Genomic DNA, 122,083 nt, shown 5'->3' on the forward strand with positions numbered 1-122,083 from the left:
TTAACCCACTGAGCCACCCAGGCGCCCCTAAGCCCATTTTATATAAACATTTTCTTTTATGGTCAAAGCTTTAATGTTCTGTTTGGGAAGTCTTTGCTTACCCCAAGTTTGTGAAGATATTATGTTTTATTTTAAAAGCTCTCCCTCTTATGTGATAGGTTTCCCTCAGATATTTTGTCTTGGTTGTTTTATCATTATTAACAGCATAGGACTATAAGATGACCTGCAGGCTCTGGATGCATGGAGCGGTGGGTGTGTTAACTAGGATTTTCATGTCAGGATCTCTTTAGGTCTTTCCACTTGAACTGGCCAGATTGCACAGAGATTTCACATATTGTTGGAATGGGAAGGTCGGGCTGCCAGGATTCAGTGAAAAGGAGGAGGACATTGATCTTTGTATCTAGTATGTACATATTTCATTTTCGAGTACGGTCCCTGCCATGGAGTGTATCCAGTGTCCTTCAGTTCAGAGGCCCCCTTTAACATACTCAAAAGAAATAAGCACACACTTACTAAAATCAGATCATATGTGCATTTGTAAAGAAAATTTACTTTATATTTTATTTGCATAACATTTTATTGTTTGCATAGTGAAAAGAACAGAGTCACAAGACTCATAGTCTGGCTCAACCACCAACTTGCTGTGTGAACGGGGTGACTCTCTTAACCTGGCTAAACCCTTATTTCCTCATCTGAAAAATGGAGATGATAATACTATCTTACAGAATTGCTAAAGACTGAAAGATTGTTACACTGTTTTCCTCTCAAGTAACTGCTGAAAATAATCTATACTTCACTATTGCTAACCTCTTGTTCATCATCTCAATGCTAACTGTTCTCAGTAAGTGCATTAAGACAATAGGTACCAAATGTGACACTTTAATTTTGAATATTAACAATAGCAAAAGAGAAGCAAACTCATAATGGCCCTATCCCTTCTTATTTTTAGAATACTGGTTTTTATAATACTTATTTATACTATCCCATTAGGAATTGGATTTTATTTAAATATTTTTTTTTCTTAAACCTACTCAAAATGAATACCTACATATGTGAAAAAAAACCAAGATTACACATGTAGCTGCTTTAAAGTTCCCCTCTGGTATAGTATAAGTAAAATACATATCATGGGCAGTTAAATACATCCCCCCCTACATCAGGGATGATAATATATATGAATATTAATTTATTATGCATGATCCCTAATGTAAAAAAAATCACAGGTATATTATACTGCTTGTCAAGAATACATACACATGGTAGTCACATCTAGACATACACACCCCTCTAACAATATTTCAACCATTATCAATATCTTCTGTATGACCCCCTATATTATAATCAAAAACTCAAAACTCCCTCTTAAGGCAATTCTGGATGATCCTGTATTATAAAATACTTGTGTTAAGCAAAACCGTGTGTATGTACTAACCCAAACACACTGCCTTTAACCCTTCAAAGTACTACTCTTAAAAGGTAAACAAAATTTTTATACATTACAAAAAAATTTAAGCTGCTCTGAAACCCTCCTCTGCTAAAAGTTACATATATCACACCACTCCAGCGAGAGATTAATAAATAAGGATTAAATATTCTATTTTACAAAAACATACAGAATGGCCAATGTAAAAGTGAAAGGCTTACTTGACAATTTTTTTTTATCAAATTATGCTCATTAAGAAGGAATAAAACATGGTATAAAATAAGAAAACTATCACTAAATTTATCTCTCTGAAGATAATCACATGAGTTATCTAAAAATATCATGGCACCCTTGTTACAAACATTATTTTTTTAAAAGACTGTGTTTCCTGGAACTAGAGGACTATTTGTCTCATAGCTTTTATTAAGCAAACTTGATATAACCACCACACAGTGGCAAGAGATAGAACAGCTGTTTCCAGCTACAGAAAATATTGAATTCTACCTTAAGGTACAGATCATTTGAGATATAACCCATAAAAGTTAAAGTAAATCATAGTGTAGTTTGTACTGAACTTAAGAAATTTTTGCTTTCAATGGAGTATGGTCATTTTCCTGTCATTTGAGATCAGTTTTTGTTGTTTAGTAACTATTTTCATGTCCAGCCAAGATGTAAAGATTGCTGTGTGCAGTAGGATTTTCTGTTGGCCTACTTTCCAAAACGACAACCCTGCAATTAAACCAAAACAAAAGGCTTGTTTAAGAGCAAAAATAGAGATTGCATGCATCACTCAAATACTAATATCAAACAAGGAAAGAGTATCATTGTTCATATTCTCATAAAGATCACAAGTGCACTGTCAAATTCAGCTTTACACTTTATAGCTCAAAAACAACTGATAAATTTATGAGTATAAAATACCGAAAACATTTGAGGATAGTCTCATTATCTTACTCCAACTAAAACCAAATTTGCCTACTCATATATGCCAACAGGAAGTAAAATAAAGCTTTAGAACACAATTGATTCTAGAACAACATGAAGGTTGGGGCGCTGACCTCCTGCACAGTTGAAAATCCTGTGTAACTTTTAACTCCCTGCAAACTTAACGATGAATGGCCTACTGCTGACTGAAAGACTTACAGATAACATGAAGTCTGTATGCTTTATGCATTTTCATATTGTATTCTTACGATAAAGTAAGCTAGAGAAAATAGTTATTTTAAAAATTCCAAGAGCAAAAACATTTACAGTACTGTACTGTATTTATTGAAAAAATCTGCATATAAGTGCACCCATGCAGTTCAAAACTGTGCTGCTCAAGGGTCAACAATATACACTATCAAGAAGGGGGTGAAAGAAGAACTTAGAGAAGAAAATAGGATCTAAGAGACACCCATCCAAACAGTGATTCTATGAGCAGCCGACACTGGAAGACCAGAGGTTTGTCATCCTCATCTCACAACTGATGCCTACTACTGTAGCCAGTTTTGCTGCAGTAACAATTTTTGGTGGGAAAACAGGAAAGGAAAGGTATTTTATTAGTTGTAGAGGTAGATAATACAGACTTTGGAGAACAAAAACTAGTCAATTTTTTCCCTAAGATGGCACAGTTTTAGAATTTGTCTTTCATTTTGATCACAGAGACGATGTAATTCCTTTTAATTGAGACTGACTTCAGAAATGGAGTCAAATGTTTTCTGATACAAAATGATAAAAAATGTCAGGAGGTGCATATACTTTTGGGTTTATGTTGTGATAGTTAATAGAAGATAACAAACTAGGAACAAATGATAAAAATGAAGGGACCTGAAATATATCATGGTACTAGGGACATGAACAACTCTATTAACACACTTTGTCTTGGCGGACTATAACCATCTCTAGAATCAGGATCCTCACACTGGTGAAAAGACTGCTTCACCGAATATTTAAATTTTTCTTCTCTGTCTCAATAAAGACACAAGGAAATTTCTCTCAGTTGCCGAGCCCTCTAAGAATCCTATTTGAAACAGTTACAGGGTGATAATATAATTAAGAACACAACTACTGAACTCCTTTGGTAATGAAATTAAACAACCAAACTATTACCTGTCTGATCCCAATAAGCGGAAAACTCTTGTTTCATCTGAAATTTCCTGGGTAACCTATGAAAAGAAAATATCTATAGTCATACCTTCATCCCCATATTATTTAAATCATAATTTAAAAACTACTTAGAGCAATTATTAAACATGAAGGTAATTTTTTTTTAAAGATTTTATTTATTTGACAGACAGAGATCACATGTAGGCAGAGGGGCAGGCAGAGAGGCAGGCAGAGAGAGGGGGGAAGCAGGCTCCGCACTGAGCAGAGCCCGATGCAGGGCTCAATCCCAACACCCTGGGATCATGACCTGAGCTGAAGGCAGAGGCACCCCATGGTAATTTTTGATAGGCTCAGTTCCTCAAATGAAATAAATTTCAGTAGGTTTTGTTTTTTGACTGACTTATTGGTAAGAAATAAATCAACATTTATAGAACATCTGATATTAGGTACTTTCTTAGAACTCTTTGTGATATATATTATAATTCCCATATTATTTAAAACAAACAAACAAACAAACAAACAAACAAAAATCTAAGGCTCAGAGAAGTTGAGTAACTTGCTTAAGGATCATATAACTGGTAGACCCAGGATTTGAATTCCAGTTTGCTGAACTGCGGAGCCTCGACTCTAACTTCCTTTTCCTCAGTGCAGATGCTTGAGGTGGCACCCAGATCCCCCCTGACTTCCACAGAGCTGTGCTGGGCACTCCCAAATCCTCGTGTCTGACTGTAGTGTTACCTATGGTGTTCCTCTGCTCTATTTTCTCCAAAGTTGTAGAAGGTACAAACTCAGGTGCACACATTATTCCGAAGTGTGGGGAGTTTATACTCCTGGGAATAACACTTAATCAAAAGAGACAGCAGTTGGTATATAAATGCACTAGCTTCCCACCTTCAAATGAGTCTATTCTGAAATGTGCTCTATACCCTGCCTCAGTGGTCCCTTTAGGGTTAAGCCCTGGCGCCCAGAGTGGGAACCAGTTTATTAATATACTATTTGTTTTTTGCCCCTCTCTTATCTTTTTTTTTTTTTTTTTAAGATTTATTTATTTATTTGACAGACAGAGATCACAAGCAGGCAGAGAGGCAGGCAGAGAGAGAGAGAGGTGGAAGCAGGCTCCCTGCTGAGCACAGAGCCCGAAGTGGGGCTCGATCCCAGGACCCCGGGATCATGACCCGAGCCAAAGGCAGAGGCTTTAACCCACTGATCCACCCAGGTGCCCCATCCCCTATCTTTCTTATAATCCTCATTCCATCACTTGATTTTTGGGATCTACTCCCAATAAACTACCCACACTTGATTCCTTGTCTTAGGCCAAGGTCAGCATTTGGAGGAGTCCAAGCAACAACAGTGTGGATCTAAACAGGTATAAAAATACTCCGTTATCAATGACTTTGCAGTCTAGCTGGGAGGACAGAACTAATAACCTTGAAGCAGGAAGTTAATAGTGCTATACTACATGGAACTGATTCTCGGAGTATTAAGTTCAGAAATGTTCCAATCATTGTCGTTGAATGGTTGAGCATTACTTGATGAATATCATAGGCCCAAATGAAGGATGAGGAAACAAAAGAAAGAGGTAAGCAAGATGAGTTTTTTTCTTAAAATTTTTACTAACATATAATGTATTATTAGCCCCAGGGGTACAGGTCTGTGAATTGCCAAATTTACACACTTCCACACAACTCACCATAGGATATACCTTCCCCAATGTCCATAACCCTACCACCCTCTCCATACCCCCCTCCCCCCAGCAACCCTCAGTTTGTTTGTGAGATTAAGAGTCTTATGGGGGCGCCTGGGTGACTCAGTGGGTTAAGCCTCTGCCTTCGGCTCAGGTCATGATCCCAGGGGCCTGGGATCGAGTCCTGCATCTGGCTCTCTGCTCAGCAGGGAGCCTGCTTCTCCTCATCTCTCTCTGTCTCTCTGCCTACTTGTGATCTCTCTCTCTGTCAAATAAATAAATAAAATCTTTAAAAAAAAAAAAAAGAGTCACTTATGGTTTGTCTCTCTCCTGATCCCATCCCTACCCACTAAGCCCCCCACTTAAGCAAGAAGAGTTAAAAACAGGAAATAGAATTTGTATGTGATACAGTGAGAAACAGGTATTTTCTATAGATTTCTAACCACAGGAGTGACACACTGAGAAAAGCATCTAAGGACAATTAATTTTATGGCAGTAAGTAGGACTGCAGGTTTCATTAAATGCAGGGACCTGGTGACATTTAGTGACATGATAACTAGATAAAACTGACATACCCAAGTCAGCTGATTTATGCTGTTTTCTCATGGAAGCATTCTAACTCCAAATTCATGTAAGAGGTACAAATAATCCGTCACATATAAATATGAGCATGCATAAAAATAAAGGTAATTCAAATTGAAGACTTTCAGTTTTAAAATAAATCCCAAATGTGTGAGACAATGGTGTAAAAGAATTACAGAGGTACTCATATGAGTAGGAAATGTCTACATTAGTATCATCTTAACTATTCGGATTCCTTTCCCAAGGCTGGATGCCAAGTCCCTCTCCTGCATGAAATGTAGCCTGATTATCTCAACTAGAAGTGATTTTTGAAGACACTCCTTTCAAATCCAGACTTTGCCATTTATCTAGTCACGTAACTTTGAGCAAGATAACTTAACCACTATGTGCCTACAAAAAATGGAAAAATGAGGGCTCAGTCGGTTCAGTGTCTGCTTTCAACTCAGGTGATGATCCCAGGGTCCCGAGATTGAGCCCCGCATCTGGCTCCCCCAGTTTCTCCCTCTCCCTCTGCTGCTTGTGCTTTCTTGCTTGCTTACTCTCTCTCTCTCTATCAAATGAATAAAAATATCTTTAAAAAAAAAATAATGGGAATATGAATAGTACCTAACCCCATTGGATTATCGGTTTTAAATAAGCTAATACTTATAAAATGCCTATAACACAGATGTTCTAAATGCTTATTATTTATAATTATACCTCATTAGGCCTTACAGTGCTATAATAATAGTGTCTTACATGTTGTTGTACTCAATAATTTACTAAATGAGTTAATAGATTTTTCCTTAGTCCTGTGATCTAATACATAGTAACTTAGAATTTTAAATATAATATTTAAAAAGAAGCTATACATTTATTGGTTATGGAAAGACTTACCAACTTAAGAGAAGTTTAGTAACCTTAGCAATCATATTTATAAACTACAAAGTAGAGAACTATAACTGTACAAACTCAAGTTTGACAATCCCTTGTGGCCACTGAGAATCATACAATGAATACAAAAGAAAATTATCTGAAGGGGAAATACTGGCAATTTTGCTCTACCAATTCATAGCACTAAAGGCACTAAACAGAGTAATGTGGGTTCAGAAAGAAAATGCATAAAATGCATAAAATGTTTCGACATTTAAAATCTTTTGTGGAAATCACGGGAAGTGAAATGAGAAGCCTTACCTCATCTGATTTGAAGCTTTTACCCTGCATTCCATGTTTCCAGAAAGCCAACACACTATCTTGAAGGCATACTAAAAAAGATTAGAGAGAACTGAAACTAAAAGCATGGAGTAATTCATTATACATTTCCTTCACTGTTTTAAATAAATACTAATGTAAAGCTTTCCAAGTGCTTGGTGCAAAATTCCACCGTCTAGACCATCAGTTCCCAGCATTTTTGTGGCTAAGCCATGCCTAAGCCCAAATAATTTATTGAGGCAGGGTCATGCAAGTTTTCAAAGATATATATAACAGGCATTCATTTAAACATGGGCTAACTTCTACTGAGCTGGATATCAACACTGATTTCTCTTTCATATGTTACCTTTTGTCTTAGATGAATAAAAAAATAAAACATATAATTGGGGTTTTGGATCAAAAACATGGTTATTTAAGTACTGTCACACAATTACAAGTAGCTATTAAGGAAGCATCTTTTATTTATACTTACATTTCCCTACTGCAAATTTTGTTTTAAAACATAAACCTGTCTTGCAATCCAAAGTGTAACCACACACTGAGTATTTATGATCTGGCAAGCCAGTTCTTATTCAGAGGGGCACCCAGTTATAGTTCTCACAGCTGCGGCCTTCAGTCCCCCAACCCCCACCCACCTCAGGCCTCTGGAGCCCCCTGGGCATTTGCCCTGGACTTGGGAGGCCCCATTGTCCACAGGATGGTTCACTGCCAAGCTTGCTCACCTTCCCAATGGCTTTGGGGCTTTGGATTCAGGAGTGACCATGACCCCAAAGATCTATATGGCCACTGTATAACATGCCACAGCCCCTCTGACTCCCTACCCATCTCCCCTGTTCTCCTGGTGTGGCCTGAAGGTCTTGGAGGGAAACCTGTTCTTGTGCCTTGTCCATCTCTATCTTCTGCTTGGTTTCAAGCAGGCTTGGGGCCACTGAGACACCCTTATGGGGTAACTCAGAGGTTTAGAACTAGAGTAGGCAGGCCACACAATTTTCGGGGAAGAGACAGGCCCTTCCTGGCAGGGGGCTTCAGTCATTGAAGTGCAGACAGTGAGGGAGAGAGCCCATTTGATTTTGGAGAGCTAGCCACATACCCTACACAGTAAAGGTAAAGAGAGAAAGTGACCGAAGCATTTTGTTTCTTACTAGAATACGGACTCTGTAAAAAGTTAATATAAGAATGTTCTGGGAATGTAAGTTAGCTCAATAAAAATAAAAGTATATTACAGTAACAAATCACATGCTTTACTGTGACAAATAAAAAGACTTAGTTACTAGTTTCATTTTTAAAAGGTGATTTAAAGGGACTCTTTTTTTTTTTTTTTACCCAGGAGGATCTTCGTAATTATTTCCAAGTTCACTAGCAAGAGAGATGGTAGCTTAAGAGGAACAAACTTCTGTGTAACAATTAAAATTCCTTGAAAAATGTGACACATATGAAAAAGTTTAGGTACCAGTATGTTTCAGTTAAAATGAAAAGGAACTAAAGATCTATATGTCAGAATCCCTACTGAAAATATTAAATCTTGGAAATTGGTATGCAATATCCAGCACATAAATGAGTAAAAGAAGAAACTAGTTTCAAAATCCGTTTTGTCTGGCCATCTACAGAATGTTTAAGTTTCCTGCTTCAATAAATTAAATTTTCCAGTTGCAAGCAAATTACTTTTATTTAAAATGTTTTACACAGAGGGATGAATGTACTTTGTAAAAGGGCAAAATTCCAGTTGATAAATCATTAAAATATTTAATAGATAAAACAAACTTTCTAAATGTTGAGAAACACATTTTTTAAGAATATGCATTTAATTATGAAATACATGTATTTTTTATGGCCCAAATGAAAATTGCCAACTTAGTTTTTAACTATTTTTGACTTATAGTAGAGTCATATCATATATAGTTCAAAATACTTCATTATGGTATTTTTTCATAAATTCTATCATCCCTGGGAAAATATTTACTGACATATAACCAATGAGGATGCAAACAACAATAAAATATAATAATTTTTATCATAAAACCAATGAGTATCCAGAGTAAAATACTCATTGACAAGGAAGCAAATTAAAATGGCATTAGTTTCCAAGTCCTATGGGAAACTAGTTATTTATACATAAGTGGACCTAAAAGCAATTACCATCAACACACCAACCAGAACTTCACATGGCAAAGAATTAAAGCATATCTAATACCATTAATCACATCACACAAATACCTTTATGATTTGGAAAAAAACTGGAAGAACATAATTCACTTCATGCAGCAAAGGGAACAATGAACAGAAATTTAAAAAATGATTTCAAGTATTAAATACCCAGGAAACAATAATAGAAGATTTATTAAGATCTAGACCTGCACTGATACAGCAATTGGCCACATGTGGCTATTAACATTAAAATTACATTGAAATTTATTTTATTTTTAAAAGATTATTTATTTATTTATTTGAGAGAGAGAGCGAGAGCGAGAGAGAGCACAAAAGGGAGGTGGGTCAGAGGAAGAAGCAGACTCCCCGCAGAGCTGGAAGCCTGATGCGGGACTCGATCCTGAGACACCAGGATTATGACCTGAGCCAAAGGCAGTTGCTTAACCAACCGAGACACCCAGGCACCCCAAATTACATCAAAATAAAAAAATTAAAATTATCAGTAGCCACGTTTCAAGTACTTAACAGGTGTGATTAATGACTACTATATTTAAAAGCACACAAAACATTTCCACATCATTGAAACTTGTGGACAACCCTAAGTATGGAATCAACAAAAAAATCAAGTATTCTAAACACATTATTAAAAAAACAGAGACCTAGGCAAAATAGGTGAAGGGGATGAAGAGGTAAACTTCCAGTTATAAGACAAGTCAATGGGATGTAAAGTACAATATAGGGAATAAAGTCAACATCACTGTAGCAACTCTGTATGGTGACAGATACTAACTAGACTTACTGTGGGGATCATTCCATAATGTATAAAATATCAAATGACTATGATATATATCTCAAACAGGATACTGTATGTCAATATACTGAAATTTCTAAAAAAGCAGACTTACCTACAGATTCAATGCGAAAATCAAAACTTAGCTCAGAGGCCAGTTTCTTACTTGATTTTAGTCTTCCTTGTAGATTTACAATTTTTACAAATTCTTAAAAAAAGAAAAAGCAAGTCAAAACTGGAAATGCAGATCTTCTAAAAATAAATGGAACTTGTTATGTGGATTTTATATGGATACAGAACAAATATTTTTAATAAAGTTCAACTATTTATTGTCATGATTCAAGTATGCCCACTGAAGAACTGTCATTAATATGTGTAAAACTGTAAACAGTAAAACTGTTTTATAAGACATAAAAGTGCCTTCTTTAGTACATACTATTTTTTTTCTTTTTTTCTTTCTCTTTAGGATATACTGAACACTTACATTCTCATTTTTTTAAAAAGCATGATATTTCAAAGTGGCGAACTTAGTGCCCAAGTACTTAGCAAATGGGGTTGATTTTTTTCCCTTACCAATTATATAACATATGATAAGTAATATTTGTAGTAATCCATAACTGTAGTATATGAATAATATTGTATAGAGGTACACAGGAGCAACAAACAGTACTTCTCAAGGGTCATAATTTCTTATAATTAAACTCTGGGATGGTGTGTATACACAAATCTATTTTTCACCTATTTGTTTTTAATTTAACCATCTTTAACTCTGACTTAGAACACACCCTTTCCCTGCATTACTTTCTTATCTACCATGATTTGTGATTATAGGCCTATCTCTACTGCTGCTTACTAAAACTGATTTATACTGTATAGCTGACAACTCAATTTTAAAGTATTCTGTTTCCTTAAAAAAACCCCAAAGCTCAAAGAGGTCACCTTTCCATTTACCTACAATAACTGGGAAATGGAGGGCTCAGCCAATCAAAGGTTTTTGACATTTTTAGATAAAATACATAAATTAACAAAATGAAAACTAAGCACAATTTATTTTCCTTAGATTTATCAGAAAGTTTAGGGATTTCAGCACTAAATGTTCAACATTATTAATATTAAATTTTGATGATTTACTTAATCACTACTGAACTTCCTACTTATTTGGATAAAAAAGAATTTATCAAATTCACTTAAAAGTAACAGAGTAACACTTCAATCTTACCAGTACTTAAAGAATCAAAAGTACTTAAAGAATTGATGATGGGTGAATGAAACAACTTAGGCTTTGGTTTACTTCTCTATAATATTAGATCTTTATGATTCTATAAGGCAAATTCACTACGGAAGTCTTTGGAGAATAGAAATTAGGACAAAAATACAGGCAAATTCAGTAACAGAACAAATTTTAAAATTTTCAAAATTGCCCTGAACACCTATGTACAGGTCCTAATTTAAAAATATTGGAATACTGCCAAGTTTCAAGTATAATTTTAAGTCTGGGTGAATTTTACCTTGCATGATTTACTGTATAAAAATAAGTGGGTTTGAAGAAGCAGACTTCTTTGAAAATTGAAATAATGCCTGTTGTTGAAGTTTTTTCTGCTTCTCAACTGCTTTAGTATAACATACTTCTATCACTAACATCTCTCCCTGCATCAAAAGAATCACGAGCAGCAGGTGAAGGTGTCAAATCTGTATGTTAGACTCACTTCTATAGGACTCTCAAAGTTCATGTCATACGACAAAGTGACTATACTAGTATAACCTTCTATTTTTTCCATTAATTACAGTGAGGTTGGAAAAAACCCTCGGTTTTATACAGAATTTTATAAAGAATAGTTTTATACAAAATTTTACCCAAGGGTTATGGCAAGCTGTCCTAATATGTTTCCAAGTAGGTCCAACAAAATAAAGAAATAGTTAACAGAGAATAGTATTAACAAACAGATCAATTAATTACTATATCCATAGCCAATTTAGGTTTTTCATCAATTAAAAAAAGTCACCTTTAAAGTAGAAAAGTGAAAATCTTGAATTATAGTATAGTAGAATTAATTCCATTAAAAGATCTGTTATATCAAGTAGTATACTCGGAATAAAATTTAAAATAGTACTTACTATCTAAACACACTAAAACGGTATCTCTCTCCAACTGTGTTACATGAATGGAATCTAACTGTTGGCTGCCTTGGAAGGGGAAAAAAAACAGGGTTACTGTTATATGACATGCTTTAAAAAACAGAACTTAGAAAAGAAACACAAATTCTGAATTTTTTCTGTTACTTAAAACTAGTCTTTAAAATTTAAAAGAAAAATTATACTTTGTAATTATGTTTCCTTTCAAAAAATGTATGTAGGTCAACTTAGAACAGACCTAAGTCCTAAGCATAGCTAAAAGAGCTGAGAAAAACTCAACTTTGCATTTAATTAATACCTCAGCTAGTTATAGAAAGGCGAGTTATAAACTTAAAATGAAGCCACAGGTAAATATGGTGAAGAAAGTAAATACGTGCTATACAATAACTAGATTTTGCTGTGTATTTTATAGTAGCCAAGGTTAGTTAGGTGAATCATAGCATCTGAGATAGAAATAAGCCAGTAATTCAGAAAAAGCAAAAGGAGTAATGAAATTATGATCAGAGACAAACTTTCTTGGTGTTGGTGTATATGTGTGTATGCATAAGTGGGACCTCTATTAAGAGGCCAGAGAGTAATATAATGGACAATACTGTCAATGACATTTTTCCAGGAAGCAACTCTCATAACTTTGCTGATATTCATGGGGCTCCTCTAACAGGTGTGATGACATTTTGGTAAACAACTCATTTTAGGCATTTCAGTTTGCGTGAATGGTCTAGCAAGCACTCAGCAGGGGAGAGAAGCAGAGGAAGAGGCAGAAGGAGACTCGCCTCAGAGGAGGGAGCCTGAGGCAGGACTCGATCCCAGGACTCTGGTATCAAGCAAGACATGAGCCGAGGGCAGATACCCAACTGACTGAGTACCCAGGCTCCCATATAGCAGTTGTTTTTAATTGTATCTCTTTGGGAAGCCCTCTCCCTTAGAAACTGCACATTTGAACATAAACACAAGTTTTATATATTACTTTGGGGGTTTGTGGACCTTTCAAAAAGTGCAAAGTGAAGCATTTAGATCTACAGAACTGATCAACCATTGGTCCCTCAGGCAACACCCCAAAATATAGTTTTTCTCACTAAATCTACATACATGCATTTATTCAACAAATATTTACTGAGTGCTGATAATTTGCTAAGCATCACCCTTGGAGATAACGATACTACAGTAATAAATCAAACTAAGATTGAAAGAGTCTTGGAATAGGAGTTCATTTTAACTGTTAAAACTGTTGCCAACTCAAGGCCTGACCTCAACAATGAACACAGATGGGAGGTGGATTAACAATCATCTGCAAAAATGGAGAAGCCTAATAAGGACAACCTCTGCTTGAGGGTGATATGAATGATTACCCTTAAACAGAGTCCTGGTTCTCCTCAGAAAGTAATTTTGGGTCTGCCTTAATTTTAGCCTAGACAATGTTCAAAATGGGTAGAATAGTACCCTCTGGCATTAAAAAACAAAGCAACCCCCCCACCCCCACCAGGGGCACCTGGGTGGCTCAGTGGGTTGATCTTCTGTCTTCGGCTTGGGTCAAGATCTCAGGATCCTGGGATTGAGCCCCTCAGTGGGGGAACTTGCTTCCTCCTCTCTCTCTCTGCCTGCCTCTCTGCCTACTTGTCATCTCTCTCTCTATCAAATAAATAAATAAATAAATATCTTAAAAACAAAAACAGAAACAAAAAAACCACAAAGCTCTCAACTCACAAATTAAAAAAAAGACTTACTAAATGTTTACCTTTGAGCAATGTAACCTCTTACTATATCAAACAGAGGAAAGTGGGTGCAAATACAGATAACTATATGAAATGCCTTGCTCTATACTACTATTATATACTAACCAGTTAAAAAAAAAAAAAAAGTTGGGTCTACCAAAAATGATCTTTGTTTTTAAATAAACTGATGTATAACTCTTCTTTTTAGCTGTAACTACATAAAAGAAACATGTTTGTTTGGGCTGTTTATATTTCATGATAATAAAACAATGTTATCTGCATCTTCAGGAATTTTGTGAGCCACATGACATCAGGTTGGTAGTTTAAAAGATTCCCTTGATGGGAGTATTTATACCACAGAAATTGAAAACTGCTATAAGCCAGGCTTCTCTGTACCCCAAGTGCCTGTTGTTAAATATCAGAACACCACTGGTTCATATTGAATCTTATTCCCAAAGTGACATTGGTGTGGTTCTACATCAACTTCAATAGCTGGGTTGTATAAAGAGTTCTTATAATTTAGCTTATAAATGAGCAAAAGATATTTAATAAGATATTTAATAAGAGCGATCAAATTTGATGCTTGTAACAAATTTCTTCACAAGGTAATAAGAAAATATAACAGTGGTAAGTAATGAAATAGTTCTAACTGAACCTTGCTGGACTTCAGATGTAAAAAAAGGATAAATATAGGGTTACAAATGATCAAACAATACACTAGCAAACCAAACAGTAAAAGATCCCCTTCATCTCACTTAATTTGTAGGTTTTTAAAAATTCTTGGTTGATTTGTTTCAATTTTAAAGTTTAAGAATAAACTTCCCAACCTTTCCAGAGCTTTCAATGAGACACATTTAATAAAATCCTAGGCTAGCAAACCATTCTTAAAAAGCACAAGGGCTATTTTCCAGTATCTTTCAATGGTAAAGCTTGGAGGTCACACTAAGCTTCTAGTCAAGTCTGAAAAGCACCTGAACCTAATGATTCTAGGAAGTGTGGGGGGAAAAATGATAGAGCTTCTCTTTGCTTGAGAAGCTGATAAAATCTGAAAAATGTCTTAGAAAATTTAAGTATTTAGTAAGTTCAAAAATTAACTGTTAACAACTAAGGTCTTTTTATGTCAGGAATCATTAAAATTTTTCTTGGTAAAATTATTTGTATCAATTGCCTCAGGCATATAGAGATCATAAACAATATGTACATGTTCTTCTGGACTTACTTGGAAACCTATGTTGACTAACTCTTTGAACCAGCCCATGCTAATTGAGCTTACTCTGCTTCTTCTTTTTTTTTTTTTTTTAAAGGTTTTACTTATTTATTTGACAGAGAGAGAGATCACAAACAGACAGAGAGGCAGCAGAAAGAGAGGAGGAAGCAGGCTCCCAGCTGAAGCAGGCTCCCGGCTCCTCTGTGAGCAGAGAGCCCGATGTGGGGTTTGATCCCAGGACTCTGAGATTATGACCTGAGCTGAAGGCAGAGGCTTTAACCCACTGAGTCACCCAGGCACCCTCTGCTTCTTTTAAAATATGTAAAAGTATCAATATTTTAACCTAAGGTTAAAAACACTTACCTGCACCAATTTCTGTAAACCATGAAGATGCAGAGTTCAAATTGATTGTCTCAAACTGAACAACCTGATTTGATTCAGTACCCTTGCTAATAGCTACACAGACCATAGGGTACTCCTGTTCTGGTATTACTAGCATTTCAAAAACATTCAAAGGACTTGGCAAAGGAAAATCAAAGTGCTGCAAAAAATAAACAACATAAGTATAATTTAGAAATAATCTCCCCCATTCATAATGTTGAATAAAGCCAACAGAAAGGCTTTCTTGATTGATCTACTTCTAATAAAGGACTGCCTCTAAAATGACCATGATAAGGTTGAATTTTCCGTAACAATATGTTTTAGAGAATTGGCCAGATTCATCTTTATGGCTGTAATGCTTCTATAAGTTTATTAACAGAAGTTAAAGAGGAAACTTTAACAAGAATACAAAAACCCCTAAACCAAGTAAACACCCATAAATAACTATAAATGTGTAGATCCCAGATAGTAGCATTCAGACCATATAATTTTAAACATTTTATTTGTATCTTTTTTTGAGAAGGGGGGAGGGGTAGGTGGAGAGGGAGAGAGAGAATCTTTTTTTTTTAATTTTTTATTTTTTAATTAACATATAATGTATTATTAGCCCCAGGGGTACAGGTCTGTGAATCGCCAGGTTTACACACTTCACAGCATTCACCATAGCACATACCCTCCCCAATGTCCATAATCCCACCACCCTCTCCCTATCCCGCTCCCCACCTCAGTTTGTTTTGTGAGATTAAGAGTCTCTTATGGTTTGTCTCCCTCCTGATCCCCTCTTGTTTCATTTATTCTTTTTCCTACCCCCCACACCCCCTACATTGCCTCTCAACTTCCTCAAATCAGGGAGATCATATGATAATTGTCTTTCTCTGATTGACTTATTTCACGAAGCATAATACCCGAGAGGGAGAGAGAGAATCTTAAGCAGGCTCTATGCTCAGCGTGGAGCCTAACATGGGAGCAATCTCACAACCCTGAGGTGATGACCTGAACCAAAATTAAGTCTGATACTCAACTGATTGAGCCACCCAGGCACCCTGAGATCATATAATTTTAGCTTCAGTTATATACTAGTGTTTTCTAAAGAAGAAAACTATAAACAAATATATACCTTTATCAACATGAACTTCTGCATTGGCTCATACCACTGAAGTAAAACAATTCCAGACTGTAAAGCTCCACAGAGGTATTTATGTCCTGTGTAAGGGTTTCTGACTGGAAAAAAACAAAGCAAAACAGACACAACCAAAACACTGAGTACCTTGATATGAAAACACAATTAGTTGAGTTCATTAAAAGCAACAGCTGAGTAATGCTCATCTAAGCAATGCTGATACATGGGAAAAACAATGAAATGTGGCTTGCCACTGATATCAAAATATGGATGGAAGAAATGATCTGAAGTGATTACGTAGCTGATAAAGAAAAATGACTGTTTATGTTCACAAGGATGATAAAAATAAGTAAAGAAAAATGAAATCTTTTTTTTTTGGCTTTGTTACCCTTTCCTTTTCACTCTCTTATCTCAAATTTTAAATTATGTATAATTGCTTCTAAACATCTTTAATAGACTAGTTTGTTAAATACAGGAACCTTCTAAAAGCGACTGTTTTAAACAGTAAAACACTTAAACTAGTATGCAACCTAAGGAGCTGTTTAAGTAAACTGACTGAAACAAAGTCTAGGAAGCAACTGAAATCAATGATTCATCTTTGGCATAGTAGTTTGCTTAAGGCAAGATGAAAATAACTTTTATTTATTTATTTATTTATTTTTAAAGATTTTATTTATTTATGCAACAGACAGAGATCACAAATAGGCAGAGAGGCGGGCAGAGAGAGAGAGGAGGAAGCAAGCTCCCCGCTGAGCAGAGAGCCCGATGCAGGACTCGATCCCAGGACTCTGAGATCATGACCTGAGCCGAAAGCAGCGGCTTAACCCACTGAGCCACCCAGGCGCCCCCTGAAAATAACTTTTATATTTACTAAAGATGTAACTTAACTTGATTCAAATCTACAGAAACTCATAATTGGTCTTTCTTTCTCCCCAATTTGACTCCCATCAACAACTATGAATACTGATTGTAAAAGTAGTTATTTGCAAATAAGCTCTATCTTAATGTATTTATGAGTTTATACCTTAGATTGTAAGTTTCTAGACCCTTCTTGAGTCTTAGATCTTGGGAATCTGATAACAGACATAGACCTGACTCTACTTAGAAAAATGCTTAAGAAATTTGTTTATAACTAAGAAAGTATCCCATGGAACTATGCAGCATGAAGATCAATGAAAAACCTCACTGCTTCAACAAACAGAATTAAATGGGAGGTTAAGAGCCAGGATCTGAAGTCATGGACCAGGTCTGACCCCAGGTTCTGTTTCTTACTAGCAACATAACAAATGTCATGGTATTGTCTGAGGGTTACATGAGGTAAAATAATTATATATTAAAAAATTCAACCTTGCTCCAAAGGAAGTCTGGTGTTTGCCCTCCTTGTAGGAGGTAATCTCAAAGCCTCAGGAATGTCATGTCTGATAGGAGTGTCTTTGCCTGGGACCTTGGGTCACTGAATAGTCTAACAATATGATTTAGAGTGGGGGCTTGCAACACTGGACATTTTTGGGGGAGGGACAGTCATGCCAAAAAGAGCAACAATGTGATTTAGGATTGGGGTCTGTGTCATGCAGTATCAAATGACCTTCCGAGGGATTGGATGCTGAGATCGGCCATGTGGACAACCAAGCCTGTGTGAGGGAGCCCTAATAAAAACCCTTGAGTATTGAGGCTGGAGTATGCTCCATGTGTATTGTAACACATCACTGCCAGAAAAGCAACACTGTTTATTACCAGGGGGAAAGGACAACAGAAGCTCTATGTTTGGTGCTATTCCCAGACTCTGCCCTATGCCCATTCTCTCTTGGCTGATTTTAATTTCTATTCCTTCCCTGTAATAAATTGTAACTATGAGTATAACCACTTTCAGTGAGTTGAGTCCTTCTAGAGAATTTTTTTTAAAGATTTTATTTATTTGTTTGACAGAGAGAGATCACAAGTAGGCATACAGACAGACAGACAGAGAGGGAGAAGCAGGCTCCCCGCCAAGCAGAGAGCCCAATGTGGGGCTCAATCCCAGGACCCTGAGATCATGACCTGAGCTGAAGGCAGAGGCTTAACCCACTGAGCCACCCACGTGCCCCCTTCTAGAGAATTTTTTAACATTAGGGTGGTTTTGGAAACCCCCCAAACTTGCAATTGGTGTCAGAAGTGAGGGTGGTCTTACGTGGACTGTTCCTTCTAACTTCATAGTTAGCTAAAGTCCTATAATAATGCTTGTAGAGCACTAACCTGTAATGGTTACATAAATGGAGGTGTTAAATAAATGTACTTACCATTTAATAAATGGTAAGCTAGGAGAGATTTGGGACACTCAGGGAGTTTGGTTAAAAAACACTAGGAACAATATGCTCTGAGAAAGCATTAGGACTATTATCTCCAAACATTTTTAAGCCATGTCCTGCCACACAGTCTTGTGCTTCAGACTTGTCCTTAACTACTTATTAAAAACAAATATAAAGCCTACCTTCCTTCCTATTTCCTAAGACTCTCTGTGGTCTTAAAGATTTTTAAAAATGTTCAAAATTCTAATCATCCAGTTTGAGAAATAGCGTTTACTTACCTATGCAACACTTGTGGCAGCCTTTTGTATCAGGAATCTTTGTTGTTAAAGCAAACTTTCTGAAACACAGGATAATATAAATGGGACTCTCCTGCAGCGGCTCCCAGACAGTGATTTGTGACTTGGCTGCACCAGAGCCAGTCAAGGAGCTTTACAAAACCAATCGTAGACTCCAGCCCCCAAACTACCTAATTCTCCAGAACTGATAGGACCTGGGAATCTATATTTATAAAACTTCTGTAAGTGGTCCTCCTGCACAGTCAAGCTAAGGAAACACTGATCTTTTGAATTCTACATGAAGTGCACTTTAGTATAAACTACCTTTCAGAATTAAACAAAGGAAGTTTTTTAGAAAGGAAAACTGGCTATTTTACTTTATTTATTTATTTTTAAAAAGATTTTATTTATTTATTTGACAGACAGAATACAAGTAGGCAGAGAAGCAGGCAGAGAGAGAAAGGGGGAAGCAGGTTCCCCGCTGAGCAGAGAGCCTGATGCAGGGCTCTATCCTAGGACTCTGTGATCATGACCTGAGCCGAAGGCAGAGGCTTTTACCCACTGAGCCACCCAGATGCCCCAAAAACTGGCTATTTTTTAAAAAAAAGATATTAATACCCCTCACTCCCAACAGAATTAAAATATTTTGTACCTTGGTAGTATGCGATCTGGAAACCTGTGAGTTTGAATATGGGCAGCTAATCCTGGTTTTTTGGCTTGTTCAAACAAAGCTATAAGGTTATGAGAATAGAGTTGAAAGGTTTTTCCTATAAAAGAGAAACATGTTACTTTCGTTAGAATCTTTTACAGCAGAAAAACAAGAATTTTCAAGCAAAAGAAAACATAATTACCTTCTATAATGAGGTAGTCCAGAAATGTTCAAAGAGCCAAGTAAAATAGAAACACACATACACACAAACAAAAAACAAAAACACAGTTAGTATATTTTGAAAGATAACAGAGTTTTAAGAAAGTAGATAATTATGTTTCCTAATACATGAATTAAGTATATTTTGACTAACAGGTGATCGGGGCAGAATATATATAAGCCTTAATTAAGCCAGCACAGAAAGAAAAAACTGTTAAACATTGTTGTATAGGGGACTGAGTTATAATGATGTGCATGTGAGTATATAACACGGGAAATTCTGTAAAACTATATTACGCTATCTTTCTGGGATAGACCTATTGATCAAGAATTTATCAAATTACTTTGGTTTAAAATTATGAATGAGGTCTTAAATATAACAACAGATTAAAATACTAAGAAAAGCAAAGCAAACTAATATTATGTGACATAATACCAGGATAATAGGGTTACAATTTCCATATAATCAAAACCACAGGTATGTTAAGCAGGCAAAGATAAAGAAAACACCTACTGCCTCCTTATTATATACAGTATGGTACTACAACAACACAGAACAAGTGTTTATCAGTTTACTACTAGAAAACATAAATATACAGTTGACACTTAAACATGAGTTTGAACTCTGGGTCTGGTTATAGCGAACCTTCTTAGGTTAAGTGAACCTTCTTAAAAATAAGTAGAGTACAGTACTGTTAATGTATTTTCTCATGATTTTCTTAATAAGATTCTTACTTTATTATAAGAATACAGTATAAGACACATATAACATATGTGGTAATCAACTGTTTATGTTATTGGTAAGACTTGCAGTCAGCAAGAGGCTGAAAGTACTTAAGTTTTTGGAGACTTATAAGTTAGAGGGATTTTCAAGTGCTCGGGGGGTCCACAACCCTAACCTCTGTATTATTCAAGGGTTAACTGTGTATGATATAGTCTTATGATACAGTATTGAGTCTTACCCTCAACAAAATTCCGTGTTTTCTTAGAATGCAAACATTCTGCCTGACACCATACCATAGCCTTCCTATCTCCATTCCCTGCTAGTAGCTAGCTAGGTAGTCAAACACACATGTATATGTATGTGTGCATGTCCACACAAACAAAGACACTTAGGCAGAATGATGTCTTGCCCTACTGAGTTCTGCTACTTACCTGCATTCAGTAGTATTGCTCATTTTAACTAGATATGGAAATAACTAATTTACAGGCTAACTTTTCCCCATTTTCCAAGTGATTTATATATATATATATATATATATATATATATATATATATATATATAATGTATTCGGAGTGGTATATATATATATATATATATGTAAGCTTAATTATATATATAATATATAATATATAAGCTTATATAATATATAAGCTTAATATATATATACTATATATATATATATAGTATTCTGTGTGGTTTTTAAGCTTACAGCCAAAGGCAGGTATGAGGAGGGATAAAAACAGCTATGAGAGTAAGAGGAAAGTGATATTATATGTATGCAAATCAGAATTGTTAAACAGAACCAGGTTTAAGTTTATTTTTATAACAGTATATATTAATATTTTGGTGAACAAAGTTAAAAAACTGGGGGAAACATAATTAAAATCAAAGCAATTAAGTACTTTTTCAAGGACCCCAGCTTTATGGAAGTCATTTATGCACAATCAAATAATATGTTCTTTGTAAACAGTGTCATCAGCTCAGATACATAAATTTTTGAAGAATCTCTATTAGGCAATGGTTAGTGGAAGAGTTCAAGTTATAAAGACATACTTAAAATTATGAAAATGACATTTCTTAAATTAGGCCACAATTCATAATGATCACAGTAAGGCTGTGTATTAGCACTGATGCTTTAAAGCATAAGTAGCTGAAAGGTACTAAAAAGCCTGACAGTACAGTAAATAAGAGCCAGGATATAATACATATAGAGAAAAACTGGAAAAAAAAAAAACTTAAGAAATACTAAAATAATTAATTATTCTAAGTAGAGAGAGGGGTGAATGCTATTTTAGTAACTGATAACATTAGGTTTATTAAGAGACAGAGAGAAGTAATTAACTCTCTTGTACTCTACTATCAGAATGAAAGTGAGCAGCAAACCTCTGGGTAGTCACTTAAATCTAAAATGCACAAAAAAATAGGTTTTGGTAGGTAAGAATTGGGGAAAAAAAAAAGCACCCCAAATACCACCTACCTGCCTCCCAACAACCACCAAAAAGGAAAACACAAAAATCACCGAAGAGGCTGCTCTGGAATACACTTGTTTCTAAGAGTTTAAAACATCAGTCCAAAATGGTTATACCATCTGGTCCATAATAACATGAATGCTGTCAGCAAACACCTGTGTAAGCCCTCACTATGTAAGTGAAGTGTTTGCGATCATCTCATTTAATCCTCACAGCAGCTTCATGAGGCTGGTATTGTTTCCATCATCCTCATTTTACAGTTAAGAAAACAAAGGCTCAGAGAGGGTGACTTGCTCAAATCACAGAGAAAGGAAGCGGCTAAATCTTTTGATACTTTCCCTTCAACTGTTAATTCTCAAAGGAAGGCAAATGGTACTAGGATAGTTGGGAGGGGAGCGGGGGGTTCCTGAGTGAAAAGGGGTGGCCTCAGGCGACAATCACTGTGATACTACTTCTTGGGTGCTTAGATCCTGGGCAGATTTGGCAAGTGCCTTAACTGAACACAGGTCCTTTTTTCAAGGTTTCTTTCCATTCTAAGTTGGTAGAAAACATCTGCAAGTCTCAAAGTTACTATACTATAGTTACCCAACATTTAAAAACATTTAACATTTTAAAAATGTTAACATTAACATTAAACATTAACATTTAAAAACACTGTATATTAAAATTACATTTCTCTTGTGTCAATTATAGTTCAATTAAAAAAAATTTATTTCTCTGCTTGTCTATAGTTTACCTTTCATATTATTTTTATTAGATACATACCTGATAATGACATTAAAGTATTATTGATAACATAGAGCCAAGTACATTTTCGTGGAAATAACTATAAAGAAAAAAAGGTAATTAAGATTCTCCAATTTTCATTCCCTTAATGCTTTAACTTCCAAATTCCAACAGTCTGAAATAGTATAAAAATTACTATTTTCCACCCTTTAGTAAATTACCAAAACCTTACAGGAAAAAAAAAAATCTTGTAGCATGAACATGTAAAGAGTAAAATTTCACCTCCTTAAATATTTAAATCATAAAAATTAAAACTGAGGCCCATAAAAATTTATTTAAAAGATTTCTTTTATTCAATGTACCCAAACTAATTATTTGAGTTAAAACTCCTAAATTACCTGTTCCATTGTTGCCTCATGTAGCTCATTGAGATTCAATGTGTAAATACCATCTTCAGTTCCAAAAATAATGTACTGATCTAAAATAGTTGAAATAAATTACCAGAATTTACTATCATTTTCTGAAATAATTTAGTAAAATTGCTTAATACTTTCATTTTTTAAAAAAATATTGTATGTATATATGTATGTATTTATTTACAGAGTGCAGGAGTGGGAGGAGGAGCAGAGGGAGAGAAAGAACTCCAGCAGATTCAGCATGGAGTATGGATCCTGATGAAGGGCTCAATCCCACAAACCTGAGATCATGACCTGAGCCAAAATCAAGAGTCGAACACTTAACAGACTAAGCCACCCAGGTGCTCCTTTAATGGTGTTGAAAATTAGATAGCCATCCACCCAGCCAAAGAAAAATTACTTTCTGAAATTCATGCCATATTCTTTACCTCTTTCTCCAATTCTGATCTCATTTTTAAAAAAGTAGATGTATTTTCTATTACTCATTCTATGTATTTCATTCTATGTATTTCTGTTACTCATTTCTATGTATTTTCTATTACTCATTCACTCTGGCTTTAACTTTTTTTTTTTTTTTTAAGATTTTATTTATTTGTCAGAGAGAGTACGAGTTCACAAGCAGGGGAAGCAGCAGGCAGAGGGAGCAGAAGGCTTCCCACTGAGCAAGGAGTCCGAGGTGGGACTCAATCCCAGAATGCTGGGATCATGCCCTGAGCTGAAGGCAGATGCTTAACCAAGTGAGCCACCCAGGCGTCCCCTGGCTTTATGTTACTTAACTTATATAATCCTTCCTTCCAACATAATTATGTCTTACAATTTTTCATTACAGCTGTATATTTTTGCCAGATACCCCAAATACTCTTGGCAAAAGGAAACTATAAATTAAAAGAAATTATAATTCATGACACACCAGAAATGATGAGCACACCTAGTGTCCAGATCTTGGTTCCTAAATACCACCTTCCACTAAAAAGAACCAGAGCTGTTGGAAAAGACTGATTCCAATACTGGGGCAAAGAAAGTGTAAGATGTGCCTAGAAATCTTGCTGTGCCAGAAAGTAAGGAAGTGATCAAATGTTAAATAAAAGAACATAGGAACTACCACTGCTCAAAAATTCCGGGACAATTTAAGTGCTAAAGTGAATAATAATAGTAGTAGATTATATCTCACTGAATAAAAAAGTAATTCAGAAGTTTAAACTAATACAAATACATAAATAAATGGAAAGAAGGGAAATGTCCATAAATCTCAATGGATTGTCAATGGACTATCAATAAATGCTAAAACAAGCTGGTGAAAGTCTAATGAACAGAGAATATTTATATAGTCTCTATTTATTCCAATGTACTTATTAAACCAGCTTAGGAAATTAAATAATTATTAATTAACTAGAAACGGAAAAACAGTAACTTGACAGTGGAGAAAATGAGCAAATACCATCTTAACTAGCTGGTCAATGTTGATATCCTAGTATTTGGATAAGCTCATAGAATGTGCTTTCTGACAGGATGCACTGAGAAGAGCATAATAGCATTTCTTTCATATTTCCACCAAAAATACATTGCCTGACCTCACCATGAGGACTCAACAGACACCCCAAATTAAGGGACATTCTACAAAATAAACAGCCTCAAAAATGTCAAGATTTAGAGAGATAAAAAAGGGTTGAGGGGCTGTTCCAGGCTAGAGGAGATTAAAAAGATGTGGTAGCTAAATGAATCATGTGATCTTGAACTGGATATTGTTGGATTGGGGAAAAAAGGAATGGGAACCAATAAAGAATATCACTGAAACAATTAGGGACGCCTGGATGGCTCAGTCAGTTAAGCGTCTGCCTTTGGCTCAGGTCATGATCCCAGGGTCCTGGGGTTGAGCCCTGCATCGGGCTCCCTGATCAGCGGGGAGCCTGCTTCTCCCTCTCCCTCTGCCTGCCACTTCCCCTGCTTGTGATCTCTGTCAAATAAATAAACAACAACAAAAAAAAACTTAAAAAAAAAAAGAAAAGAAACAATAATTTCAAAATGTGATGTCGATTATACTTCAACTAAAAAAATATATAAATATGGACTGTACAGGGATTACATCAATGATAAATTTCCTGATCTTCCCAAATGTACCAAGGGTATGTAAGAGACAATTGTTGTTCCTAGGAAATACAAAATCAAGTATAGGGAAGCACTCACAAGTAACTCAGAAAAAAATGCACCTATAGGTAGATAGATAATAGAAACAACTGATGATTCTGAGTATAGAGGAGTTTCTTACACTGCATTATTCTTCTAACTTTTCTGTAAATCTTAAATTATACCAAAATAAAAAATTACAAACACACAAAAAAACCCATCTCCTTACCGATAAAAATATTTTCTCCGTTACACTTTCTAATAGTAGTATTTAAAACAGATCATTATATGACTTGTCTTTATTACCGTGTTAAAGTTGAACAAACATTTTCTGAACACCCTTTACTGCCTAATCTCTATTTACTAATTGCCAGACACTCAGGTAGGTAGGCTTCTTCCTTCCTTGCAAAAAGATGAGTATTAAGAGTATTCTCTTAGGGGCACCTGGATGGCTCAGTTGGTTAAATGTCTGCCTCCAGCTCAAGTCATGACCTCAGGGTCCTGGGATGGAGCCCCAGATCTGGCTCCCTGCTCAGCCCAAGTGTGCTTAAGGATTCTCTCTCCCTCTCCATCTGTCCCTCACCCCATTCACTTTCTCCCTCTCTCTAAAATAAATAAATAAATCTTAAAAAAAAAAAAAAAGAGTATTTCTGTTATAAAGGATCATACTGAGAACTAGAGGTTTTAAGTATCTTTCCAAAGTCATATAATAATGACAGAGCAGGAATTCAAACCCAGATCTATTTGATGCCAAATTTTTACCTCTATGTATTAATTAGGCTTTCTAACTTTAAAAATATACAACATAAATTTTTAAAAATAAAGTGTTATTTTGTTATCACTTCAGATTTACAGAAAAGCTCTAAGAGTACAAATAACTCCTGAATATCCTCCTTCACACAGATTTCACAAATATTAACATTTACTACTTTTGCTTTATCCTTTTTTTCACTCTCCATATACACGGTTTTTTGTTTTTTGAACTATTTAAGTTAAAAACACAACGTCCCTTTATTCCCATTTCAGTATGCATCTCTTAAAAAAAGAAAAGAAAAAGAAAGGTTTTACATAATCTTAGTACAATAATCAAAATCAGGAAGTAAACACTGAAACAATACTATTAACTTAATCTAATGATTTTATTGATTGAAATTATCAATTGTCCCAGTATTATCCTTTTATAGAATAGAAAATCCCTAATCATGGTTTTAATCACTTGTGATGACTATTCAGTCTCATTTAATGAGAACATTTCCTGTATACTCTAAATTCTAGTACCTTAAACCAAAACTCTATTTACGTTGTTGCAGGTACCTGCCCTATTTATTCTCTAAAGTCATATTTTTAAAGCAAACAACTTCAGTTCACTGATCGTAAAGATCCTTTTCCATAACAAATATTTTATTAGAGATGTACTAAAAGTTCAGAAATTTTACCTTTTGTATCAGGATGTATCCAGGATGTTGCACAATTAATTTTCAAAGGGCAGCCATCAAAAACTTTGGAAAAACATGCTCCCATCTTATTTATAAAGAAAGAAATATTGACTTATCTGGTTAGATAATTTTATATAGTCTTAGAAATAGCTAAGATTATTACAAAATGGTAAACTGACTCTTACTGCATATGTTTATGGTCTCATTACAAAACAACATTCCTATTTTGATATCATTTAACTCCTTCTACCAAGACAGTCTCCCAATCCTCTCTTGTATAATCTGGTACTTCAGAGCAAAAATATAAAATTTATCAAAACATCTACATATGTCTGTGATACATTTTAGGAATTTTAAGTTATCACTTGCCTTTAGGACTAAGGTTTAAGAATGTGAAACAATGGATGATATTTCTGAGCAATATAATAGTAATTATAATTACAATATAACTCCATAATAGTGAAACAGACAACAAGACTAATATTTATATTATGTATTAGACATTTACTGAATAAGAAGGTATAATTTATAAAGCATCCCCTTCTTATGATTGGCTGAAGCACCCTGAAGAGCCACATAACCAGCATTAACATAAGCTTCCCTGTTCCTGTTCACTATGTATAGTTCAAAATGAAAATGGCTTCAGGGATAGAAAGATATTTAACTCACATTATGAAGAGAACACAGTACTACTGATAGCACATTAAAGTCAAATTGGCCTTTGAAGGCCAACTGAATCTGAGAACCCAAATGCCCTATTTACAAAAAGTGAAACTCTCCAAATTCTAACGAAGTCACTCAAATTAGGGTACATGATTTAATCCATGGCATATCAAAATGCATTTAATGCTTTTGTATTTTGTGAATCCTTCCTTTCAATAGCTCAAGGTACTTGACGGCAAATTTAAAAATCTGCTGCTGTAACTAAAGAGATGGAAACTGGCAAGTGGTTTACATAGAAATATTCCTTACCAGCACTTTTGGGGTGGGTGGAAGGCCATTGATGGCAGGTTTCTGTGGAAAAAAAAGATTTTGAATGCTAAAAGATCTCTTAAACCTTAAAAAAACCTACACATTTGGAATTTCAGTTATTCAAATTCTTGATTTAAACAGACTATGCCCCCTGCCCACCAAACAGACACAGCCTCTTTTATGATGAACATGGTAATAGTTACAACTAATCACCAAACACCTATTATACCTACCGGGAAATCTCGCTTGTCCTTTTTCCTTGGTAACTGTGGTGCTTGTGCTGATCCTTCTGTATTTTCACTAATCAGTTTTGAAATACCATCACCATTTCCTAAAAGAATCATGGTTAAAAGCCGAATGAACATATAATAAGTACTTTCCATGAAAAATAATTTTCCCTTTCCCCCAATACTTGTATACCATTTGGGTGATCATTTACTGGGAAATATTCTCTACTGGCAGATGAGTAAAAGTATCTTTGGTGCCTTCCTCTAGATTCTACAGAGGTAGCACTGCATAGTTAGCAGTGGTCTTACATCATGAAAACACCAAATATCTTCCCATATTGTGAGAAAAAGAAATGCTATATGAATGCTATGCTGATAGTCAAGGTCTTTCAAAAGTGGACTTCAATCTATCTTCTAGTCCTATCTCCCAGTATATATCTTCTAAAGCTCACACTTTTCTTATACTAGACTATACTTAAAACACAATCCAGATTTTCATGGTTCAGTACATTTGTTTATTACTTCTTGCTCATCAGGAATGCCTGTTAGCACTGGCTCCCCCTAATGAAGGCTCAACCAAGTCCTTTAATACTCTGCAAGGGCCCACCCCCTCTATTCCCTATTCTTTTCTTCCTAAAAATCTTTCATTTTTATTACATGTAATTATTGTATGAGACATTTATACAAACAGTCTTATCTAATGTTATGGGAACACAGGTGTACCTTCTGCTACCAATCCTGAACTGGAGGGTAGGAACATCCATTCGTCATTCTAAGATCCTACCATATTTAGTAACGGATCAAATTAGGATTGATCTGGACAGAATCTCGTATAGCCCATCCATATGGAACTTTAAAAAACAACTTCCAAAAGCTTTAAACAATTATAAGATTGACTGAAGACATTCTTTAAAATATGGAAATGGCTTCCTTTTCGGTTTTCACTTTTATTTACCCAGATCACAGTATCTAGCTGTATGCACTCCAGGACTGCTGATACTGCTAGCCATACCCATAGAGGAAGTCTCAGTTACAGGACCACAACTCGGGCTACTCTGTCTTCTGAGAAACTGGGGAGCTCTGTTCTCTGAATCAGGACAACGTTTTATAGTTGATGACTTTTCTTCATCTAGGAGGCTGTCTTCAGGGTAGCTGTTTATCCTTGGCTAGTGATAATAAGATACAAAAGTGCTTTAATAAATTTGGATATAAAACAGTAACACTCTATTATCATTATGCATCAAAGACTTTAGGGGAATGGGGATATGTCTTTTTTTCCTTTCTTCTATATAATTCAATCACTGCACTAAGTAAGCAAACTAAACAAGAGCTGAAATTACTGTCCCAACACAACAAAGAACCTTCCATGTGGCTTTTTCTTTTAATCATCCCTAAGTCAAACTGATATAATTTCAACTGATAAAATCATATAAACAATTAACAAAGTATTTAATTAGTAGAAACAAGCAAGGACTTAATGAAGTATGTATGACTCCAATGAAATAGCAAATTAGAGTAGTAAATGAGGATTATAAATGATGAACAGTTTCTATTTCTTCTCCATGAGTTTTCCCTCAGATGAGTGTAACTGATTTTTATCTTTTTCTTATAGCTATCCAAATACTATATTTCTCAAGAAGCCCTTTTTTAATATATATTTTACATCTTCGTAATCCCTGCTTAAAGAAAACTATATCTAAAATATATTTAAGGGGCGCCTGGGTGGCTCAGTGGGTTAAAGCCTCTGCCTTCGGCTCAGATCATGATCCCAGGGTCTGGGGATCGAGGCCCACATCAGACTCTCTGCTCAGCGGGGAGCTTGCTTCCTTCTCTCTCTGCCTGCCTGTCTGCCTACTTGTGATCTTTGTCAAATAAATAAATAAAATCTTTAAATAAATAAATAAATAAATAAAATATATTTAAGAGAATATTGAACAAATTTAATAAAATTATTTTTTAAATTTAATTATTATATTACTTAAAAAAGGATTTATTCAGAAATTTTAAGTAGCTCACCTTAGGAGGTAGGGGAGGTGGTATTGCACGTTTTGAGGTTGATCTAACACAAAGAGAAACATGCAATTCAGATGGTGGTAAATGATAACATAAAACAGAGACTCCATTAAATGTGTATTAAAAACTGTTTATATTCAGGGGATATAAAAGACAATTAGATCATGCTGCAGAATTTTTAAAAACCTATAGGAAAACTTAAGACCTCAATGTGTCAAACTACATTAGTAGAACTATAAAATCAATTTTTATAAAATGAATACAAACTCTTTTTAACTTTACGGTTTTGCTTTGCATATTTAGTATGTAATTAAAATGAAATAAACAGAGGGGCGCCTGCATGGCTCAGTGGGTTAAGCCTCTGCCTTTGGCTCAGGTCACGATCCCAGGGTTCTGGGACTGAGTCCCACATCGGGCTCTCTGCTCAGTAGTGAGCCTGCTTCCTCCTCTCTCTGCCTGCCCCTCTGCCTACTTGTGATCTCTGTCAAATAAATAAATAAAATCTTTAAAAAAAATGAAGTAAACAGAGTAGTAAAAAACAGATTCAGAATTTTAGAGCTGGAAGCCACTGCGAATCCTAGATTCAGGTGGTTGTATCATCAAACCCTTTAGCTATCCCAAGTGGGATAGCGTATCAGCAACATCTGTATCACCTTTACTTTCTTTTAAGGGTCAGATAGTAAATATTATAGACTTTAGCCTATACAGTGGTCACAACTACTGAACTCTCTTGTTATAATGTTATAGCTTTTTCATGTCATAAAAGTCATATTTAAAAAAAATAAAAGCCACAGCTTTTTTCATGTTATAGAATGAAAGCATCGTCGTGTTCCAACAACTGTTTATGAACTGAAATGTTCATATAATTTTCACATGTAACAAATATCACTCTTCTTTGGATTTTTTTTCAACTATTAAAAAAATCTAAATACCATTCTAGTTTGTGAACTGTACAAAAAATATGCAGTTGGTCAGATGTGGCTTACAGGTCACAGTTTCCCAACCCCAGATCTATCAGCTGAATGTGGAGGACTCAGGAATCGATTTCTAAAGACCTCTCGAGGCACTGTAATGCACAAACAGGTTTGGAACACCTAGGCTGGCCCTGTAACCTGATTGTTGAGGGAAGGTCTAGAATATGAAGAAACTATACTGCAGAGATGGAACTGGGGTTTTTCGACTTCTCCTATAGTATTTCTTCCCATGACTTTATGTAACTCATCCTTTAGTAAATTAACATTACACATACTAAGTTCTGATTTAAAGAAGAAAACTCAAGAAACCTTAAGGATTAACACATGATGCCTTTTGGTAATTAAAAAATCAGAAGCTTTATTTATACTGATAAAAGGCACAGCACAATTTAAGAATGAAAATTAAAACTTATTAGAATAATCTCTCCCAATACTGTTTTCTTTTTTCATTTTATTTCTTTTCAGTGTTCTAATATAATCAAGTAAAATATAGTTAAAAAGGGGTGCCTGAGTGGCTCAATGGGTTTAGCCCCTGCCTTCGGCTCGGATCATGATCTCGGGGTCCTGGGATCGAGCACTGCATCGGGCTCTCTGTTCTACAGAAAGCCTGCTTTCCCTCTCTCTTTCTGCCTGCCTCTCTACCTACTTGTGATCTCTCTCTCTCTCTGTCAAATAAATAAATAAACAAAATCTTAAAAAATATATATATAGTTAAAAAACAACTTACTTGCCAGTATTTGCACCATCAACAAAAGGATTCCACTGTAATACAAAATTTGGGTCTGATGACACTCCCTGTGAAGGTGAAAAAATAGTTTAAACTCTTCCCTTATAATAGACATAAATCATCTTATTTGAGTCAAGAAAATATTCAGTGTCATGATTATTAATCATCTTGGCTTTCATCAATTTTTTAATCTCCAGCTAGATTTGCTGTTACTTGACATATTTAGGTCAATGATTCATTATCAGCTGACTTATACTTAAGAAGTTCCATAAACATACTAAATAAAGTTTCAAACGACAAGCCGTCTTTACCATTGCTAATATATTCCAAATAAAACAGAAAAACATAACTCTGAATTATCTGGATCACTAATCTATTAGTGTAGAAAACTAATCATTATATTATTAAACAATCATGAACTATCATGAACTTACTGGTGCTATTTTTTCCCAATGGCATGGAAGTTGAGAATTATATATATAGCAATATATACAGTAAGAAAAGCACTACTGCCAAATGTTAAGAATGAAGAGATCCATTAATAGAAGACAATTCCTCTAAAAATTATACTTTGCCAAAGCTGAAAAATAAAGTAAATATTAAGATAACATCTAGGCAATTCTAATAATACCTTGCTCTATTACTTATTTCTTTTTAGATAAGGAAAGGTTTAATTAAATAGTAACCTCAAAATAAGAGCAATGGTTAAAAAAGAAGCTATACTAACAAAAAAATATTAAAACCAGTAAGGTAATGCAAAAATATACTCTAAACCTAAAGAGTTGATAAGAAAAAAGATCCTGAGAGTGTAAAGCTGAGTATCAAATTCATATATTTAATAACTTCATGTAAATCCTGCTGAAGACTCAGAAGGCTCAAAATGAATAGTTAAAATGGTATATTACACATTATACCTTGGTCAAAATATACATAACTATAAGCTTTTTCAAACTTTAATGTGTGAAATGCAGTATCTAAATTATAGCTTAGAAGACTATATAACTTTGTTCCTTAGTCAAAGTATACCTAACTCTTAAGTTTTCTCAAATTTTAATTTATAAAGCATTTCAAAAGTAGTAATTCCTACCATTTCATCCCGTGCTTCTGTTTCTTTTCTCAGAGGAGGTTCAAACTGTAATTTGTCAACTGCAAAATATATAACAGATATTCACAAACTCTATCTTAAAGGGTTAGTCTCAGAAATGTAACAAGTAGCACATGTACTGGGGAGACGGGAAGGGAGAAAGAAGAAAAGTCAAAACCTTTTGATTGTTTACTGCAAGAGTGTCCCCTTTTTTCATATTTACTGAAAGAAGATAACAATTTGGTATCTTCCTAACAACTCTATTTAATTCTTGGTTGGAGTCAGGAAATTAAATATTTAGCACTTTTTGTGTTTAAGAGATTTCAAAAAATTAATCAAAATATCTATTTGGACTAAGAAAAAACACTGAGGATTTTCTCTGTTTAGGCTGCACACTCTGTTCTAAGGCTACAATTTTATGGCAGGGATGAACCTCCCCAAATTACCTGTAACTATCTAAAAACAACAAATAGTATTTAAATTACATATAATAGGGGTGCCTGTGGCTCAGTGGGTTAAGCCTCTGCCGTCGGTTCAGGTCATGATCCTAGAGTCCTGGGATGGAGCCCTGCATCGGGCTCTCTGCTTAGCAGGGAGCCTGCTTCCCTTCCTTTCTCTCTGCCTGCCTCTCTGCCTACTTGTGATCTCTGTCTGTCAAATAAATAAATAAAATCTTTGAAAAAAATAAATTAAATTAAATATAATAGTATTTATAAATTTAAAATATTTCGCTCATTGTGTATTATACTTGGTCTGCTCAAACTTCTCTTATGTGAAACATCCTAAGACAGAGAAAAGGATGGCTTATTATCTACCATAAAGGATGGCTTATTATTTACTTACAGCTGTTTTTTGGGATTTTTTTACATAGGATGGAGCCCAACACAGGGCTTGAACTCATGACCCTGAGATCAAGACCTGAACTGAAATCAAAATGCAGACGCTTAACAAAGTTAGCCACCCAGGTGCTCCATAAAAAAATTTATTATAAAAGCTAATGTGACTAAAAACCAAACAAATAAAATTCATACTTGTATCATGGAGATGCAAGATCCCCACATACAACCTTGGCAATAAATAAATAAATAAATAAATAAATAAATAATTTTTTTTTTTTAAAGATTTTATTTATTTATTTGACAGAGAGAGATCACAAGTAGGCAGAGAGGCAGGCAGAGAGAGAGGAGGAAGCAGGCTCCCTGCTGAGCAGAGAGCCCGATGCGGGACTCGATCCCAGGACCCTGAGATCATGACCTGAGCCGAAGGCAGTGGCTTAACCCACTGAGCCGCCCAAAAAAAAAAAAAATTTTTTTTAAATCATTTTCAAAAAGGATCCAGTTGTTCTTATCTCTAAAACAAGATTTTTAAAGTAATACAAAGTACTTATATAAGTCATTAAACAAAAACATTGTCATAAAAATTGTATCTACTTTTCAAAAATAACCTAAAATAAAAAAAACCAAAGAAACCAAGCAAAAAGGGTGCAAATTGTACATTATTAATAACTTATTTCTTGATATTATTGAAAAATACCTTAACTCAAAACCACTATTTTTTTTTAAAGATTTTATTTATTTATTTGACAGAGAGAGAGAGGGTTCACAAGTAGGCAGAGAGGCAGGCAGAGAGGAAGGGAAGCAGGCTCCCTGCTGAGCAGAGAAAGAGGAAATGTCATTATTATCTTCAACAATAAGAATTATAGATCAAGCAAATTTCAAGACTTACAAGAAATTCCAAAAAAAAAAAAATGAGTTTCATAAACATTTAAGATGTTTTAAAACACAAGAAAAGTACTCCTTAAAAAAAAAAAATCAAATTCCTTATGACTATTCTAAATTATTACAGCCATTAACTTATGGCACAGAAATGCCAGCCTGAGCCTCCAATATCATTGGCTTATGTGGTAGATGGGACCTCAAATTATTTTGTTTTAAAGAAAATACTGACAGTAACTTTGGGTGCATCTTTGGCCTATGAAAATCCAAAGATGGGAAGGTCTTCTATTATACATACTTATTTATTTCTGTAAGATGATGTAGGTTCTAGCCACAATGAGTAACAGGAATTGGAATTATCTTTCTACTTTAAACAACTACATACATGTAATACCAATGTGTATACAAATGATATGAAGTAATTATTTTGGGGTCATGGATAACAGACCCCACAAGGCTGTAATCCTTGAGAGAAGGGAATCCATAGTGGTAAGATCCATATTCACTCTGGCTTTCTGCCTGGAGTCACTTTCCAAACTAGGACACAAGAAAGTGGAATCTAAAGAGAGAGTAACAGCCTTACTGGGTGCAGGAGACTGGAGATTGGCACTGCTTAGGTGGTGGGAATTTGAAGGGCAGAGTGCCAGAAATGAGAAAGTTACATGAAGGAGCTCTAGAAATATGCCAAGAGATCTCTTTGTCTTTGGTTGAATACTAAATTGTCCATAAGCAAACAAACAAACACCCAAGACTGTACAAACAGCTAACAGAGTGCTGTGAGCTAAATGTAGATTCTGGTGATCACAGAGTGGCGGGAAAGATAGCTGAGTTTCTAACCAGAGGAAGGAGCTTGCTGAATACTCTGGTAAAACCTCACACTAGCCTTAAGAGGAGCAAGCTGATATGCCAGTTAATTAACTCTTTAAACACCTGCAGAATAAAGAGGACATAACCAGACACTCAGTGTTTCACTGTAATGTCCAAGATATAATAATAATAAAATAACCAGAGAAGAAGCAGGAGACTAGAAACCAGTTGAAAAATAGATACAGAACTTCAAATAAAGGGGCTTCAAATAAAGCATTCCAAATTTCCAAGAAAACAAGCGTCGGTCAATTTTCACAGTGTTAGACCTGATAGTCACCCAATCATATACATCTCTTTTTTTGTGTGTTACCACATTTCACTTGAACTCTACTCTCCAAAACCCACTCTTTCCTTTGTTTAATGGGATGTTCCATAGTTCCTCTATTGTGTGTTTTCCTTCATTGCACAGAGTCAACAAACCTGACTTTGCTGGACTACACAATCACATTCATCCTTGGTGGTCTTAGACTACGCCAAGACCCTAAAAATTACTTATCTCCACTAAAAACACATAGTATGTTTATTCTATAGTTGCAAAATCCAAAAGCTGGTAACAAATCAAATGCCCATCAACCAAGGAATGGATAAACTGTATTATAATCCTATAATAAAATATTTTATTACTGTGAAGACAATGAACTATTGCTATACATGAAATGAATGCTTCTCACAGACATAATGCTGAGCAAAAGAAACCAAGCAAAAAGGGTGCAAATTGCATATCCCATTTATCTGAGATCCAGATCAAGGTAAAAACCAATCTGTGGTGACAAGAGAACAGAACGGTGATTAGCCTGGGCAATGAAAAGGGCGGGGGTATATAGGAAGATAGAAGGGTTCTAACTGTGAAGGAGCACAAGGGAAGGGACTTCAGGGATTCTGTTTGATCTGGATGGCAGTTTCATGAGTGTATACATTTTTAAAAATTCATCATACAGTACACCTAAGCATTTTACTATATGTAAGTTACCAGCTCAAATTTTAAAAAATGAAACAAAAAAAATAAGATTAAAACTAACTAGGTCTATACAAAACCTAGTAAACACATAAAAACAAAGTTATAAAATGCTCTTGATAGACACAAAAGAAGACTTGAGAAAATATAAAGATAAATCACCAGTAAAATGACCTTCAACTATACCAATTTTTTTTCTGGTACTGAAGCACAAAAAGCTTACTCGGTGAAGATATTAGTACTGTGGTGTTCAGGAAGAACTAAGTCTTGAACTTACCTCTGCAAAAAGCCTATTTTAGTTAAGAAGACAGACTATCATAAAGGGGTCAACTCTCCCTAAGTTAATACATGAACTTTTATGAAATCTTGGTAAAAATACTAAGAATTTTCCTTAACTAGATAAGCTGATTCTTAAGTTTATGTGGAAAAATACAATAGCCAAATACCATAACAAAGAACAGCAACAACATATATTTGGTGGGAGGAGTGAGGGGAGTAGGAGGAGGATTAGCCCGAACATATTTTAAAAGGTATTACAAAGACTAAATAATCAAATTATGCTATTGGCACATGACTAGACATACTAATGCAATGACAGAATTTCTGGAAAGAAACCAAAAATCTAAATGGTCATTTAATACATCATAAAGGTGATATATCAAATCCACTAGTGAAAATACTAAGTTTTTAATAATTAGCATTTAGACAAATGGGTAGTCATTTAAAAAGAAGCTGAAGTTGAATCCATACTTCATACCTCTTACCAAATAAATTAATATCTTGTATCAAAGATTTAAATATTAAAAAAGTGAAACTGTAAAAATGGAAGAAAAAAATAGAATTCTATTGTGATCTTAAAATCAGGAAGGCTTTGCTAAATATGACACAAAATTCAAAAGCTATAGAAGAAAATATAGAAGTAAGACAATATTAACTGTTTATAGACATGCAAAAAATAAAGAAGATAGCTTTATAATGGAATAGCAAATTTGCTTCTTTTTTGTATGGTATTTGAAGTCTAGAGAGCTCCCTTGGGATTATATAAGAAGACAGCATTAGAAATATCAGCAATCTGAGGCTAACAAAGAGATAAAATCTCAAATTACCAGTTTAACTAAGAAAAGGCCTGACTGAATTGATGGATATGGGAAGGACATTCTAACTCTCCACTGACCTAGATATTTCCAAAGCTGTATCCAGAAAGCTAGAACTTCAACTAAATGCACGTCTGCAATAACTTTAATTAGCCTAAATACTTAATATATTCTCTTCATTACATTTTTATCTTATTTTACTGTAAACTTTTAAAAATCTCTTTTGAAAAAGTATGCATTTAAGTCAATATACTCATACCTAAAATTTCTTTGCAAATCTGTTCTTCTAAATTAATCTGGCTAAAGTGACAAATATCCTTTATACAAAATATTTGTCAATGATTAATTTATTGAATAAACATCAATTTCCCCTTTTAAGTATATATTTTAGAAAAGATTAATCTCCCCTATTAACTTGACTAAAAAACCCAAAACCAACCCAAATGTCCAACAACAGGAAATTATTCAGTTACAATATATGACCTCAGTGAAAAAGGACACAACCTTTACTGGTTATAAAGGCTAGGCTAGGAAATGAAAATTTAAAGAAGCATTAAAAAAAAAATGCTTGTATGTTAAGTAAATTTAGTCATGGAAAAACATGAAGGCAATTTAGCAAAAATATTATCTATGGGTTGGTACTGGGTGATGAGATGGGCAATGTTAATTTTCTATTTTTTCCTCTTATACATTTTCTACAATGAATATACATTGCCTTTGTAATTAGTAAATAAAAACCATTTAATGAAAAAACAAGAGAATTCCATTATAAAACAGAGAAACAACCTCTATTTTAGTTGTTTATTCTGATTATGTTAAAGCATGTACTTTCCATTAGTCTGAAATTTTATTGTTCCAAAAGGACCCACAAAAATACCCAGCTCAACCCACCAAAACCACCAACTGAAAATGTATACCAAACACATACAATTTATTTCTGAAGCTGTCCGTTCAGCTCTGGCATTCCTGTTTGTAGATCTAATTGTATGACGAATGATGGCATGGGGCTGTGAAGAGAAGCATAATACACACACTTTAAAAAATTTCAGTGATAAAGTTAAAGGTCAAATTTTTCTTTTTAACTGAATGATCATCTACTGACAAACATGACTACCTACTAATAGAGTAAATTACAGGATAAACATAATAAAATGAACACTAAGATACTCTAAAAGTTATTCACTTATTCCATGTTTATACTGTGTAAAATACTGAAAAGATGCAAAGAAAGAGAGAAATCTTATCTTCAAGGAGTTTGTAATCGAGGCAGTTAGGATGCACAAATAATATGATTAGAAAATGGTCAATGCCATTCGTTAAGATGACTACTATTCATGCCCAGATGAAAAAGAAATGACTTTCACTTGCAAGGGTAGAGGAGTTCCTCATGACAGAGCTGTGATCTGATCTGGGCCTGAAGGATAGTAGGCGTTGTATGTGCAGCAGTGTGGGAAGCATTCTAGACAGCAGAGCCAAGACCAACCAAGTAATGCAGAAGAAAAAGAAATTGTATTCAGGGGAACTGAAGTTGGTTATTATTTGGCTTCAGTGAAGATTAAATGAAGAGATTACAAAGCTAGACAGACAGACTGGGAATGAGCCAGATCATGCAAGGCTCCAAATATCAGCTGAGGCTCTCAATTTTATTTTCTTGGCAAAGGAATTTTTTGGAGATTTTACAAAAGAGGAGTGGTATTTCAGAGTCAGATTTAAGGGTAATTGGATAAGCATGTAAGAAGGTACGGAGGGGAGAAATAACTGGATGCAGGAAGATTAAGAATACTGTAGTAAATCAAGTGAGAAGATTGCTACTTTATACCCTTTTGCATAAACTCCTGATCCTCTGAAACTATGCCTTCAGCTCAACTGCCAACTATCAAATTTCTAATGACTCATTCTCATTCACTGATGAAGGCCAGTGGCTCATATGTTTTCTCCTCTACTTCAAGACCCACCGTCATACCAAGGGACTTCAACAGCCCACTGTTTGGGACTTATGTTTTCTGACCTCATCTCACTCTTCCAGACTTCAATACACTCTCAAGTCCTAAGATCACCACCTGGACCTTGCCATCAGCTCTGATACTCAAACTCATGCTATGCTCCAAACTTTTCAGCCTTTGAGCTCACTCTCATTTACTCCCATTATGCTATTTCATGTTCACATTGGAATTCCAAGTCCATTTGACTCATTACCTTGTTATCCCCGATCAGCGTTTCTCTTATCTTCACTCTTCTTCCTATCCAGTTTTATCTGGTGGTCTACAATTTCAAGCAATTTCTTGCCAATATCCTAAATGCCCTTTGCCCCACTGCCCTTCAGTACTCTGGCATGCCAGAATGACAACTTTGGATGAATTAAGCTACCTTTGTGTTTTCTTTCTGGAGGAAAGTCACTGAGCAAACCACACTGAAAATTTATCTCATCTGAGGCTTCAACTTTGCCCACAAACACTTGCCTAATCATTTAACCCAACCCTTCTCCTTAATTACTATTTCACACCTTTTCTCCATACTCTCCAAACCCAATCACTTTCCCTCAGACTTTCAAAAGATGACCTTGCCATTTACCTCACAGAAAAAACTGGATTCATAAAAGAAAAAATATCTTCTGGCAATAATCTCAACTATCCTCCTCCTCTTATGCAGGCGAAGAAGTGCTTCATACCTAAGATCAAGTGTCTCATAATGTAGATCCCAGCCTCTCCTCCTTTCTCAGAGACTTTGCCTATTCATCTTGTTCCTCTTAAATCTTTCTCATCTCTATCTATTGGACCCTTTTCATAAGCATTTAATGCTATTAAAAATTACCTTCCCCACTTAAACAATAACTAATTAAATAAATCCCTACCAACTCAATCTCCTCTAGCTACTGTTCATCTTACCTCTCCCTTTCACAACTAAATTGCATAAATGTATTGAATAAATGTATTGCTATACTTATCTTCCAAACCACCAATCTATCTTTACCTTGATAATTTGAGTATTATCCTTTTAAAAAAGTAACCAAGCATATCACCACCTAAAATCCAAAGAGTTAACTTATCTTCTAGGCAATATTCTTATTAAAACTTTCCTTCCTTCTTTTAACGATCTTAATCAATCCTTTGCCATTCCTCCTAGCCTACTTGATTCTTTTTTTTTTTTTTTTAAGATTTATTTATTTATTTTAGAGAGGGAGGTGAGAGGAGAGAGAGGGCACAGGGGGTAGGGACAGAAAGAGAGAGAATGAGAATCTTAAGCAGACTCCACGCTGAGTGTAGAGCCTGACACAGGGCTTGACTGAAACCAAGAGTAAGACACTTAACTGACTGCCATCCATGTGTCCCCTCGCCTACTTGATTCTTAAATTTTGGAATAAATCTCAGGATGCTATCTTAGGCCCTCTTCTTTTCTCATTCTACATGCTTCCCTTGAGTATTCACATTTACTCCTTAAGGTACTAACTACTTCTATACTTTTTAAAAAAATTTATTCATTTATTTGACAGAGAGAGATCACAAGTAGGCAGAGAGGCAGGCAGAGGGGGAGAGGGAAGCAGGCTCCCCGCTAAGTAGAGAGCCCAATGCGGGGCTTGATCCTAGGACCCTGGGATCATGACCTGAACCAAAGGCAGACACTTAACACACTGAGCCACCCGGGCGCCCCTACTTCTATACTTAATGACTTTCAAATTTATATCTGTAGTCCAAACTTTTCTCCCCAAGGTACAACCACATATCTAATTCCTTATGAGATCTCTCCATTTGGAAGTTTTGTGCAACATCAAAATTATTATATATAAAATCAAGCTCCTTTTCTTCCCATACCAGATTTTACTCTAGTGTTCCTACCTCAATAAATGAGGCACTTTTATACCTCTTTAGGCATTCAAATCAAAACCTAGCAGTAATCTTTATTCATCCTCTACCCTCATGTCTTCATCCAATTTTCAACTCTCACAAAGAATTCCTGAATTAGTCTACTTTTCTTCATTCTTGCTCTACATTCCTAGTCTAAAACACCACCCATCTCCATCCTGGATGACCTCAGCAGCCTCTTAAAGGATTTTCAGAAATGGAATCACCATTCTGAGGTCATAGAGATCTTCTAAAAACGCACATACAATTAGGTTACTCCCTCACCATTAAATGGTTTCTACCACTAGATAAAGCCCCGAATTTTTAACATGGTTTGAAATGGCCGTGTTTAGCTCCATAATTTCACCTCCCACCATTCTTCTTCCTTATTTCCTACACAAATCAGACTAACCTTTCTGTAGCTCCTCAAGTATGTAGCCTTTGTTTTTATCACCGGGCTTTCTAGCATGCTATTATTCCCTCTGCTCAGAACAATTCTGCCTGTTCTCTTCCTCTAATTCTGATTTCTCCTTCAGCTTTCAACTTACATATCACTTCTACAGCAAGTCCTTTCCTGTTCCTAAAATTTGCCTCCACGGCACACTGTATTTCCCATTCCATAACTGCTACCATACTTGTAAATTATTTGTTGGCATTTCTGAGTTTCCTTTAAGACTGGACCATAAGTTCTTTGAAGGCAGGGAAGATTCACCCAGGTGAATCTCATACACCATAGTGTTCCGAACTATCTGGCACAGAGATTTCATGAACTGAAAAATAAGGTTTTATCATTAAACAGAAATGGAGAACCCAGGAGGTAGAGTGGATCTGGGAAGTCCAGCAAAATAATGTGGGGAATAAAAAGAGTGTCTGGTAATTTATATAACAAATGAAAGACAAATTGGGGAATCAAGTAATACCAATACCACATTTAAGCTGCAACAATTTTAATAATTTTTAATTTTTAAGGGATTAATATATTAATTATTACAAGTCTGCAAATGATGGTTAACGTAAAAAAAAATCTATGAATGGCCAGCTTATTCAATATTTTCAACTAAAAGTTCATTTAACACTCAACAAAATATTCATCAGTTACCTAATGACAAGGGTAAGACTATGTTATACACTAGGCAATGATTAATTTTTAAAGATTAATTTTCAAATATTATTTAATTGAGTATTTCTATTAAATACATACATAGAAATAGTGTCATATTAATTAAATGATAGGCTTGATCTTGGGCAAATTACTTCTATTCTTTCTCCTTTATTCCCTCATTTATAAAATGTGGGCAGTAATAGAATCTGTTGCAAAGGACTGTTCTGAGTATTAGATGAATTAACGTGAAAATTATCTGGTCTAATACTTGGCACACAATGACTACCCAAAGAGTGCTAGTAGTTATTATGATACTTACATGGTATAATTCAAAACTTAAGAACATAAAGCAGAACATTTACTTCAATAAATAAAAACAAAATGTTTGGTTCTATAGTCTTGCCAGAGTGAAGGTAGAGATATAAAAGGAAATAAAGGCATAAAGAGATATCTGATAAATTCAGAGAAGCACAGAAATAAAAAAGAAATCCTAAAAGGAGAGGACGAAACTCTGGTGAAAAAAACACAGCTCTGTTTTTAAAGCTGTTTTTTTTTTTTTTTTTTAAGATTTTATTTATTTATTTGACAGAGAGAGAGAGAAAGAGAAAGATCACAAGTAGGCAGAGAGGCAGACAGAGGGGTGGGGTCGGGGGAGGAGGCTCCCTGCTGAGCAAGGAGCCCGATGCGGGGCTTGATCCCAGGACCCTGAGATCATGACCCATGACCTGAGCCAAGGGCAGAGGCTTAACCCACTGAGCCACCCAGGTGCCCCCACCGGTCTGTTTTATACAAGCTTAAGTAGGTTCCTGCCAATGGGCAGGAAGTCCCACATTCCTGACTTACAAGTTTTCTTGTTAAATAGAATATATTCAAAAAGGTTTTACAATATTTTCGGAGAAAGAAAACATAGGACTAGCTCTAAATGTAATAATAGAAAACATAATAGTCTTCAACAAGTATTGGAAAGGATAAAATTTCTATGGGAACCTCAATTTAATTTTTAAAAATCATTTGTATTCTGTTAATAACCTGTATAACAGAGAAACTAAAAAATGACCAACTGAATTTCTAGAGAGCTTCTTTTGTGAAAAATCACATGTGCATGTGCTCTGGCTAACTTTTTGTTCTTTTGGTTCAGAGCACTGTTCCTAAAACCTTTTATTTCCTTCTACAGATGTCCTTTCTCATCAGGGAGAGATCAGACTCTCACCAGAATCTGAGGTCTAAGGAGAAGGGAAAGCCATTCTGGATTTCTGGGAGAGGAAAAAGACCTGATTCTAATCTTGGAAACCTCTTAATAACCTTGGGCAAATCAACTAGGAAAATAAAATGATATAAGTAGTTTTAATTAGACTAGTAATCCTCGTTCTTTCCAGAAAAAGTGTCAACCAGTTATGTTATATTGCAAAATTTTTTAAAGTATTAACTGGTAATTATATGCAGGATAAGTTTAGTTTACATTTCTTTGTGGCTAAATCTGTTATAACTAAAAGAGTAAATTAGAAAATAAACTCTCAGACCATATTAAACATGTATTTTCAGATATCAAAATGCAAACACTCTTTACCTCAAAGTCATCATCATCTCCCTCAGTGTAATGTGCATGGTTGTCTGGATTATTCACTTTGTCCAACAGTTCGACTGCTAGGGCCCTAGAGAGACCTGGCTGCCCTACAAACGTATGCTAAGTCAAAACAAAACAAAACAGAATTTCATGAGTATGCTTTTACATCATTGTTTATAGAAAATATTACTTGTAATTTTTCATTCAGTAACTATCAGAAACAAGCATATGGGAGCCTACTAATACAAATAAATTAGAGAACGTATTAGTAAAAACATTAATCAGAGAAACCATAATTATATATTATCAAACTAAAGCACCCTTGTGGAGTAAGTTTATAACATGAATAATTTTCTAAATAAAGTTATCTAACCTACATTAGGTTGCAAAAGTACAACCTTGGCTATAACAACTAGACATTACTCATATCACTATGGTGATATATATGCAAATGAATACTGAGATACAGTCCCTATCACAGTAAGAAAAAAGCATATCTATTCCGAATTTGCAAACATTTAATTCAGTAACGTTGTATAAATGTACAAAGATACACAATTCAATTTTGACATTTAAATAGTTTCCTTAAACAGCTGTAATCATTGACTTTTTCTAATATAAAAGTATTTTACAAATACACACAGAGCATTCTATAAATTTACATAAAAAAACAAGGAAGACAACAGCAACATTTTAAAGAGTTTTTTTTTTTAAAGGCAGGGGTTGGCAAACTAAAGCCAATGGGCAAAATCTGGGGCACTGACTCTTTTTGTAAATCAAGTGTTGAGTATTAAAGCCAAACCCATTCGAGTATACTGTTTATGGTTGCTTTTGTGCTTCAATGACAAAATTTAGAAGTTGCAACAGAGACTGTGATCCCAAAGCCTAAGACATTTACTATCTAACTTTTCTCAGAAAGTTTGCTAACCCTGCAGTAAGAGATCACTAAATTTTTATATTAAAAATCCTAAATACTTTTATTCAAGTGATATGCCTACTTACTGCATGACTACAGAAAATTCTTCTACAATTTAAATTGACTTACAGTCAGAAGTCTTTCGGCAGTTGGTCTTTTTTTGGGGTTTTTGGTTAGTGCTATTTTGACAAAATTATGGAATGTTGATGACCTTCAAACAAAAAAAGACATGTACAAAAATATTTCACTAATATTAGTTTTTTGGTATTACTACATAAAACTAATTTATAAGAAGTTTGAAAGTCTGAAACACATGATTTTTCTCTTAGGCCTCTTAGCTCAATATAAGACAAAAGACAAAACCCAAAGCACAGTATATTCCTTGAAAACAGGTATCAGGTTCCTCTATAAGTAAAATGAAATTAGTTAGCAAAACAGTAACATATAACCTCTAAAAAATACACAAAAAATTAGAAATGGGCAGCTATGTCTTGTATCTAGGTGCCACTTAGGAATCAAAATGGCATTTTCTCATTGGTTAAATTTATCTCATATATAAATTTTCCTATACCAAAAGAATGGCATGGAGATATGGGGGTAATGTAAAAGATTATCTAAACCCTTATAGGGTCACTGAATTTCTTGGGAATAAGAGGAACCACGTAGCAGTTCTCTAGCCAAGAAATCAAACCACTGCATTATATTTGGTGACTTGTGGTAGGAATAACTTAATCAGAGAGTACCCTGAGACTGGCAAAGGTACTCCAAAGGCAGCAACTGCTCTGGAATTTGACTGAATTCAGCTGTGAGAGCTAGTAGTCATTCATTCCTGAATGAATATCCAGTCATAACTGCCATAAAGTCCTCCAGTTCCAGTTGCTTAGGAGCCTAGGGTAAAAAGGATTAGGAAGAAACCCTTATCACCACAAAAGAATAGAGCTACAGTAGGATATAAACTCCTTTATTTCCAGTGGAATTTTCCCTTTGCTCCTGGCATCATCCCCAGAATGGCCTGGATTCTAAGTAATATTTTATGTACATAGACGGGCCAAAAAAACACAAAACAGTAGCTTAGAACCTCTTTTGGGGATAGGCCTCTTAGAATCTGAAACAAGATATGGACTGTCTTCCTAGAAGAATGAATATACACACAGAATTTGGGGAGCCCATGGGCCTCTCCCAATAAGAGATCCATTAAATCTAGATGAAGAATTCTGAATTTAGGAACTTGGAAACTTTTATTTGCATGGTCTCTTTTATTACATGCATGGCAAAAACATTACCAGAAAATAATTTTCAATTTTTATCATCCAATTAAAGATGTCTTGATGGACTTTAAGAAGAGGCAAACAGACAAAGTCAATTATCATATGGTTTCACTCACTTGTGGAGCATTAGGGATAACAAGGAGGACATTAGGAGAAGGAAAGGAAAAGTGAATTGGGGTAAATTGGAGGGGGAGATGAAGCATGAGAGACTGTGGACTCTGGAGAAACAAACTGAGGGTTTTGGAGGGGAGGGTGGTGGGGGGATGGGTGAGTCTGGTGGTGGGTATTAAGGAGGGCATGAATTGCATGGAGCACTGGGTGTGGTACATAAACAATGAATCTTGGAACACTGAAAAAATAAAATTAAATTTAAAAAAAGAGGCAAACTGCTTTACTAGTAAGAGAAAAAAGAAATTAGGAAAATAAATTAGAAAATAAATAATAATGTTTTTGAATATTAGGTAAGGAAGGCAGAAAAAGTCAACAGTGATAAATGTCGTGGTACTTGGGAAACCTTTTCATATTACCTTCCATAAAAGTCAACATGTCATTCATTAACAGAATAGGATCCAAGGCAAAGATATGAATCTCCAAAATTTTATTTTAATTTTTTATTTTTTTGTAAAGATTTTATTTATTTGACAGAGAGAGACAGCAAAAGAGGGAACACAAGCAGGGGGAGTGAGAGAGGGAGAAGAAGACTTCCTGTCAAGCAAGGAGCCTGATGCGGGGCTTGATCCCAGGAAGTTGGGATCATGACCTGAACCGAAAGCAGATGCTTAATGACTGAGCCACCCGAGCACCCCGAATCTCCAAAATTTTAATCTATTCATCTCTAATGGTTTCCTCACCACACTTCTTACCCAAGCTTCTAAAAAACTAAGAAAATGATTAGAGTTTTACCAGAGATGATCATAAAATCTTTTGCATTGACACGGTGATGTGGATTTGTTCCTATTTCTTATTACTCTAAGTTTCTAAGGAACTGGAATTATCAAGAAAATAAACCTATATCCTTGCCACAGCTCTGCAAGTAAATGAGATACATAACTTCAGGAAAACTGTTTAATATCTCTGGGCTTCAGTTTCATTGTCTATAAGATAAGGGAACTGAACCTGTCTCCTTTTCATCTATAAAATTCTATAAATTTATCTATACATTCATTAACTTACCATTTTGTTTTGTCCTTTAGTTTTGGAGGCTGAAAATTACTTTTTGACATTAAGAAGAGGGCCCTGGAATAAAATTTTCAGTTAAAGAGCAATACTGAAATACTTTTATTACTTCATCTAATAATCAGAATGAATATTCTGTAATGCATTTATACAAATTATTAAATATGTAGGCACTGATGAAAACTGGTATGGAATATGAAAATTAATTTTTTAAAAAAGATATTTTTTTAAAGTTTACCAATAATGTGGTTTTAAATATGTATGTATGTATGTATGTATGTAATCTCTGTACCCAACACAGGGCTTTAATTTACAACCCCGAGATGTAGAATCCATACTCTACCAACTGACCTAGCCAGGAACCCCTGGAAATCAAATTTTTAATATTTCAGATATCTTATAGAAAATTTCTCCTAGGTATAGAGAGGATATTTAAATTTCAAACAAGCTCTTATTCACAAGGTAAAGCTACCAAATGTTAGAGAAGGGTTTTATTATAATACTGTTAGTGTATATAACTAGCATTGTATCTTATGCACACGTGTATATATAATTATGTATCATTCTGTAACACAGAGATGATATATTACTCTAACATTAGGTTGTATGCTTAATGGAAGATTTGTCTCTATAATTATTTTGGGTATACAGGCAAATTATATGAATTTCCTAGTCTTTTCCCCTCTTTCAGATAATAATTTTCCACATTTTCTCATTATGAATGATGTAGAAGTCAACATGCAAGAGGACTTTCTCTATGAATTCACCTTTGACTCATTTTCTAGGGCTGTGGGGGCAGAAGGATGGAAGATTTAAGAAGGAAATTCTAAAATGCTCTATTTCAATATTTTCTACAAAACCCTTTACAGGTTTCTAAGCAAACTCCTTAGTCCTTTTTTAAATATCAGAGATATTTTATTTTTTTAAATGAAATGATTCTTATATAAAGATTATATTACTACTACCCTGAGACATTATTTCAAATCCTGTTCTTTAGTTTTTATTTAACCAATTATTATAATTATATTAGGTAATTTTACATTGCTTTTTCACTAATAATTTTTCATGTTGCTTTGGTTTATACATATGTAATAGCTGCCACTAACAGCTAAAAGAATTTGCTTAATAATTCACCAACTAAAAAAAATATTTTTTTTAAACCACATAATTTACCAGCTATTAGACATTTAGGTTTTCTTCCCTTATTAACCTGAAATGGGTAATTCTTAGCTTTTCCTTTTCTTGAATTATCTCCCAAGTATAATTTTCCAAGTAGTAGAATCAATGAAACATTTGTATTGTCCATAACAACAATATCAAATTATTTTCCTGAAGGTCTCTACTTAATGGCATTCCAGCTGAAAGTAGATATCTTTTACCTTGTGTGTCTTTAGTTACTTATGAGGTCAAATAGTTTTTCAAGTTTCTTTGTATCTTTTGCATCATAAACAATCTATCTTTTGCCCATAGAGTCACTAAATGAATTCTTTATGTAATATATACTAATCTACTATCCATCATGCTAGAAGAACACTTTCCCCACTCTGTTTTCTTTTCAATTTTATACTATATAACAGTTCAAATTTTAGCACAATTTATATTTTCCTTCAAAGTACTAAAAATCCTTTCAAACGCTCTCAAATATTTTTTCTGAGAGACAATATGTCCTATAATGTAAATACTAATTATGCTAAGCAAAGCTACCTCTTCATTATCCCTTGACAAAAGAAAAGTAAACAAAATAAAAAAAGAATAGAAAAAAAATCTCATCTGCATCCTTTATCATTTGGCTATAATTCAGCTTAGAACAGAAAAAGAAACAGGTTCAACTGATGGAAGAATGAATGTAAAGACTTAAAATAGCTTTTTGAATGATAACTGCCATGTTCTAATATGATTATTAAAGATTTGTTTTACGAAAAATCTTCAAATAGTACTGACAATTCACCCCATGCTGCCTTAGGAACAGCAATAAAAGAGAGCAAATGTTAGGTGCAATTATTACCCCTAGGTCCCTTACAACACCTTTACTATTTTGACATATTTGAAAATGAGCTGGGAACACCCAGGTTATCAATATTTCATTCTCCTCAAAGACTTTATTAATAACTATATAATTGCAGACAGTAAGAACACCTCATTGGATGGAGATCAAACATAGGTGGTTGGAGTTCTCCAAGTTCAATCGCTGTTATTCCCACTGCCCAGATATCACAGAGCTGGTTGTAGCCACCATTCTTTTCTACTGCTGCAACTTCTGGGGCCATCCTAGAGGGAATCAGTGAATATAACATCTTTAGTTTTTAAAAGTGATAGGAAATCTGCTATTTTTTGTTAGATTCACTGAACTAGAGGGAAAGAGGCTGACAGATGTTTACTAGGAAAGACTTAGTAAAGAAAGTATATATATAGGTATACTCTTTTAAAATTCAGTATTTAAAAATCTTGGGGTCTTCTCTGAAGAATCGTGCTCTGAGGAAAATTTGTGTTGGTCTTTAGCTTCTGTTTTGTGAATCTTGTCATATAATACAGGAAAAGAATACCTAAATCTCTATAATGGTCAGAAATGTTCCCAAAGGAGGTGAGAATGAATCAGCAGGGAGCTAAGGCAGGGTAAAGAGCCTCAACATTTTAGTCAGAGGAAACAAGTGCAAATGCAGGGAGATAGCACAGAACACCTGGAAAGGTGATAGGACAGTGCTATTCAATGATCTACAGCCCTACATGGAGCCATAAACTGCTTGTTACGAGTTTATGTTAAGCACAGAAATTGAGAGTATTAACTTTTGTCCAAATAACATGATCATTTTTTAGTAATACATTTCTAACTTATTTTTAAAAAATTTCTTCAGTCTATCATGAGCAGGGAATTTTAGAAAATTGGTTGTTCACCACAGCTAGTTTGAGAGGGTCTCAAAAGTATTTGTAAAACAAACCTCAGAGGGAGGAGCTAGATAATGAGTGGCCTAACTGATTATATAAGGAAGCTTAGACTTTATTGTGAAAACAGGGTAATTCTGGGGGGTAAACTTGATCTAAAATTCATGGCAATGTGAAGGACACGAGAGGAGATAAAAACAGAGTCAGATGAATGAGTTCGAAGCCTATTTAAAAAATACAAGGGAGGGGCGCCTGGGTGGCTCACTGGGTTGAGCCACTGCCTTAGGCTCAGGTTATGATCCCAGTGTCCTGGGATCAAGTCCCGCATCAGGCTCTCTGCTCAGCGGGAGTCTGCTTTCCTCTCTCTCTGCCTGCTTCTCCGTCTACTTGTGGTTTCTCTCTGTCAAATAAATAAATAAAATCTTTAAAAAAAAAAAATACAAGGGAAAAAAGATAAAGGGCTTTCCAAATGCAGGGGCAGAGGGGACTGAATGAAATGGTTGACAGAAGAGATTGATCTGAGTATGAAATGCTTGTGGGTATTGGAGTAGAGCTATTATCAAATAACTGTGAATGTATCTAAGATAGAACTTAGTAGCTGAGTTGTAGTTATTGTTTGGGATTCAGTGATATATAATGATGGCATTTGAAGTTATAAAGTATAAATATTAAGCAGGAGAAATACTCTTTTTTTACTCTTTACTATTTTAAAACTAATTTATGTTAAATATCCACAAGGTAGAAGTTGCTTGTATTTTTTATTTATTTTTAAAAGAGTTTATTTATTTATTTGAGAGAGAGAGCATGAGTAGGGAGAGGAGCAGAGGGAGAGGGAGAAGCAGACTTTCTGCCAAGCAGGGGGCCCAATGTAGGGCATGATCCCAGGACCCTGAGATCATGACCTTAGTTGAAGGCAGACACTTAACTGACTGAGCCACCCAGGTGCCCCTGGAAGTTCCCTCTACATGTATTTAGATTACAAAAAGTTACATAGAACAATGTCTCTCAACTTAAAGGGGTTTAGGGATATAAAATACATACACTAAAAATGTTAATATGTAGATGTACCTGCTGTATGAAGTACTATGTACATAAGAATGGATATAGAAGTAAAGAGAAGAAAATAATGATTACTGTGGAACAAAATGACGAAATGCAAGTATCACAGAAGTTGAGCTGGAACCCTAAGAAAGCATATGGGTTTCAGCTCTTCTGCCCAGCAGAATCAGTAGTGGTAGGTTAAGTGTAGCACCAAGTCGACCAGGAGTGTTGCACTTCCTGGCGCAGTGGGAAGCCAAGCTATGACTGCTCAGTCTACCATGTGTGACGAAAGGCACAGTATGCACCACTTTTAAGACAGGGCAGGACTTAAAGATAAACAGAGCAGATGGATATACTAGGGAGGTAATAATACTTAATATAATCAGGGTACAAAAAACAAATTTTGACTAGAGAAGAATGTTCACAGGGAAGGACAATCACAGAAAGAGTCTGAGGAAGGAAATAGGCATAATCTAACTTCACTATGTTTTCTTTCAATTTTCACTTAAGTGATATTTAGTGGGCCTTTATTTTTCCTGTTGTTATAATTGGTATGTGTTGACAAAGAGAATTTAGACTCTATGGAAGAAAACAAGTCACACATTATCCTACTCAAAGACAGCCACCCTTTCACTTATTTACATCCATAAGTTTTACTCACACATGTATCTTCTATAACATGGCACTATGCGACTTTTAATCTTACATGTTATTTTTTTTTAAAGATTTTATTTATTTATTTGACAGACAGAGATTACAAGTAGGCAGAGAGGCAGGCAGAGAGAGAGGGGGGGAAGCAGGCTCCCTGCTGAGCAGAGAGCCCGATGTGGGGCTCAATCCCAGAACCCTGAGATCATGACCTGAGCCGAAGGTAGAGGCTTAACCCACTGAGCCACCCAGGTGCCCCTCTTACATGTTATTTTTAATCTTGCTTTTTTGAATAATAATATATCATGAGCTTATCCACTGACCATTCACCTTTTACAATAGGATTTTTAATACCAGCAATTTACTCCATAGATCTGAATAAACGTACATAATTTCCTTAACTAATTCTTCTTACACATGCATACTTTCCCTCAGTTTTTCATTATTAAAGTACAGTGATAAAGTTCTTCATATAATAATCTGTGTCTCTCTGATAAATTACTATAAGGAGAATTCAGGCTAAAAAACATTAACACTGTTAAAGGTTTCTGAAAAAACATTATTGCCAAATTATCCTTCAAAATTGTTCTAAAAATTTCCACTTTCACTGTCAAATATTTAGTGACAGTGATAGGCATTACCTGTGATTCCAAATATTTTCCAATTCAGTGGAAAAGAATGGTGTTGTTTGATTAATTCACATTTTTGGTCATCATTAGGGGAAACAATTTTCGTACTTCATGACATATGTATTATTTTAATAACTCTGCTCCTAATGAAATATTCTACTGATTTATTAAGAACTTACATATTAAAGATATTAGAACCTATTTTTGTCATTAAAAATTTTTTTTTGATTTATTTATTTGTGAGAAAGAGCACAAGCAGGGGGATGGGAGGGGTCAGAGGGAGAGAGAGAAGCAGACTTCCTACTGAGCAGGGAGTGAGACGTGGGGCTTGATCCCCGGACCCTGGGATCATGACCTGAGCCAAAGGCAGAGGCTTAACCAATTGAGCCAGCCAGGTGCCCCTATTTTGTCATATTTTAGTGGATATTTCCTGATTTGTTACTTGCCGTTCACTTTTGTTCAACCTAGTGTTCAACTTTAAATTTTCATGTAGTTAAATCTATCAATTTTTCCCTTTAATGTTTTATGCTTTTATGCCCAGAAAGCTTTACTCTTTTTTTTTTTTTTTTAAGATTTTATTTATTTTATTTTAGAGCAAGAGAGTGAGGGAGCAGGAAAAGGGACAGAGGGAGAGGGAGAGAATCTGAAGCAAATTCTATGCTAAGCACAGAGCCCTATGAAGGGCTCACTCTCACAACCCGGAGATCATGACCTGAGCTGAAACCAGGAGTTGGATGCTTACTGATTAAGCCACACAGGCACCCTGTGTGGGTGTAAGCCTACCCTGGCTTACTCAACTTTTAAAGGAGATAGTCACTGATAGTTCATTTGGTTTCACTTTTATATTTAACTATTTCCATATACAATTTATTTTGGCATTAGGTAAGAGGTATGGAGCGACTTTAAATTTCTTTCCAAATAGTAAGTTACCCAAACACTGCATATTTAAAAATCCAACCTTTCATACAAATTTTAACTGTCACCATTTTATAATGTTCACTAAATTATTTTATATATTAAGGCTTATTACTAGCTTTTGCATTATATTTCAATTATCTATCTTCATTGATGAAAGCAGTGTTTTAGAAAGATCATTTTGTCAGTACTTGGTAAGATGCATGAATTTTAAACAACCAGAAAGTGAAGTCCTGGATTAAAAGAGAATCAATACCAAAAGCAGGCTAATAAAATGACAAGAGATTATACATAAGAGTCTTTTTTTTTTTTTTAAATCTCATAGTTATGAGTCCTCTTAATATAAAACTCCAGGGACAAAAGGAATTATTAGCACTTTAACACAGGGAAAGCTGGACAATAAAAACAGGTATCAAAGTTCCCTAACCCAATCACAAGAATGACAATATGAAGGAGCATGCAAATTTCCAGACTTTAAACTATCAACTGTATCACTAAGTATCTATGCTGATCACCAACTCTGAAGAAATGAAAACCCACAAAATCTAATCATAAAATATCTTACCAGTAGGGAGTGCCAATGAAAGATTTTCTCTTTGCAATGGTGGCTGTTATTTTTGCAGCCACGCCAAAGTCAGCTAGGAAAAAGATTGAATAAAAATTTTAGTTCTTTCAATAAAGTTACCCACATTTCTAAATTTCACCCTAAGGCATGGCATTACTGTAAGAAAATGGCATTAATTTTACCCTTAGGCATGGCAGTAGTAATGCTAAGGAAATGTATGTAAATTGAGTACCTAAATATTTTCTTGCTTGGTTTATAACATTCATTAAAGGAAAATCATTTTTTGGCACTTTACCAGAATGAAACATACTTTATAAAGAACCAAATTAATAAAAAATTAATTATAAACACACTGAAGTTAATTAGGGAAAAAAAGATAAAAAAATAAACCACCCACCTAGATGCCTTTTACTCTAATAGAACTAGGGTAGTATTTTGGTGCTATTAAAGAAAGTCTTTTTTTTCTCTATACTTTTTAAATCGTTGTTACACATGACTGTAAAAAACTAAATATATTTATAGTTCATTTTTATCATTTAACACCTCAGGGAATCAATTATTATTCTCCTTAACTATTAATGTTGATGACTGAATAATGTTCCATAAGTGGATTTATTATAGCTTAACAGTTTTTCTTTTCTTTTTTTTTTTTTTAAAGATTTTTATAATTTACTTATGAGAGAGAGACACAAAGAGAGACAGAGGGAGAGAGAGCCAGCAAGCACACAGAGGAACAGAGGGAGATGGACAAGGAGGCTCCACGTTGAGTGCCAACCCCTTTGTGGGGCTACTTCCCAGGACCCTGAGATCATGACCTGAGCCGAAATCAAGAGTCAGATGCTTAACCAACTGAGCCACCCAGGTCCCCTAGTTTAAGTTTTTTCTATTGCTAGCCCTACGTTTGTACTTTTTTCTGTTATAATGTATAATTAATAATTCTATGAATATAGATTTTTTTTCTTTAGGATTAACTTCCTTAAGAGTCTTAGCAGTATAATTACTGGCTCAAACATGAATATTACTGAGGTTCTTGATATGAATATTAAGCTTGTACAATGTTAATTCTCATTTAAAATTAATTTTATTCAATCTTTTTGGGAAAAAGTTTGAGGAACTTGAAATAACATACCTAATTTTACATCACCATGATCTGTCAATAAAATATTTGCACCCTAAAACAAAAATATAAATATAAATACTATTGAATTAGCATCATAAAACTCCTTCCAATAAAATTATTAATTTAAGCATACTAAATGAACTTACTTTGATATCTCTATGCATTTTGCCCTTAGTATGCAAATAGGCAAGACCCTGAAGTTAAAAAAAAAAAAAAAGTATGCATTAGCAAAAAAGCAAACTTAACACCTACATTTATTAGTAAATCTTTTTACTTTTTACTAATAATCAATGTTTATTGTATTTCAAATTCATTTTCTGGTAAAAATCATAAATACTTTACTGTAATACCATCACCACAATCAAGATAATGAACATATCCATTACTCCCAAAAAGTCCCTCTTACATACAAATGCTGGTCTGTTTTCTATCACTACAGATTTAAATTTTCTATAGTTTTATGTAAACTGAATTATATAGTTTTTTTTTTTGTCTCATCCCTTTCATTCACAATAATTAGTTTGAGATTCCTTGTTAATGTGTATATCAATAGTTCATTCTTCTTAGAGTAGTATTCCTTTGTACAGATATATCAGAATTTGTTTACACATCCACCTGTTAATAGACATTTGGATTGTTTACAGTTTTTGGCTTTTATAAATAAAGTTGCCATTAAGGTTCATATACAAGTATTGATATGATGTGCAACCCCCTCAGATAAATACCTAGCAGTGTAATGACTGAATTCTATGGTGGTAATAAATTTAAACTTTTAGGTAACTGCCAAACTGTTTTCCAAAGAAGCTGTTCCATTTTATATTGAAACCAGCAGGGTATGAGAATTTCAGTGATCCATATCCTCATCACCCTTCTTACAGTCAGTCTTTTGAATTTTAATCATTCTTTGGTGAAGTGTCTGGTTTTTGTTTTTTGTTTGTTTTTGAAGCTCCAAGTGACTTTATTAAGCACGATTCACAGGTTGGGCAGCATCCCATCTATCAAGTAGAGGAGAGCTCCAAGGAGTTTTACAAAATTCCTAGGAAATAGGGTGGGACAAGAAGTTATTAACAAGAGAAAAATTGATTCAGGCAGGGTCACCTTCCCTTAGGGGGGATGGAGAGGGCCCGTGTGATAGATTCCTCACTGATGTTGGTCAGGAATTTCCCGATCAGCATTAGAGAAGTGTCTGTTCAAATTTTTTGTCCATTTATCTATTGGGCTCATGTTTTTATTATTACTGACTTTTGAGTTATTTATGTCCTCTCGATACAATTGTATTCTTGATCAGATATACACTTTACAAATATCTCTAATCTGCAGTTTTTCTTGTCATTCTCTTAACAGCGTCTCTAGAAGAATGGAAGTTTTCAATTTTAATAGTCTAATTTACCAAGATTTTCTTTTATGGATCATGTTTTCCGTGTTATACCTGAAAATGCTTTGCTGAATTCAAGACCACAAAAGTTTCTCGATTCCTTCTAGCAGTTCTAGTTTTAGGTTTTAACATTTAGATCTATGATTACTTTTAGGTTTTTACATATGATATGAAGTATAGAAGTTCATGTGTTGGCATATGGATGTCCAATTATTCCAATACCATTTATTGAAAAGTCTATACTTTCTTCACTGATTTGTCTTTTCAACTTTGTTAAAAATCAGCAGCCCATATATGTGCAGATTTAATTCTGGTCTTTCTATTCTGTTCCAGTAAGCTATTTTTCTACTCTTATGCCAATGCCACTATGTTTTGATTAATATAGTTGTATAAGTCTTAGAACTGCTGTTGGCTCTCAAATTTTATGTTCCTTTTTAAAGTTGTTTGACTATTCCAGGTTCTTTGTACATCCACAGTGATTTCAGAATGAGCTTTTCAATTTCTATAAAAAAAAGTGCTTCCATGGATTTTGTTTGGGATTGCACTGAATCTATAGATCAACTTGGGGAGAACTGGCATCGTAACTACTGTTTAATCTCCTGATCCCTGAATATGGTATAGTTCCCCATTTACTTAGGTCTTTGTTAGTTTTTCTTATCAGTTTTGTAGTTTTTAGTATGCATGGATTTACATATCTTTTGTCATACACATTTCCTTAAGAATGCCATATTTTTTGTTATTATAAAAGTTCTAATTGTCTGCTGCTAGGGTATAGAAATCCAATTGATCTTGTACATGCATCTTGAATCCTGCAAACATTATAGCCTCACTTATTAGTTCTAGAAGCTACTTTGTAGATTCTATTCCATTTTTTATACATATTTCTATATCATTTATATATTTATATATTATTTATATATTATATGTATTATTTATATATATTTCTATATCATTTTTTAAATGATTATATGGTCTGTGAATATTGTTTTACTTCTTACTTTCTCATCTGGATGCCTTTTATTTCATCTTTTTCTTATTGCCCTGGCTGAAACCTCCAGTACAATGTTGAAAAGAAGTGATGAGAGCAGACATTCTTGCACTGTTTGATTGATCTTGGTGGAAAAACATACAGCATTTTATCATTAAGTATGACTTAGTGGTAGGTTTTTTCGTAAGTGTTCTTTATCAGGTTGAACAAGTTCCTTTCTACTCCTGGTATGCTCAGAATCTTTATGAGGCATAAATGCTAGACTTTGCTAAATGTTTTTTTTTATTTATGATGATCATACAGTTTTCTCATTTTGTTTGCTATTATGGTCAATTACTTGAAATAATTTTTGAGCATTACATCAAAATTGCATTCTAGGATAAACCCTACTTATTGGTGATGTATTATCCTTTCAAATATGTTGTTGTATTACCCCTGCTAACCTCTTATTTTCCTTTTAAAGTTTTGTATCTGTGTTATGTAGGATATCATTAGTCTGTAGTTTTGTTCTCTTGCAGTATTATTTGATTTTGGTTTTGGAGAAATCCTGGTTCATAAAATCATTTGGGAAGTAGTCATTCTTTACACTATATTTTCTAGATAAGTTTGCGTAGAATTGACATTATTTCTTTCTTAAATGTTTGGTAGAATTTATGTATCTACATCATCTGATTTGGGAGTTTTCTTTGTGGGAATATATATAAACATTCTGTCGTAATATCTTTACGTTCATTCCTAATATTATTTTTAATTTTCTCCTAGAAGATGATCAATTTTATTGATTATTGATCTTCTCAAAGAATCAGATTTTGGTTTTATTGATTTTTTTCATATTTTCTGCTATTTCATTGACTTCTATTCTTTATTACTTCCTTTCTCTGTTTACCTTGGATTTAATTTGATTTTTTAAAAAATTTTCTTAAGGTGGAATTTGAAGATACTAATTTCAGACCTTTTTTCCCTTTCTAATAGAAGTGCTCAGTGCTATAAACTTCCTTCTAAGTATTGCTTTAGGAATACCCCAAATCTTCATGTGTTATATTTCCATTTCATTTGGTTCAAAATACTTTTTAGTTTCTCTTCTGATTTCTTCTTTAGAGCCATGGGTTACTTAACAGTGCTTTATTTAGTTTCCACATATTGGGAGATATTCCAGAAATACTTCTGTTAATTTTTAATTTAATGCAATGTGATCAGAGAACATACTTTGTATTACTTCAATCCTCTAAAATGTATTAAGACATATTTTATAGCTCAAAATATGGTCTATCATGATAAATGCTCTAAGGGTACTTGAGAAGTATATGTATCACACTGTTAGACTGAAATGTCAGTTAGGTCAAGCTGGTTGGTTGTATTGATTTTCTGCCTACTTGCTCCACAAAATTATTGTGAGAGGAGTATATGTGATTATAATTGTATGTCTATCTTCCTAACAATTCTCTCAGTTTTTGCTCTTTTATTTTGAAGCTGTGTTATTGGGGTTTTCTTAAACATTTAGGGTTGTTACATCTTTGACGAAGTGGCCCTAAAGAAGTGTTAGTCTTTGCTCTGAAGTCTACTTTATCTGATATAATAATGGCCACTCCAAGTTCCTCTTTAATAGTTAGTATGATACATCTTTTTCTTTACTTTTGACTATTTGTGTTTTTATAAAAGTACAGGCAGCATCTAGTTGGGTCTTACATTTTTCCATTCTGACAATTTCTGCCCTTATTTATTTTTTTAAAAAAATTTTATGTAATAACAATTATTTGTAATAGGATGTACAGCATGATGATTTGATATGGACATACATAGTGAAGTGATTATTTGAGTCAAGCTAGTTAACATATCATCTCTTCATAGTTATGGTTTGGGTCTTTTTGTAACAAGAGCACCTGAAATTTACTCTCAACATATTTCCAGTATTCAGTACAGTATTATTAACTATTGTCATGCTGTACATTAGTCATCAGTCAATCTATCTGGCTGCGGCTTTATAGTCTGACCAACATCTCTGCATTTCTCATCCCTGACCCCAAAGTTCCTGGTAGCCATCATTCATTCCACTCTCTACATTTGTAAGTTCAACTGTTTTAATTCTACATATAAGTGACTTATGCAGTCTTTGTCTCTAGTGCCTGGCTTATTTCTGGCTTATTTCATTCAGTACAATGTCCTACATTCAAATATGTTGTCACAAATGACAAGATTTCCTTCTTTCTTATGATTGAATAATATTCCACTGTATATATACACTATGCCTTCTCCATTCATCTGTCAACAGACACCAAAGGTGGAAGTTTGTCAGCATAATAGAATTTCAAAATTGGAACTAATCTTGGTAGATTAGTAAGGGCATCTTACTAATTAGATGGGCATTAGGAGGGCATCCTTACCAATGATCATTTATATACTTGGGGAATAGAACCATAAAAAGATTGTTAGTCATATACCAGGGACAATGCAAATTCAAGTTTTCATTTTCTTTTTTACTACCATTTAGTACTCTATCCATTACTTAAAGCAATGACTTCAGGAAATTAAAATTAAAAAAAGAATCTGTGAACAATTCTCTGCTATGATGTCTGATTAGTTTTGTATTTTATCTGAATTCAAAAAGTAGATTAGATATCTAAGTTACGGGACTATTACAGAAATATATATATGTATGACGAATTTACTTTTGTGTATTTAACACTCAGATTTGACATGTATGTCTTCTAAAGCATGAGGAAACCAACTCTTAGAAATTAGAGTTTTCTCTTAAGTCAATCTCCCAGTTTCCAAAATATGGAAAAAGAACATACAGATCATCAATTTCACTTGTAAACAAAGTACAAGACCTAGGAAATGTAGGGATAGAAGCATTAATTAACAATTATCAGTTGTAAATTACCAAAATAAAAAATGTAATCACTACTACTTAATTCTGAATTTAAATGCTTTAAAGGATATGAACAAAATTATTATTTGCTAGTTTTCTGAGGCACTAAAAAATAACTACATTGGGAGAAATGCTGCATACTCTACACGTTATTAATGGGTTACAATCTGGTTAAACACACTAAAAGCTCTCACAGGTTCTGAAAGAAGTAAAGAAACTTCTGGTTTAATACAATGTTGACCAAAACTATAAAATGGGGTTCTGCTATCAATAATACTTATTAAGGATTAATAATAGAACTAGAAGTTCCAGATAACATTCTGGGTTATGGTTTGCTAATTTATTCTCATTTTGGGAGAAACAGTAAAAAAGACTTCATGTTTTATGCAAAAGGATTCCTTCTACTGTCATAAAACTTAAAGGGAAAGACAACTTGTTATGATTAAGAAGTTTGGTGATTCATTCACAAAAACCAATTCACACCTGTGGCTTTCCTTAGCTCTGCAGCAACTAAGGACCAAGCTTGACAAAATGGAACCCCAGACATCACCACTGTTTAAACCAGCATCAGTTTAAATGAATTCTTATGACTCATTCAGGAATAAAGAACCAGGCTTACAAAATTACAATATGAAAGGTTAACAAAAAATCATTTGGCTTACTCTTTTTCTTTAGGGCAGATCATCATTTTATAGTTTTCAATTGTGAAACTAGAACTGCCTTTCTATCCACATAAGCAAATGTATTACCTGTAAAGTTTCTCTGCATACATAGGCTATTTGCAATTCCGATAATGGCCCAGTAACTAGGAAAAAAGAGAGAACACATTGTAATACATTTCAATATAACAGATTAAAAACAGTCTACCTTAAAAATGACAAACTATTATAAAACTTCTGTACATATCATTGGGTGACTTCTCACACAAGCATATATTATTCTTGTAATCAGGAAACAAAAAGAAAGTAAAGTTGAGAACTTCAAAATTTACTTTAAAAATGGAAGATTTACTCTATAACAACTTCGGTCACTGAAAATGTAGGGATTCACTATGTGCAAAGCGTAATACTAGGCATCACAGGACTTTCTATAGAAAACAGTAGACATGATCTTAATTCTGAACAATTTTTCTAAAATAAAGCCAAGAAATGAGATAAACATACATAATTAATTACAGTTATATGAAGAAGTAGAGAACCATAAAGAGATCAATTGTTGAAATGTATTGAAAGGCAATATATACTTTATTAAAAGTCAAGATATTATTTCTTTAGAATAATTCTTTGCTATATTTTTCAAAAGAGGAAGGCTTGATCTAGAACCTTACCTAAGTATCCAGGTAACAACTTTTTCTTCTTCTTCTTTTTTTTTTTTTTAAGATTTTATTTATTTTTATTTTAGGGAGAGAGAGAGAAAGAGTGTGTGAGCAGGGGAAGGGTAGAAAGAGACAGAATCTCCAGCAGACTCCTTGCTGAGGACAGTGCCCAAGGCGAGGCATAATCTCAAGACCCTGAGAGATCAAGACCCTGAGAGATCATGACCAAGAGGTGGTCAACGCACCTCAACCCAATGAGCTACCCAGGTGCCCTATCTTCTTTTAATTTTTTTAAGATTTATTTATTTTAGAGAGACAGAGAGAGAGAGAGAGAGAGAGCATGAACAGGAGGGCCAAAGGGAGAGAAAATCTCAAGCATACTCTGCACTGAGTGCAGAGCCCAATGTGGGTCTCAATCTCACAACCCTGAGATCATGACCTGAGTTGAAACCAAGAGTCAGAGGCTTAACCAACTGCACCACCCAGGTGCCCCTTCTTTTTAAAATTTATTTGAAAGAGAGATCGAGCTCATGTTTTCTTGGGAGGAGGGGCAGAGGGACAGGGAGGGAGACTCTGAAGCAGACTCCTGGAGCCCCATGGGGCGGAGAGTTGGCGGAGGCAACCTTGATCCCATGACCATGAGATCATGACCTGAGCAGAAATCAAGAGTCAGATGATTAACTGACTGAGTCACCAAGGCACCCCAAGGTCATTTCTGACAACCAGGTCTCTATTATGAAATATAAAATCCTTTTGTTAAGTACCAGACACAAAAAATATGCCTTTCAGGGATGACTGGGTGGCTCAGTTGGTTAAGCATGGGACTCTTGGTTTTGGTTTAGGTCATGAACTTAGGGTCTGAGATTAAGCCCTGTGTTGGGCTCCATGGAGCTCTCTCCCTCTGCCCCCTCCTCATTCTCTCTCTCTCTCTCTCTTAAAAAAAAAGTTTTGCAATACCATGAGAATATTTGAAATCTGGGGTGGTATTTGGTGACAGTGAAACCGAATTAGGTACTTATACATAACCTTCCCTTAAAAGAAATATTTTACTGCATATTTTAATCACTGGATGTCTACATCTACACAGGAACATAAAATTTTGATATTTAGCAACTTGATGGAATAATAAAATAAGGGAAGCCATCTTATTAACAGTTTATAGTAAGTATAGATATTCTTGTTTACTATGCTATCTTGTATACAATATACAGGGATGGATACTTCTTTTTTTTTTTTTTTTAAAGATTTTATTTATTTATTTGACAGAGAGAAATCACAAGTAAATGGAGAGGCAGGCAGAGAGAGAGAGAGGGAAGCAGGCTCCCTGCTGAGCAGAGAGCCCGATGCGGGACTTGATCCCAGGACCCTGAGATCACGACCTGAGCCGAAGGCAGCGGCTTAAACCCACTGAGTCACCCAGGCGCCCGGATGGATACTTCTTGTATTCAATTTGATTGAACAAATATCAGGTTAAAAAATGGAAAGGAGAAATTTAATAAATAAGATTCATATCTTAAAACAATTGTTTTAATTAATTTAAAAAATTTATGTAAAAATGCAAGCTATAGTTTTATTTATCCATATTCTTGAGTTCTATCTGTAAAAGTGTGAATAAAAATTATAATGGTATGAAAACTTTTCATATAAATAATCATAATTCTTCACAAAATCACATAAAGGAATTTTAAATTGAATGGCATAGAGTTTTCGCCAATAACTCTTTAAAATCAACAATAGGATAAAAGAGAAGACTAATTCTAGTATGATAGGATACATAAGAAAATGACTAGTATTTAAGAAAATAAAACTTTTTTTTTTTTTAAGATTTTATTTATTTATTTGACAGACAGAGATCACAAGTAGGCAGAGAGATAGGAGGAAGCAGGCTCCCTGTGGAGCAGAGAGCCCAATGCGGTACTCGATCGCGGGACCCTGAGATTACGACCTGAGCTGAAAGCAGAGGCTTAACCCACTGAGCCACCCAGGTGCCCAAGAAAATAAAACCGTTTAAAAAAAAAACTTTTTTTTTAAAAAAATGGGATTTACTCTTGCTTTTTAAAGATTTTATTTATTTATTTGAGAGAGAGAGTGTGTGTGCAAGCACAAGCAGTAAGCAGGGGAAAGGAGTAGAAAGAGAGGGAGAAGCAGACTCTCTCCTGAGTAGGGAACGCAGCTCAGGCCTCGATCCCAGGATTCAGGGATCATGACTTGAGCTGAAGGCAGACACTTAAACGACTGAGCCACCCAGGTGCCGCTCAGTCTCATTTTAAAAACTCTTTGTAATATTTTATATATTTTTAATATTTATGCGGTGTAATATTATTTAAATTAAAAAAGGCAGTGTCCAGAGTTTAGATATCAGTCACAACTATTTTTCTGTCATGGTTATGTGACAAAATTAGATTATTATTATACTTATTAATTTATGATTAAATAATACATCATTTTTATTATAATTCAAAATTTTACTTATGAGTCTCACCTTACCCTCCCCTAGAAGTAATGACTTATCAATTTGGTACATATCCTTTCATTTTGCTATGCATTGAATCATATGTAATGTGAATATAAAAAATTATATTTTTAGGATGCCTGGGTGGCTCAGCTGGTTAAGTGGCTGCCTTCGGCTCAGATCATGATCCCAGAGTCCTGGGATTGAGCCCCACATCGGGCTTCCTGCTCAGCAGAGAGCCTGCTTCTCCTTCTCTCTCTGCCTGCTGCTCGGCCTATTTCTGCTCTCTCTCTCTCTCTCTGCGTCAAATAAATAAGTAAAATCTAAAAAAAAAAAAAAAAAAAAGTTAACATAAAAAAATTATATTTTTAAAAGTCTAAGTGTGACTGATTATGCTATACATATTTTTTCTTGATCCACTTTTTCCATTTAAAAAGAGGCCTTGGGGGGTGCCTGGGTGGCTCAGTGGGTTAAAGCCTCTGCTTTCGGCTCAGGTCACGATCCCAGGGTCCTGGGATCAAGCCCCACATCCCTGCTGAGCAGAGAGCCCGCTTCCTCCTCTCTCTCTGCCTACCTCTCTGTCTACTTGTGATCTCTGTCTGTCAAATAAATAAAATCTTAAAAAAAAAAAAAAAAAGAAGCCTTGGAGAGATATATTCGGGTCAGTATAAATGGAGCTACTTCATCTTTTTAAACACTGCATAGTATTCCATATTACAGGTGCAACATAGTTTATTTAACAATTGCTCTATCGGTTATTTTAAAGATTTTTGTTTATTTATTTGACAGAGAGACACAGCAAGAGAGGGAACACAAGCAGGGGAAGTGGGAGAGAAAGAAGAAGGCTTCCCACCAAGTAGGGAACCTGACGTGGAGCTTGATCCCAGGACAATGGGATCATGACCTGAGCCAAAGTCAGATGCTTAATGACTGAGCCACCCAGCTGCCCCTCTATCGGTTATTTTAAAAATCTGATCTTGCAAGCTACAAATATTATTTGAACTTGATTAGCACTTATTTTTACATTTACTATGGTTGTATTTATAAACTTGATGATTGAAATTTGATAAGGCTATCAATATAAAGATTTCCGCACAGAAATGTTTGAAAGTATTTCACATAATTCTTAATAAATGATGCAAAGCAAAGCTGGAATGGGAGTTTTACTATTCCATATTCAGTTAAATAAAGAAAAGAAAAACTTTTATTATAAGGATCTCTATTTAGTCTCATGAACTCTAGAAAACCAGGAAATTGTCAACAACAAAACAAATTGGAAGCTAAATTGTACAGCCAAAATGAAGATTATTTCTAAATAGTAAAATCTAATTCAACACAGAAAATGACCTAACCACCTAACAGAATGCTCAATAAAAAATACTTCAAATGTTTAAAAATTATATATTTTTAACACAAAAATATAGCAACAATTATACTGCTTTCTTAGGTAGGTTAGAAACTGTATCTAAAAAGTAAAATTTGTTGGATTGTACAAGAACTCTTAGATTTCTCAGTTCAGGTTTCAGCAAATTTAATTGGATTACCAATAAAAATAAAGTTTAGATTTCTTTTACACAATAATACTATAGGAGCAGAATGGAAGAATATAAAACAGTTTATCTACCTATCAATATCTGTGGTTAACCACAAATAATAAAAACAACAATATTAAAGTCAAAGTCAGTTTTAAAATATAAAGTCAAATTGACAGTACCATGGTAAATATCTTGAAGTGATCCACCACCACAGTATTCCATACAAATCCACAGTTTTTCTCGACTAATATGAAAGAGAAAGAAAATTATATTAGCTAGTTAATTCTTAATCACTGAATACTTTGAAGGCTTCCCCTCTTCAGTACACCAAGGTTTATTTTATTTTATTATTTTTATTTATTTATTTATTTATTTGACAGAGAGAAATCACAAGTAGACAGACAGGCAGGCAGAGAAAGAGAGAGAGAAGCAGGCTCCCTGCTGAGCAAAGAGCCCGATGCGGGACTCGATCCCAGGACCCCGAGATCATGACCTGAGCCGAAGGCAGCGGCTTAACCCACTGAGCCACCCAGGCGCCCTACACCAAGGTTTAGAACGGATTACAGGGTCTACAGGAAATTGCCCTGGCGGAGTCTTCCAGATACAGAAAAGCATAGTAACTTACCGTCTTAAATGGTTTGGAATAAAATCACTTTAATAAGCTAAAACACTTATTTGTAATCATTTGTAATATTTATTGCCAGATAAGATATAACTGCATAAATGAGGTATCACTAATACAGCTGGGGAGACAGTAAGAAAACCCGAGAAAACTTAATATAACTTTAAAAATTTTTATGTAACAGCAGTTACATGAAAAGAAGGGAGAGCGGTAGTAAAGACTTATAAAATACAAGGAGAACAGATTTTTTTTCTTTACCTGAGATAGCTCCCAAAGTAGGCAACAATGTTGCAGTGTTTACATTCTTTAACCATAAATATTTCTTGTTGAATCAAAGAAAAATCATCACCTGAAAAACAAAATGATAAAACTCAAGACACCACGTTATATTTTGAGTCATGGGAAAATGGAAGGAAAACTTTACAATAAATGTTAGAGATGAGGAATTAGATGCTCTTAATATCTCAGTGAGAATATAAACTGATACATTCTTTCTAAAACACAGAAGCCTTAAAAATAAAATCTTTTAACTCAAAATGTCATTTAATTTTTTTTTTCTTAGGAACGCCTGAGTCACTCAGTCATTAAGCCTCTGCCTTGGGCTCATGGGATCAAGCCCTGCGTTGGGCTCTCTCCTCTGCGGGGAGTCTGCTCTTCTTTCTTCCTCTCTCCCTGCTTGTGTTCCCTCTCTCACTGTCTCTCTGTCAAATAAATAAAATATTTAAAAAAATTTTTTTTTTCTGAAGGAGATTGCACAGAGATAAATGTTTTATACAATGTGACTTAATAATGAATGATTAAATAACGTATAGTCCCTCTGCCTCTCCCCACTTGCACTCTGTCTCAAATAAATAAAAACAATCTTAAAAAAAAAAAAAAGATGGGGGCCACCTGGGTGGCTCAGTCAATAAAGCACCTGGCCTTTGGCACAGATCATCTATCTCAGGGTCCTCAGAAGGAGCCCTACATCGGGCTCCCTGCTCAGAAGGGAGTCGGTTTCTCCTTCTCTTTCTGACTCTCCCCACCACTCGTGTTCTCTTTCCCAAATAAATAAATAAAATCTTTAAAATATACATAAATAACTTATAGTACAGTTATACATATAATAGTTAAAACATTTTATATGAAAATACGTTCATGACATATTGAGTAAAAAAGGGATGTTTTATATATAAGTACATATGTATACAGAAAAAATGTCTCAGAAAACATATAACGTTTATGTCTGGGTGGTAAAATTAAGAAGTAATTTTACTTCTTTTTGTTTGTATTTTCTACTTTGTTTATTATAAACCTGTCTGAAAGTTCTTTAGGAAAAGTTATATTGAAATGAAATACTTGTTAGTTATGGGAATTTCATGTTTATTATAGGAATACCACCTAAAAAGGTACTGTCACCATCAAACTTCATTTTGTATAGCAGTCTTTTTTGGGGGGGGGGTATTCAGTTTTTATTTTAATTCCAGTTAGTTAACATACGTTTACTGTCTATATTAGTTTTAGGAATACAACAGTGAATCAACAGTTCTACTCATTACTCAGTGCTCATTGTAAGTGTCCTCAATCCCCCTTCACCTATTTCACCCATCCCCTCACGCTCCCCACTCTGGTAGCCACCAGTTTATCCTCTGTAGTTTAAAGAGTATGGTTTTCTGTTTCTTCGTTCATTTGTTTTGTTTCTTAAATTCCACATATGAGTGAAATCATATGGTATCTTTCTCTGACTTATTTTGCTTAATATTATACTCTCTAGATACATTCATGTTGTTGTAAAAGGCAAGATTTCACTTGTAAAAAAATATTTCTTAACTGTCTGCCAGCAGAAGGAGCTCAATGGAGATAATCCCAAAAGATGATGATCTATGTGTACCATTATCAGTTTATGCACAAGTAGGGAGTAGTTCCTGCAAGTTAGAGTAGAAGGCTTGCCCACCTAGGTATAGAGGCTTTCTTTGTCCAGTCCTGGATACCAGAATACCATTTCTCCTTATCTTACTCCTCTACCTGACCCTTTTCCATTATGGCATTAAAACTGATTTATCCACGCAGCCCCCGCGGTAGCAGCCGCTGAGCCCGCCGCCGCCGCCGCCGCCGCTAAGCAGAAGATGGCTGTGCCTCCCACGTATGCTGATCTTGGCAAATCTGCCAGGGATGTCTTCACCAAGGGTTATGGATTTGGCTTAATAAAACTTGACTTGAAAACAAAATCTGAGAATGGACTGGAATTTACAAGCTCAGGTTCAGCCAACACTCAGACCACCAAAGTGACGGGCAGTCTGGAAACCAAGTATAGGTGGACCGAATATGATCTGACGTTTACAGAGAAATGGAACACTGACAACATGCTAGGCACAGAGATCACTGTGGAAGATCAGCTTGCACGTGGACTGAAGCTGACCTTTGATTCATCCTTCTCACCAAACACAGGGGAAAAAAATGCAAAAATCAAGACAGGGTATAAGCGGGAGCACATCAACTTGGGCTGCGATGTGGATTTCGACATTGCCGGTCCTTCAGTCCGGGTTGCCGTGGTGCTGGGCTATGAAGGCTGCCTGGCTGGCTACCAGATGAATTTTGAGACTGCGAAGTCTCGAGTGACCCAGAGCAACTTCGCGGTTGGCTACAAGACTGACGAGTTCCAGCTCCACACTAATGTAAATGATGGGACAGAGTTTGGTGGCTCCATTTATCAGAAGGTGAACAAGAAGTTAGAGACCGCTGTCAATCTGACCTGGACTGCAGGAAATAGTAACACTCGCTTTGGAATAGCAGCCAAATATCAGATCAACCCTGATGCCTGCTTCTCCAGCCTGATAGGTTTAGGATACACTCAGACCCTAAAGCCAGGTATCAAACTGACGCTATCAGCTCTGCTGGATGGCAAGAATGTCAATGCTGGCGGCCACAAGCTTGGTCTAGGACTGGAATTTCAGGCATAAATGAATACTGTACAATCGTTTAATTTTAAACTATTTTGAGCATAGCTACCTTCAGAATTTAGTGTACCTTTTAATGTTGTATGTCTGGGATGCAAGTATTGCTAAATATCATGTTAGACGTCCAGGTTAAAGATGATTCAGCTTTAAGGTGTTACCCTTTCAGAGGTACAGAAGAAACCCAGTTCCAAGAAAAGTCCTTTGAGCTGTAGACTTGGAGGAGCTTGGGGCCCCCTCTAGAGAGTTCAGGTTTCTTTTTTATCTAGAAATGGCTGCAAATGGAAGCTGATAATTTGTAGGCACTTTGTTCATTGGTATTGAGTACATGAATGAAATTATGACTTCTTGAGAATTGAACTGGGTTTCCTGTCTGAAGGAAGGAGAGACTCATGGGTGGTAATGTACACACTCATCTGAAAGAGACTTTTTTAGACAGATTTTCCTGACCTGTTTCCACTCCAGTCCATCACCTCTTTTACACCAAAAGTAGTCTGCAGGGTATGGTAGCTGTTTCTTTTGTGCCATTTTGGGGGTGGAAAAGTTGGATGTGATGAAGCCAATAATTCAGGACTTAATTCCCTCTCATGTTGTGGTTTTCTGCCCTTGCACCAGAGTATGAAATAGCTTCTAAGAGTCTCAGCTCTGAGCTGGGAAGAGTCTCTGTGACTGTAATCTCATTGTGACAACACTCGGAATCGAAATTGGACTTGTTATATTCTCGCCACTCAGTTTATTTTTTAATAATTAACATCACTTAAAGTAAAACTTGAATAAAATATTGAAACCTCAAAAAAAAAAAACTGATTTATCCAGTTAATCTCCAACATGGGGGCTAGATTCTAGCCTATCCTTCACTTTACCAGGAAGCCCTGAATTACAAAGGAAAAGAAGAGTAAAGAATTACCTAACTTTGTTAATTTATGCTATTCTTTGGATTTTAGCCTACTCTCACTTTTAAATGTACACAGAAGTCCTATCAGAGCTGTGCTGAAAAATGCTCCAGTTAAGTCTGGGATTTAGTCTGTTCCAAATTAGACTTTCTCACAGGAGTAACTTGACAAATAATGTTAACTTCAAATGGTATGTAAATGCTTAAACTGACCTTTAAAAGCCAATAATATGGCTGAATTAATACTAATAACAAACCACTACTTTCTGGGTAAATTTAGGTGGAGACCCACCCCACAACTGTGGTTCTAGCAGAAGCTACATGAGGTTTCTGCCAGAAAAGGTGGGGTCCTGGTGAGACTGAGCAACAGTTTTCTACAGTGGTAGCTGGAAGCTAGAGTTCACAAGAACAGCTCTTAAATAACTCAGATGTCTGGGGACTGCACCTTCTTCGATATCCTTTACTTTGTGAATAAATTCCAGTTTTGAATATATTCTTTATATATCTGTTTCACCATTGTCTTAAGCTTTAATCCAAAGTGGATAGACTCATCTTTGAATTGAAACTGCACCATGAAACAGACTTATATAAAGATAATATTTTTGTTCTATCCTGAAAGGCAGAGAAGCTAAATACAGTTATTCATTACAGATGTAACTATTCTTTGATGGGTTTCATCAGCTTCTTCAAAATGATCTAAATTTGGGTTCGCTTTATTCTTCTGGTTGGGAGATGACAGACTACTGTTTTCTTTTGAGAAAAAGCTTAAAATCCACTAGGTTCAGAAGCCTCAGGCTTACAGGTTCCAGCTCTGTTGTTCACGTATCAATGGATTTTGAGTTTATTTCCTCAAAAAAGAGAATTTTCATTCTTCATGCTTACACAATATAAGGATGAGACTAGCTGAGAAATACAGAACCCCGTATTTGCAGTTTTGACTAAGTACCTGTTATTTCCAACCAGATGTCTTGTAGCGCCAATATCTTTCCTTAAGAACCAATTTTCTCTTTGAACTTTCTATTTGTGTTAATGACACTTTCGTTAGGCTCACTTTATGCTTTCTGAATCAGAATCTTCAGGGGATTCCTAAGATCAGGCAAGTTTCAGAAACACTGTTTTAAATAATTCTGTTTGGATAAGTATTTTCCGAGTTATAAGTACCTGGTTTATAAACAGTTTGTAACAACAGCTATTTATATTGACATAACCATTCCACTTCAGGATTATGCATCTCCATTCTTTGTTTTGGAGAACAAACCTGTCAAAACAGATTTAACTCTTGGCTATTGATATACTTAATGGTTTGATTTAAAAAATATATATATATATTTTATATATATTATATATATTGATATCTTTATCTATATAGATATCGAAATATATCTCTTTTACATTCCCTTCCTTCACCCCTTTGGATGGCAGGAAGGAAAGAGGGCAAGGAACATGCATATATATAATTTGTCTCATCCTGACCGTTAATTCCATATCAGGCAATCTTTTTCATAAATACATCTATTTTCCTTAATCTTCTTACTCATTTCTCTCTGTCATCTGTCATCTAATTGCTGGTCATTTACATTTACTACAGAAGAATCTTATTCTCTATTGTCTTTGCTTTATGCATGGAACAAAAAACAACACTAAACACAGTAAATTTAGAAACCACTACTGTAACATCTACTCAAGAAAAGGAAAGCCAAAGTCCTCAAGTTAAATTAGACCAACAAGCATACAGAGAATGTACCTCCTACTACTAAAGCCTTTGCAAGCCCCTGGATATTCTCTTCAAAATGTCCTTAAGATCTAGTTGTCTAGTATCTTGTGGAGAGTTTTTGCATCTGTTTATGAGAGACACTGGTCTGCCTTTGGTTTTGGTATGAAAGTAATACTAGCACTATGAAGTGAGGCAGGCAGGTCACATTTACTGGGTGCTGATCCTGTCAGGCACTGGGGATGTATTAGTAGAAAAAAACAAACAAAAACAGACAAAGCACTTGCTCTCTGGGTGGGCAACAGAAAGTAAAACAAATGAACATACATGTGAAGTGCTATAAGTGCTAAGAAGAAAAGTTAATTAACCAGGGTTTGGGAACAGAGAATGATGGAGCTAAGCGCTATTTTACATAGACTGAAGGGTCAATAAAGTCTTCCTGATAAGGTGATGTCTGAGCAAACAGATGAATGTAGTGAGGGAGTAGGTCAAATGGATCCCCAAGGGAATAGCATTCTAGGCACAAGGAACAGCAAATATAAAAGCTTTACAGCAAGAGTGTGTCTGGCACATTAGAAAACAGAGAGAAGCCCAGTGTTTGTAAAGTGAACCAGAACAGTGGTTAAAAGACTGGATGAGCCAGGAATTAGAAGCCCAGATCAGAAATAGCCTTTTCTTGGTGACTGGGTGGCTAGTCAGTTGAGCATGTGATAATTTCAGCTGAGGTCTTAATCTCAGAGTCATGAGTTCAAGCCCCGCATAGGGTTCCACACTGGGCATGAAGCCTACTTAAAATTAAAAGGCAGGAGGGAAACGCCTGGGTGGCACATCCCATGTTCAGGAATAAGATGATTTACTATTGTTAAGATGTCAATAAAATACCCAAAATTATGTACCAAAATCCCAATAGCATCTTCTGGAGAAATAGAAAAAAATCATCCCAAAACTCATTTGGAACCTCAAAGAACCCCAAATAATTTTGGGAAAAAACAAAACAAAACAAAAAACAGATTTGGAAGATTCATACTCCCAGATTTCAAAACACATCACAAAGCCATAGTAATCAAAACAGCATGCTATTTCTATAAAAACACATATATCAATAGTATAGAGAGCCCAAAAATAAACCCACAAAATTATGATCAAATTATCTTTGACCAGGGTGTCAAGACAGCTCAACAAGGAAAAGACAGTCATTTCAACAATAAATCTTAGGAAAACTGAATATTTTCATATAAAAGAATGGAGATGTACCCTTATCTTACACTATATATGTACAAAAATTAACTCAAAATGAATTAAAGATCTAAATTTAAGACTCAAAATTATAAAACTCTTAGATAAAAACTTCCTAACTTTGGATTTGGCAATGATTTCTTAGATATGGCACCAAACGTACAAGCCAATGAAGGCAAAAATAGATAACTGGGACTATGTCAAACAAATTTTTTTTTCAATCAAGGGACATAAATAGGGGCACCTGGGTGGCTCAGTGGGTTAAACGTATGCCTTCAGCTCAGGTCATAATCTCAGGGTCCTGGGATCGAGCCCCGCATCTGGCTCTCTGCTCAGCAGGGACCCTGCTTCCCCCTCTCTCTCTGCCTGCCTCTCTGCCTACTTGTGATTTCTCTCTGCCAAATAAATAAATAAAATCTTAAAAAAAAAAAAAAGACATAATCAACAGAGTGAAATGACAACATGTGGAATGGGAGAAAATATGTGCAAACTATGTATCTGTTAAGTGGTCAATATCCAAAATATATAAAGAATTCCTCAACCCAACAACAAAAGATAAAAAACCAATTAAAACATAGCCAAGACTTGAGTAGGTATATCTCCAAATAGGATATGCAAATGGCAAGAAGCATATAAAAAGATGCTCCACATCACTAACCATCCAAGAAATGCAAAACAAAACCGCAAGCTATCACCTTACACCCATTAGGAAAGCTGTTATAAAGAAAACCAGAATAACAAGTGCTAATGGAGACATGGAGAAGTTGAAACCCTTCTGCACTGTAGAATGGTACAATCATTATGGAAAACAGTAAGGCAGTTCCTCAAAAAATTAAAAATTTACTACCATATGAACTACTAATCCTTTATCTAGGTATATATCCAAAACATGGATAAACCTTGAGGATATTATGCTGAGTGAAATAAACCACTCACAAAAGGACAAATTATAGGAGGTAACTTAAGCAATCAAGTATATACATATATATAAAAAGTAGATGGTGGTTACCAAGGGCTGAGGGAAAGGGAGCAAGGGAATTGCTGTTTAATAGATATGGACTTTCAGTTCTCCAAGATGAAAAAGTTCCAGAGATCTGTTTCACAACAATGTAAATATGTTTAACATCACTAAACTATAAGCTTAAAAATGGTTAAGACAGTAAAGCTTAATAACAGGTAACTAACTTTTACCATAATAAAAATAATTTAAAGTTCTGTGAATATAGCCTTAATTTATTTAACCATTTCACTATGGGTGGATATTCAAGTTTTACAAATTACTGTTTTCAAACATATGTTTTGAAAATAAGAATCCAGTAACCTAAAAATTGTGGTATCATTTACAGTAAAATTACAATGCAAAAAGTAGCACTTTTAATTAATATTTGTAACAACTTAGTGACAGGAAGAGCTTTCTTTTTTTAAAAAAAATAAAAGGAAGAGCACTTTTTTTTGGTACTAGTACTTTTGGTACTGAATATATTTCTGAAGTGAAATGAAATCAACATTAAAGAGAGATAACAAAGGGAAAAACTCATTTTACTATACAGATAATACATTAACAGTATCATTTCCAGAAAACCAATTAACTCAATGCTAAAATTCTGTCAGATAATTTTCAAATGTCTTGTTGATTTGATTGTTTTTGTTGCTAATAAGGAAATATGAGTTTTTTCCACTGAGCAAAATGAACACAGAATGTAAATAGAACAGTCATTTCTAACAAAACATTTTCTTTGGGATGCCTCGCTTAGATTCTGAAAATTTATCTACAGAGAAAATCCTATCAGTTTTAAGCTCACTAATTTAGAATCAGACATTGAAGTTCACCTTTTAAATTACACAGAAACAAAAATATCTTCATTTCAGTGTTATCTTGTGTTCAAGAAGCAAACTGGGATCTAACTGAAATTGAGTACCTTAGAAAAACAAAGTGATTTTTACCTATAAAATGTCAGAAAAAGTCTATTTAGGCTTTATTAGCTTTCTGTACCTATTATTTAAAGCCTATTAAAAAAAAAAAAAAAAAAAAAAAAAACACTGGTGGGCACTTGTGTGACCCTAACTTAACTTTTCCAATTCAGCTGTGAACCTTCCAAATAATGAAGGCAGGATACTTATTTTTACCTAAGTAATATTAACTTTATACTTTATTTCACAGATTATTTTGAAAAATCAAAATTCTCAGATTTTAAAATAGAAGTTAAATACTAAAAAAGCAAGAACAAGCACTTACCCAGAATACCTGACATGTGACCTATTTGGCCAAAGCTCCTACTTTGGGATTTCTTTCAAGAACATTAACAAGGCAAATTAATGGTTGCTTAAATCTTTATATACATTTTGGCTTTTTAAAAATTTACTTTCTCTGTTTATACTTCCAGCAAATAAGATGAAGTATTATAAAACAAAACTGAGGGGTGGCTCAGTCAGTTAAGCACCTGCCTTTGGCTCTTGTCAATGATCTCTAGGTCCTGGGACTAAGACCCACATATCTGACCTGCTTCCTGACGCTCAGCAGGGAGTCTGCTTCTCCCTCTCCCTGTACCCTCCCTTATAATTCTCTCTCTCAAATAAATAAAATAAAATAAAATGGAAGTAACTGAGAAAAGCTTTAAACATCCAAAGATACAGATTCCTATTCATTTTGAAAACTGTCTAAATCAATGAAGTACATTTAACTTGTTATTTTACTTAAAAATGCTGAATTATTTCATGAACATTTCTAATTCAGCATTTTAAAAAACAAGGACACAAGGTATACCACATTAATCACCATGGGTAATGATTTTATTAAATCCCATCCTTATAAGCAAAGCTCATGGTTTTGGTTTTTTTTTTTTTTTTTAAGATTTTATTTATTTATTTGACAGAGATCACAAGTAGGCAGAGTCAGGCAGAGAGAGAGGAGGAAGCAGGCTCCCCGCTGAGCTGAGAGCCCGATGTGGGACTTGATCCCAGGATCCTGGGATCATGACCTGAGCCGAAGGCAGAGGCTTTAACCCTCTGAGCCACCCAGGTGCCCCCATGGTTTTGTTTTTAATTGAGGTGTAACTGACATACAACATTGTATTAGTTTCAGATGTAGGACATAATGATTTGATATTTGTCTATATTGTAAAATGATCACCACAATACATCTAGTTACAGTTTGTCAGTAATTACAAAATTTTTTTTCTTGTGATGAGAATTTTTAAGATTTATTCTCTCAGCAACTTTCACATATGCAATAAAGTATTGCTAACAAGAGTCACCATGTTGTACATTACATCCCCATGATTTATTTTATACCTGGAATTTTGTATCTTTTGTATCTTTTGACTCCCTTTACCCATTTCACCTACCCCCACCCAACACCTTCTGGCAACCACCAATTTGTTCTCTGTATCTATGAACTTGGTTTTTATTTTTATTTAGAGTCCACATGTAAGTGAAATCATATGGCATTTGTCTTTCTCTGACTTATTTCACTTAGCATAATGTCCTCTAAATCCATCCATGTCACAAACGGCAGGGCTGCATTCTTTTTTTACATATACACACATCTCTATCCACTCATCCATGGACAGACACTTCATATATATGTATCTTGGCTATTGTAAAAATTTTCCCCACGTCCCCACTTACTTCTTCTCTTTTTGATAAGAGCCATACTTTTTTTTTTTTTTTTTAAAATAAGAGCCATTCTTATGGTTCATTGTAGTTTTGATCTGCATTTCCCTGATGATGAGTGATGCTGAGCATCTTTTCATGTGTCTACTGGCCATCAGGATGTCTTCTTTGGAAAAATGTCTACTCGGAACCTATGCCCATTTTTAAATCAGATTGTTTGGGTTTCTTTTCGCTAGTGTGAGTTCTTTACAGTTTTAAACAAACTAGCATGTGCATAACTTGAAAATACTATCCTTAGTTTTGCCAGGAAAGAGGGGTTATAATGGGAGAAGAAAATGGGTAAGGAAAGTAGGATTCTGAGGATCAGCTTTCCCAAGAATCTTGCTTCTGTTCTGGCTGTTGGCTGCCACTAGCTACAGACTTGTTGAGCAAAATGAGCATCTGTAAAATGAGTTAGAGGGAAGGCTGCAATTCAGGCACAGACAGGAAAAGATGGTGACATGCATCATCATACTATCTGCCTGCTTTTCTAGGGCAGTCCTTATGTCTGAACAAAGAGATAGAAAATGAAACTAAAATATCAAAATGGTATCATCAGTATTGTTTATTTTTAATACTAATCACTAGGAAGCCCAACTTTATTTGAATGTCACCATTTGTAAGATGGTATGCATATTTAATAAGTATCTAGTATAAAAACAAGATATGGAAAGGACTTAATCATTCTTAAAAATAATTATTTGCCTGTGTATATGAAGGGCAGCAAAAATACAGAGACACAGGAAAGAATGCTGACATTTTCTTTTTCTTTTATTTTTGTGGCTAATTAAAAAAAATTCTCTGCACTAATTTATTTTTATTTTTAACTCTAAGTTTCATTTAGAATTTTTATGAGTATTAGAGTTGCAAAAGCAATCTGTTTTAGCAAAATTTTAAATATATTATTACATAAATATAATATTTTATAAATACAATAATCTTTAAGATTAAATTGTGAGGTAAGTCTATAATAAAATTCAGGACTGTACAATTAGTATAAACTTCAATAATCTATTTTTACCTGGGGAAAAGGATTATTGAGTTTACAGCTGGGAAAACATTTACTTAAAAAAGTCTTGTTTATGTTTTACCAGACACAAGGCTTTTTCTAAGTCATATTGGCAAATAATTATCTTTTCATGTCTAAATATAATTCTAAACCAGCTCATCTGTTAAATCGATACAAGGAAGCACTTTGTATTATACTGGCTTTAGCATGATTTTTTTTAAAAGCTGCTGAGTACAGTTAAGAATTCATTTCTGAAATACAGCTGTCTCCAGAATTATTTGAAGTTGAACTGAATTTTGGGAAAATTCATTAGCATACCATATTTTTTTTTACCTAATCATTCCCTTAAGCCTGTTCCAAAAATGTGAAAAACACCACCTACTTTGGCTTTACTGAAAATGCTTAAAAAAAAAAAAAAGATATAAAAATCTATGGTCAACAGAAAAACATTTTTTTTTTAAAGAGGCAAAATACAAAAGGAAAAATCCATGAATAAGATGTAATGAAACAACCCAAAGGAATTAAATCACTGTCACAGCCAGATCAATTCCTCAAATTCTAAAGGAGAGATAATAAAAATAAATCAAAGTATTTACTAAAATGAAAAGTATACTGAGGGTTTTGGAGGGGAGGGGAGTGGGGGGTTTCATGAGTCTGGTGGTGGGTATTATGGACGGCATGTATTGCATGGAGCACTGTGTGTGGTGCTTAAACAGTGAATACTGGAACACGAAAAAGAAATAAAATAAAATGGAAAAAAGTATATATATTTAAAGTATAAGAAAAACTTATAGTTGCTACTTAATATATTAACAATGAATTGAAATCTGAAGATATAATAAATATTAAGGTATTATTTTCTCAATATCACAGCTTATAGTAGGTAAGTAGTATTAGTGCCACAATCAGGCAGAAGCAGCAAAACCTGCAGAGGAAAAATGCCAAGACGGCCTTACAGTCTTCCCTAATACTATACAAGGAGAAAATGTCTATAGATTTTTGAGGGTGGAAGAATGTGTGATACAAATAGTTTTAGATTTAGTCAAATGGTCATTCTTATTCAATGGCAAAAGAAAGACATTTATAATATTCATTTGTACAAAGACTATTTATTGAGTGTCTACTGTGCCGTATTATACTGTTTCAGATGCTGACAAACCATAAGTGACTCTTAATCTCACAAAACAAACTGAGGGTTGCTGGGGGGAGGGGGGTTGGGAGAAGGGGGTGGGATTATGGACATTGGGGAGGGTATGTGCTTTGGTGAGTGCTGTGAAGTGTGTAAACCTGGTGATTCACAGACCTGTACCCCTGGGGATAAAAATATATGTTTATAAAAAATAAAAAAAAATTTAAAATATACTGTTTCAGATGCTGAAATATAACAGTCAAGAGAAACCATTACAAATTTATATTATACAAATACATATACATACATAAACATATACATTTTATTTCAGAGAACTAAAATAACAAGCGCTTAAATAGCTACTTTAAATTAGGTAGTCAGAAATCAGTCTCTCTGAGGACATAACTTTTAAGCTGAGATGTGAATGACCAGAAGAAGCCTTTTGTTCAAAAGATAATGCAAAATAGTACTTCAGGTAGAATGAAGGGTTAGTTTAATCTTGGACTGTTGAAATAAAAAGAAAATGAAAGCAGAGGAGAGAAGGGAAAAAGTTATATGATGAGTTTAGAGATGCAGACAAAGCAAATCATGTAGGGTTTTATAAGCAATGTTAAAAGTGTGAGTATTATTCTAAGTGACTTGAAAGCTTCAGGGAGGCTTGAAGCAGGAGAGCACTATGATCTGATTTGCGTTTTATAAAGATCAGTCTGGTGGCTTTGTGACAACTAGATGGTAGCAGATGGGAGGTGTGGGAGAGGAAATAGGGAGACTAGGAGGGTAGAAAAGGCAATAAAGAGAAGTAGACAGATGCAGGACACATTTAGAGGTAGAGCTGAAGAAACCTGTTAACAGACTGACTCGGAATACAAATAAAAGAAAGACATCCCAAGGACAACACCTAGATATTTGCTTAGCTGACTGCTTCTCAAAATGGGGAAGACTGAGGAAAGGGCAAGTTTGGGATGAATAATCAATTTGTGGATTCAAATAATACTATTGCTAATACATAGAGCAAAATGTATGTGATGATATAATTCATTCTATTAATAGCTGATACAAAATAAGCTGGTCAGAATGGCAGGCCCATGGCATGAAAAGACCAACAGTGAGCACTGAATCCACTTAAATATAAAACAAAGTTCAAATAATTGGTATAATTCTTAAAAGATATGCAGACTAACACACACTCAATGCCCCAGTATAATAAAAGAATTCTCAGGCAAAAACCTCCAAATAAACTAACCAATGTCTGAAAACAGGAAGATGAAGAGGCAGGAGGGTATAAACGTGAAATTCAATATCTTTAACCCTAGAAGTCAATGACTTTTATTGCTTAAATCAATAAACCAAAAACACATATTTAAGCATATTAATCAAAGTCTTGTAAACCATCCTCTGTTAAAACGAGACTGTGTACCTTTCCAATTATCAGCAGTAGGAATAAAAGAAACATTTAGACATAATTTTTTAAAGCTTCAAAAAACATTAAAAAAAAAAAAAAAACCAGGACAAAGGATCAAACATCTCACTAAATAATACAGTAATAGACTCATGTATCAAAAGGAGAAAGATTCAGATTGGGTCATAAAATAAAACTCAAATATGATTAAGAGAAACACCTAAAAACCAATGACCCAGAAGGGATTAAAGTAAAATGACAGGCCCAAGTATAGAAGCTCTATCTACCTATTAATATGCCACACAAATAGAATAAAAAAGGGGACTTGGCAAGATCAATGTTTGACAAAATTAAACTAAGGGCAAAAGGGCATGAAAAGCTATCTAATGAAATGCTATCTATGAAAAGCCAACTTTCTGAGAGAAAATAAGTCTAATATATCAATGACTTACATAAAGATCAACAGTTACCAACTAGAAAGAGTAAGGAGGGAAATGCCATTCATAACAACAAGAAATATCATAAACAAATTATTTGGCAAGTTATAATACTTGGCTGAAGACCTGAATTTCTACTCTCAAAATGCTCTATCTTTTAAATGAACAAATCACCAAATATTCACCTACCTGGTCAAAAATTACAACTCCTTTTTCATTTTTTTGCAGAATTAGAAAAACTTAACCTAAAATTTATATGAAATCTCAAGGGACCTCAGATAGCCAAAACAATGTTGAAAAAGATCAAAATTGGATGATTCACACATTCTGATTTCAAAACTTCTTACAAAGCTATGGTATTCAAAGTAGTGTGATACTAATATAAAGACAGACACATGGACCAACAGAATAGAAAAGAAAATCCAGAAGTAAGCCCTTGCATATATGGTCAAAGGTTTTTTCTGACCTTCAACCAAAAAGATTTCTGACACGCTGCTAAGACTATTCAATGGGGAAAGGACCATCTTTTCAATAAATGGTGCTGGGAAAATGGATATCCACAAGCAAAAAAAAAAAAAAAAAAAAGCCAGACCCTCACCCAACACCATATACAAAAATTAACTCAAGACTTTGTAAGACCTAAAACTACAAACTCTTATAATACAGCAAAGCTTATTGGCTAGATTTGGCAATGATTTCTTTTTTTTTTTTCTTAAGACTTTATTTATTCATTTGTAGAGAGGGAGAGAGCACAGTGGAGGAAGAGGCAAAGGGAGAGGGAGAAGCAGATTCCCTGATGAGCTGAAAGCCCAACGTGGGGCTTGATCCCAGGACCTGGAGATCATGACCCGAGCCAAAGGCAGATGCTTAACCATCTGAGCCACCCAGGCATCCTGGCAATGATTTCTTGAGGATGATGCCAAAGGCACAAGCAACAAAAGAAAAAGTAGGCAAACTGGACATCATGAAAATTTAAAAATTTTATGAACCAAAAGACTATATCAACACAGTAAAAAGCCCATGGAATGGGAAAAAATATCTGTAAATCATATATCTGATATGGGATTACTATCCAGATTATAACAAAGAACTCCAAAAAACTTAATAACAAAGAAATAACCCAAACCAAACCAAAGAAACAATTGTTTGCAACCTAATTAAAAAATGGGCAAAGGACATTTCTCCAAAAATGATATAAAAATAAGCACATGAAAAGATGCTCAGCATCTCTAGTCACTAGAGAAATGCAAACAAAAGCTCCAGTGAGAGAGTCCCTCATAGCCATTACGATGGCTGCTGTAACAAACAAAACAAAACAGAAAGAACGTGTTGATGAGGGTGTGGAGAAACTGGAATACTTGAACACTACTGGTAGAAATGCAACACTGTACAGCCACTGCAGAAAACAGTATAGTGGTCCCTAAAAAATTAAAAATAGAATTACGATATGATCTAGCAACTCCACTTCTGGTTATATAAAAAGAATAAAAGCAAGTCTGAAAGAAATATTTGTATGCTCATCCTCATATAGTAGTATTATTCACAAGAGCTAAAACGTGGAAGCAACCCAAGTGTCCACCAACAAATGAATGGTAAGTAAAATGTGATCTATTCATTCAACAGAATGTTATTTGGTCTTGAAAAGGAAGAATATTCAGATATACATGACAACTGGATGAGCCTTGAAGACATTATGCTAAGTGACATAAACCAGCCAGTCACAAAAAGACTACTTACATCAAGTACCCAGAGTAGTAAAAATCAGACACAAAAAGTAAAATGGTGGTTGCCAGGGGCTAGGAGGAAGACTGGAATGGGAAGTTACCATATAATGGGCATAGAGTTTATTTATAAGATGTAGAGTCCTGAAGATGGTGGCCAACATCATCAGTGTATTTTATACCACTCAACTGTACACTTAAAAATGGTTTTGATGCTAAATTTTCTGTTATATGTACTTATCACATAAAGTACTTGAAAAGTACATAAAAGTACTTTATCACATATCACTTTAAAAAGACTGAAGAGAAAAAGCTACTACTACTTCTTTTAGAAGACTCAGGTTATCAAAATAACAAAATTGTTTCAGGTTTTACACAGTTGTTTTGTTTTCAAAGCAAATTTCTCAGTATTTTTGTTTTGTTTTGGTTTTAAGTAATCTCTACACCCAACATGGGGCTCAAACTCACAACCCCAAGATCAAGAGCTGCATGCTCTACTGACTGAGCCACCCGGGTATCCCTGGCTGTTTTAAAACAAACAGCTTTCTGTTACACTTAACTGTGTTTAAAAAAAAAAAAAAAAGGAAAAAAAAGGCACTAGGCTAAGACCAGAATTATTAAATCGAAGTCAAGCAGCCAGGTTACATCTGACATATAAAATACTATTATCCCAAATATTACCAAATATCTTGCCTGATCAATGAATACTTTCCTTTGTTTTTTTAAAAAAAAAAAAAGATTATTATTTATTTATTTTAAAGAGAGACACAGCAAGAGAGGGAACACAGCAGGAGGAGTGGGAGAGACGTAAGCTTCCCACCAAGCAGGGAGCCCAATGCGGGGGGCTCAATCCCAGGACCCCAAGGATCATGACCTGAGCCGAAAGCAGACGCTCAACGACTGAGCCACCCAGGTGTCCCAATGAATACTTTCCTAATTGAATTCTCGTAAAAGCTAAAACCGAAGTTCAAATACTTCACTACAACCTTAAAAGAAAATGAGCACTGTCATTATCCCTTTCAATTTTTTTTTTTTAAGATTTTATTTATTTGACAGAGAGAGAGAGACAGAGAGCACAAGCAGGCAGAGGGAGAGGGAGAAGCAGGCTTCCCGCTAAGCAGGGAGCCTGATGCAGGGCTCAATCCCAGGACCTGGGACCATGACCCCAGCCAAAGGCAGCCATCCATCCTACTGAGCCACCCAGGCGCCCCTCATTATCCTTTCCAATTTTTGAATGTGCACATTTCAAACTTTATTTAGCAACAAACCTATTACACAAAACTCATCTTAAACTAAAAACCTCCGGTGGAATTTAATTATAACCATATTGGATATCCTACTGCCCTGACAACAAAGATTTCCTTTTGGAAGACGGAAAATAAGGAAAAAAATACGGAAAATGCTTGTTAAGCCCTATATTTATAAACTACACAAGAAAAGTATTCAAAAACCATCTTGAGAGTTTTAATACATACCAGGCTCCAATTTGATAATTTTTACTGCAGCCAACTCTCCTGTATGAATATTTCTAGCCTAAAATGAAAATAAAAATGTTATTTTGTTAGTTATATAAAAATTATTTGGCACTAAGTTAATTAGTTGCTTATCAACCATGCTTTTAACAGAACAACAAAAAAACCCCTTTATTTCCAATAAATGAATATATTCATTTTCTCACTAAAGAAAAATATAGAAAAGGCACACACACACGAACACACACTCATGTTACCTTCCATCCTACCACTCAAAACTAGCTATTGTTTACAATTTTTGTTATACTTTGCTAAGTCTTTTTTTTTTTGCAATAAAGTTAATATTCTTACTAATTAAAAAATACTCATGGTTTTTATATATTTTATAAGAATAATAATAGATCATTAAAGGAAAATTTAGAAAAATAAGTCATCTGTATCTTACTACCCAGAGGAAAAAAGTTAACAAATAGAGCATGGTTTTTTTTTTCCCCTGTGTAGATGTATAAGTGCTTACATGTATATGTGCCATCATATGTGGTCTTCTACAATGTTGTTTATAATACTGCATAATTTTCTACTGAATGGAGACTGTATTTCACTAATCTGGTATTGCTGAAAATGGAGGGTTTTAATATTGTTCTGCAGTTATAAATAGAGGGATAAATATATCTTAGCTTTATATCTATCCACAGCCTTATTTCCTCCAGATAAATTTATTTTTAATTTTATTTATTATATTTTTATTATATTTATTTATTTTAATATTTTTTATTATTTATTTTATTTCTATTTATTCAGATAAATAGAAAAGAAACTACTTCCTACTAACCAAAAAAATCATGGGCCGACTGATTTTTTTGAAAAGATTTATTTATTTGAGAGCACGCCCAGGAGCGCCGCACACACCCAAGTTGGGGCAGGGGCAGAGGGAGAGACTCTTCAAGCAGACTCCCAGCTGAGCAAGGAGCCCAAGATGGGGCTGGATCCCCTGACCCATGAGTTCACCACCTGAGCAGAAACCAAGAGGCTGACACAAACAACTGTACCACCCAAGTGCCCTGGACAGACTTATAATTAGTGCTACAATGATTATAACTGCAAATATTTTGGCACATACCACAGTTTAACGGTATAGCAACCTACAAGTATATTTGTTAGGTCAAAAAGTACGTAGATTTTAAATGAAAACACTGCCATAGTGCCCTTTAACAAAACTGTGTGAATTTATATTCTTACCAACCTTGGATGTGAAATCTATATTTGCTAACTTCTCTTGTTGGTCCAAATTTTAATTGTTTTTAAAATTATGAACTTTCTTCATGTTATACATAATTTTAAATGGCTACATAATAGTCCAAAAAATCATTCTCCCTTATCATTAGACGTTAAGGATGCTACACATAGTCTTTTCATTATTTAAGATTATTTTGTTCAAATGGATTCTAAGGTTTGAAATTAACTAGGTCCAAGGGTATGAATATGAGCATTTAAGGCCATTAGCACATACTATCAAAATGATCTAAAAGCATTGTACTATTACATTATCATTGCTAATATGAGTGCTCATTTCCCTTACATCAAGTGGTACGCCATATGTGGAAATGCAATTTAGTAATTCACAAGGCTTTCACTTACTCTATTAGAATCAAATATAAACTTTCATACTTGGCATAAAAAAATAAGCATATAAAAAAACAAGAAAGTAAAATTATACCAATTTGCTGGATTAAATAAGTAATGTTACAAGAGGAAAAAAGGGAAAAGAATAAAGAATGACAAAGAATATAGGGAATACAACCTTCAAAGGAATACTTTTAGAAAAGACATATAGAAGGTGAGAAAAATGAATCGAATGGGGGAGAGGGATACAGAAAGAAACACAAACAGGAAGAAAAAAAGGATTTTCTACACAAGTCTCAAATACAGTAAGAAGTTCATATTTTCCTCATCTATCATGGTAAATTAGCATAAGGAGTGGTCTGGGGAGGAAAAAAGACATTTTAACCAACCCCCCCCCCCCGAATTATCCCTAAACCAAATGCAAACACATTCAAAGACATGGAACAGGTCAGCCAAAAGCTTCACACCACAACTATCCTTTCTGCTTTCTTGCCCTTGGACAAAAGAACTATCTGTTAGCCTTAGGTGTTGTCCCAGTTCCTAAGATCTTTCAGCATTTCAGTCCTGCCATGGGTTATAGAAAATTATGTGTACACAGATTAGGCTGTCCACTGCTCGACATTTTACATCCCAGTGAGATTTTGGTATATAAGACATGGCCAGAACAGACACACGAAAAAGTGCTCAACATCACTCAGTATCAGGGAAATATACAAATCAAAACCACAGTGAGATACTACCATACACCAATCAGATACTACCATACCAAAAGAATGGTTAAAATTAACAAGTCAGGAAACAGCAGATATTGGCGAGGATACAGAGAAAGGGGAACCCTCCTATACTGTTGGTGGGAATGCAAACTGGTGCAGCCACTCTGGAAAACAGGATGGAGGTTCCTCAAAAAGTTGAAAATAGAGCTATCCTATGACCCAGCAATCGCTCTACTGGGTATTTACCCTAAAGATCCAAAGTGGCACATGCACCCCAAATGTGTATAGCAGCAATGTTCATAATAGCCAAACTATGAAAGAACCTAAATGTCCATCAAGAGATGAATGGATAAAGAAGATGTGGTATATATATACACACAATGGAATACTATGCAGCCATCAAAAGAAATCTTGCCACTTGCAATGACATGGATGGAACTAGAGGGTATTATGCTAAGTGAAATAAGTCAGAGAAAGACAATTATCATATGATCTCTCTGATATGAGGAATTTGAGAGGCAGGGCAGGGGGTTGAGGAGGATTGGGGGGAAAATGAAACAAGATGGTATTGGGAAGGAGACAAACCATAAAAAACTCTTAATCTCATAAAACAAACTGAGGATTGCTAGAGGGTGGCTAAGTTATGGACACTAGAGAAGGATATGTGCTATGGTAAGTGCTGTGAAATGTGTAAGTCTAATGATTCACAGACCTGCACCCCTGAGGCAAATAATACATTACATGATAATTAAAAAAAAAAAAAAAGAACATGGCCAGAAGTTATAAAATAAGCAGTAATAACTGACTTCTTGGGAATGCTGTTCAGTGGGTTATAAATGTGTATTGGAAGATAAATTCCATGATAATGATGCAAATTATATCTATAATTGCTTTATAGTTTGGGGGAACTCTCATATTCATTACTTTATTTATTTAAACACAAAGACTTAGCTAGGTCAAGTTAGGGGACTTGCCCAAGGCTATTCTGCTGGCCAGGGGCAAGAGACAGTGTAAGAACCCAGTAAATGTATTCTGATGTCAACGTTCCACTGCTTTTTCAACAGATGAGAATTCTGTTTTCCTTTTTTAAATGCAACAGGTACCAAAGAAAAGTATTAATTTCATAATATTTAACACACCTCAGGGGTGACTTTTGTTGAAAATAGGGTAATGTACTATTCATATTTTATATTAAACTATTTCCTATGATGATTTTCAACATTAGAGATCGTAAATTCTTTCATATTTAAGGTCCTAAATAATTTGAGAGTTGAATTTGAACCAAGAAAAAATATTATTATTATTATTTTTTAAAGATTTTATTTATTTATTTGACAGAGAGAAATCACAAGTAGATGGAAAGGCAGGCAGAGAGAGAGAGAGGGAAGCAGGCTCCCCGCTGAGCAGAGAGCCCGATGCGGGACTCGATCCCAGGACCCTGAGATCTTGACCCGAGCCAAAGGCAGCGGCTTAACCCACTGAGCCACCCAGGTGCCCCTATTATTTTAAATAATTTGGAAAAAGATACCAAATAAAAGTCAGTAGCTTTCCAAAATGTTTAAACTCTTAACTTACAGGATTCGGAAAATTATCAACTGACAAGACTCAACTAATTCTTCTTTTAAGGCTCCTGCATCATAATCTAGCAAACATAATCCACTACGATCTTTTCACGTTGTCATTCCCGGTTTTCCCCTCTTTCTGCATTTCTCTAAGTGATAATTTTTAAAGTTTCCCTGGAATATAGAAAACATAAAATATCTATGTGTATATAGTGGAGATTTACATATGGGAAGAAAGATTTAACTATAAGAGACATAGATGGCCCAAGAAAGTAATATGTATGTACACTCACAAACAGTGACAGTTGAACCATTCAAGGTTCTAAAACTCAAGAGAGTACAATGTTTAACTCATGCAACAGTGATAGATGCTGACACATCTCTAGCAACAAAATATCTTCAGGGTATTCATTATTCCAGTTTTCCAAGCAAAACAGGATTAGGGCAATAAACCCTGCCAGTCACTAGAAGCCAAAAGAAAATATGAGCCCACACCTCCCAATTACAGTTTATCAAACAAGTGCCAAGAGCATGAAAAGATCTAATATGCTTCTCTGAGATTGTGAAACAATTAATTCTGATTTAATCAGATTAACCAGAAGCAAATGACTTGGTCTCTAGTTTGAAAACACTGCCCTCATTCTGGTACATTCTCCTTCCCCTACCCTTTTCCCCCTCCACATTAGTCTCATTAATTCAGATTTCTCCCTCAGAATGCAATTTAGGTATCACCTCCTCCAGGAAGTCTTGCCTAACATCCCAAGGCTGGATGAAGTGTGTTCTCTTCTTAGCTCTGAGGAGGATTCTATGAAGGACTATGCTATGGGTAGATGGTTCTATAAATTTGTTGAATGGACAATTACGATTGGAGTAATTATCCTCTTTACTTAAAGGTTGAGAATATTAAAATTCTCCACAACTAGGAAGTGCTATGAAACTGATAATATACTGCTTTAAATGGTCTTCTTTTATTTATGTTAACTCATTTTTCAATTTTTTAAAAAAGATTTACTTATTTACTTGAGAAAGAGAGGGTGTAAACCAGTGGGGAGGAGCAGAGGAAGAAAATCTTCAAGCAGATTCCCCACTGAGCGCAGAACCTGACTCGGGACACTCAGTCTCATGACCCATGAGATCACGACCTGAACTGAAACCAAGAGTCGGACACTTTAACAGACAGCCACCCAGGTGCCCCTCATTTCAATTTTTATTACCATGCATTAAATATTTTAGAGAAAAATTTTATTGTAAAAAATTACTACAAAATAGTATTTTGTTTAAAAAATTCAAATACTATAAAATAAGATGACAGTCCCTCCCATCTCCCCACTTTCATCCCCTTGAGGTAACTACTGTTAATAGTTTAGAGTGTATCCTTCCAGGTTTTTAAGTAGGTTGATTCTTTCTTTTTTTTTAATTAATTATTTTAGAGAGAGAAAGAGAGATCAAGTGGGGAGGAGGGGCAGAAGGAGAAGGGAATGTGAATCCTCAGCAGATCTCACAACCCTGAGATCATGACCTGACCCGAAACCAAGAGTCAGTGGCTCAACTGACTAAGCCACCCACATGCCCCAATTCAGTTGATTTTTTAAATATATTTTTTAATGATTTTATTTATTTGACAGAGAGAGAGAGATTACAAGTAGGCAGACAGAGAGGGGGAAGCAGGCTCCCTACTGAGTAGAAAGCCCGATGGAGGGTCAATCCCAGGACCTTGAGACCATGACTCGAGCCAAAGGCGGAGGCTTAACCAACTGAGCCACCCAGGCGCCTCGGTTTGTTCAGTTGATTCTTAAGAACACATATACTGAGCTGGGTGGCTCAGCTGATTGGACGTCTGCCTTCAGCTAAGGTCGTGGTCTCAGGGTTCCGGGACTGAGCCCCGCATCTGGATCCCTGATTGGTGGAGAGCCTGCTTCTTTCTCTCTTCCATCTGCCCTCTACCTACTTGTGTGCTCTTTCTCTCTGTCAAATAAATAAATAAAATCTCGGAGGAGGAGTCAAGATGGCGGAGAAGTAGCAAGCTGAGACTGCTTCAGCTAGCCGGAGATCAGCTAGATAGCTTATCTAAAGATTGCAAACACCTGAAAATCCATCGGCAGATCGAAGAGAAGAAGAACAGCAATTCTGGAAACAGAAAAACAACCACTTTCTGAAAGGTAGGACCGGCGGAGAAGTGAATCCAAAGCGACGGGAAGATAGACCCCGGGGGGAGGGGCCGGCTCCCGGCAAGCGGCGGAGCAACCGCGCACAAAATCAGGACTTTTAAAAGTCTGTTCCGCGGAGGGACATCGCTCCAGAGGCTAAACCGGAGCGAAGCCCACGCGGGGTCAGCGTGGCCTCAGGTCCCGCAGGGTCACAGAAGGATCGGGGGTGTCTGAGTGTCGCAGAGCTTGCGGGTATTGGAACGGGAAAGCCGGCTACAGAGACAGAGCCGACAGTAAGCTCGCAGCTCCGTGTTACCTTGAACCGGTCGCAGGCTCGGTGAGCTCGGAGCGCAGCCGGAGGTCAGGCAGACGGGAGTAACTGGGCGCTGTTCTCTGAGGGCGCACTGAGGAGTGGGGCCCTGGGCTCTCGGCTCCTCCGGGCCGGAGACCAGGAGGCCGCCATTTGTATTCCCGTCCTCTGGAACTCTACGGAAAGCGCTCAGGGAACAAAAGCTCCTGAAAGCAAACCCGAGCGGATTACTCACCCCGGCCCCGGGTAAGGGCGGTGTAATTCCGCCTGGGGCAAAGACACTTGAAAATCACTACAACAGGCCCCTCCCCCAGAAGATCAACAAGAAATCCAGCCGAGACCAAGCTCACCTACCAAGGAGTGCGGTTTCAATACCAAGGAGAGCAGCAGAATTCCAGAGGAGGAGAAAGCCAAGCACGGAACTCATGGCTTTTTTCCTGTGATTTTTTTTAGTCTTGCAGTTAATTTAATTTTTTCTTTTTCATTTTTTTTTTTTTTTCTCTTTTTCTCGCCTTCGGGTAAAATTTTTTTTTTTTTTTAACTGTTACCTTTTTCTTTTTTAACGATTTTTTACTAGTTTATCTAATATATATATATTTTTTTTTACATTTTTCTTAGGTGTTTTCTTTTTTAAAAAAAAAATTCTTTTCTTTTTTTTTTTTTTTTTTTTTTTTCTTTTTTCTTTCTTCCTTTTTGAACCTCTTTTTATCCCCTTTCTCCCCACTCACGATTTTGGATCTCTTCTAATTTGGCTAAAGCATATTTTCCTGGGGTTGTTGCCACCCTTTTAGTATTTTACTTGCCCCTTCATTTACTCTTATCTGGACAAAATGACAAGACGTAAAAATTCACCACAAAAAAAAGAACAAGAGGCAGTACCGAAAGCTAGGGACCTAATCAATACAGACATCGGTAATATGTCAGATCTAGAGTTCAGAATGACAATTCTCAAGGTTCTAGCCGGGCTCGAAAAAGGCATGGAAGATATTAGAGAAACCCTCTCGAGAGATATAAAAGCCCTTTCTGGAGAAATAAAAGAACTAAAATCTAACCAAGTTGAAATCAAAAAAGCTATTAATGAGGTGCAATCAAAAATGGAGGCTCTCACTGCTAGGATAAATGAGGCAGAAGAAAGAATTAGTGATATAGAAGACCAAATGACAGAGAATAAAGAAGCTGATCAAAAGAGGGACAAACAGCTACTGGACCACGAGGGGAGAATTCGAGAAATAAGTGACACCATAAGACGAAACAACATTAGAATAATTGGGATTCCAGAAGAAGAAGAAAGTGAGAGGGGAGCAGAAGGTATACTGGAGAGAATTATTGGGGAGAATTTCCCCAATATGGCAAAGGGAACAAGCATCAAAATTCAGGAGGTTCAGAGAATGCCCCTCAAAATAAATAAGAATAGGCCCACACCCCGTCACATAATAGTAAAATTTACAAGTCTCAATGACAAAGAGAAAATCCTGAAAGCAGCCCGGGAAAAGAAGTCTGTAACATACAATGGTAAAAATATTAGATTGGCAGCTGACTTATCCACAGAGACCTGGCAGGCCAGAAAGAGCTGGCATGATATTTTCAGAGCACTAAACGAGAAAAACATGCAGCCAAGAATACTATATCCAGCTAGGCTATCATTGAAAATAGAAGGAGAGATTAAAAGCTTCCAGGACAAACAACAACTGAAAGAATTTGCAAATACCAAACCAGCTCTACAGGAAATATTGAAAGGGGTCCTCTAAGCAAAGAGAGAGCCTACAAGTGGTAGATCAGAAAGGAACAGAGACCATATACAGTAACAGTCACCTTACAGGCAATACAATGGCACTAAATTCATATCTCTCAATAGTTACCCTGAATGTGAATGGGCTAAATGCCCCTGTCAAAAGACACAGGGTATCAGAATGGATAAAAAAACAAAACCCATCTATATGTTGCCTCCAAGAAACACATTTTAAGCCCGAAGACACCTCCAGATTTAAAGTGAGGGGGTGGAAAAGAATTTACCATGCTAATGGACATCAGAAGAAAGCAGGAGTGGCAATCCTTATATCAGATCAATTAGATTTTAAGCCAAAGACTGTAATAAGAGATGAGGAAGGACACTATATCATACTCAAAGGGTCTGTCCAACAAGAAGATTTAACAATTTTAAATATCTATGCCCCCAACGTGGGAGCAGCCAACTATATAAACCAATTAATAACAAAATCAAAGAAACACATAAACAACAATACAATAATAGTAGGGGACTTTAATATTCCCCTCACTGAAATGGACAGGTCATCCAAGCAAAAGATCAGCAAGGAAATAAAGGCCTTAAATGACACACTGGACCAGATGGACATCACAGATATATTCAGAATATTTCATCCCAAAGCAACAGAATACACATTCTTCTCTAGTGCACATGGTACATTCTCCAGAATAGATCACATCCTCGGTCCTAAATCAGGACTCAACCGGTATCAAAAGATTGGGATCATTCCCTGCATATTTTCAGACCACAATGCTCTAAAGCTAGAACTCAACCACAAAAGGAAGTTTGGAAAGAACCCAAATACATGGAGACTAAACAGTATCCTTCTAAAGAATGAATGGGTCAACCGGGAAATTAAAGAAGAATTGAAAAAAATCATGGAAACAAATGATAATGAAAATACAACGGTTCAAAATCTGTGGGACACAACAAAGGCAGTCCTGAGAGGAAAATATATAGCGGTACAAGCCTTTCTCAAGAAACAAGAAAGGTCTCAGGTACACAACCTAACCCTACACCTAAAGGAGCTGGAGAAGGAACAAGAAAGAAACCCTAAGCCCAGCAGGAGAAGAGAAATCATAAAGATCAGAGCAGAAATCAATGAAATAGAAACCAAAAAAACAATAGAACAAATCAACGAAACTAGGAGCTGGTTCTTTGAAAGAATTAATAAAATTGATAAACCCCTGGCCCGACTTATCAAAAAGAAAAGAGAAAGGACCCAAATAAATAAAATCATGAATGAAAGAGGAGAGATCACAACTAACACCAAGGAAATACAAACTATTATAAGAACATACTATGAGCAACTCTACGGCAATAAATTTGACAATCTGGAAGAAATGGATGCATTCCTAGAAACATATAAACTACCACAACTGAACCATGAAGAAATAGAAAGCCTGAACAGACCCATAACCAGTAAGGAGATTGAAACAGTCATTAAAAATCTCCAAACAAACAAAAGCCCAGGGCCAGACGGCTTCCCGGGGGAATTCTACCAAACATTTAAAGAAGAACTAATTCCTATTCTCCTGAAACTGTTCCAAAAAATAGAAATGGAAGGAAAACTTCCAAACTCATTTTATGAGGCCAGCATCACCTTGATCCCAAAACCAGACAAGGATCCCACCAAAAAAGAGAGCTATAGACCGATATCCTTGATGAACACAGATGCGAAAATACTCAACAAAATACTAGCCAATAGGATTCAACAGTACATTAAAAAGATTATTCACCACGACCAAGTGGGATTTATTCCAGGGCTGCAAGGTTGGTTCAACATCCGCAAATCAGTCAATGTGATACAACACATCAATAAAAGTAAGAACAAGAACCATATGATACTCTCAATAGATGCTGAAAAAGCATTTGACAAAGTACAACATCCCTTCCTGATCAAAACTCTTCAAAGTGTAGGGATAGAGGGCACATACCTCAATATCATCAAAGCCATCTATGAAAAACCCACCGCAAATATCATTCTCAATGGAGAAAAACTGAAAGCTTTTCCGCTAAGGTCAGGAACACGGCAGGGATGTCCATTATCACCACTGCTATTCAACATCGTACTAGAGGTCCTAGCCTCAGCAATCAGACAACAAAAGGAAATTAAAGGCATCCAAATCGGCAAAGAAGAAGTCAAATTATCACTCTTCGCAGATGATATGATACTATATGTGGAAAACCCAAAAGACTCCACTCCAAAACTGCTAGAACTTATACAGGAATTCAGTAAAGTGTCAGGATATAAAATCAATGCACAGAAATCAGTTGCATTTCTCTACACCAACAGCAAGACAGAAGAAAGAGATATTAAGGAGTCAATCCCATTTACAATTGCATCCAAAACCATAAGATACCTAGGAATAAACCTAACCAAAGAGACACAGAATCTATACTCAGAAAACTATAAAGTACTCATGAAAGAAATTGAGGAAGACACAAAGAAATGGAAACATGTTCCATGCTCCTGGATTGGAAGAATAAATATTGTGAAAATGTCTATGCTACCTAAAGCAATCTACACATTTAATGCAATTCCTATCAAAGTACCATCCATCTTTTTCAAAGAAATGGAACAAATAATTCTAAAATTTATATGGAACCAGAAAAGACCTCGAATAGCCAAAGGGATATTGAAAAAGAAAGCCAACGTTGGTGGCATCACAATTCCGGACTTCAAGCTCTATTACAAAGCTGTCATCATCAAGACAGCATGGTACTGGCACAAAAACAGACACATAGATCAATGGAACAGAATAGAGAGCCCAGAAATAGACCCTCAACTCTATGGTCAACTAATCTTCGACAAAGCAGGAAAGAATGTCCAATGGAAAAAAGACAGCCTTTTCAATAAATGGTGCTGGGAAAATTGGACAGCCACATGCAGAAAAATGAAATTGGACCATTTCCTTACACCACACACAAAAATAGACTCAAAATGGATGAAGGACCTCAATGTACGAAAGGAATCCATCAAAATCCTTGAGGAGAACACGGGCAGCAACCTCTTCGACCTCTGCCGCAGCAACATCTTCCTAGGAACAACGCAAAAGGCAAGGGAAGCAAGGGAAAAAATGAACTACTGGGATTTCATCAAGATCAAAAGCTTTTGCACAGCAAAGGAAACAGTTAACAAAATCAAAAGACAACTGACAGAATGGGAGAAGATATTTGCAAACGACATATCAGATAAAGGACTAGTGTCCAGAATCTATAAAGAACTTAGCAAACTCAACACCCAAAGAACAAATAATCCAATCAAGAAATGGGCAGAAGACATGAACAGACATTTCTGCAAAGAAGACATCCAGATGGCCAACAGACACATGAAAAAGTGCTCCATATCACTTGGCATCAGGGAAATACAAATCAAAACCACAATGAGATATCACCTCACACCAGTCAGAATGGCTAAAATCAACAAGTCAGGAAATGACAGATGCTGGCGAGGATGCGGAGAAAGGGGAACCCTCCTACACTGTTGGTGGGAATGCAAGCTGGTGCAGCCACTCTGGAAAACAGCATGGAGGTTCCTCAAAATGTTGAAAATAGAACTGCCCTATGACCCAGCAATTGCACTATTGGGTATTTACCCTAAAGATACAAATGTAGTGATCCAAAGGGACACATGCACCCGAATGTTTATAGCAGCAATGTCCACAATAGCCAAACTATGGAAAGAACCTAGATGTCCATCAACAGATGAATGGATCAAGAAGATGTGGTATATATACACAATGGAATACTATGCAGCCATCAAAAGAAATGAAATCTTGCCATTTGCAACAACATGGATGGAACTAGAGCGTATCATGCTTAGCGAAATAAGTCAAGCAGAGAAAGACAACTATCATATGATCTCCCTGATATGAGGAAGTGGTGATGCAACATGGAGGCTTAAGTGGGTAGAAGAATAAATGAAACAAGATGGGATTGGGAGGGAGACAAACCATAAGTGACTCTTAATCTCACAAAACAAACTGAGGGTTGCCGGGGGGAGGGGGTTGGGGAGAAGGGGGTGGGATTATGGACATTGGGGAGGGTATGTGATTTGGTGAGTGCTGTGAAGTGTGTAAACCTGGTGATTCACAGACCTGGGGATAAAAATATATGTATATAAAAAATATATGTTTATAAAAAATAAAAAATAAAAAAAAAAAAAAAATAAATAAATAAATAAATAAATAAAATCTTAAAAAAAAAACAAAAAAAGAAAAAAGGAACACATATACTGACAGTTTGACAGTTTCTTACAAAGCTAAACACACAGTCTTAACATATGATCTAGCAATCCCCACTTTTGGCATTTACCCAATTAAGTTAAAAACTTACATCCACACAAAAACCTGTACAAGAATGCTTATAGCAGACTTTAATCATAATCACCCAAACTGGAAATGATTAAGATGTCTTTCAATAGGTAATGATGAACAAATTGTGGTACATCCATACTAAATATTATTTAGTGATTTTAAAAAATGAGGGGCGCCTAGGTGGCTCAGTGGGTCAAGCCTCTCCCTTTGGCTCAGGTCATGATCTCAGGATCCTGGGATAGAGCTCTGCATTGGGCTCTCTGCTTAGCAGGGAGCTTGCTCCCTCCCCCCCCTTCTCTACCTGCCGTCTGCCTACTTGTGATCTCTCTCTGTCAAATAAATAAAAAAACAATGAAAAAAATGAGCCATCAAGCCATGAAAAGTTATGAAACTTAAATGCCTACTGCTAAGTGAAAGCCATCAGTCTAATACCATATGATTCCAAGTATGTGACATTCTGGAAACAGTAAAACTATAGAGAATAAAAAGAATGATGGTTGCCAAGGGTTTAGGTGGAGACTGATGAATACCTAAAGCATAGGAGGTTTTAGGGTGGTGAAACTCTTCTGCATGAAACTGTAATGATGGACACATATCATTATGTATCTGTCAAAACCCATAAAACTGTACAACACAAGTGACTCTTAATGTCAAGTATGGACTATAATAATAATAATAATATATCAATACTGGTTCAATAATTGTAATAAATGTGCCCCACCAATGAAAGATGTTAATAAAAGGGGAAACCATGGGTAGGTAGGTGGTTGGGGGGTAGATGAATGTAACTACATCCTATTGGCTCAATTATTCTGTAAATCTAAAACTAAAATACTTAAAATTAATTCTACTGATTATTTTTAAAAGAATACATATAAAACTATTTTTTTAAGTATAGGATACTTTCAGACAGATTTAAGAGTCAATTTTCATGATTACAATCAACACAGATATGTTGTTTCAATTTAATAGAACCAAAATAAAGACACAAGGACAGAGAACACCTTTTTGGGTATTTTGTTTTGTTTTGTTTTTTAGATTCTCAGGGGCTCAGAAAGAAACAGCTCATTGGAGGATATGAACAACAATTATAGAACCACATAAAATAAAAATGGTATTCAGTACCAGGCAGAAGCCAAAATATATGATTAACAGAAGTAAAAAGTAAAGAAAAATAATATAAGCTAAAACTCCCACTAACAGATATCTTAAATGTCATTCTCCATTTTGAAGACATACTTCTGTTCTCTCCAAATGAAGCAACGATGGGCAAACTTTCGTACTCTGTAATTTTCCAGCTGGAATTTTTAAAACAGAAAGCAGTACCAGGCTCTTTTATAATAAAATGCAAAGAGGCTTTCAGAAAAAAAGATCTAAACAGAGACTTTACAGATTCAATTTGCTAAAGAGATCTTTCAGAAATTTAACTATATACTTTCACACTATAACCCAGAAGAGTCATATATAGTACTGGTTTTTGAAACCCAACTATTCTCTCCAACAAGTTCAATGCAATATTCTCAAGTATTTTTGTTTTTAACACACAAGAATTCGAAAATCCTGCAGTAGGAAATAATGGAATGTACTAAAGCACCTCTACAAAAAGGATCTAAATATATTTCTGATTCCTGTGTATTTTAGTAGGTTACTGGTATTCACTATTCAGACTTAAAAGTATAATAAACACCCAGAACTCTAAGAAAATGTCACTACAGCTAATCTCTTTTTTTTAAGATTTTACTTATTTGAGTGAGAGAGTATGCACGTGAGCACAAGCAGGAGGGAGGGGCAGAAGGAGAGGGAGAAGACTCCCCTTGAGCAGGGAGCCTGGCATGGCTCGATCTCTGGACCCCAAGATCATGACCTGAGCCCAAGGCAGACATGTAACACAGACTGAGCCACCCAGGAGTCCTGCTTATCTATTATTTAACTCTTATTAATTAGGAATTGAAATCACTGGGTAGGGAAAGATAAACTAATAATAAATGGGATCAATGTAATAATAAAATCCATGAAAGAGCCTTTCCAGTTAAATTTTCTATTCTCATTGCTAATGCATTTCCCTTTAACATCTTAATATTTCCAAGTCAATTTACTATCAGAGAAGTGTTTTAACTCAAATTGTCCAGTCTTTGATTTTTAAATTCACAGTGAAAAGTTATCCTTAGAGTTCCACTTGCACAAAGGTTAAAAAAAAAAAAAAAAAAAATGCTGACCAAGCCATTTCTATTTCAATAATACCATGCAGCTGCCAGTTTTTTCAGCCATGAACTTCTTCACATGCTGTGAAAATTTTAAGGTGATTAAAAATAATTAAAGGAAAAGTCTTGTGTCTACACATTTACCTGCAAGTTTTCAAGAAAGAACAAGAGAGAGAATACTTAATAATAAATATTACACCTCTGTGGCCATGAAGTTAGAATTTTTTAGAAGAGAATTTTTAAAAATTAGATCTAAAATAAAACTGGTAACTAATGACAGTCATTTAAAACCTATGGCAACCAAGACAGTCACCATGAAGGTAAGTGAGCTCAGCCTTTATACACAACTTTATTGTTCTTCACATTAGGCCCCTCATCCTATCTCCAATTAACTTCTTTCCAGCATAATTTTAGGGTCACAAAAACTTTTCTGGAAAGCCAACTGGGGGCACCAGTTTTAAATATGCCCCCTTCTTCCAAAAATATTATTTAACATAACTACAGAAAATTGAGATATCCCTGTATGTAACAAGCTATCTCTAGTGGCCAGTGACTATTTTCAGTCAGGATTATGCATCCCAGATTTAAGAATATGAACTACAATACAAAAGTAGCAACACAGCATCTGTAAGGTTTGAAGAATGTGAAGTACTGGTTCATCCAAAAAAAAAAGTAAACTATGTCATAGGCTATAAAACCTCTATACCTGTTTTTGGTATACTGTTTTAGAACACTGTTTTTGACTGGCTCATTGAACCAATATTACTGACTATGCATCACGTACTGTTGTTGATATTGGGGAATTAATGAAACAAAAAAGTTCCTGTCTTCCAAGGCTTTTATCAGTTGGAGAGAGAGAGAGAGAAGTGAACAGTAAATACCATACAGTGTCACAAGTGCCCTCAAAGGTGACATAAGACAACATAGGAGGTTCTGACCCCATTCAAAGCTGGCTGGAGAAAGCTTCCAAGAGAAAGTAAATCTAACCTGAGACCTGAAAAGAGATGTTGGGGCTGCAGAAGAAGCATGATGGTGGTGGTAGTGGTGGTGATGATTATGGCAGAATTCCAGACAACATGGTAAAGACAGGAGAAAACACGGGCATCTCAAAGAAGAACTATCTTGTGGTAAGGGAACTTAATAGTGTAAATAAGGGAAGGGTGACACATCGAGATTCCTCTGCAGCTCAAGACAGACTATATCAACCACTGTTCTCTTGGAGCTACCACCTACTAACTTCTTGGTCACCCCCCCTCCTTGTTCATTCAAGACTTTATGGTCTCTGGGTCAGTCTTCTTCTCCATTCCTTCTCTTGCCTCCAGACCTACTTCCTGACTTTTCATTCCTTGACCTCCTATCTGAATCTTGATTTCAAACACTGTACTTCCTGCTGATGATCTACCCTTCAGTCCCAGTCCTTCCATTCTTATCAGAGCAGTTCCTTATGGCTACCAATTATATCTCAATTCCTCACATTCCCTCAATTTTCAGGGTTCCATAGTCCATCACTCCATTTCCAGTCACTCTCTCACAAACTCCCTTAACTCCTGTCCCATCCTGCCCTGTATCACACTAGCTTTGCAAAATCCTAATCTGATTAAACATAATCCACTCATTCCATGCTGGTATTAAATAGCTAGCCAGCTAATGCTGCTGGAAACAAATTTAAAATTATGTTAACTGATCTTATTTTGAAATCACAACACACATTTCAAACTACAACTTTTCCACGAGGAGAAGCTATTTCCCACTCTTCATTAGGACTATTTTACTCTCCTCTTCAAACCTTCAATAATGCTTCAGCCTCTTTATTACTCCCTCTTTTCTTACCTATCCTGAGTAATGACGAAATTTCAGTTTTTCTTTATCTGACATTCTCCTATGTAGTCTTATGGCTTTAACAACCATCTCCAGGACAAATCTCTCCTTACTCAGCTTCACATTCCTAAATCCATGGAAACCTAAAAGGCATCTCAATGTTAACATGTCTAACATAGAACATTCGATTATCCCTACTCCATAAACCCATTCATTCCCATATCTTCCCAATCTAAATAAAATTAATTGCATGCATTCAGTTGTTGCTTAAATCCAAACCCAACTTCATTCTTCATTTCTTTCCTTTTACTTTTACACCTGATGTATAAGCAAATCCTGATGACTTAAAAATATAGATCAAATCCATTCACGTCCCTTCACCTCCTCTGTTCTACTTTAGTTCAAGCTTGTCTCCATTAGAAACTGGTAAGCTATTTAATGTAAGATGCAAAGAAACAGCAAGCCTAGCATAACCCCTAGTTTGTGGACTGCACAACTGAGTGAACAGTGTGGTCCCATTCACTACAATGACAAAGAAGATGAACACACCTTATGGCTCGAGACAGGAAGGTAGTGAAGGGACATAGATGAATGGCTCAAATTTGAACATATTTAAATTTTAGGTTCCGATGGAAAACCTACTAGTGATACCCTGTAAGCCACTTAATAGCTCCTCAAGCTCAAGAGCTAACCTGGATTGGGAGACAGATTTGGGCACCATCAACATTACTGAATCCAAGCCAGGTAGATGAGATTACTTAGGAAGAATGTGGAGAATAAGAAAAGAAAGTCAAGGGTGCCTGGGTGGCTCAGTGGGTTAAGCCGCTGCCTTCGGCTCAGGTCATGATCTCAGGGTCCTGGGATCGAGTCCCGCATCGGGCTCTCTGCTCAGCAGGGGCCTGCTTCCTTCCCTTCCCCTCTCTCTGCCTGCCTCTCTGCCTGCTGTGATCTCTCTCTGTCAAATAAATAAATAAAATCTTAAAAAAAAAAAAAAAAAAAAAAAAAAAAAAAAAAGAAAGTCAAGAATGGGATATTAAAAAATCACCCATATTAAGGAATAGTGAAAACAGACAAAACCAAAACCACTCCAGAGATACTGTTTTATTAGAAACCCAGTTCAGAGAAACTGTTGGAAATCATCTAATTCAACTTTGTTCTAAAAAAACAATTCTCTTCTACTTTGCAGCGGTAATTTGGCCAATCTGATATATTAATTCTTTAGGATAACTTTAGTTGAATGAAGGCTTTTCTATGATAAGCAAAATCTACTTTCCTATAATTTCTCCTCAGAGTCCCTAGTTTTGGACTGTGAGGTAATACTGATTTAGCATATTCCTCCTACTGTGACAAATTTCAGGTAACTAAATTTATTAATTTATTAAGTATTTATTGAGAGCCTATGGCAGTCAGGGGCTAGTTCTACTTTTAACCCTGCTAAGATTAAAAAATATAAAAGCTGGGATGCCTGAGTGGCTCACTCAGTTAGGCACTGGATTCTTGGTTTTGGCTCAGGTCGTGATCTCAGGGTCCTGGAATAGAGCCCCGTGTCGGATTCTATGTTTGGTGCAGATTCTGCTTATCCCTCTCCCCACTACTCTACTCCTATTCTTTCTCCCGCTCGCATTCTCTCTCTCAAATAAATAAAACCCTTAAAATATATATGTATGTATGTATATGTCTATATATATATATGTATATATATGTGTATAATATATACATATTGTATGTAAGCATACATATGTATATATGTGTATATACACACATATATGTATACATGTGTATACACACACACACACACACACATATATACACACACATGGGCTCCTTTCTAACTACAAACATCCAATCCCTTCAAAATACTACATACAGTTTCCAGACCCTTCCTGCTATTCTGGTTACTATGTACTTTGACTAAGTGCTCAAAGTTTGATAGCACTTATAACAATAGATTCATGGCAATAAAGGAGACTTCTTTTTTTGAATTTCTATAAAGTTATGATATTTTTAAAATTGAAAAATAAATGTTAAAAGTGTTATATTCAAAACCAAACGGAATATTTTATCCTCTGACAATAGCAAAGTAAAGTGCTTCATTTTACTCCTCTTATAAATCCTTTAAGGAAAAAGGTAGGTTATAAACACTAGGCATAGTATACATATACAAATTGTTACATAAATTTCAAGGAAAATACTTCCAGTAAGACTATTAAGTTTATGGGAACAAAATACAATAAGGGTAGAGTCACTTATAGCATAACATTCACATGAAAATTTAAAATAAAGATTAGTCATTCATTATTTTAATTTTTTTTTCATTGAGCACCACCTATGCACCAGATACTTCAGATGTGAAGGTAGTATTGCTGGAATAGGAGCAAAGAATTACAAAGATGTACCTGCCCTGTCTGAGTTTCAATGGGACAGATTACAGATAGCACCTAAAAAAGGAACTGACTGCTTTTAAAAGAGTAAGTCCTTATTGTTTAAATAAGTTAAATGGCCACTTGTCAAGGACAGGGTTTGGGATTTTTGCACTGTGTGAGAGGCCCCTGCCAACTCATAAATTCCTTAATTTTTGTGGAGTATTTCCAAGCTGCCTTCCACACAGTTACACAGGTCTAGACAGGTGCTCCTACTGCCATAGAAGGAGACTGCACTGCAGCATTCCCCAGCAGACATACTCCCAGGCAGACATAGTCCGAGCCTGGGGCCTTCCTGTTAGGGTTACTCTAAATCTGTCCACATGACTAACATCTCAGGACACACTAAAGCCTTGGCCTGTTAGGACACTTACTTGCCTGTGAAAAGCATTTTCTTAACCCTTTCTTAGAACAGATTGATTTTTTTAAAAGGAGAGTTCTGGGGCGCCTGGGTGGCTCAGTGGGTTAAGCCGCTGCCTTCGGCTCAGGTCATGATCTCGGGATCCTGGGATCGAGTCCCGCATCGGGCTCTCTGCTCGGCAGGGAGTCTGCTTCCTCCTCTCTCTCTCTCTGCCTGCCTCTCCATCTACTTGTGATTTCTCTCTGTCAAATAAATAAATAAAATCTTAAAAAAAAAAAAAAAATAAAAGGAGAGTTCCATCCAGAAGAGTACTTAAATTGAATTATTTGGATGTCCTAATGGCAAAGTAAAAGGAAGAAAGGATTTAAGATGAAAGGGAACCACTGTTGATAGGTGACACATTTTTGAAGTTATAGTCAAAATTCACTAAAATTTCAAAAAGCTCAGAAAACTTAAAGAAACAGTTTTATTTTTGTGTTAAGAATTTGTTCAAGGACACTGATCACAGCATTGCTTATAATAAGGAACTCCTGGAGATAATCCAACGATAATGGATTAAAAATTGTACGATGAAGTCAAAGCTCTAAGCAAAAACTATGTCAAAATTTTTTTTTAAATTGTAAAATAATACAAGAAATAACATTCAAATATAAAATGTACATAATTACTAACATAAAAAGTTGTTTGTAATATATTGTTAAAGTGAAAAAAACTTGTATTATCATATATATACCATATAGAATATATTGTATATTATATATGTGTTATATTTATTATGACTAATGTATAATGGGAAATTTTCCTAGAAAAAAAAAAACTGGTAGGGAACCAATCAACTCCATCATATAATACAATTAGTAGCAAAAAACTTAAAATGTATAAGTTGTGGGGCACCTAGGGGACTCAGTTGGTTGAGCAGCTGACTCTTGATTTTGCCTCTGGTCATGATCTTAGGGTCCTAGGAACAAGCCCCACTCGGGCTCTTCCCTTAGCGGGGAGTCTGCTTGAGATTCTTTCTCTTCCTCTGCTCTCCCCTACTGTACACATGCTCCCTCTCCTTCTCTCAAAATAATAAATAAATCCCTTTTTTAAAAAAGGTTTTATTTATTTATTTGAGAGAGAGAGAGAGAAACAGAAATGAACTGAGGGAGAACCAGAAGCAGGCTCCCCACTGAGCAGGAAGCCTGATGTGGAGGCTCAATCCCAAGACTCTGGGATCATCACCTGAGGTGAAAGCAGACACTTAAGCAACTGAGCCACTCAGGCGCCCCCAAAATAAATACATCTTTAAAAAAAGAGAGGAAGAAGGCACAGCTCATCTAATAAAGGAGGTGCATGTGTAGGAGAAGTAACACAGTGGTTCACAAGACAATGCTAAAAGTCAAATCCTTCTCAGGCAGTCCTATTTACCTTAAATTAGATAGCACACAGAAGTAACTAGTTAATGATAACTGCCTGAAATAATTAGTATTTTATTTTAATTCATAATAGCATTACACAGTACCATCTATGGGACTCAGTTAATCCAGATAACAATACCCGTAAGTTTAAAGTCCAGACAAAATGAGGGCAAGAGAAGCACAGCAGGAAAAGTGTCCCAAACTAAGAAAAAGGACAGATTCTCTTTTTAGTTATTTACAATGTGGGGTGACTATGAGCCGAGTCATCTCCATAGTAAAGGCAAGTTGGGTTCCAACTTGGAAAATATGAGGATAAGAGTAATGACCAGAAGGGGTAACCAAGAAAAGGTGTCTCTTAAAATTAGTACCACAAACTGAAGCTGATGTGCATATTCAAATCTATCTAAAAAAATCCCTCATCTCTCAGCAGAGGAGTGAGGCCACCAAAGTTTCATCTGACCATAATTTGTTAAGAGCTTATTATGCGGTAAATAACGTGTTAAGGGCTCTGTGTGCCCCAGTGAATTTAAAGATACAGTCTCCAGGCAGCTAGGCAGCTGAGAATAGTGGAAAGAACAGAGTCAGATAATCTGAATTCAAATCCTCATACTGCCACTTACTCACAGTAAGATCTAGGACAAATAGTAAGGGTTTTTTTTTTTGGGTAAATCAGTGATGATAATAAATCTCTCCCTACTTCATAGGATTATTGTCAGAAACAAATAATATACTGATTATGAAAGAGCTAAACTAACATTAGTCACTCTTAGTCATTTTAATCCGATTTCATTTCTGTAAAAATGTTGGAAGGTGGGGGCCGGTATGATTCATGGGCCCAAACACCTCCAAGGATAGATCAGGCTATTTGCCTGGCTTCCGAATTCATTTATCAAAATCTCAGTGGAAGATGATGACATTTAACAGAAATAAAGATACGTTTGACGTAAGTTCATCTTGCCCTTCTACGGAGAGTTATCTACATTAACTTAAATAGTACCTCACATAATTGGAGAGCAATAGCCAATGTACAATTAGTCCAGCACAGCCAGGTGAAAGTGCCTGCTCCAATTAATATGAACTTGGATTAAGTTCTCAAATTGACAATTTTGACAACTGACATTTCTCAAATTAACAATTTGACAACTGACAAAAAAATTGCCCTGAAAATACAGGTTATCACTTGTTAATAACCTTCATATTTCTCTTCCTGTATATTTGGTCTGAAACCACAATTTAAAGTTGAGAAGTGAAACTTTTATAAATTTTGAAAGCAAAAGCAGAATAAGAAATCTAAGTCAATCTGCAATCTATCCCATTTGTCTTTACCAAGAACACTGGAAATGATGGTTAAAGTAAAAATGCTGAACCTAAGTAATAAAAACAACAAAAACATTAAAATGTATTATAAGCCTAACATGAAGGCTATATCCACAAGTTAATTCTGGAACTATAATTTGTACAGCTGCAGCAGTGATGACACTGTTTCATGTCTATCTTCACCAAGATGAAAATATTTTAAAGACTTCTATAGTTTTCACATTTCTATGAAGGTAGAAAAGAGTTTTTAAATAATTTGCCTCCAGTCATGGCCCAGAGCTTCATATCTATAACTAGAGCCATATTTCTTTTTTAAGGCAGTCATAAAATAAGCCTACTTCTGCAGAGTAAGAAATACTAAATAAAGATTTAACTGGGGGTGCCTGGGTGGCTCAGTCAGGTAAGTGTCTGTCTTTAGCTCAGGCCCCACATTGGGCTCATTGCTCAGCAGGGAGCCTGCTTCTCCCTCTCCCTCCTGTTCCCCGGCTTCTACTTTCTGACAAATAAATAAATAAAATATTTAAAGAAGAAAAAGATTTAACTAGATGATTTATAAAATAGTAAACATCCATAATAGTACACTTCATCCTAATAACACACTTTATTTCACAGTAACCTTACACAATATTTAACATAACATCTAATTAAACAGCTTTTAATAAGATATCCACTAGCTTAATAAAACATGTAATTTTAAATAAGATTTTTGAAGCACAGTCCTTATTTTTTGCAGTTAACCCATTTTTGCAAGTTATTCACCCTCTCTCACCCTAACATGAAAACCCAATAATCTCTTATGCCAGACTACCATGGCACAGAAACGACAGTATATTCAAACAAATGGTATTAATATCAAAAAAGAGAGAAAATAGGTAATGTTTTGATATCAAATGTCAGAGAGAAAATAAACAGCACATGCATCTATATTCTATCACCTTCATATTTGGGGCCATTAGGCATGCCTACTTTTAGAGTTCAAAGATTAGAGAATACTGGTCGAGACACAGTAAAAGCAGCTACAAATTTGTTTACAAAATCATGCTTTTAAAAGATAACAGAGGATGGGGCACCTGGGTGGCTCAGTCATTAAGCGTCTGCTCTTGGCTCAGGTCATGATCCCAAGGTCCTGGGATCGAGCCCTGCATCAGGCTCTCTGCTCAGTGGGAAGCCTGCTTCTCCCTCTCCCACTTTCCCTGCTTGTGTTCCTTCTCTCACTGTGTCTCTCTCTGTCAAATAAATAAAATCTTAAAAAAACAAAACAAAACAGAGGAATGGGTAACACATCTAACAGATGAACCTCATCTAATTAAAATCATAATGACCCGTACTTTTGCACCCGCCAATAAGATGGGATAATGTCAATGATCATGTCTTAGTTCTAATTCCTGACCCTAAGCTTACAATTTAACTGCAGTGATAGGGTCAGGTGATTCAGTAAGAAAGATATTTAAGACTTCTTCTGATTACATAGATATCCACATAGCTAAGTCCCTCATTTGCTTTAAGTTTTCACTCAAATCTAACCTCAATGAGGCATACCCTGACAACCCTCAACCTTCCCCATCACACCCTGGCAATCCCTTAATCTGTTCAACTTTTCCTTCTTTCCATATCTGTAATCACCTTCTAACATATACACAGCTTATCTACTATGTTTATCGTCTCTCTCTCCCGCTACTAGAATGTAAGTTCCATGAGAACACGAATCTTTGTCTACTTTGTTCACCTATGTTTCTCAAGGCCCCAGGACAGTGTCTGGCACATAAAAGGTCCTCTCTAAATACTGGTTGAATGTTAAATACCCCTTTCCACCCTGTCATCACCCTGCTCCATCCCAGTTCCCCATACATCAATGTGCCTCATCCTAACCACACTTGTAGGGAAACAACTGGGGCTGGAAATCAATGGAGGCTCTACTTTAGAGGAAGAGGGAGAGAAAAAAGGAGTGAAGGTAGAAAAAAGGGAGGGAAATAATCTTTAAAAGTATTTCCTATCTAAGTCCCTAACAATTCCATCTTAAGTTTTTGCCTTTAATCTTTCTCAATTTTCAATTCCTCCCAAATCCTTTGTCTTGATTTCATTCCCTGTGGAATTCCTTCTCTAAATTGAGCTACACTCCTGGCTATTTGAATAATAAAACAATCCCGAAGAATAATAACTGAAAAGCTGTAATCAGTCTCAATGGAAGGAAAAAAACAGTGGGAAAAACTTCTGTGTGTCTCATTGCTTCTTCCTTTCATAGCTACACTGCTTCAAGGTGGGGTCTACATTCCCTCTACTTCCTTCCATTTACCTCAACAATTTTGCTTTTTAAAAACTTATTCTATTTTTAATTCAAGGATAGCTGACAAAGTGTTACATTAGTTTCAAGTATACAACATAGCGATTCAACAATCCTATCATGATGCTTTGCTCACAGGAATACATCTGTCACCACACAACACTATTATAATACCACTGACTATATTCCCTATGCTATACCTTTCATCCCTATGACTTGTTCATTTCATAACTTGATGCCTGTACCTCCTACTTCCCTTTACCCATTCTGTCCATCTCCTGCCCATGCCCCCTCCCTGGGGCAACCACCAGTTGTTCTCTGTGCTTATGGCTCTGTTTCTGCTTTTTGGGTTTGTTTATTCATTTTTGTTTTGTTTTTTAGATTCCACATATAAGTGAAATCATATAGTATTTGTCCTTTTTTTTTTTTTAAGATTTTATTTATTTATTTATTTGGGATAGAGAGTAGAGAGAACATGAGATGGGAGAAGATCAGAGGGAGAAGCAGACTCCCTGTGGAGCTGGGAGCCTGATGCAGGACTCAATCCCAGGACTCCAGGATCATGACCTGAGCTGAAGGCAGTGGCTTAACCAACTGAGCCACCCAGGCACCCAGTATTTGTCCTTCTGTCTGATTTATTTCACTTAGCATAATACCTTCTAGGTCCATCAATGTCATCACAAGTAGTAAAATTTCATTCTTTTTTTGACTAATATTCCATTGTGTATACCTATACCACATCTTCGTTATCCATTGATGGACACTTGAGATGCTCCCATATCTTGGCTACACAAATAATGTTGCAATAAACACAGGGATGCATATGTTATTTTGAATTAGTGTTTTCATTTTCTTTGGGTAAATACCCAGAAATTTTTGGATCATATGGCATTTCTATTTTTGATTTTTTGAGGAACCTCCATACTGTTTTATATAGTGGCTATATCAATTTATATTCTCACCAACAGTGTGAAAGGATTCCTTTTTCTCCACATTCTCGCTGGTTATTTCTGTCTTTTTGATACCAGCCATTCTGACTGGTGTAAGGTGATACTTCATTGCACTTCTGATTTGCATTTTCCTGATGATTACAGATGTTGAATCTTTTGCTCTTAATGAACCCTTTCAACTCCTTATTTGTATGACGAATATGTTGCTCAGTCCTTCAAAACGTATTTATTGAGCACATATATCTGGTAGGCACTATGCTAGGCTAGCTGATTCAATGGTAAACACAAGATCTCTGTTCTCATGCAGTTCAAACAGAACAGGAAGACTGACAGCAACAATGATATGTGATGAATGATAAGTATTAGGGTAAGAAATTATACAGCAAAGAGATATGATTGCATTTAAAGGACACAAAAGGCCTCCCTGAAAATGTAATGTTTAAAAACAAACCCAGGGGCGCATGGGTGGCTCAGTCAGTTAAGTGGCCAACTCTTGATTTTGGCTCAAGTCATGATCTCACAGTAGTGAGACTGAGCCCCTCTTTGGGCTCCATGCTCACGGGGAGTCTATTTGAGATATTCTCTCTCCCTCTCCCTTTGCCTACCACCCCACTTGTATGCTTTCTTTCTCTCAAATAAACAAACAGGCAGATCTAAAAAAACAAACAAAAACAAAACACTTGAAGAATAGAAGATAGAGGAGAAAGAAGAGGATGAAAATTCTAATAAAAGGAAAAGTAAAAACCTGAAGGATGGAGAGTACAGAACATATAAGGAACTGAATAAAGTTCCGTATGGTTAGAACATCAGGATAGGCAGGGCATTAAAGTGTATATTATTCTAAGGTTTTATTCCATGGACATGGAGAATAAAGGAGAAATTACACAAAACTTCAGATTTATAATTTTTGAAGATCAATATATTTTCCTCATTGCAGTCAGAGCAGAAAGGAGAAAGAATGGATGCAGGAGATGACAGACATGAACTCTTAAAATCTTGATTTCTATGAAAAGAACTTCCTCATCCATCTTTGTTGCTTCTCAAACACCTTCAATATATCATTTTCTTCTGCCACCACTCTAACACTGCAGCATTTCCTCAATTCTCCTATAAACTCTCTTAGATGACCTCACCTATACTTCATAGGTATCACCCCATAAAGTGATGATAACTCCCAAACCTGTATCCTCAGTTCATCTCTCAAGGCCAGAGCTACATTTCCTACCATCTATTATACTACATACCCACTAATGCAATGCCATATGTCCAAAACCAGACACAAGATCCAGACCCACACATTTAGTATTTTCTAATTTTGTTGATGGCAGCAATATCATCACCCATGTCAGAATTTTAAATGCCACTGATTACTTGCCCCCCCATTAATTACCAGGTAATTTTGATCATCTTCTATATATGACTCAGATCTATCCCTTCCTTTTATCTTCAGTTCCAGAGCCTAAATTTAGGTTGCACGAACTCCCATTTGGATAATTCAACAACTGGTCTTTATACTTCCAGCAACTTTACCTAATCCATCCTCTACAACATGAAAGATTGTCTTCTTCAGTATTTCTTTAGTTTACAGAAAGAAGTCCACATTCCTTGACATGATGTATAAGGTCCACTACCTGGTCCTTTTCTGCCCCTAAATCGCCTGTGTTCTCTATTGATGACATCTCTGCCATCCTTGGTCAAACCAAATCTGGAGATGCAGATCCCTCAAAATTCATCATGGTTTCCCAAGATGCCAGGTGTTTGCACTCACTATTCCCATAGCCTGAAATATCTTTCCCCTTGTGTCCACCTGAAAAATCACTCTGCATTCTTTTACAATCCAGTTAATGCCCCCTCCTCTGTTTAATCCTCCCTGGTTCACATCATAGTTCTTTCTCCTCTCCTCCCTTCCCCTATTCCCAAGAAAGACAGAATTAGGTATTTCTTTGACTTTACTTCTACTATGGCGCTTCCACTATTACAAGTGTTCACATCTGTTTTCCTGACTAAATTACGTATTCCTTATTAATAGTGTACTTTCTCTTTCTTGCATCTCTATCCCATACCCTAACATCTAGTTGGTACTCAATAAATATTTCCAGAATAAATGAATCTATACAAGGGATCCTGAAACATGATTCAAATGCCTCAAGTCATTCCAGAATCGTGACTTCTGGTGTAAAGGAGAAAAAAGGAGGGTATATATAAGAGGGATTTGCCCCAGTGAACCCAGTTCATCCAGCATCCAGAAGAAACCAAGGAAATTATAAAACTACATGACAAAGATTTGAATACAAATTATACATTATTTATAATTGCAAAAAAATTTTCCTAATTGAAAGCAAATATGAACCTTAGATTCACTAAATGAGTGTTTAACAGATCCTTTAAAAATGTTTATTTGTTTGTTTGTTTTTATTTGACAGATAGAGATCACAAATAGTGGGGGGGGTAGGGGGGTGGAGGGGAAGCAGACTCCCCACTGAGCAGAGAGCCAATGTGGGGCTCAATTCCAGGACCCTGAGATCATGATCTGAGCCAAAGGCAGAGGCTCAACCCACTAAGCCACCCAGGCACCCCTAAAAATGTTATTTTTGAAGAATATTTAATGACCAGCGAAAATGCTAGCCATTCCAATTCAAGTAGGAAAAAGATATATAATGTGACCCTTATTTTATAAGAGCCATTTTTAGAAACATACTGGTTTAAAAATATTAGGGAAAAAAAGCCTGAAATAAACTACATTGAATTATTAACTGTATTAGCTCTGGGTAATTTTCTATAACTAACATCATTCAACAAATACTTATTGAGCATCTATCTCTCTGCTATTACACAGTGATGAGCAAGAGGCATCTATTCCTTCCCTCTTGTAGCTAGACATGTCATACTTGTATAATCATACTTGTATAATCTATCAGAAAAAGCATGAAAATTAGAAAAAAAAAATGCATGGGTTTGCCCACTCTGAATTTATAGCCCACAAAAGGTTAAAAAACAAACAAACAAAAAAGATTTCAAGACCTTCTCTGGAATAGAAGTTGGGAAAAATTTTGATACAAACATTTTGATAAAGACTACTTCAATGGCTTGTACTGTTAATTATAAACTGTAACATGGTACTATAATTGTCTAGATCATTTGACATGTCTAGTTCTTCTGTGGACAGAACGTAGTGAAAACACTAAATCTCCAGACTTCCTCTTCCTGTTGGCAGATTTTGAATATTAACATTAATTACAAATAAAGTTTGCTCAGCTGAAATCTAATCCTTCACCCATCTTCTACCACATTTCTTTTCTCTTTTGTTTCTTTCCCCTCTACCATTTCCTGCTCTTCTCTATTTATCTAAAAGAATTCTTATCGTTTCAACCAGGGAATAGCCTAGCCCTCCCCTACTGGAGATTCTCAGCGAAGACTGGAGCTTCAGAGGAGACCTGTGTTTTTGAAGAGCATACACATAATTCACAAAGAGTCTCAAAGCTGCAGTCCTTTTAAAGCTCCTGTTTCATAAGATACTTGCTTTTCCTGGCAAGAATAAAATCCTGCTCCAAATAGTTGCTGTAGTTGTAGTATTTATAAAGAAAAATAGGTGGTACCTGACTAGAAGAGCAACTAATTTGCCTTCATTATTTTCTACCATTAGTATTTTACTAGTTTGTATCACTGACTGAAAATACTTCTAAAGCTTCCAAAGATTTTTGGCTCATCAGAAACAGCGATAAATAGCAAAATTACTCCAACCACTCTGAGCTTCAAAACTTCAGCACTACATTCTGAATGTTACACGTTTTTAGGTATATAAAAGGAAGTAAATACAGCTGACACAATCTGTAGGATTTAGAGAAAATGGGTATTTAGCTGAAAATGGGTATGCTATGAAATAGTTTTCCACAGTTTTCCTAGAGAATTCAAATAATTAAAATTTGTACAAAAAATACATAGCAGGATATCATAATAGGCACTGCAGATAAACAAAGCATTAAGTGCTTTTGAGGACAGGAAAGATAGCAACATTTGAAGGTAGGGTTGCAGGTGATTCCAGGTAATTAGAAAAAAGGAAAACAAAAGATAAGGAACCAGGATTTTGAGGATATTTAGGAATCAGAGGCTGGCCAAGAATATATATATATATGACTGTGAGAGGGCATGAATGTGGTGAGGAAGGAGATGGGGCGGGGGGTGGGGAGGGGAAGATGATGTATGATAAATATTCAGTCACTGATCCTCCATTTAGGAGCTGTGGAAGAGAGACACAAGGCAGGGAAGTTCCAGGGTCAAAGACAAGCATTAGTTTTCCCTTTAAGGGTTGTAACCCTTTGCTTTTCCTGGCAAGAATAAAATCATTCTCCAGAGAATTGCTATAGTTATTATACTTTATTTTTATTTTTTATTTATTTATTTTTAAAAGATTTTATTCATTTATTTGTCAGAGAGAGAGAGAGTGAGAGCGAGCACAGGCAGACAGAGTGGAAGGCAGAGGCAGAGGGAGAAGCAGGCTCCCTGCGGAGCAAGGAGCCCGATGTGGGGCTCGATCCCAGGACGCTGGGATCATGACCTGAGCCGAAGGCAGCTACCCAACCAACTGAGCCACCCAGGCGTCCCTATACTTTTTTTTTAAAGTGGAAATCTTGAGACTTTTGTGGGGAAGACACTTTAAATTTTCTTATAGATGGAGAAGATAAAATATACAAGAACTGGAATTTAGACTATTTCACTAACATGAACTGAACTGATCTAATTCATAGTGAATCATAAGATGAAAATGGCTAAAAAATAGGACTAAGAAGGCAAAAGAGGAATTTCAACTTTTTCAAGAGCATTCCACAAAATGGCTAATCCATACCTAAACAATGAAGAGTTAATTACCTCTAATTCTACATAAAGAGGATTCTGTCATTATTATCCACTTTGAATTCAAAGGCATTCATAGGGCAAGAACTGGGACTTTCCTTATAGTTCACCACCCCATACCTAGAACAGTGCCTACACAGAAGATTCAAATGCCCTTTTAACGAATAAAAAGTCTATCCATCACAGTCCATTTCAGTAAAATGACACAATACTAGAGCTGTCATATACCACTCGGCATCATTATTATTAATGGAATAATAAAAGCAGAAAAGGAGGGAAAAAAAGGATGTTTTCTTTACATTTTACCATCTGTGCAATACAATAACATACTCCAGAGGAGTGGACAGTAAATTACCCATATGAAAGGAGGCCATTTCAGCTATATGCAGGAGTGTTGTTTGGAATAATGGAACATATATCATGATTAAACCCAATAAACAAACTGTTGCAAAAATCAAAGGAAATGTCCTTTAATATAGCCACATGAATTGCATTAACGCTTCTTTTAAAATAGAAAACAAAACCATAAAACAATCTGAAACAATCTTCTTTCTTTTTAATCCTTCAAGAACTCAATGGATTTACAGAATTCAGTTTGCTTCTCCATAATTTTTCTTTAATCCCAAATTAAAAGTACCTTCCCTTCCCCATTTATCTCAAATAATGCAAAAGAGCACAATTAAGAAGACAACAGCTCCTACCCCTTCTTGGTCATTGAATGTTCTAAATCCCTGAGAGAGGAACTGCTAAAGTAGGGGGGGAAAATCAACCAAATACAAATGATGAAACATCTGCCAGGAAAAGCTGAATTCTCCACAGAATAATATCCGTGCACACATCATTTTAATTGGTATTACACTGCTTACAATTAAAATTGACAGACCTGGTTTCATAATGACTTTTAAATCAAGCTCATCCACTTAAGAATTTTTTCTTTAAATGCAAATGCCTAATGTCAATATTCTTCTCATCTACTGTCTTCCATGAAGCATTTTTCCATGCTAAGACTAGCACATCCTCATGTGCAACTCTAAAAGCAGATTCGAACTTCCCTCAATGCCACAAAAAAGACATAAAAAGCCTTTATACCACACACACGCACAGTACCACCGTGGTTTGCAAAGGTGTGGTTAGTTTTGCGTGTTGGTGGCGATCAGAGCAAGCAATGAACACAGAGTGCTCTGAGCGCAGTAAAAAAGGAACCCAGGCCGCTACATCCCCAAGATGCAACAATAAAGGCATCTTCCCCACGTCTCATACTCCGCCAGAAAGTGGCCCTATTCCCGAGAGCCAGCCGACCTCAGGAAAGGAGCCCGGCTCCGGGCCCGGCCTGCCTCACCTTGTAGACGTCCCCGTAGGTGCCGCTGCCGACCCTCTGGACGAGCTCGTAGTCCTGCTGCGGGTTCCGCCTCAGGATGTCCGCGGCAGGCCGCAGCGGGGCCTCCATCTTCGCTCAGGGCCCGGCCCCCGCCGGCTCAGCCCGCGGCGCCCCGATTCCCGCTAACGAGGACGAGCGGCGCCGCTTTCCAACATGGAGCCTCTGCCCGCAGCTCCGCCTGCACGAGGGACAAGCAACCACTACAACCCCGAACGGCCCAGCCCCTTCCCTTCCGCCCCGCCGGGGGCCGCGGACAAGCGGGCCTAGGAGGGTCCCCGGCGCCCCGCAGTCGCGGCCCGGTCGCGGCCCTTCCCCCTCCTGGCCGCCCGCGAACAGCCCGGCCGGTCTCCCCGCCCGCCGGGAGCCGGGGGCCCGCTCGGTATCCGAGGGGGGCGGCCCCGCTCTTTGTTGAGCGCCGAGTCTGGGACCTACTTCCTCGCCGGCGCCCGCGTCCCGCTTTCCCGGCGCCCGCCGGCCACTCCAGGTCTCCGGGCCGCCGCCTCCCGCCGCACCGCACGTCCTCTCGCAGGCGGCGGAGGCGCGTACCGTCGCCGCCGCCGCCGCCGCCGCACCACGTCCCCCACCCGGGGCTGCGTCACCGGGTGAAACGTTCCCGGCCAGCGTGGGTCGGCGCCCAGCGGCCCGCCCGAGCGCGCCGGCCGCGGGACCAGAGTGCCGCCCTGAGGCCTGGTCGGGACACGACACCCTCCCGGCCGCCAGGCCGCCGTGCCCCCCGGCCGGGCGCGTCCTTTCGGGGCCCGGGCTGTGCTACCCGCGGAGATTACGGACGCCCGCGGGCATTCTTGAACCGACGGGCCTCCGCTAAGCCGCCCCCAGCTGCGTCAGGTAAATCTGGAGGGTGATGGGTACAGGGACAAGGGTGGGCACGAGGGCAGCCTTTCCAGTTCAACACGGAAAAGGTACGCTGAGGGCACTGGGCCAGAAGTAACCTGGCCGTGGGGCGCCAGGGAAGGAGGTGGGGGAGTGCCGGGTGAACTAAGCCGCGGCACACCCTACTGTACCTTCCTGTTTTGCAAATCATTCCCAGTGGTACCAGTTTGAGGCTTCCCTGCACACCTGCACAACCTGTCTTCTGCCGAGTTTTTTCCACGACATTTCTGCAAGCCTGAATTCCCAGAAAGTCTCAGTGGCCTTTATCCCTGTTGGGCCCCGCGCGGTGCCTCACCGCGGGGATTGCTCCTTGAATGAGACCGGGTGTTCTGCAGAAGCGAAAACAAAAGCAGAGACCGCAAAGGGATTCTGAATCTACTTACCTTCTCAGTATGTGATCTGGGACAAGACATCATATTTGGTGGTATCTCAGTATCGTTATCTGCAGCTTGAAGAGGATAAGGTTTTGCATCTGACATCCAAGAGAGTGTTTATAAGGCATTTTACAGGATTATAAAAAAGGTTGTCAAATGGAAGAGATTATGCTTCACAGTGCCCAGAATATGGAACAGGAGTTCGAGGAAGTAATTTGGCTGGTGTTTCACAAGCTCTTTTGCAGTTTCGGGTTCAGCCCTGTTCTGAAAGTAGAAAGAAAGTTGCCAGATTTATGTATACTGGCAAAGGTATTTTTAGAGTTCAGTAGAGGCTTTGAACAGAAAAGCCAGAGAAACACTCAGCCAATGCATTTAGTAACTGAAAAATCACAGAAGAGCAGGTTGCAGATGGTGGGCTTGTGGTTTAGAACATCCAATTCAATTCTGTCCTTGGGCAATACACTCCTTGTTGGTGACCATTGTAATTAACTGTATAATGTAGAAATTAAATTTATACCTTAACAGGACAAGGAATATATGTATTTTCTAGTGCTTTGCGCACAAAGGGCACTTATTTAGGGAACATAAGTAAGCTCAGACTTACATGCTCTATGGACAAAGCCTATGTGTTTGCTGCATTGAAAAAATTGTTGAAGAACAGTTCCTTCTTTCAAAGCTTCTTGGCACTTGTTTTGGTGGGCACATACTTTTGGCTTCAATGACTCAAAATCTTTTCAAATGTTCTATTGGTATCCTAGTACTTGTTTACTGTCGTAGATTCTTTCTTTCTTCCTTTGACCCTATAAGCATTGATCCTTTCTCTAGTCTGAAATTTATTCTTACTTATTTATACTTGAGTTATTCCAGAGAATTTGAGGCAGCATACAGAAAATACATACTATACTACAAGGTAAAAGTAAATAAATGAAGAAATAGGTATGCTGCTAAAGAGAGGGAAAATAGGATACCAAAACAATGCAGCAAATTGGTCAAAGCAGAGGGTTTTATAGTGGTTTTGAGATCACAATGAAGCAATTGATCAAGACAGCCACATCTTGTTCTGATACGAAGACTTTAGAAAAGTGTTTACCTCATGAGCCTGCATAAATTGGAAACTCTGAATTCCCAGTTTGAAACAAGGATAAATATCTGATAATCCTTCAAGGATGCTATTCTTGAAACACAGTGTTTGATATGAATCGGGCAATAAAAAGTTTGAGGTCATAGGCTTCAACAGCAGAGTGCAGATGTTTTTATGTTGCCAGCAATGGCAGATCCATATGCTTTGACCATCAACCCGGAGGTGGACAGCATGTAAAAAGTTGAAATTCTACGTGGTACTTAAAAAAATGTGTCTGTTATAATCATTACTTGTACCACAATTGATGCAAACAGGAAAACATTTGCTTTATTCCAACTCCAAAAGAATCTTAAGGATTTAAAAATACTGGTTGAGTTCATTTAAACAAGATCAGTGAATTCATAGCTAGTGAGTTAAATATTACATGGTTGGCAGAGAAATTCAAGTTCAGTTTCCATAAAATAAACATATGGTACATAAATTTAATTTTACAGCCTAAACAATCAAGCACATAGTTTCAATAATAAAAAGAAATAATGTGGGGCACCTGGATGGCTCAGTCGGGTAAGCGTCTGCCTTTGGCTCAGGCCAGCATCTCAGGGTCCTGGAATGGAGTCCCAAGGGGGCTTTTTGCTCAGTGGGGAGTCTGCTTCTCCCTCTCCCTTTGCTCTCACTCTCTCTCTCTCAAATAAATAAATAAAAGCTTTTTAAAAATCTTTGAAAAATAATGTAATATAAAGAAAATAATAATTAAAAAATTGTAGCTCACAGGAGAGTTTCTTACAAACTACACAATATTATAACAAGGTATGGAATAAGAATAAATATAGCCTGATAGGCCCTTCATCCCAGCTTCAATATCATGTATTTTTTCTGTCTTTATGATACCTGATGTATAAATATCTTCCAGATTTTATTCTTATCTATATAATAGCCTATAATGGTTCTTCAGTAAAATGCTAATTATAATCTGTGGTTTCTGGCTTCAACTTTATCCGGTACTGAAATAAACAAAAGAAAAACGGGGACATAAAATTTTTTAACTTCTACCTAGGAAAGGTTCACAAGTTACTAGCTAAGATAGAAAGGCTAATCAAAACTCTTAAGTGTGACAGAACAGAGCATGAGGACAATAATTTTTGTGTATGAAACATATAGGCTTAATCTATATAATCTCCTGATGAACCTCCCAGCATCACCTAGTTGCAAAATGTTACTCTGGGTGATTGAGTTTATTGCTCCATGGATTTGTTAGATATAAATTAATTAAATCTTGGGAGACATCTGCCACAATTATGATTTAGATTTTCAAATAGTTCAGCTATTCTTTCTGTTACTAATTAGGGTCAGTTGTCTATTGATGAGCTGTGTTTTCAAAGTATAAAAGAATTCTATTTTGAATTCTGGACAGCAGTAGAACATGTATTTCATTCAGAATCAGTATCAGGTCATTATGATGAGAGTTTTAAAAAAAGAAGAATTGGGGGTCCCTGGCTAGTTCCATCGATGGAGCTCGTGACATTTGATCTCAGGGTTGTAGGTTTGAGCCCCACTTGGGAATTACTTAAAAATGAAATCTTTTAAAAATATAGGAGTATATAAGATTTTTTTAAATAAAAAAAGAGTTGAGGAAGGCAATGCGCATTAAGACTGGTAGCAGGGTTCCCGTATTCGGTTCTCAACTTGGTTCTACCTGTGTATTCAGTAGCTAAGAAAGAATGTAAGTTATAAATAATCCTGTTGTTCCTTGTTGATTTCCTCACAGTAAAATAACATTCAGAAGAGATGCTTCAAGTTTGCTTGCATGTCATATAAACTAGTTTTCCAAGAAGCCCTAATGTATAGAAGAGACTACCTTGCATAGTTGTGGCCCGATCCTACAGCTGTATCACTCTTATCTAACTAGCTCTCTTTTTCCTTGCCCCTTTAAGATGTGTATGATAAGGGCATCCCCCTGTTGCTAGTCTCATGGTGTTTCATTCTCCCTTATTGGTTCCTTTAACCCTGTCTTCATTTTTATAAATAGTCCTTTTATTAGATTCTCTTTCTGCACTCTATCTTTCTTGCCAGAACCCTGATTGATAATTACGGGAATTGGAAGAAGCCTCAGGAAAGAAACCCTTGCTTTGTGGGATGGTATTACTCACATAATCTGATAATTACATGCATAAATCTCTTGCCACGGAAAATGAAACAATGACACCACGATTACTGAAATAACCATTGGTAGTGGCAAGAGATGGAGTGCTGATGAAGGGCACAGCATTGGGAGACCAATCTCTTGCACTTAGCAGCTTTGATAGTGATGATTACTAAAATCATGGGGTCATTTGCTCTGATTGCCTCTGAGAGAATACATGGGGAAAAAAGACAAATGGCCTGAATTCTAAACTTAAGACATGAGTAGAAATCAAAAAGCTTCTTTGACAGCTTTGAAGAAACATTTATCATCTAGCTGCAGGGAAGATAATGGCTGAGAATCAAGCCCATGACAGAACAGTAAAGGCTATCAAGCTGCAGCATTAATTAAATGGGAGACCTAGATCTGTTATGCTAAGGTAAGAGCCCTGGTAGAGAAGTACTGGGACCCTGCAACAGGGAATGGATCATTTGGGTAGCTATAAATGAGGCTGAGAACTTTGAACAAGTTACGTTCCAGAAAGGTGATGGGCATTAAGGAGAGCACTTGAGATGAGCACCAGATGTACGGAAGTAATGAATCACTATATTGTACACCTGAAACTAGTATTATACCATATGTTAACTAACTGGAATTTAAATTAAAAATTTAAAAAAGAGAGAGATTTTAGCATAATGCTGATGGAGAAAGACAGGACCTGTTCTTGAGAAGAAAACTTATGCACTGAAGGAATTACGGGATCTTGCCAAATACTTACCTGTGCTTCAGGTTGGCTTGAGCAGCTGGTGGTCTTTCTGATTTGCTTACTTGAAGCTGATAGTCTATACACTGAAATGACAGAACTTCCAGGGTATACTGTAGAGGAAGGAATCTGAAGATTCAGGGAGATGGGAATGGTGGACTTGCCCTATTATGTGTATCCTGCTTAGGAATGCTCTATCCATACCATCCCTATAACGGCCCATAAAATTTACCTTATCAAGGCATTGAGTAAAGAGCCACAGATATCCTTTGAAAAATTTTTTGGTGGCTGTCCTTATTGGTTGGAATTGATAATGGAGATGCCCAAATGATATCAGGATCCATGATTTTGGTGGGAATATTGAAATCCTGGTAGAGACCGGGTAAGACTTAACTGTCAAAGACACGTTCAGTGTAATTACCGTGATAAACCTCAAGAGGAAGCGATATTCAGGGTGTTTGACTACAAGGACCTTTGATGGTTCTGTACGATCATCAATGTCAAGGAATGCATGAAACCAACAGTCCATTGAAGTGCTACTTGATATATGTAAGCAGGAAGATTTTAGGTCTGATGAGCAGTAACTCAAGTCACTGTAATGGCGATTCAATATATATCACCCAATTCTTAAACTGTAACCTTAATTGAGGGAGAAGCCTTATAGTTGTATTTCTCCATGTGGAGTCTTCACTAGAGCAAATCAACATGGCCATGGCACCTAGAATGTAGCTATTGACTTGAAACCTAGAATGCAGATTTAAGTTCCCTTCAAAAGAAATGATCAGAAGCAGCTTGCCTTCACATGACTGGGATAGCACTGTCATTGTCTTATCTCAGGTCTTTGTAAACACTTCAGTTATAATATAGTATCATCCCAGAGGGATCTTTGTTTTCTTGTTACCCAATAGAACATCCTGTTACTCTATAACCTTGATGATGTGGTACAAACTGATAAGTGAGCAGGAAGTAGCAATTGCCCTAGATACCTTAAAAAGACCCTTCTATCAGAGGATCAGAAATAAACCCAGTTCAGGGACCTGTGCAATAGTAAAATTTCTGACAGTGGAGTTATTGTGCTCTACCTTCCATCACCCACCTTAAAGAACAATACACAGTGCTTGCTTGGCCTGTTTGGATTTCAAAGCCACCAACTGCATGTGCTGCTCTCTGACCCATCTACCATGTAAACTATATGACTGCCAGATTTTCCTCTGACTTGGAGAAACAGAATGCCCTACAGATGGTCCAGGTTATTGGCACAAGCTGCCCTGATAGGGTTTTGGAATAAGAACATGCCCTCATCTCCTGACAGCTATTCTCCATTTGAAAGGTAACCCTTGGCTTGCTACCAAGCCTTAGCAGAAACTAAACACTTGACTGTGGGATACTAAGTGACTGTGTGATGTGAATTATTCTTTAGGAACTGGGTGTTATCTAAATTGAACATGGGCAGCAGAATTTCATTGTCAAAGGAAAAGTCATATACTGGGGTGACCTGAGCTGATATGGAAGGCATGTATAAATTACATGAACAGACTTTCTCTGTACCTGTCCCTACTTCTTTGCCACTTTTTTTTTTAACATATTCTATGGGCTTGTGATCATTTAGCAAAGGAAGGAAAA

The 122,083-nt window shown here is 36.0% G+C and overlaps 2 protein-coding genes across 5 annotated transcripts; one reads left to right on the forward strand and one right to left on the reverse strand.

The window, feature by feature from the left end:
• Positions 1 to 530: 530 nt before the first annotated feature.
• MAP4K5 (mitogen-activated protein kinase kinase kinase kinase 5) lies at positions 531 to 115,799 on the reverse strand. Of its 4 annotated transcripts, none has more exons than XM_059182049.1 (33): positions 115,665 to 115,799; positions 115,194 to 115,410; positions 83,820 to 83,877; positions 66,485 to 66,575; positions 65,784 to 65,848; positions 61,052 to 61,107; positions 55,217 to 55,264; positions 55,080 to 55,122; positions 53,951 to 54,023; positions 49,409 to 49,540; positions 47,270 to 47,332; positions 44,958 to 45,039; positions 43,916 to 44,032; positions 38,336 to 38,414; positions 32,780 to 32,838; positions 31,693 to 31,760; positions 29,995 to 30,037; positions 28,991 to 29,144; positions 27,985 to 28,082; positions 27,752 to 27,793; positions 26,780 to 26,864; positions 23,202 to 23,281; positions 22,843 to 22,903; positions 19,669 to 19,783; positions 19,020 to 19,078; positions 16,454 to 16,557; positions 15,319 to 15,496; positions 12,019 to 12,087; positions 10,019 to 10,111; positions 9,183 to 9,220; positions 6,951 to 7,021; positions 3,515 to 3,570; positions 531 to 2,152 (listed from the first exon to the last, which is right to left on the reverse strand). In XM_059182049.1, exons 2-33 carry the CDS (start codon positions 115,299 to 115,301, stop codon positions 2,016 to 2,018), a joined length of 2,625 nt encoding a protein of 874 aa, XP_059038032.1. In that variant the 5' UTR covers positions 115,302 to 115,410; positions 115,665 to 115,799; the 3' UTR covers positions 531 to 2,015. The 4 variants fall into 4 exon arrangements, with proteins under 4 accessions (XP_059038032.1, XP_059038031.1, XP_059038034.1 ...); XM_059182048.1 differs by having other exon boundaries at positions 28,934 to 29,144; XM_059182051.1 differs by lacking the exon at positions 9,183 to 9,220.
• LOC131836545 (voltage-dependent anion-selective channel protein 1-like) lies at positions 68,278 to 69,787 on the forward strand. The gene has a single exon (XM_059182055.1). The coding sequence runs from the start codon at positions 68,332 to 68,334 to the stop codon at positions 69,163 to 69,165; it is 834 nt and encodes a 277-aa protein (XP_059038038.1). The 5' UTR covers positions 68,278 to 68,331; the 3' UTR covers positions 69,166 to 69,787.
• Positions 115,800 to 122,083: the final 6,284 nt, after the last annotated feature.

This window comes from Mustela lutreola, chromosome 7, assembly GCF_030435805.1.
Source record: "Mustela lutreola isolate mMusLut2 chromosome 7, mMusLut2.pri, whole genome shotgun sequence".
In the NCBI taxonomy this organism is placed as follows: Eukaryota; Metazoa; Chordata; class Mammalia; order Carnivora; family Mustelidae; genus Mustela; species Mustela lutreola.

Bases quoted from the DNA above. Each gene is read 5' to 3' on its own strand.
- MAP4K5 (XM_059182048.1), bottom strand. From the start codon at position 115,301: ATGGAGGCCCCGCTGCGGCCTGCCGCGGACATCCTGAGGCGGAACCCG. The intron at 22,904-23,201 runs GTAATTTAGGAG...TTTTCTTTATAG, and splicing joins ATGAGGCAACAATGGAACAG to TTATTTCCACGAAAATGTAC. The intron at 9,221-10,018 runs GTAAGTCTGCTT...TGCTGCATGAAG, and splicing joins TTTTCGCATTGAATCTGTAG to TGAATTATGTTCTTCCAGTT.
- LOC131836545 (XM_059182055.1), top strand. From the start codon at position 68,332: ATGGCTGTGCCTCCCACGTATGCTGATCTTGGCAAATCTGCCAGGGAT.